Genomic DNA, 127,264 nt, shown 5'->3' with positions numbered 1-127,264 from the left:
AGGACCGGCTTCTATGAAAGAATGTTGAATATCATTGAACTTCAAAGTTGGCTTAATGATGGACCAAAACTAGCTAGATAGCTAACATAGACCATGGTGCTTGCCTACGGAGCTGTGAGGGGAACGGCACCTCAGTACCTCCAGGCTCTGATCAGGCCCTACACCCAAACAAGGGCACTGCGTTCATCCACCTCTGGCCTGCTCGCCTCCCTACCACTGAGGAAGTACAGTTCCCGCTCAGCCCAGTCAAAACTGTTCGCTGCTCTGGCCCCCCAATGGTGGAACAAACTCCCTCACGACGCCAGGACAGCGGAGTCAATCACCACCTTCCGGAGACACCTGAAACCCCACCTCTTTAAGGAATACCTAGGATAGGATAAGTAATCCTTCTCACCCCCTAAAAGATTTAGATGCACTATTGTAAAGTGGCTGTTCCACTGGATGTCATAAGGTGAATGCACCAATTTGTAAGTCGCTCTGGATAAGAGCGTCTGCTAAATGACAAATGACTTAAATGTAAATGTAAATGTAACAAGCTTGTGTGTGCACAGCGGCGCCAGAATTAAAATAAATAACACATCTTACCTTTTTGAAGTTAATAAATCCAATGTGAAATGTAGAATACTCAACCAGCGTTGAAAAGGTTCATCCATTATTTTCAACAACAACAAAAAATCTCTCTCCTTAATTTCTGAATCACGCTTGTAACGTCTGTAGTAGGCTAGTAGACTATGCTGGAATAAGACACTGGAATACGTTTCTGAGTGACTAACTGGTTTCCTTGCTTTTAAAATAAATGTTATTTTCTGGAACAGTGTATATCACTTTCATTTCCAGTGCTGATCCTGTCCTCGAAAAATTTGGTTTTCGGTTCTGTTCCCTGAACCGGTTCCAACCCCTTGAGAACAGTTTCCCAGGGTGGAGGCAGAGGCTTGAAATGTTGATTGATAGAAAGCGGCTTTAGCAGTAAATACAGAGGAAGAGGGAGTGGAAGGATGATAGGTCCTCCGGAAATTGAGTTTTCCGTCATTTCCGCTCAGATGACTGCAGCCCTGTTCTGTGAGTACTTCATGAGTTACTCAGCCACAGAGCAGTAGGGGAGGACCGAGCCAGTCAGGATTAAAGAAGACAGTGAGAGTCAAAGGATGCGGAAAGGGAAGAGAGTAAGGTCGAAGAGGCAGAGACAGTAGGGAGGAGGATTTAGCAGAAGGGAGAAATTCTAGGATAGAAGCGGAGCGTAGTGGGAGAGAGAGAGAGGAAAGATTGCGATGGTGCATGACCATCTGGGTAGGGGCTGAGTGATCAAAGACCTGGAGGGGGGTTGCAGTGAGATTAGTAGGTGAACAGCCTCTAGTAAAGATGAGGTCAAGCATATTGCCTGCCTTGTGAGTGGTCGGGACTGGGAAAGAGTGAGGTCAAAGTATAGAACAAGAAGGCCCGCACACTGTTAAAGCCCCCAATTCACCGGTTTACTGACAACGTTCCGATCCAAAACAGATCTTTGTCTGGTCCAACAAACTGAGTGCTCCCATCCCAAAATATACATGGTGGGTGTGTAACAGTATAGCTTCCGTCCCTCTCCTCGCCCCTACCTGTGCTCGAACCAGGCACCCTCCGCACACATCAACAGTCACCTTCGAAGCATCGTTACCCATCTCTACACAAAAAGCTGCGGCCCTTTTGTGGCGCGAGCAAGGGGAAATACTACTTCAAGGTCCTCAGAGCGACCCCGATTGAAACGCTATTTGTGCATCTCTAATAATATAATAACAATGAGATGTAGTAGTAGTACAAGAAAATAATATATATTTACAAAAATACCAAGTGGATGGCAAGACAAATCAAAGTGACATATTCATGTAAGAAATGGTCTGATATCGAACCCTTGGTTCAGACCTTCAGGAGACATGGTACACAAATGGTGAATCCAATACAATTCTCTTCTAAATAATAGATTATCAGTATCCCCCCCCAGTCGTCTAAACATGTTCGATGCCAATGTATCTCAAAGAGCTAATGTTGTGACGAGACTAAATGAAATGCGCAGCCGTAGGGTTTCTCTGGTCAAGGGTCCTGATTAGAGGTCAACCGATTATGATTTTTCAACGCTAATACCAATACCGATTATTGGAGGACCAAAAAAGCCGATACCAATTAATCAGATTTTTATATATATATATTTGTAATAATGACAATTACAACAATACTGAATGAACACTTTTATTTTAACTTAATACATCAATAAAAACTATTTAGTCTCAAAAAAAATAATGAAACATGTTCAATTTGCTTTAAATAATGCAAAAACAAAGTGTTGGAGAAGAAAGTAAAAGTGTAATTTTTGCCATGTAAAAAAGCTAACGTTTAAGTTCCTTGCTCAGAACATGAGAACATATGAAAGCTGGTGGTTCCTTTCAACATCAGTCTTCAATATTCCCAGGTAAGAAGTTTTAGGTTGTAGTTGTTATAGGAATTATAGGACTATTTCGCTCTATAGCATTTCTATTTCATATACCTTTGACTATTGGATGTTCTTATAGGCACTATAGTATTGCCAGTATTGCCTTATCTTGAGAGTTGATAGGCTTGAAGTCATAAACAGCGCAATGCCTGAAGCACAGCGAAGAGCTGCTGGCAAATGCAGGAAAGTGCTGTTTGAATGAATGCTTACAAACCTGCTGCTGCCTACCACCGCTCAGTCAGACTGCTCTATCAAATATCAAATCATAGACTTAATTATAATATAACACACAGAAATACGAGCCTTAGGTCATAGATATGGTAAAATCCGGAAACTATCATTTCAAAAACAAAACGTTTATTCTTTCAGTGAAATACTGAACCGTTACATATTTTATCTAACGGGTGGCATCCCTAAGTCTAAATATTGCTGTTACATTGCACAACCTTCAACGTTATGTCATAATTATGTACAATTCCGGCAAATTAATTACCGTCTTTGTTAGGAATAAATGGTCTTCACACAGTTCGCTATGAGCCAGGCAGCCCAAACTACTGCATATACCCCGACTGCTTGCACAGAACGCAAGAGAAGTGACACAATTTCTCTAGTTAAAATAAATTCATGTTAGCAGGCAATATTAACTAAATATGCAGGTTTAAAAATATATACAGTGGGGCAAAAAAGTATTTAGTCATCCACCAATTGTGCAAGTTCTCCCACTTAAAAATATGAGAGAGGCCTGTAATTTTCAGTATAGGTACACTTCAACTATGACAGACAAAATGAGAAAAAGAATCCAGAAAATCACATTGTAGGATTTTTAATGAATTTATTTGCAAATTATGGTGGAAAATAAGTATTTGGTCACCTACAAACAAGCAAGATTTCTGGCTCTCACAGACCTGTAACTTCTTCTTTAAGAGGCTCCTCTGTCCTTCACTCGTTACCTGTATTAATGGCACCTGTTTGAACTTGTTATCAGTATAAAAGACACCTGTCCATAACCTCAAACAGTCACACTCCAAACTCCACTATGGCCAAGAACAAAGAGCTGTCAAAGGACACCAGAAACAAAATTGTAGACCTGTACCAGGCTGGGAAGACTGAATCTGCAATAGGTAAGCAGTTTGGTTTGAAGAAATCAACTGTGGGAGCAATTATTAGGAAATGGAAGACTTACAAGACCACTGATAAACTCCCTCAATCTGGGGCTCCACGCAAGATCTCACCCCGTGGGGTCAAAATGATCACAAGAACGGTGAGCAAAAATCCCAGAACCACACGGGGGGACCTAGTGAATGACCTGCAGAGAGCTGGGACCAAAGTAACAAAGCCTACCATCAGTAACACACTACGCCGCCAGGGACTCAAATCCTGCAGTGCCAGACGTGTCCCCCTGCTTAAGCCAGTACATGTCCAGGCCCGTCTGAAGTTTGCTAGAGAGCATTTGGATGATCCAGAAGAAGATTGGGAGAATGTCATATGGTCAGATGAAACCAAAATATAACGTTTTGGTAAAAACTCAACTCGTCGTGTTTGGAGGACAAAGAATGCTGAGTTGCATCCAAAGAACACCATACCTACTGTGAAGCATGGGGGTAGAAACATCATGCTTTGGGGCTGTCTTTCTGCTAAGGGACCAGGACGACTGATCTGTGTAAAGGAAAGAATGAATGGGGCCATGTATCGTGAGATTTTGAGTGAAAACCTTCCATTCTCAAGGGCATTGAAGATGGAACGTGGCTGGGTCTTTCAACATGACAATGATCCCAAACACACCATCCGGGCATCCGAGTGGCTTCGCAAGAAGCATTTCAAGGTCCTGGAGTGGCCTAGCCAGTCTCCAGATCTCAACCACATAGAAAATCTTTGGAGGGAGTTGAAAGTCCGTGTTGCCCAGCAACAGCCCCAAAACATCACTGCTCTAGAGGAGATATGCATGGAGGAATGGGCCAAAATACCAGCAACAGTGTGTGAAAACCTTGTGAAGACTTACAGAAAACGTTTGACCTCTGTCATTGCCAACAAAAGGTATATAACAAAGTATTGAGATAAACTTTTGTTCTTGACCAAATACTTATTTTCCACCATAATTTGCAAATAAATTCATTAAAAATCCTACAATGTGATTTTCTGGATTTTTTTCCCTCATTTTGTCTGTCATAGTTGAAGTGTGCCTATGATGAAAATTACAGGCCTCTCATCTTTTTAAGTGGGAGAACTTGCACAATTGGTGGATGACTAAATACTTTTTTTTTGTACCATGGCTTCTAGGCTTCCCTGATGGGGGATATTAGTATACAGGGATTCAACATCAAAGCAATCCATAAGCATCTCCACACTGATATACACTCATGTTTTTTTACCTATCTGCAGTATGTTTCTAGGAAGGGATTTCTGTATCTGGGAGGACAAAAGGTGGATTTGGCTCGAAAATGGGTATTGGTTCTGTGGGAAATGTCATTCGCTATTGTGTCACCCATAACCTGAACACTCGTCTCACCCATACTTGACACATACACATTTTAACTCCCCAAGTCTCAATGTACAAAAGAAAAAGGTGGAAAGAAATTAATTGAAATCAGGCATCGGGTGGTTGAATTCGCCCAGTACAGTATGAGTGGTGAGCCATCATCAGGAAGTCAGCTTATCAAGGTGTCAAGCTAATTTAACTCTCCAAAGGAACCTGGTAGGCGATAGAATGGACACGTGACAGTGACAGCATGGAATTAAAATGAGGAGATAGACAGGTGAGAGTGGGAAAATAGAACATCTCCACGTAAGAGAAATAAGTAGCCCTGTGCCAACCCCGGCAATGATCAGATGCTCTCGGACTATGAGAGAACACATAGTCAGATGACGAGAGAGCAGGTGGAGTAGTAGTGTTCTCTGGGGTAATACATGTCTCTGTCAAGGTCAAAAGGTGTAGGGACTGATGGGCAACATAGGCTGAGATTAACTCAGTCTTCTTGACCGCAAATCGGCAGTTCCAAACGCTGCACGGGGACTAGAAATTCCACGTGTTGTGCGAGCAGGATACACTAAATTAGAAGGGTTGTAGTCAAGGGGTAGGGAGTGTATGTACAACCTACAGGGAGAGAAGTGAACAGGGATAGGAAACACACACACACTTAACAAAGCTACAAAAGAGCAAAATGAGATCATCAGAAGAAAGATAAGATACTCAAGAGAGAGAGTGGTGTGGAGCCTTCCTCTCTATCCTTCCTGGAATAACCAAGTTATTAATGCCCCCTCTGTCCCTTGGGGTTCACGGGTTTCAAGTGTTTTTTTGTCAAATTTTAACCCGATTAAGAACCAACCCCACAGACAATCGACAGAGTAAGTTCAAATATAATTGTATTCAGTATTTGTGACAGACAAGGGATGTTTGGGTTTTCTTCCATGTTATAATGCGTGGCTATGCTGGACAGCTTGGACAGGCAATGGAAAGCATCTCCACATTGGGACTACCTGTAAGGGTGAAGAAGGTCGCAGTAGGTAGGGCTATCCATCAGGTCTCCTATGTGGAGGCTGTGGAAATAGCTGAAGGAGCGGGTGGAGATGAGATGGTAGTAGATACTGTTCAAGTTTGAAATAAGTCTAGAAAGATCAACATCATTGTTTCTGCAGCTAAACAATATCCGGGATTAAAAGATTTCACATCTGAAGAGCTCCATGGAGTACTGTCTCGAATAGTCCCAGCCTGAGTAGGGAAGTTTGAGTTATCAAATGACTGAAGGAGTGGGAAGATTTTTCCTGATAATACTTTTTAGTTTTTGTGAACAATTTTTTAATCTTCCTGTAATGGAATTTACTTTTAATTTGTGAATGTTTACCTTATCCCTTCATCCCTGGTCCAGTTGGTGTGGGAATGCAGCTCTAACTTTTGTTTGCAGACTGCCATAGTACCGAAGAAGAATTTGAGGAGCCGGTCTTTCGGTCTTTCGGCGTGTCATTTTGCAATATGCAGCCAAAGATTTGTACAACTAACCCACGATAGTTATAAAAATCTGTCATAGAGGGAAAAACAAGCAAGGAGGTGGGCAGAGACAAGCACGAACTAATGAGATCATATTGGCATTTATTCGCATATTTCCGTTAGGAACGCCCACTTTGAAGTGTGCGTGTGCAATAACTCAATTCGACCTGGCACTCCTAAACGACACATTTAAAAAAAAACTTTGGCAAAGGGTAAAGTCTATAAAACGCAGTTAACTGTTTGTTACAGATTTTATTTTCGTAAACAGTATGGAGATCAAATGTTTCATCGATGAGAAAATTATCTCAATGTCGGCAAAAATCCATCTCACTCCTTATTCCCCCACTGCTGACCACAGTTGTTGGGTTTATTTTCGTCCCATTAGTTGGATGTGAGTGGAAACGCCCACCGGATACTTCACATTCATACATCCGGTGAATTATCTGGCTCATTGTTCTATCTCTGTGTAGCATCTGCTATCTGGAACGAAGCAAAGCAGCCCCGGCTTTTTAGACTGGGAATCAGCTGACTAGCTAATGGCTATGCTTCAATCAGAATGATATCGCAGCGGGAACGAGGAGAACTTGCACGTTTTTATACTGTTACGGATCCTAAAAAGCACAAGAAAGGCTATACAGTGTACAAAGTCACTGCAAGGGTAAGTTGACAGAGGCTGTGTTGTTGACAGCTAGCTACCGTGACGTTAGTTAGCAGCTAGCTAGCTAACGTTATCATTGTTGTAGCTACGACAGGATAAAACAACTGCGAATACTATTCGTACGGATATGTTGTAGTTGATAAATAACGACGTTTTAAACCTTATGTTGGCTGCTTCTATGTGACATTTTTCAGTTCACCTGCTAACTTGCTCCCATTATTCAGCTAACGTTAACTAACTAGCTGTCAAACTAGTGCCTAGCTTGCGCTAGCTAATAACTAGCTCGTTTTTGTCTGACAATTGAGATAGAAAGCTGCCTAGTTAGACAAGCTCGGTGATAACAAGATCAAGAGAGGAGATTACATTGAATGCCACCTTCTGTCATACCACTATATGCTAACTAGATAGTTAGCTAACGTCAGTTAACTAACTGTTATTGACAATAAAGCTAACTGAACAGTGTGCAATCATGAGACCAGTAAGAAGCTGCCACTTATAAGCTTGCTGCTGCCCCAGTATCTGTGCAAGCCTTTAGAGCTGTCGACGATGAGTATGACGTCTCTCCCCTCTAACGCCCACGAAGCCCCCATTCAAATTCCAATTAGATAACTCTGCATGCGTTATAATGCCAAAATACTTTAGTTACTAACCAAATATGGGGTTTCGCTGAGTAACTATCTTAATTTACTCCCGTTATGGCTGGTATGTACTTCCAAAAAGGTCAATGAACCGAAAAAATGCATCTTTGGCAGTGGTGGAAAAACTACTAAATTGTCATACTTGAGTAAAAGTAAAGATACAGTACCTTAATAGAACATGACTAAAGTAAAAGTCACTCAGTAAAATGCTACTTGAGTAAAAGTATTTGGTTTTAAATATACTTAAGTATCAAAAGTAAGAGTATAAACCATTTCAAATTCCTTTTTTTTAAGCAAACCAGACAGCACCATATTTTTATTGACGGATAGCCAGGGGCACACTCCAACACTCAGACATAATTTACACATGAAGCATTTGTGTTTAGTGAGTCTGTCAGATCAGAGGCAGTAGGGAAAACCATGGATGTTCTCTTGATAAGTGAATTGGACCATTTTCCAGTCAAAATGTAACGAGTACTTTTGGGTATCAGGGAAAATGTATAGATTAAAAAGTACATCATTTTATTTTGGAATGCAGTGAAGTAAAAGTTAGCAAAAATATAAATGGTAAAGTACAGATACCCCTAAAAAACGACTTAAGTACTTTACACCACTGATCTTCGACACCTCTGTGTTGGGCTGTTGTAGACTTTCGATCTGTGCTTAGCAGTAAGCACTATAGCTCCTCAGAATCCTTGCAACGTGTATGCTTATACAGTTTCATTTAGACCTTATTTGGAAGTACATACTGGCTGTGATGCTTGCAGAGCTGTCTAATGGGAGTTTCAATCAGAGCTTCCTGAGCGTTAGAGAGGATACACGTCATACTCATTCATCGTCAACATTTCAAATACACAGATACTGGGGCATCTAGTTGCATACATTTGACTAATCAGTCTCAGTCAGTGCTTATGCAGCATGAGAGAAACTGCAGTCTATGCAATTTATTGTCTAGCAAAAGGAATTCCACGGCAACGACCCAAAGTTACCCATTATGCTAAAGTAATCATCATTGTTGCATCCAGACCCATTCCCCGAGATGCTGACGCTCTACCTTTTAGTTTGTATTTCACATCAGATTCAGAAAGGTCACATCCCAGCAACACAGATTTTAGCACTATCAGATATTATTCTCCAAAGGGAACCATATCAAGTCTTTCCAATGGCTACAATACCACACAACCAGTTCAGTGTCACACACGCGCACCCATACAAATGAAAAAGGGTTGATTTTTGTCACAAAGGTGCTGATGGGAGAGAAAAAGGGTTATATAATTTCCTCGTCTGTCTGGCTCTGTCACTGTGAGTGGTGCAAGAGGTCAGAACACTACAGGGTTTTGAAACTGGGACACTATCAGACAGAATGAGTCATCAGTCTGCCCACAATGTTCTAAGGAGAGGGACCGAAATAATGAATGAATAAATAGATGCTACCATACCCACCGCTGCAGTTTTTTTCCTGTATCAGAAATGGGCTTAGGTGGTGGGTGTGACAGGGGGCGTGGCAGAGGGCAGGGCATTGAGCATAATTGGTCGTTGGCGGCTACATTTTAGAGAGAATTTGAGGCCCCCCATCTTTGTGCTGTAGAGACATTTTTGCATTCAAGACTATTTCTTGTAATTCTATACATTTCTCCATGGAGCTGAGATATTTAGTACATTTTTAAGTTAATTTCCTGCAGTTCTACACATTTTGCTATGCAGCTAAGAGAAAATGTAGCATTTTTAAAGCTAGTTTCCTGTAATTATTTGCATTTTGCCATGTCTATTGCTGTTCTTTTGCTCGACAATAATAATAAAATGAATATTGCTAAATTCATATTTTTTTTGCATTTTCAATTCTCTCTGACTGTCTAGCTTTTATTTTGGTGATTGTTCATTCTCAAATGTTATCTAAAAAAAAATATATGGGTCCATTATCTTTTCTACATACTTTATATCTGGTTTTAGTTGAAATGTAGTTTTTCTAACCTGAAAAGTAATAATAATTTTTTTTTTTACACTTTGGACTTAGGCTACCCAGAAAAATGCTAAAATCGAAACAAACTTTATTTGTCACTTGCGCCGAGTACAGCAAGTTTAGACTTTACCGTGAAATGCTTACAAGCCCTTAACCAACAGTGCAGTTTAAGAAGAGTTAAGAAAATATTTACCATGTAGATGAATATACAAAGTAACACAATAACAAGGCTATATACAGGGGCACCGGTACCTAGTCAGTGTACGGGGGTACACGTTAGTTGGGGTAATTTGTACATGTAGGTGGGGGTGAAGTGACTATGCATAGATAATAAACAGCGAGAAGCAGCAGTGTACAAATGTAAATTGTCCGGTGGCGATTTTATTAATTGTTCAGCAGTCATATACCTTGGGGGGTAGAAGCTGTTGAGGATCCTTTTGGTCCTAGACTTGGCACTCTGGTACCGTTTGCCGTGCGGTAGCAGAGAAAACAGTCTATAACTTGGGTGACTGGAGTCTCTGCTAATTTTATTGTCTTTCCTCTGGCCTATTGTATAGGTCCTGGGTGGCAGGAAGCTTTATAGCCAGGTACCGAGCAGTTGCCATACCAGGCGGTGATGCAACCAGTCAGGATGCTCTTGATGGTGCAGCTGTAGAACCTTGTGAGCATCTGGGGACGCATGCCAAATATTTTCAGTCTCCTGAGGGGGAAAAGGTTTGGACCTCTTCACGACTGTCTTGTCGTGGTCTGTTTGGACCATGATGGTTTGTTGGTGATGCGGATACCAAGGAACTTGAAACTCTCTACCCACTCCACTACAGCCCTGTCGATGTTAATGGGGGCCTGTTCGGCCCGCCTTTTCCTGTAGTCCACGGTCAGCTCCTTTGTCTTGCTCACATTGAGGGAGAGGTTGTTGTCCTTGCACCACACTGCCAGTTCTCTGACCTCCCTATAGGCTGTCTCATCGTTGTTGGTGATCTGGCCTGCCTCCTTTAAAAGTTGCGAGCTTGCACTGCGGGACTTAGAGGTACCCAGCAGCACGGCGTCATTGCTCCAGAACACCACGATGGGGAGTTAGAGCACTCATTATGTATTTCGTCATATAAAAACCTTGGGACCCAATCATATCGAGTGGTTCCAATGACGAATTTGACACGAGACACCCGTCCCTGGGTGAAGATGGCTGACAAAACATTACGGTGGAACCAACTGTAAGTAGTTATGTCATAACGAGTCACAAGCAAAAAAAATGACAATTGAGAGGAATATATTAATATAGAGACAAACATTTGTGCATATTGTTTTGTCATAAAGTTCATTTACGAAAATCGCTATTTGGCAAATTAGCTGACTAGCTAACATTAGCCAGCTAGCTAGTGTTATGACAGGAGAATTAATTTATAATTCGTGTTGTTTAATGTTTTAGGGACTTTAGGGAACCAGGCTGTCATCTTGTGAAACAGTGGCTGTAAAGAATCTAGCTCGATAAAGCATTTACTGCAAATGGAATGTACAATTGTGTAAGCTTGCCTTGCAGCTGAAGTAACATAGATAGCTAACTTTTTACTTGCATAATTGTGTAGTGGAGGATAAAAATAACTGTATGCCCATTAATTTGTAGCTAGCCGCAGTATGTAGCCGATCTGTGTATGGACCCTAAAACGTTTGGTATGAATATTAGTTCAGAACCTATCTTTGAACCTCAGCTATCATAGTTGTTGTATCAACTTCAAGTCTGAATGGCATTAATGAAACCTAGAGTAGAATATAATAACTTTGTGCCAAGGATGCAAGTCCTATATACGTACTGTACGTACTCCTATATTTGTATATATGTAGTTATTACCACGCATGAGATTCCCACATTATAGCCTGTACATTGAATATATTCACTGATCATGTACTCTTCCTTGGCAAATAAAGGTGCAGTTCAGGTATGAATTTCTGAGACATTCTTTTTCAGTCTTATCAAACTCCATAATTTGAATGAAGCTGTGTCTGCATGTATGTATTACAATTATACACTTCAACAGTGTTTACCACTCCTGCTCCTGGGACATCAATGATTACACATTGTAACTGTGCAATAGACTAGAAACATGATTTAAGTAAAGGTTGACTTGTAATTCAGAAAAAAAACTGCCTATCTAACTCCCTTCATCTGCATGAATCTGAGGACACAGGATATTATTTCAATGAGATGCTTAATTTCAACCAGTGGAGAATGTGAAACGCTTTATTGAAAGAAGTTCATTATCCAGGTGTTATAAATACATAATACATGCATTATAATTATAATTGTAATATATTATAAATACAAGTTCAATCTGTACTTCAATGCACATATGGTGTGCATTATAAAACGAGAAAGAAAGACGAGGTGGGGAAAGAGGTGTAGAAGACAGAAAGGGAAAGATGTAAGAACGGTGGCAGACAGCATATGATTAATGAATTGCTACCTTTATTCTCTCAGTTCATCACAATTGTGGTGTCACCTAACCAGCCTTGGGCCCTCTGTTGGCGAGGTGGCGATGACGGGACTGGCTTCCTCTCTCACATCAAAACATACCTGCAAACGAGAGACAGATGGATAGAGAGAGAGCATGATTAACCTTGTTTTTATTTATTCTAACACAGTCAGTCATCATAATCATCAGGAGATGATATGCAAAACTGACCTTGGATCATTAACTCTGGGACTACTACATCTCCGTCTGTATTTCAATGTAAATCATCTGCAAAGTACTCTATGCTAAAAAACAGATACATGAGGACAAACAATAGAAGATAATTTATGTGACCCAGACACCTATCAGAGTGTACCTGAGACATTTAAATATAGAGGGCTATGTGTCTCACCACTTGGTTATTGCAAGGCTAACCCCCAGGGAAATTATGACTTGGCAGCAAGAGATAGTCCAGTGAAAATGGCTGTGTTTATGTGGTGTAAATCTGAAAATTAGCAGCTGATATCATAAGTTTAAAAAAAATGAATGCATGTGAGACTGGTTCCATGTACTACAAGACAGGCAGAGATGAAGAGAGAAAAAGAACACAGAACAGTTTACCTCTGGTTATGGACACTTTTGCCAGCAGTAAAGCTTCCACGTTCACTGTCCGAGGAACAGGCCATCTGTCAATATCTACATTTTTGACCCCTTGATCAGCTCGCTCTCTGAAAGTAAAGAAGAAAGCTTATTTTTCTGTAGTTATGAAAACAATAACAGATATGACCAATCTAAAGCAGCAGATGTCATTTTCAGGATATGTCAATACAGCGTAGAAAGCTTAACACCAGGCTGGTATTGTGCTTGTTCATTAGGTGATGAGAAATATGCCATCTACGCACTGCAAAGACTCGCTAAATCTTCGTGACAGACATATTGTGTTTTTTCATCCTTCTGTAAAAAAATCTAGCCGTTACACGGTCATGAAATATGACTATATATCCACTTGGAAACAAATATGACATGGCCTGCTTATGAGTTTCCATGAAAGAAAGTTAGATTAGTTCAACTGAAAATGGCGAGAGCAGGCGTTCATAGCTAAATGCTTTTGGTTAGCTTGAGAATAATAAATGCATGATTTTTCGTTCTACGGTATGTATGTTATCCTGTTGCGACTCTAGGGGCAGTATTTTCATTTAAAAAAAAAAACTTTCCTGTTTTAAACGGGATATTTTTTCAGGACAAGATGCTAGAATATGCATATAATTGACAGCTTTGGATAGAAAACACTCTAATATTTCCAAAACTGTAAAGATATGGTCTGTGGAGTATACCAGAACTGATGTTGCAGGCGAAAGCCTGAGAAAAATCCAATCCGGAAGTGCCCCATATTTTGAAAGCGCTGCGTGCCAATGAGTCCCCATTGAGCTGTGAATGTGCTATGAACCAGCTTACGCTTTCTACGTATTCCCCAAGGTGTCTACAGCATTGTGACGTAGTTTTACGCATTTATGTTGAAGAATACCCGTAGGGGGCTACATTGTGCATTTACACCTGCATTGTTTGCTGTTTGGGGTTTTAGGCTGGGTTTCTGTACAGCACTTTGAGATATCAGCTGATGTACGAAGGGCTATATAAATAAATTTGATTTGATTTGATTTGATTTGGTCACATGAGGCTCCCGGAGAAAATCTTGCGTAAAGTACAGAGGTAGCCATTATTCCAATCGCTTCTACTGAGAAACCAATTGTCCCGGTGGATATGTTATCGAATAGATATTTGAAAAACACCTTGAGGATTGATTCTAAACAACGTTTGCCATGTTTCTGTTGATATTATGGAGCTTATTTTGAATTTTTTTCAGCTTTGTCGTGACCGCAATTTCCGGTCGATTTCTCAGCCAAACGTGAAGAACAAACGGAGCTATTTCGCCTACAAAAATAATATTTTGGGAAAAAATGAACTTTGGCTATCTACCTGGGAGTCTCGTGAGTGAAAACATCCGAAGTTCATCAAAGATAAACGATTTAATTTGATTGCTTTACTGATTTTCGTGACAAGGTTGCCTGCTGCTAGCAAGGCATAATGCTATGCTAGGCTATCGATAAACTTACACAAATGCTTGTCTAGCTTTGGCTGTAAAGCATATTTTGAAAATCTGAGATGACAGGGTGATTAACAAAAGGCTAAGCTGTGTTCCAATATATTTCACGTGAGATTTTCATAAACAGAAAGATTTTCTAGGAAGATTTATGTCTGTTGCGTTATGCTAATTAATGTCAGATGATGACAACGGTCCCGTTCACGGGATGGGGTGTCACTAGAGGTTAAATAGTAGAATGTTATGAACTGACACTGAATCGTAGGAGCTAACTACTAGCTATGTAAAAGTTGGATGGAAGAACGCCCAGTGTTGCTTACCTGAGATGCCATCATCACACAGTCCTCCTTCGTAGGTGTCCGCTATGACTTCCTTTGTGTCAGAAAAAGGTTGCTTTCAGAATAATTATTTTTGATTGAAAATAAGTTTTGCTCTCGACAAGAAGACACATGTACCTCCATAGCATATAACAATTGGCCTGTGAATAACCACACCTTCATACAAATGTGCTACTGTATGCAGATTTCTTGGTGCACAACCGAAGATGCTGCCATATCCTGCCATATCCTATCAGCACGCCCGCAAGCGAGCCACTCAGGCGCAGAATGTTGATGTGTTGAAGAGGGAAAGGAATGAGATTGGAACAACAACACTTTGTTGCAAGTTGGGGACGGGGGCTAATAGCTGAACAATAGACTATTCAACCTTTACTAAAGAATAGTCTAATAGCTGAGCTAGTTGTGAACCCCCCCTGTTATCGTAGACCAGATCTGCCCTAACGACCAAGGGGGTAGCTTGCTACTCAATGTAATAAAATAATGACCTTTCAAATAAGTTACCTTACATGTTATGTTGGCTGACAATTTGTTAGCTACACTGTCCTTATGAACCACGGAGCATATTACAGCATTATGTACCGGTATGTTAGTTAGCTACCTAACGTTAGTAGATAGCCTATAGTTAATATACTGGAAAGTTTGATGTCTATCTAACTATCCAACGTTTATTGACTTGATTATTCCCGTCATTCTTAGCTTAGCTAAATGTTATAGTTGTTGTGCGTTCTCAATGGACATTCAGGTGCTTTCGTAAACTTGCTCTGGCCATCGATTTCACTCTTATCTGTGTACCAGAGCGCAGAATAATACGTTTACGAGTGCTCTACCGGTTGAATATGGCCGGAAAATGGTCAGAGTGATCTCATTTGTGTCTGGAAGTAGCTAGCAAGCTAGCCAATGTTATCGACACGGTCTGAATTTTACAAATGGACAATCTGACAACGCTCTGAATTTATGAGCGCCACGTTGTACAGCGCCATATTTTCTGTTCCATCCTAATGGTGACCCCCAGGGTTTTTTTATTTTTCATGGAATAGAAACACCATAATATTAATCAAATTAATTAAGCAAGTACAACTCAAAAGTTTGGACACACCTACTTATTCCAGGAGTTTCTTTATTTTTTACTATTTTCCACATTGTAGAATAATAGTGAAGACATCACAACTACGAAATAACACTGTCTCCCGTGTGCCCTGCATTCTGTAGTACAGACATGGCCTGCTCTCCTTTATGTAAGGAATTAGGCAATTTCCCTAGTTTACTACAGTATGTATAGTAGACTGCACAGTAGCCTAATAAACAAATAAACACATTTTGCAAATAAAATAATCATAAAAAAAAAAAATAATAATCAAATTGCAGATGTTGATTTAGTTATGGATCCATAACAAATTACTATGGGAATAAATATCACTGATTTACAGAAATATTGGAACAAAGTTGTCTAATGAAGGTGAACTATTTAGAATCCTCCACTCCTGTAGGCTACTCTCTACCGTCGCCATATACAGCAACATATTTTCCATTCCATCCAAACGGAAAACCTAAGAGTTTAGTTTTTTGTTTTTCTCTGAACAGAAACACAATAATATTAATCAAATCAATTAAGCCAAATTTAAATCAATCCCATGTAGTATGTTATTACAAAAAAGGCTTTACGTTCTTTGGTAATGCCAATACGGAATACTATCAAATGCTTCTCAAAGATGCCCTCTGGTGGTCAAACTAGCAATAACTTGCAGTAACAGAAAAAATGGCTGACATTTTAAGGTTGGGCCACAGAATTCTGTGGCAGCACGCAAGGTGTGCCGCAGTATGACGCTACTTTTAAAGAAGGAACCACTGTTCCACTGTGTCATCAGCAAACTTAATGAAAGTGTTGGAGTCTTGTTTGGTGCACAGTCGTGGGTGAACAGGGAATACAGAAGGGGACTAAGTACACACCCCTGAGGGGCCCCAGTGTTAAGGATCAGTGTGGCAGACGTGTTGTTGCCTACTCTTACCACCTGGGGGCGGACCGCCACGAAGTCCAGGATAAAGGTGCAAAGGGAGGTGTTTAGTCCCAGGGTCCTTAGCTTAGTGATGAGCTTCGTGGGCACTATGGTGTTGAACGCTGAGCTGTAGTCAATAAACAGCATTCTCACATAGGTGTTCCTTTTGTCCAGGTGAGAAAGGGCAGTGTGGAGTGCAATTGAGATTGCATCATCTGTGGATCTGTTGGGGCGGTATGCGAATTGGAGTCGGTCTAGGGTGTCCGGGAGGATGCTGTTGATGTGAGCCATGACCAGTCTTTCAAAGCACTTCATGGCTACTGATGTTAGTGCCACGGGGCGGTACCAGGTTACCTTCACCTCCTTGGGCACAGGGACTATGGTGGTCTGCTTGAAACATGTAGGTATGACAGACTCGGTCAGGGAGAGATTGAAAATGTCAGTGAAGACACTTAACATTTGGTCCGCCCATGCTTTGAGTACATGTCCTGGTAATCCGTCTGGCCCAGCGGCTTTGTGAATGTTGACCTATTTTAAAGGTTTTGTTCACATCGGCTACTGAGAGCGTTATCACACGTCGTCCAGAACAGCTGGTGCTCTTGTGCATGTTTCAGTGTTGCTTGCCTCAAAGCGAGCATAAGAGGCATTTAGCTCATCGCTTCTGGGTTTCCCTTTGTAGACCGTAATAGTTTTCGTGCCCTGCCACATCAGACGAGCGTCACGTCCGGTGGAGTAGGATTCAATCTTAATCCTGTATTGACGCTTTGCTTGTTTGATAGTTCGCCTGAGGGTATAGAGGGATTTCTTATAAGCATCCGGATTAGTCTACCGCTCCTTGAAAGCGGTAGCTCTAGCCTTTAGCTCGATGTGGATATTGCTTGTAATCCATGGCTTCTGGTTGGGATATGTACGTACAGTCACTGTGGGGACGTCGTCGTTGATGCACTTATTGATGAAGCCGATAACTGAGGTGGTATACTCCTCAATGCCATTGGATGAATCCCGGAACATATTCCAGTCTGTGCTAGCAAAACAGCCCTGTAGTGTAGCTTCCGCATCATCTGACCACTTCCATATTGACCGAGTCACTGGTGCTTCCTGCTTTAGTTTTTGCTTGTAAGAAGGAATCAGGAGGATAGAATTATGGTCAGATCTGCCAAGTGGAGGGCGGTGGATAGCTTTGAATGCATCTGTGTGGAGAGTTAAAATGGTGTCTGATTTTTTTTTTTCTCTCTGGTTGCACACGTGACATGCTGGTAAAAAAAAATTGGCCAATATACCACGGCTAAGGAGTGTTATTTGACAATCAATCAAATTGATTTATGAAGCCCTTTTTACATCAGCCGATGTCACAAAGTGCTATATGGAAACCCAGCCTAAAATCCCAAACAGCAAGCAATGCAGATGTAGAAGCACGGTGGCTAGGAAAAACTCCCTAGAAAGGCAGGAACCTATGAAGAAACCTAGAGAGGAACCAGTCTCTGAGCGGTGGCCAGGCCTCTTCTGGCTGTGCCGGGTTGAGATTATAACAGTACATGGCCAAGATGTTCAAATGTTCATAGATGACCAGCAGGGTCAAATAATAATAATCATAGTGGTTGTAGAGGGTGCAACAGTTCAGCACCTCAGGAGTAAATGTCAGTTGGCTTTTCGTAGCTGAGCACTCAGAGTTTGAGACGGCAGGTGCCCTAGAGAGAGGGAGTTGAAAACAGCAGGTCTGGGACAAGGTTGCACGTCCAGTGAACATGACACAACTCGGAGTGCCTGGATATAGCTGTTTGGCCAAATACCACAAACCCCCGAGGTGTCTTATTGCTTTTACAAACTGGTTACCAATGTAATTAAAACAGAAAAAAGTAATTTTTGTTCTTACCCATGGTATACGATCTGATATACCACGGCTTTCAGCCAATCAGCATTCAGGGATCGAACCACCCGGTTTATAATATGCTATAATGTCTGTATAGCAGTTATTTTATTTCCATGATACTGATGGCTCTTTATTGAAGGTATCACAAACAAATGTTTAGGTTGTCTGTGTGCCTTTGATGAAACTGTTTTCCTTCATCCAGCGATCTTGGAGTTGCTGCCCCTTTGTGGTGTGTGTATGTATGTGTGTGCGCTCGTGTGGTGACATCTCGTTTGTGCACTGCTCCCCCACCGTGTCGCTGTATAATGTCCTCATTGTCAAGCGGATAGAACTCTGAACCCTCCTCCGCTATCGTGTGAATGACTCCGCTCTCCACAGCAGAACAGGGAATGTCTACTACAGTTCTACAGGGCCCATCCATCCAGGGTCCCCATTTTCAGTCTGTAGTGCAATGAAGAACTTTTGGTGGTGATGATGGTGGTGGTGCTTAAGTTTGCTTGCTGATCCTTACCCCTCTTTTTCTCTCCTGCTCAGATCATCTCCAGAAAGAACCCGGAGGACGTCCAAGAGGTAAGAACTACAGGATTATCTGACAGTGATAGGAAGAAAGTGAGAAAAGAAGGGATAGAGGGAAAACGGAGAGTGTGTGCGAGAGAGTGGCTTTGGATTTTGCTCCAATGGCTGTTCATGTTGCATAGGTTAGTGACCATGGTTATAATGGTGGTGACCATGTTGACCTTTGTAGTAGCTGTGACAATAACAACTGTTCTTATCACAAACCAATGACAGTTCTGGTCCACGAGCCAGTGTGACAGCCACTCTGGGTTTTTTTTACCCGACAAAATGTTTTTCTTGATAAGTACACCAAAAATCATAAAAATGAGTATGCCTTTTAATGTATTACCAGTAAGAATAATGGGGTATATTGCTGAATTTCATTTCATTTTGTGACTTGAGTCTTTTAACCAAATGTATGTTAAAATAAATAATTTAGATCCAATAATAAAAACAAATAAGTGCTTCTACAACTGACCGTCAAGAGTAAACAAAGTGCCTGCGCTGCCACAAAAGTGAGTGATGCAGCCTATTAGTATAGTTCAGGTCTCTACGCTGACATTTTTTACAAGGAGTACATGATGTGCTCCTAAGTACAAATGTAGAAGCACACACATTCATCTAGGATAAGAATGACTTTTAGGAGTGATATATGCTCAATCAAGCACAATTAGGTGAGACAAAAATGTTCAACTGGAACTTTAATGGACAGGCCGTTACCATGATAACTTGGGCACTCGCTTGTCTGTGATGGAAAATAATCTGACTGCGACGTCTTCCTAGCAGCAGACAGTTGCAGCAAACTCAACTTGAAAAAGAACCTAGCATGTGAACAAAATTATGGAACTGTCCAAGAAACATGAGAACAAAGTTACACTTTAGTAGCCTTTGTCAATTCGACCAACTTCTACATGTGGGCTTAAAAAAACAAACATAAAAATCACAAATGCTCTGTGCCCACCTGCCAACGTGGCTGGTGAAATATACATTCTTACGGCTCATGTACACCGTGCAGTGAACCCGCTTCCCATTCATTTTCAATGGAAGGAACGCGGTGAGAAGCGGAGTGGTCTGGGGACCGTTGGGTGGCACGAACTTGGCGTGGGAGGCGGTGAAAAAGTAATGCATTTCACAACTTTATGAAATCATCAATCATATCGAGTGGTTCCCATGATGAATTTGACTCTCTGCGACCCAATGCTAGAGACTTTCTTCAGCCAAGATGGCTGACAAAAATACTATAATGGAAGCAAATGTAAGTAATTATAATGTCATAACTAATCATGAAGAAAATTTACAGTCGACAGGAATAAGTTAATGTAGAGACAATTATGCATGCTCTTGTGTCAAAATCTCTATTTAGCAAGCTCACTGACTAGCTAACATTAGCCAGGTAGCTTTGAGTGTTTTTGTTGTTGAATGTTTTGGGATTCCTGAGAAAACCAAGCTGTTGTCTAGGGAAAGAGTGGATGTAAAGTATCTACCTAGCTAAAGCATTTACTGCTAATTTAAAGTACAATTTTGTAAGCTTGCCTTGCTGATATTTGCTATGCAATGCAGCTAAAGTAATGTAGTTAGGTAACTCTTTTCTTATTGCGTAGTGGAGGATAAAAATACCTGTATGCCTATGGATGTGTAGCTAGTTTTGTAGCTTATCTGTGTGTGCACCCTAAAACATTTGGAATACATATTAGTTCAGAACAGTGATTTTAATTGCTTCCACCAGTTAATCATTAATCCCCAAGAAATTGCAGACAATTACTGTTACACACATGACTGTTACATGCTAATATTATAATGTCAATATTAGCTAGCTAGCTATGAACCACAGCAATTATAGCCGGTTGTATTAACTTCAAGACATTCTAAATGGCATCAATGAAGCCTATGGATGGAGTAGAATATAATATAACTTTATTGTGCCAAGGATGCAAGTCGTATATACATGTAGTTATTACCAAGCATGAGTTCCCCACATACATTGAATGTATTCTCTGATCTTGTACTCTTATCTTGGCAAATAAAGGTGTGGTTCAGGTATGAATGTCTGTGAGACATTCTTTTTTCAGTCATATCCAATACCAGGAGTATCAAACTCCAGTCTTTGAATGATGCTGTGTCTGCACGCACTGTATTTATTACAATTATACACTTCAACAGTGTTTACCATTCCTGTTCCCAGGACATCAATGGTTGTACATTGTAACATTACCTTAGACTAGAGCACATGATTTAACTAGTTAAAGGCTGATTTGTAAGGCATACATATAGGACCAGAATTACAAAAACAGTACACTTCCTATGCATCATATAAATAATGTAAAACAGGTCATTTCCTTAATCTACACTGATCTGAGGACACAGGATAGGTGTAGTATTTAATCAAATTAGAGACTTAATTTCAACCAGGAGAGAATGTGAAAAGCTTGTTTGAAAAGTTCTTTATCCAAGTGTTATAAATACATAATTCATGCATTATAAATATTATTTTTGTGATATTTTATAAATACAAGTTCAATCGGTACTTCAATGCACATCTGGTATGCATTATAAAAACAGAGGAAGGAAGAGGTGGGGAGAGAGGTGTGAGTGTGACTGACAAGGGGAAAGAGATGAGAACAGAGGAGCAAGGAAGACTGCACATGAGTAATGAATTACAGTGCTACTAAATGTCATTCTCTCAGGTCATCAGAATTATCTCTAACCAGCCTTGGACCCCCAGTTGGCCCAAGGGTTATCTTAAAGTGGGTGAGGTGGTGATGATGCGACTGGGGGTTGGTATCCTCTCTCACATCAAAACATACCTGCAGATGAGGGAGAGAGAGAGATGGCATGATTAAGCCTTGTCTTTTTAATACTAACAGTATGTCATCATAATCATCAGGAGTGTAATGAATTTCCTCCTCTTCTTCCGAAGAGGAGAGGCGAAACGGATCAGAGGACCAATACGCGGCGTGGTAATTTTCCATGGTACTTTTTAATACATTAAGGTACACATGAACAAACTAACAAAAACAAGAAATGTGAAAACTCAAAAACAGTCCTATCTGGTGCACACACAGAGACAGGAACAATCACCCACAAACACACAGTGAAACCCAGGCCACCTAAGTATGATTCTCAATCAGAGACAACTAATGACACCTGCCTCTGATTGAGAACCATACTAGGCCGAAACATAGAAATAACCAAAACATAGAAAAACAAACATAGACTGCCCACCCAACTCACGCCCTGACCATACTAACTAAACACAAAACACAGAAAATAAAGGTCAGAACGTGACAAGGAGGTGAAATGCAAAACCATGGATCATGGATCATTAACTCTGGGACTACTACATCTCTATCTGTATTTCAATGTAAAGCATATATTTTATAATGCTTCATGTTGACCCGACCAAGTGACCTGTCACCTCTGTTCATACTGTTTCCTCTGTCAAGCAGTTCAGAAGCGGGAGGGGTTCACATATATAAAGAGACTGTTCAAAAGAGACCGTGTTCAACAGGAATCTGTGTGTGGCCTCACCTGGTGTCCAGTGTCCACACTGAATGGCTCCAGAGTACTTTATACTGAAAAACATGCACAGACACAGGACAAACAATATGGCGTAGTAATATAAATAATGAGATGTCTTAATATTCTCCATGGTTGGTCCTCTTGCCTGTTCTTTGAAGGTGGGCAGACACCTGAGCCTGCTTACTGCACAAAACACAATCCATAAATCAGATTGATATACCAGTGTGTGGGTTGTAGGGTGTCTAATTGTTGAATTTTTCTTCAGTATGGGTGACTCTTAACTTCTTTGGGGTAGGGGGCAGTATTGGGAATTTTGGATGAAAAGCATGCCCATATTAAGCTGCCTGCTACTCAGCCATAAAAGCTAGAATATGCATATAATTAGTAGATTTGGATAGAAAACACTGAAGTTTCTAAAACTGTTTGAATGATGTCTGTGAGTATAACAGAACTCGTATGGCAGGCAAAAACCGGAGAAAAAAATCCAACCAGGAAGTGGGAAATCTGAGGTTTGTAGTTTTTTAACTCAGCCCCAATCGAATACACAGTGGGATATTGGTCATTTTGCACTTCCTACGGCTCCCACTAGATGTCAACAGTCTTTAGAAACTTGTTTGATGCTTCTACTCTAAAGGAGGGGCTCATAAGAGCTATTTGAGTGAGTGGTCTGGCAGAGTGCCACAGGCTCAGTCTTGCGTGCTCACGTGAAAGGTAGCTACGTTCCACTTAATTTCTGAAGACAAAGGTATTGTCCGGTTGGAACATTATTGAAGATTTATGTTAACATCCTAAAGATTGATTATATGCATCGTTTGACGTGTTACTACTAACTAACGGAGCTTTTTTGACTTTTCGTCTGAAACTAGTGAACGAGCTTTATGAATGTGGATTACTGGACTGAATGCGCTAACAATAGGAGCTATTTTAACATAAATGATGGACATTATCGAACAAAACAAACATTTATTGTGGAACTGGGATTCCTGAGAGTCCATTCTGAGGAAGATCATCAAAGGTAAGTGAATATTTATAATGCTATTTTGACTAATGTTGACTCCACAACATGGCGGATATATGTATGGGCTCTGAGCGCTCTACTCAGATTATAGCATGGTGTGCTTTTTTGTTTTTTAAAAATCTGACCCAGCGGTTGCATTAAGGAGAAGTGGATCTAAAATTCCATGCGTAACACTTGTATCATTTATTAATGTTTACATTTACATTTAAGTCATTTAGCAGACACTCTTATCCAGAGCGACTTACAAATTGGTGCATTCACCTTATGACATCCAGTGGAACAGTCACTTTACAATAGTGCATCTAAATCTTAAAAGTGGGGGGGTGAGAGGGATTACTTATTGTTTATTATGAGTATTTCTGTAAAATTGATGTGGCTCTCTGCAAACCACCGGATGTTTTGGAACTACTGAACGTAACGTGCCAATGTAAACTCAGATTTTTGGATATAAATATGAACTTTACCGAACAAAACATACATGAAGTCCTATGATTGTCATCTGATGAAGATCATCAAAGGTTAGTTATTAATTTTATCTATATTTCTGCTTTTTGTGACTCCTCTCTTTGGTTGGAAAATGGCTGAATGCTTTCTGTGACGAGTTGCTGACCTAACATTATGATATGTTGTGCTTTCGCCGAAAAGCATTTTTGAAATCGGACACTGGTTGGATTAACGAGAAGTTTATCTATAAAATGGTGTAAAATACTTCTATATTTGAGGAATTTTAATTATGGGATTTCTGTTGTTTTGAATTTGGCGCCCTGCAGTTTCACTGGCTGTTGAGAGGTGGAACGCTCACGTCCGAACGGTCCCAGAGGTTAAGAGCCTGTTTTGTTTTTGTGCAGACAAATCACCCTTATCTGAGAAGTAGAAATGAAAAGGAGAGAAACCGGGAATTGTAATAACTGGAGTTGACAATGTAAAGAATACTCTTAAAATAGCCTTTGGTTGTGCATAGTGCAGTCTATGGTGTTGCCAGGGAACAGCACCCTCTTTGAAGTAGGAGGTGAAGACATTCTCCACATTGTTTGCCTCCCGTGTTGCATTGTTGGCCCCGTCCGTGCAACATCTTGTAGAACAGCAGAACTCTGGTCTGGCACACGGCGGAGAGCTGCATGTCCCCTCCTGGTCCTCATTTTCACATGCTGTTTATAGATTTTTTTATATATATATATATATATATATATATATATATATATATATATATATATATATATATATATATATATATACACCAGGTAGGCAAGTTGAGAACAAGTTCTCATTTACAATTGCGACCTGGCCAAGATAAAGCAAAGCAGTTCGACACATACGACAGAGTTACACATGGAGTAAAACAAACGTACAGTCAATAATACAGTATAAACAAGTCTATATACGATGTGAGCAAATGAGGTGAGAAGGGAGGTAAAGGCAAAAAAAGGCCATGGTGGCAAAGTAAATACAATATAGCAAGTAAAACACTGGAATGGTAGATTTGCAGTGGAAGAATGTGCAAAGTAGAAATAAAAATAATGGGGTGCAAAGGAGCAAAAATAAATAAAATAAATACAGTAGTGAAAGAGGTAGTTGTTTGGGCTAAATTATAGGTGGGCTATGTACAGGTGAGGTAATCTGTGAGCTGCTCTGACATCTCCCTCACTAGCTTTAAGTACCAGCTAAGTGTTTCCAGTTTCAGAGATTTTTGTAGTTCGTTCCAGTCATTGGCAGCAGAGAACTGGAAGGAGAGGCGGCCAAAGAAAGAATTGGTTTTGGGGGTGACTAGAGAGATATACCTGCTGGAGCGTGTGCTACAGGTGGGAGATGCTATGGGGACCAGCGAGCTGAGATAAGGGGGGACTTTACCTAGCAGGGTCTTGTAGATGACATGGAGCCAGTGGGTTTGGCGACGAGTATGAAGCGAGGGCCAGCCAACGAGAGCGTACAGGTCGCAATGGTGGGTAGTATATGGGGCTTTGCTGACAAAACAGATTGCACTGTGATAGACTGCATCCAATTTGTTGAGTAGGGTGGAGGCTATTTTGTAAATGACATCGCCGAAGTCGAGGATTAGTAGGATGGTCAGTTTTACAAGGGTATGTTTGGCAGCATGAGTGAAGGATGCTTTGTTGCGAAAGAGGAAGCCAATTCTAGATTTAACTTTGGATTGGAGATGTTTGAGGGTCTGGAAGGAGAGTTTACAGTCTAACCAGACACCCAGGTATTTGTAGTTGTCCACATATTCTAAGTCAGAGCCGTCCAGAGTAGTGATGTTGGACAGGCGGGCAGGTGCAGGCAGCGATCGGTTGAAGAGCATGCATTTAGTTTTACTTGTATTTAAGAGCAATTGGAGGCCACAGAAGCAGAGTTGTATGGCATTGAAGCTTGCCTGGAGGGTTTTTTTTATTTTTATTTTTTTATTTCACCTTTATTTAACCAGGTAGGCTAGTTGAGAACAAGTTCTCATTTGCAACTGCGACCTGGCCAAGATAAAGCATAGCAGTGTGAACAGACAACACAGAGTTACACATGGAGTAAACAATTAGCAAGTCAATAACACAGTAGAAAAAAATGGGCAGTCTATATACAATGTGTGCAAAAGGCATGAGGAGGTAGGCGAATAATACAATTTTGCAGATTAACACTGGAGTGATAAATGATCAGATGGGCATGTACAGGTAGAGATATTGGTGTGCAAAAGAGCAGAAAAGTAAATAAATAAAAACAGTATAAAAACAGTATGGGAATGAGGTAGGTGAAAAAGGGTGAGCTATTTACCTATAGACTATGTACAGCTGCAGCGATCGGTTAGCTGCTCGGATAGCTGATGTTTGAAGTTGGTGAGGGAGATAAAAGTCTCCAACTTCAGCGATTTTGCAATTCGTTCCAGTCACAGGCAGCAGAGTACTGGAACGAAAGGCGGCCAAATGAGGTGTTGGCTTTAGGGATGATCAGTGAGATACACCTGCTGGAGCGCGTGCTACGGATGGGTGTTGCCATCGTGACCAGTGAACTGAGATAAGGCGGAGCTTTACCTAGCATGGACTTGTAGATGACCTGGAGCCAGTGGGTCTGGCGACGAATATGTAGTGAGGGCCAGCCGACTAGAGCATACAAGTCGCAGTGGTGGGTGGTATAAGGTGCTTTAGTGACAAAACGGATGGCACTGTGATAGACTGCATCCAGTTTGCTGAGTAGAGTGTTGGAAGCCATTTTGTAGATGACATCGCCGAAGTCGAGGATCGGTAGGATAGTCAGTTTTACTAGGGTAAGCTTGGCAGCGTGAGTGAAGGAGGCTTTGTTGCGGAATAGAAAGCCGACTCTGGATTTGATTTTTGATTGGAGATGTTTGATGTGAGTCTGGAAGGAGAGTTTGCAGTCTAGCCAGACACCTAGGTACTTATAGATGTCCACATATTCAAGGTTGGAACCATCCAGGGTGGTGATGCTAGTCGGGCATGCGGGTGCAGGCAGCGATCGGTTGAAAAGCATGCATTTGGTTTTACTCGCGTTTAAGAGCAGTTGGAGGCCACGGAAGGAGTGCTGTATGGCATTGAAGCTCGTTTGGAGGTTTGATAGCACAGTGTCCAATGACGGGCCGAAAGTATATAGAATGGTGTCGTCTGCGTAGAGGTGGATCAGGGAATCGCCCGCAGCAAGAGCAACATCATTGATATATACAGAGAAAAGAGTCGGCCCGAGAATTGAACCCTGTGGCACCCCCATAAGAGACTGCCAGAGGACCGGACAGCATGCCCTCTGATTTGACACACTGAACTCTGTCTGCAAAGTAATTGGTGAACCAGGCAAGGCAGTCATCCGAAAAACCGAGGCTGTTGAGTCTGCCGATAAGAATTTGGTGATTGACAGAGTCGAAAGCCTTGGCGAGGTCGATGAAGACGGCTGCACAGTACTGTCTTTTATCGATGGCGGTTATGATATCATTTAGTACCTTGAGTGTGGCTGAGGTGCACCCGTGACCGGCTCGGAAACCAGATTGCACAGCGGAGAAGGTACGGTGGGATTCGAGATGGTCAGTGACCTGTTTGTTGACTTGGCTTTCGAAGACCGTAGATAGGCAGGGCAGGATGGATATAGGTCTATAGCAGTTTGGGTCCAGGGTGTCTCCCCCTTTGAAGAGGGGGATGACTGTGGCAGCTTTCCAATCCTTGGGGATGTCAGACGATATGAAAGAGAGGTTGAACAGGCTGGTAAATGGGGGTTGCGACAATGGCGGCAGATAGTTTCAGAAATAGCGGGTCCAGATTGTCAAGCCCAGCTGATTTGTACGGGTCCAGGTTTTGCAGCTCTTTCAGAACATCTGCTATCTGGATTTGGGTAAAGGAGAACCTGGAGAGGCTTGGGTGAGGAACTACGGGGGGGGCGGAGCTGTTGGCCGAGGTTGGAGTAGCCAGGCGGAAGGCATGGCCAGCCGTTGAGAAGTGCTTATTGAAGTTAACACAGTGTCCAAAGAAGGGCCAGAAGTATACAGAATGGTGTCCTCTGCTTAGAGGTGGATCAGAGACTCACCAGCAGCAAGAGCGACATCATTGATGTATACAGAGAAGAGAGTTGGTCCAAGAATTGAACCCTGTGGCACCCCCATAGACTGCCAGAGGTCCGGACAGCAGACCCTCCGATTTGACACACTGAACTCTATCAGAGAAGTAGTTGGTGAACCAGGCGAGGCAATCATTTGAGAAACCAAGGCTGTCGAGTCTGCCGATGAGGATGTGGTGATTGACAGAGTCAAAAGCCTTGGCCAGATCATTGAATACGGCTAGCTACCTACAAATGCTACCTGTTAGCTAGCTACCTACAAATGCATTTGTTTGTTTTTAATTTACAATGATAAATACATCAAAATAGCTAGCTAATATGACGTTATTTAATTCACTTAGCTAGCTATACAGTTTAATGTTGGCTAGTTAGCTAGCTACGTCAGTAGCTTATTGACCGCCTCGATTCGGACTTATGTAGCAAAATTTGAAATGGTGTTCTTTACATTGGATAAAAGTAGAGGCTCATACATAGAACATTGTATCATGTACTGCAGTTGAGGAACAAATGGGAAAGTTATTCTGCTTTGGAAGTTGATGAACTTGTAACTCCATTTGAATGTTTCGGTACACCTACTGGAGAGCTTTGTCTACACCCACTCAGCATCATTCACACCCTCTTGAGACTTAGCCCCACCCATCTCTTTAAGGATTCACATGTGAGACCATGTGCTAAACAGTGAGTACAAGTGTACATCCAAAGATTTCATGACTAAAGTCTGGTTTATATTACAACTACTATCGAATTGTCTGTATACAGTTGTTGCAGTGACATCATGAACATTCTATTGTCGTCCGACATCAAAGTTGTCGTTATGGAAAAGGTATACACACAAAAACGACAGGCTGCATGACATCAGCAGCCTGGGGGTCCAAAATGGCATTACTGGTGCATTTTAACACCAATAAACCCATCAGGTTTAAAAATGAAATTACAATATGTCAATCTAGCAAACCAGGCAACTAAAAGCAACTTTCTCAACAATATTTTTGGTTACTTTCTAAACTCAAAAGCAAAAAATGAAACTTCCCTTTTTTAGGACCTTGTCTTTCAAAGTTAATTTGTAAAAATCCAAATAACTTCACAGATAAACATTAAACACTGTTTCCCATACTTGTTCAATGAACCATAAACAGTTAATGCACCTTGCGAAGAGCCCGGACCTCTATCCCATTGAGCACATCTGGGACCTGTTGGATCGGGGGGTGAGGGCTAGGGCCATTTCCCCCCCAGAATTGTCCGGGAACTAGCAGGTGCCTTGGTGGAAGAGTGGGGTAACATCTCACAGTAAGAACTGTCAAATCTGGTGCAGTCCATGAGGAGGAGATGCACTCTTGATACTCCCCATCCCGGATCCGGGAGCGGAATCATCGACTGACACTAATTAGCATAACGCAACGGACCAAAATATTCCTATTCATGAAAATCACATGTGAAATATATTGAGACACAGCTTACTTAGCCTTTTGTTAATCACCCTGTCATCACAGATTTTCAAAATATGCTTTACAGCCAAAGCAAGACAAGCATTTGTGTAAGTTCATTGATAGCCTAGCATAGCATTATGTCCAGCTAGCAGCAGGTAACTTGGTCATGAAAAGCAATCAAATTAAATAATTTACCTTTGATGAGCTTCGGATGTTTTCACTCACGAGACTCCCAGTTAGATAGCCAATGTTCCTTTTTTCCAAATTGTAGGCGAAATAGCTCCATTTGTTCTTCACATTTGGCTGAGAAATCGACTGGAAATTGCGGTCACGAAAAAGCCAAATTAACTCCATATTATAGACAGAAACATGGCAAACGTTGTTTATAATCAATCCTCAAGGTTTTTTTCAAATATCTATTCGATAATATATCCACCGGGACAATTTGTTTTTCAGTAGGACCAATTGGAAAAATGGCTACCTCCTGTATTTTACGTGAGAATCACTCTGAGAGCCATCAGGTGACCACTTACACAATGTAGCTGCTTACGGGTATTCTAAAACATGAATAACATGCGTAAAACTAAGTCACAATGCTGTAGACACCTTGGGGAATATGTAGAAAAATTAATCTGGTTGATAGCCCATTCACTGCTCAATAGGGACTCATTGGAACGCAGAGCTTTCAAAACATGAGGCACTTCCGGATTGGATTTTTCTCACGCTTTCGCCTGCAATATCAGTTCTGTTATACTCACAGACAATATTTTTACAGTTTTGTAAACTTTAGAGTGTTTTCCTATTCTAAGCTGTCAATTATATGCATATTCTAGCATCTTGTCCTGACAAAATATCCCGTTTACTTTGTGTACGTTATTTTTCCAAAAATGAAAATACTGCCCCCTAGTCACAACAGGTTAATGCCGCTTGTGGCCTCACCAGATACTGACTGTTACTTTTGATTTTGACCCCCCTTTGTTCAGGGACACATTATTATTACATTTCTGTTAGTCACATGTCTGTGGAACTTTTTCAGTTTGTCTCAATTGTTGAATCTTGTTATGTTCATACAAATATTTACACATGTTAAGTTTGCTGAAAATAAACGCAATTGACAGTGAGAGGACGTTTCTTTTTTTTCTTGAGGTTAGCTTGTTAGAAGGTGTAAACGGTACAGTGAAATGGTTACTTGCGTAGTGGAGTATTTTGTTTAGACCTGTAGCTAGCTAAACAATGAACTATTATCCCAACTCATAACGACACTACCCTGTATGAATCTACAGGTAGCTAAAGCTAACTATTTGCGATCAAATGCCTGAATTTTCTCCATCTCCTAGCTGTCATGCTCTGCTTCCACTGGGCATTGCACTGATTTCAAAACTCGCTCCTCCAGAAGGTGGAGAGCATTAGCAACACTTGTGCAGTTAGTGATCTCTCTCAAAAAAGCTGCTTACCTACACATACTAAGCAGCTCATGTTACAGACAGAAGCGTGCTACATGGCAGACCAATCCAAACTCATCTCTCGGCATGGCATGCCCATCCATTAACTCAGCAAATCATGGCTAGCGAGAAGGTTCCAGACTTTTTCTGTGGCTTAATCAGCTAGGCTCATAATGTTACCATTTTATTTGTGTTTACAGATGGCATACAAGTTTGTTTTTAAGTCACATGAAAGGTCACATTTCAGAAGGTTCCAGAAGGTAATTCTGCCAACAAAAAAAAACATTTTGATTTAAAAAACGATGAAATGCTTCTCCTGTGAAGTAGTGATGTGCGACATACGCCTAGTTTCCTGAAACTAGTCACATTTGAATGAGCCTGCACTGTAGCTAGCTAGCTAATAATACGTTGTTTGTTCGTTTAAAAAAAAAATAATGTATTTACTTACTTGGATAGGTTTTCCCAGCCATGTGGACGATTGGAAACAGGGCAAGAAAGTTAGTTTGTCACGAGTGGTTTAGAGCATATTACTAGATTACTGTGAATAAATTAATGAAAAGGAGAATGGATTAAACCATTTACCCATTTAATAACTAGACCTTCATACAAACTTGCTATACTGAGTTATTGATGCACAAACAAATGTGCTGCCAGCATGTCCACAAGCGAGCCACTCTGGGCGGCTGCCTCTGCACGCAGAAATTTACCACTCCCTAGTGTACACTGGCCGTTACCCGCCAATGACAAAATCTACCCGCATTTGGCAGGTATTAATTTCCAACCCTGGTGTGAACCCTGGTCACAGTCAGAGAGTCACGGTTTAGCAGAGCCTATTAGTACGTGTTTACATACACCCACTCTAGTGCTAGCTACTTAATCTGTTAGTATCTCTGTCTCGCGGTTAAGCTATATAGCTCTGTGACCGCTATAAGTTAGCGTCAGGCCACAAGTTGTGGGCAGATCAAATCAAATCAAATCAAATTTATTTATATAGCCCTTCGTACATCAGCTGATATCTCAAAGTGCTGTACAGAAACCCAGCCTAAAACCCCAAACAGCAAACAATGCAGGTGTAAAAGCACGGTGGCTAGGAAAAACTCCCTAGAAAGGCCAAAACCTAGGAAGAAACCTAGAGAGGAACCGGGCTATGTGGGGTGGCCAGTCCTCTTCTGGCTGTGCCGGGTAGAGATTATAACAGAACATGACCAAGATGTTCAAATGTTCATAAATGACCAGCATGGTCGAATAATAATAAGGCAGAACAGTTGAAACTGGAGCAGCAGCACAGTCAGGTGGACTGGGGACAGCAAGGAGCCTTCATGTCAGGTAGTCCTGGGGCACGGTCCTAGGGCTCAGGTCAGTTGAAACTGGAGCAGGAGCATGGCCAGGTGGACTGGGGACAGCAAGGAGTCCTCATGTCAGGTAGTCCTGGGACATGGTCCTAGGGCTCAGGTCCTCCGAGAGAGAGAAAGAAAGAGAGAAGGAGAGAATTAGAGAACGCACACTTAGATTCACACAGGACACCGAATAGGACAGGAGAAGTACTCCAGATATAACAAACTGACCCTAGCCCCCGACACATAAACTACTGCAGCATAAATACTGGAGGCTGAGACAGGAGGGGTCAGGAGACACTGTGGCCCCATCCGAGGACACCCCGGACAGGGCCAAACAGGAAGGATATAACCCCACCCACTTTGCCAAAGCACATCCCCCACACCACTAGAGGGATATCTTCAACCACCAACTTACCATCCTGAGACAAGGCCGAGTATAGCCCACAAAGATCTCCGCCACGGTACAACCCAAGGGGGGCAACCCAGCCAGGCCGACCACAACAGTGAATCAACCCACCCAGGTGACGCACCCCCAGGGACGGCACGAGAGAGCCCCAGCAAGCCAGTGACTCAGCCCCGTAACAGGGTTAGAGGCAGAGAATCCCAGTGGAAAGAGGGGAACCGGCCAGGCAGAGACAGCAAGGGCGGTTCGTTGCTCCAGAGCCTTTCCGTTCACCTTCCCACTCCTGGGCCAGACTACACTCAATCATATGACCCACTGAAGAGATGAGTCTTCAGTAAAGACTTAAAGGTTGAGACCGAGTTTGCGTCTCTGACATGGGTAGGCAGACCGTTCCATAAAAATGGAGCTCTATAGGAGAAAGCCCTGCCTCCAGCTGTTTGCTTAGAAATTCTAGGGACAATTAGGAGGCCTGCGTCTTGTGACCGTAGCGTACGTGTAGGTATGTACGGCAGGACCAAATCAGAGAGGTAGGTAGGAGCAAGCCCATGTAATGCTTTGTAGGTTAGCAGTAAAACCTTGAAATCAGCCCTTGCTTTGACAGGAAGCCAGTGTAGAGAGGCTAGCACTGGAGTAATATGATCAAATTTTTTGGTTCTAGTCAGGATTCTAGCAGCCGTATTTAGCACTAACTGAAGTTTATTTAGTGCTTTATCCGGGTAGCCGGAAAATAGAGCATTGCAGTAGTCTAACCTAGAAGTGACAAAAGCATGGATTAATTTTTCTGCATCATTTTTGGACAGAAAGTTTCTGATTTTTGCAATGTTACGTAGATGGAAAAAAGCTGTCCTCGAAATGGTCTTGATATGTTCTTCAAAAGAGAGATCAGGGTCCAGAGTAACTTGGATAACGTTCAATTGCTGTTATTTAGATGGTGGTGTGTATTCATGGATGCCTTGGGAAGCCATGCTTCAAAAATGAACGAAGACTTTTTATTTTATATCTTTCGTCGCTCTCGTCTCTGTTATACTTTTCCTTCAATTCCCAATTGCCTGAATTTATCTCACCGGTGGCTGCATCCGAGCGAGCAAAACAGTGCCCCTTTTGCCTTTGTGTAGTCATCTGTCTGATGCTGTCTGGCCAAAAAGAGCATTGTTGCCGCCCGTAGCATTGAATGAATGCAAGGGAAGCTCAGCAAATTTGGCCTCCCTAAATTTGGCCTCCCTAAAAAAAAAAGATTTACATTTACATTTAAGTCATTTAGCAGACGCTCTTATCCAGAGCGACTTACAGATTGGTGCATACACCTTATGACATCCAGTGGAACAGCCACTTTACAATAGTGCATCTAAATCTTTTAGGGGGGTGAGAAGGATTACTTACCCTATCCTAGGTATTCCTTGAAGAGGTGGGGTTTCAGGTGTCTCCGGAAGGTGGTGATTGACTCCGCTGTCCTGGCGTCGTGAGGGAGTTTGTTCCACCATTGGGGGCCAGAGCAGCGAACAGTTTTGACTGGGCTGAGCGGGAACTGTACTTCCTCAGTGGTAGGGAGGCGAGCAGGCCAGAGGTGGATGAACGCAGTGCCCTTGTTTGGGTGTAGGGCCTGATCAGAGCCTGGAGGTACTGAGGTGCCGTTCCCCTCACAGCTCCGTAGGCAAGCACCATGGTCTTGTAGCGGATGCGAGCTTCAACTGGAAGCCAGTGGAGAGAGCGGAGGAGCGGGGTGACGTGAGAACTTGGGAAGGTTGAACACCAGACGGGCTGCGGCGTTCTGGATGAGTTGTAGGGGTTTAATGGCACAGGCAGGGAGCCCAGCCAACAGCGAGTTGCAGTAATCAAGACGGGAGATGACAAGTGCCTGGATTAGGACCTGCGCCGCTTCCTGTGTGAGGCAGGGTCGTACTCTGCGGATGTTGTAGAGCATGAACCTACAGGAACGGGACACCGCCTTGATGTTAGTTGAGAACGACAGGGTGTTGTCCAGGATCACGCCAAGGTTCTTAGCGCTCTGGGAGGAGGACACAATGGAGTTGTCAACCGTGATGGCGAGATCATGGAACGGGCAGTCCTTCCCCGGGAGGAAGAGGAGCTCCGTCTTGCTGAGGTTCAGCTTGAGGTGGTGATCCGTCATCCACACTGATATGTCTGCCAGACATGCAGAGATGCGATTCGCCACCTGGTCATCAGAAGGGGGAAAGGAGAAGATTAATTGTGTGTCGTCTGCATAGCAATGATAGGAGAGACCATGTGAGGTTATGACAGAGCCAAGTGACTTGGTGTATAGCGAGAATAAGAGAGGGCCTAGAACAGAGCCCTGGGGGACACCAGTGGTGAGAGCGCGTGGTGAGGAGACAGATTCTCGCCACGCCACCTGGTAGGAGCGACCTGTCAGGTAGGACGCAATCCAAGCGTGGGCCGCGCCGGAGATGCCCAACTCGGAGAGGGTGGAGAGGAGGATCTGATGGTTCACAGTATCGAAGGCAGCCGATAGGTCTAGAAGGATGAGAGCAGAGGAGAGAGAGTTAGCTTTAGCAGTGCGGAGCGCCGCCGTGAAACAGAGAAGAGCAGTCTCAGTTGAATGACTAGTCTTGAAACCTGACTGATTTGGATCAAGAAGGTCATTCTGAGAGAGATAGCGGTAGAGCTGGCCAAGGACGGCACGCTCAAGAGTTTTGGAGAGAAAAGAGAGAAGGGATACTGGTCTGTAGTTGTTGACATCGGAGGGATCGAGTGTAGGTTTTTTCAGAAGGGGTGCAACTCTCGCTCTCTTGAAGACGGGAGGGACGTAGCCAGTGGTCAGGGATGAGCGAGGTGAGGTAAGGGAGAAGGTCTCCGGAAATGGTCTGGAGAAGAGAGGAGGGGATAGGGTCAAGCGGGCAGGTTGTTGGGCGGCCGGCCGTCACAAGACGCGAGATTTCATCTGGAGAGAGAGGGGAGAAAGAGGTCAGAGCATAGGGTAGGGCAGTGTGAGCAGAACCAGCGGTGTCGTTTGACTTAGCAAACGAGGATCGGATGTCGTCGACCTTCTTTTCAAAATGGTTGACGAAGTCATCTGCAGAGAGGGAGGAGGGGGAGGATTCAGGAGGGGGAGAAGGTGGCAAAGAGCTTCCTAGGGTTAGAGGCAGATGCTTGGAATTTAGAATGGTAGAAAGTGGCTTTAGCAGCAGAGACAGAGGAGGAAAATGTAGAGAGGAGGGAGTGAAAGGATGCCAGGTCCGCAGGGAGGCGAGTTTTCCTCCATTTCCGCTCGGCTGCCCGGAGCCCTGTTCTGTGAGCTCGCAATGAGTCGTCGAGCCACGGAGCGGGAGGGGAGGACCGAGCCGGCCTGGAGGATAGGGGACATAGAGAGTCAAAGGATGCAGAAAGGGAGGAGAGGAGGGTTGAGGAGGCAGAATCAGGAGATAGGTTGGAGAAAGTTTGAGCAGAGGGAAGAGATGATAGGATGGAAGAGGAGAGAGTAGCGGGGGAGAGAGAGCGAAGGTTGGGACGGCGCGATACCATCCGAGTAGGGGCAGTGTGGGAAGTGTTGGATGAGAGCGAGAGGGAAAAGGATACAAGGTAGTGGTCGGAGACTTGGAGGGGAGTTGCAATGAGGTTAGTGGAAGAACAGCATCTAGTAAAGATGAGGTCAAGCGTATTGCCTGCCTTGTGAGTAGGGGGGAAGGTGAGAGGGTGAGGTCAAAAGAGGAGAGGAGTGGAAAGAAGGAGGCAGAGAGGAATGAGTCAAAGGTAGACGTGGGGAGGTTAAAGTCGCCCAGAACTGTGAGAGGTGAGCCGTCCTCAGGAAAGGAGCTTATCAAGGCATCAAGCTCATTGATGAACTCTCCAAGGGAACCTGGAGGGCGATAAATGATAAGGATGTTAAGCTTGAAAGGGCTGGTAACTGTGACAGCATGGAATTCAAAGGAGGCGATAGACAGATGGGTAAGGGGAGAAAGAGAGAAAGACCACTTGGGAGAGATGAGGATCCCGGTGCCACCACCCCGCTGACCAGAAGCTCTCGGGGTGTGCGAGAACACATGGGCGGACGAGGAGAGAGCAGTAGGAGTAGCAGTGTTATCTGTGGTGATCCATGTTTCCGTCAGTGCCAAGATGTCGAGGGACTGGAGGGAGGCATAGGCTGAGATGAACTCTGCCTTGTTGGCCGCAGATCGGCAGTTCCAGAGGCTACCGGAGACCTGGAACTCCACGTGGGTCGTACGCGCTGGGACCACCAGATTAGGGTGGCCGCGGCCACGCGGTGTGGAGCGTTTGTATGGTCTGTGCAGAGAGGAGAGAACAGGGATAGACAGACACATAGTTGACAGGCTACAGAAGAGGCTACGCTAATGCAAGGAGATTGGAATGACAAGTGGACTACACGTCTCGAATGTTCAGAAAGTTAAGCTTACGTAGCAAGAATCTTATTGACTAAAATGATTAAAATGATACAGTACTGCTGATGTAGGCTAGCTGGCAGTAGCTGCGTTGTTGACACTACACTAATCAAGTCGTTCCGTTGAGTGTAATAGTTTCTACAGTGCTACTATTCGGGGGCTAGCTGGCTAGCTAGCAGTGTTGTTTACGTTACGTTGCGTTAAAAGAACGACAATAGCTGGCTAGCTAACCTAGGAAATCGCTCTAGACTACACAATTATCTTTGAAACAAAGACGGCTATGTAGCTAGCTATGTAGCTAGCTACGATCAAACAAATCAAACCGTTGTACTGTAATGAAATGAAATGAAAATGTGATACTACCTGACCGGGTTGTTGAATACTATTCAGTAGACGTTGGCTAGCTGTTAGCTGTTAGCTGTTGGCTAGCTAGCAGAGTCTCCTACGTTAAGGACGACAAATAGCTGGCTAGCGAACCTCAGTGAATTAAGATAATCACTCCAAGACTACACACTCTAAACTACACAATTATCTTGGAAACAAAGACAGCTATGTAGCTAGCTAACACTAAACTAATCAAGTCGTTCAGTTGAGTGAATAGCACTACAGTGATGCTAATCTGTGGGCGTTAGCTAGCGTTTGCTAGCTCCTGGGCGAATAGCAGTGAAGGCTACGTTAGGGCGACGAAATACGATAATTATGCAATTATCTCTGATACAAGGACGGCTATGTAGCTAGCTAAGAAGAAATTGCTAAGATTAGACAAATCAACCGTTGTACTATAATGAAATGTAATGAAAAAGTTATACAACCTGTGGAGCGAAGTGCGAATGCGACCGCTCGCTCCAACCCGGAAGTGCGGATAATAGCCAATCCAATCAGCGTTGAGCTAAACTGAGTCTTGGCACACAAAAAAAGTGTCCAGGATAGCCATTTTGGATTTTGCTTCACATCAAAAGCCAAACGTTATTGACAGAATTTACATTTTTTTATCCTCCGTACTGATCAATGATTATAACGGCGATTGATCCAACCATAAATTCATACACTGTGCCGCTGGCCTGAGAATGGAAGTTCACTATGTAGCTAGATGTAGACTAATGTTAAAGCTGCAGTATCTAACTTTTTGGGTGACCCGACCAAATTCCCACAGAAATGTGAGTTATAGATCTGTCATGTTCATTGAAAGCAAGTCTGAGAAGCGGCACATCTGATTTCAAATCAAATCCAAATTTTATTTGTCACATACAAATATATATATATATATATATATGCCATTTAGCAGACGCTTTTATCCAAAGCGACTTACAGTCATGTGTGCATACATTCTACGTATGGGTGGTCCCGGGGATCGAACCCACTACCCTGGCGTTACAAGCGCCGTGCTCTACCAACTGAGCTACAGAAGGACATACACATGGTTAGCAGATGTTAATGCGAGTGTAGCGAAATGCTTGTGCTTCTAGTTCCGACAATGCATTAATAACCAACAAGTAATCTAACTAACAATTCCAAAACTACTGTCTTATACACAGTGTAAGGGGATAACGAATATGTACATAAAAATATATGAATGAGTGATGGTACAGAGCAGCATAGGCAAGATACAGTTGATGGTATCGAATACAGTATATACATATGAGATGAGTATGTAAACAAAGTGGCATAGTTAGTGGCTAGTGATAGATGTATTACGTAAGGATGCAGTAGATGATATAGAGTACAGTATATACGTATGCATATGAGATGAATAATGTAGGGTATGTAACATTATATTAGGTAGCATTGTTTAAAGTGGCTAGTGATATATTTTACATTTCCCATCAATTCCCATTATTAAAGTGGCTGGAGTTGAGTCAGTGTCAGTGTGTTGGCAGCAGCCACTCAATGTTAATGGTGGCTGTTTAACAGTCTGATGGCCTTGAGATAGAAGCTGTTTTTCAATCTCTCGGTCCCAGCTTTGATGCACCTGTACTGACCTCGCCTTCTGGATGATAGCGGGGTGAACAGGCAGTGGCTCGGGTGGTTGTTGTCCTTTATGATCTTTATGGCCTTCCTGTAACATCGGGTGGTGTAGGTGTCCTGGAGGGCAGGTAGTTTGCCCCCGGTGATGCGTTGTGCAGACCTCACTACCCTCTGGAGAGCCTTACGGTTGTGGGCGGAGCAGTTGCCGTACCAGGCGGTGATACAGCCCGCCAGGATGCTCTCAATTGTGCATCTGTAGAAGTTTGTGAGTGCTTTTGGTGACAAGCCAAATTTCTTTAGCCTCCTGAGGTTGAAGAGGCGCTGCTGCGCCTTCTTCACGATGCTGTCTGTGTGAGTGGACCAATTCAGTTTGTCTGTGATGTGTATGCCGAGGAACTTAAAACTTACTACCCTCTCCACTACTGTTCCATCGATGTGGATAGGGGGGTGTTCCCTCTGCTGTTTCCTGAAGTCCACAATCATCTCCTTAGTTTTGTTGAGTGTGAGGTTATTTTCCTGACACCACACTCCGAGGGTCCTCACCTCCTCCCTGTAGGCCGTCTCGTCGTTGTTGGTAATCAAGCCTACCACTGTTGTGTCGTCCGCAAATTTGATGATTTGAGTTGGAGGCGTGCGTGGCCACGCAGTCGTGGGTGAACAGGGAGTACAGGAGAGGGCTCAGAACGCACCCTTGAGGATCAGCGGGGTGGAGATGTTGTTGCCTACCCTCACCACCTGGGGGCGGCCCGTCAGGAAGTCCAGTACCCAGTTGCACAGGGCGGGGTCGAGACCCAGGGCCTCGAGCTTGATGACGAGCTTGGAGGGTACTATGGTGTTGAATGCCGAGCTGTAGTCGATGAACAGCAATCATCACATAGGTATTCCTCTTGTCCTGATGGGTTAGGGCAGTGTGCAGTGTGGTTGAGATTGCGTCGTCTGTGGACCTATTTGGGCAGTAAGCAAATTGGAGTGGGTCTAGGGTGTCAGGTAGGGTGGAGGTGATATGGTCCTTGACTGGTCTCTCAAAGCACTTCATGATGACGGAAGTGAGTGCTACGGGGCGGTAGTCGTTTAGCTCAGTTACCTTAGCTTTCTTGGGAACAGGAACAATGGTGGCCCTCTTGAAGCATGTGGGGACAGCAGACTGGTATAGGGATTGATTGAATATGTCCGTAAACACACCGGCCAGCTGGTCTGCGCATGCTCTGAGGGCGCGGCTGGGGATGCCGTCTGGGCCTGCAGCCTTGCGAGGGTTAACACGTTTAAATGTCTTACTCACCTCGGCTGCAGTGAAGGAGAGTCCGCATGTTTTCGTTGCAGGCCGTGTCTGTGGCACTGTATTGTCCTCAAAGCGGGCAAAAAAGTTATTTAGTCTGCCTGAGAGCAAGACATCCTGGTCCGTGACTGGGCTGGTTTTCTTCTTGTAGTCCGTGATTGACTATAGACCCTGCCACATACCTCTTGTGTCTGAGCCGTTGAATTGAGATTCTACTTTGTCTCTATACTGACGCTTAGCTTGTTCGATAGCCTTGCGGAGGGAATAGCTGCACTGTTTGTATTCGTTCATGTTACCAGTCACCTTGCCCTGTTTAAAAGCAGTGGTTCGCGCTTTCAGTTTCACGCGAATGCTGCCATCAATCCACGGTTTCTGGTTAGGGAATGTTTTAATCGTTGCTATGGGAACGACATCTTCAACGCTCGTTCTAATGAACTCGCACACCGAATCAGCGTATTCGTCAATGTTGTTATCTGACGCAATACGAAACATATCCCAGTCCACGTGATGGAAGCAGTCTTGGAGTGTGGAGTCAGCTTGGTCGGACCAGCGTTGGACAGACCTCAGCGTGGGAGCCTCTTGTTTTAGTTTCTGTCTGTAGGCAGGGATCAAGAAAATGGAGTCGTGGTCAGCTTTTCCGAAAGGAGGGCGGGGCAGGGCCTTATATGTGTCGCGGAAGTTAGAGTAACAATGATCCAAGGTTTTTCCACCCCTGGTTGCGCAATCGATATGCTGATAAAATTTAGGGAGTCTTGTTTTCAGATTAGCCTTGTTAAAATCCCCAGCTACAATGAATGCAGCCTCCGGATAAATGGATTCCAGTTTGCAAAGAGTCAACTAAAGTTCGTTCAGAGCCATCGATGTGTCTGCTTGGGGGGGAATATATACGGCTGTGATTATAATCGAAGAGAATTCTCTTGGTAGATAATGTGGTCGACATTTGATTGGGAGGAATTCTAAATCAGGTGAACAGAAGGATTTGAGTTCCTGTATGTTTCTTTCATCACACCATGTCTCGTTAGCCATAAGTCATACGCCCCCGCCCCTCTTCTTACCAGAAAGATGTTTGTTTCTGTCGGCGCGATGCGTGGAGAAACCCGCTGGCTGCACCGCCTCGGATAGCGTCTCTCCAGTGAGCCATGTTTCCGTGAAGCAAAGAACGTTAGTCTCTGATGTCCCTCTGGAATGCTACCCTTGCTCGGATTTCATCAACCTTGTTGTCAAGAGACTGGACATTGGCGAGAAGAATGCTAGGGAGTGGTGCACGATGTGCCCGTCTCCGGAGTCTGACCAGAAGACCGCCTCTTTTCCCTCTTTTACGGAGTCGTTTTTTTGGGTCGCCACATGGGATCCATTCCGTTGTCCTGGTTGAAAGGCAGAACACAGGATCCGCGTCGCGAAAATCATATTCTTGGTCGTACTGATGGTGAGTTGACGCTGATCTTATATTCAGTAGTTCTTCTCGACTGTATGTAATGAAACCTAAGATGACTTGTGGTACTAATGTAAGAAGTAACACGTAAAAAAAAAAACTGCATAGCTTCCTAGGAAGGCGAAGCGAGGCGGCCATCTCTGTCGGCGCCGGAACTATTTATGTGCGCCATTTCTATGCTTCCTGTTCTCAAGTTTAGTTTTAGCATCTTTTACTTTCAGTTTTGTACACCAGCTTCAAACAGCTGAAAATATATTTCACAGCGGTTTAGATGGTACAATGATTTGCCTAGGACAACAAAAACTAAAAGTGTGTACTGTATGACAGTCTGAGACCGTTTCGGCAACATGAAAGTGAGGAGGATGGCATTGGCGTTTCTCTACTTGTTAGGTGAGTCAACATGTTTTTTCTACTTACATGCACGCACAGAAATCAGTCCCATGGACAGCCACATCATATTTAGCTTTGGTTGATTGGATGGAATTGTTTTGGGATCTTTTCGTTGTCACTGTATTAGACTACGCAGAGGTGATTTTATGACTTTGAAATGGTGCTGGAATAGTGGAGGCAGCTCCTGTTTTCTTTGGGACTTGTGGTAGCTCTGTGGTTCTAAATCAATAGTTGTTTAATGGTACATAATTGCTTGACCATTCTGTAGGTGATGTAACTATTTGTTACATGCAATATGCTTTGTGGACTTCACAGGACAAATGTGGCTCTCTGGTTTTGTGATGAAATAAAGGTGTGGTTGAATTTATTCTGCTAGTGTGTCTCCTTATTGTCTCGGCCTTAGGCCTATATATCACGGTGCCAAGGCATATGAACTAACAGGTTATAGAGAGAACTTGTTTATCACAACACTGGTTGTAATGGCTTTTTATTTGTATTTTTTTGGCTTGGCTTCCCCATTGATTTTACCCACACACAGCTAATGCATATACAACTATAGGTTGGTGATACGCTGGAAAAGGTTGCAACTTATGCCTGTACACACACAGCCCTGAGGCCCGCTCTTAATACAGCAGGCATGATCCCAATTACTTTTGTGTGTGTGGTCGGGAGAGAGAGAAATGGGAATACACATAGCTCCATTGTTGAGTAGTCCTTCTCTCTGGGAGTGGTGCCGTGTCTCGTGTCCCTCACACACTGGACCGACAGCCCAGACCAGAGCAGTCCGAGCTGGGGTTCAGACCTCTGTCTGCCCTATACTACCTCTGGACCTGGGCCTGGATGTCTGGAGCTGGTCTGGGGCTGTTCAGGTTGGGTAGAGTGGTTTTACTGGAGTTAGTGAATGTGTGTCTGTCTGTAGAGAGACTGTGTGTGTGTGTGTGTGTGTGTGTGTGGAGGTTTCATCGCGTGTGTGTGTGTGGAGGTTTCATCGCGTGTGTGTGTGTGGAGGTTTCATCGCGTGTGTGTGTGTGGAGGTTTCATCGCGTGTGTGTGTGTGGAGGTTTCATCGCGTGTGTGTGTGTGTGGAGGTTTCATCGCGTGTGTGTGTGTGGAGGTTTCATCGCGTGTGTGTGTGGAGGTTTCATCACGTGTGTGTGTGTGGAGGTTTCATCGCGTGTGTGTGTGGAGGTTTCATCGCGTGTGTGTGTGGAGGTTTCATCGCGTGTGTGTGTGGAGGTTTCATCGCGTGTGTGTGTGTGGAGGTTTCATCGCGTGTGTGTGTGTGGAGGTTTCACCGCGTGTGTGTGTGTGGAGGTTTCATTGTGTGTGTGGAGGTTTCATTGCGTGTGTGTGTGTGGAGGTTTCATCGCGTGTGTGTGTGTGGAGGTTTCATCGCGTGTGTGTGTGTGGAGGTTTCATCGCGTGTGTGTGTGTGGAGGTTTCATCGCGTGTGTGCGCGTGGAGGTTTCATCGCGTGTGTGCGCGTGGAGGTTTCATCGCGTGTGTGCGCGTGGAGGTTTCATCGCGTGTGTGCGCGTGGAGGTTTCATCGCGTGTGTGCGCGTGGAGGTTTCATCGCGTGTGTGCGCGTGGAGGTTTCATCGCGCGTGTGCGCGTGGAGGTTTCATCGCGCGTGTGCGCGTGGAGGTTTCATCGCGCGCGTGGAGGTTTCATCGCGCGCGTGGAGGTTTCATCGCGCGCGTGGAGGTTTCATCGCGCGCGTGGAGGTTTCATCGCGCGCGTGGAGGTTTCATCGCGCGCGTGGAGGTGTGTGTGTGTGTGTGTGTGGGTGGGTGGGTGGGTGGGTGGGTGTGTGTGTGTGGAGGTTTCAGTGTGTGTGGAGGTTTCAGTGTGTGTGTGTGTGTGTGTGTAGGTTTCATTTGTGAATGTGTGTGAAGGTTTCATTTTGTGAATGTGTGTGAAGGTTTCATTGTGTGTGTGTTCCTAGAGTAGTGATATTGAGTCTTCCTCTTTTTCTTGCTCTCTCTCCCCCCCCTCCCTCCCTCTCTCTAGATCACGGTGTGGAAGAGGTACAGTGATTTCGGAAACTTCATCAAGACCTCTGGCAGCTACACAGGAATCTCTTCAGTCAATCAGAGCTCTTCCCACCCTTCGCCAAGGCCAAAGTGTTTGGTATGGGGCCGCTATTAACATATTATCTGACGTGTGTGTGTGTGTGTGTGTGTGTGTGTGTGTGTGTGTGTGTGTGTGTGTGTGTGTGCGCGCGTGTAAAATATGTAATATTATAAATATGTAATAACATATTACATGACGTGTGTAATAAACCGTGTAATTACATATTACATGACGTGTGTAATAAACCGTGTAATTACATATTACATGACGTGTGTAATAAACCGTGTAATAACATATTACATGACGTGTGTAATAAACCGTGTAATAACATATTACATGACGTGTGTAATAAACCGTGTAATAACATATTACATGACGTGTGTAATAAACCGTGTAATTACATATTACATGACGTGTGTAATAAACCGTGTAATTACATATTACATGACGTGTGTAATAAACCGTGTAATTACATATTACATGACGTGTGTAATAAACCGTGTAATTACATATTACATGACGTGTGTAATAAACCGTGTAATTACATATTACATGACGTGTGTAATAAACCGTGTAATAACATATTACATGACGTGTGTAATAAACCGTGTAATAACATATTACATGACGTGTGTAATAAACCGTGTAATAACATATTACATGACGTGTGTAATAAACCGTGTAATTACATATTACATGACGTGTGTAATAAACCGTGTAATTACATATTACATGACGTGTGTAATAAACCGTGTAATAACATATTACATGACGTGTGTAATAAACCGTGTAATAACATATTACATGACGTGTGTAATAAACCGTGTAATAACATATTACATGACGTGTGTAATAAACCGTGTAATAACATATTACATGACGTGTGTAATAAACCGTGTAATAACATATTACATGACGTGTGTAATAAACCGTGTAATAACATATTACATGACGTGTGTAATAAACCGTGTAATTACATATTACATGACGTGTGTAATAAACCGTGTAATTACATATTACATGACGTGTGTAATAAACCGTGTAATTACATATTACATGACGTGTGTAATAAACCGTGTAATTACATATTACATGACGTGTGTAATAAACCGTGTAATTACATATTACATGACGTGTGTAATAAACCGTGTAATAACATATTACATGACGTGTGTAATAAACCGTGTAATAACATATTACATGACGTGTGTAATAAACCGTGTAATAACATATTACATGACGTGTGTAATAAACCGTGTAATAACATATTACATGACGTGTGTAATAAACCGTGTAATAACATATTACATGACGTGTGTAATAAACCGTGTAATAACATATTACATGACGTGTGTAATAAACCGTGTAATAACATATTACATGACGTGTGTAATAAACCGTGTAATAACATATTAATGACGTGTGTAATAGACCGTGTAATAACATATTACATGACGTGTGTAATAAACCGTGTAATAACATATTACATGACGTGTGTAATAAACCGTGTAATTACATATTACATGACGTGTGTAATAAACCGTGTAATTACATATTACATGACGTGTGTAATAAACCGTGTAATTACATATTACATGACGTGTGTAATAAACCGTGTAATTACATATTACATGACGTGTGTAATAAACCGTGTAATAACATATTACATGACGTGTGTAATAAACCGTGTAATTACATATTACATGACGTGTGTAATAAACCGTGTAATTACATATTACATGACGTGTGTAATAAACCGTGTAATAACATATTACATGACGTGTGTAATAAACCGTGTAATAACATATTACATGACGTGTGTAATAAACCGTGTAATTACATATTACATGACGTGTGTAATAAACCGTGTAATTACATATTACATGACGTGTGTAATAAACCGTGTAATTACATATTACATGACGTGTGTAATAAACCGTGTAATTACATATTACATGACGTGTGTAATAAACCGTGTAATAACATATTACATGACGTGTGTAATAAACCGTGTAATAACATATTACATGACGTGTGTAATAAACCGTGTAATAACATATTACATGACGTGTGTAATAAACCGTGTAATAACATATTACATGACGTGTGTAATAAACCGTGTAATAACATATTACATGACGTGTGTAATAAACCGTGTAATAACATATTACATGACGTGTGTAATAAACCGTGTAATAACATATTACATGACGTGTGTAATAAACCGTGTAATAACATATTACATGACGTGTGTAATAAACCGTGTAATAACATATTACATGACGTGTGTAATAAACCGTGTAATAACATATTACATGACGTGTGTAATAAACCGTGTAATAACATATTACATGTAATAAACGTGTGTAATAAACCGTGTAATTACATATTACATGACGTGTGTAATAAACCGTGTAATTACATATTACATGACGTGTGTAATAAACCGTGTAATTACATATTACATGACGTGTGTAATAAACCGTGTAATTACATATTACATGACGTGTGTAATAAACCGTGTAATTACATATTACATGACGTGTGTAATAAACCGTGTAATAACATATTACATGACGTGTGTAATAAACCGTGTAATTACATATTACATGACGTGTGTAATAAACCGTGTAATTACATATTACATGACGTGTGTAATAAACCGTGTAATTACATATTACATGACGTGTGTAATAAACCGTGTAATTACATATTACATGACGTGTGTAATAAACCGTGTAATTACATATTACATGACGTGTGTAATAAACCGTGTAATTACATATTACATGACGTGTGTAATAAACCGTGTAATAACATATTACATGACGTGTGTAATAAACCGTGTAATTACATATTACATGACGTGTGTAATAAACCGTGTAATTACATATTACATGACGTGTGTAATAAACCGTGTAATTACATATTACATGACGTGTGTAATAAACCGTGTAATTACATATTACATGACGTGTGTAATAAACCGTGTAATAACATATTACATGACGTGTGTAATAAACCGTGTAATTACATATTACATGGCGTGTGTAATAAACCGTGTAATTACATATTACATGACGTGTGTAATAAACCGTGTAATAACATATTACATGACGTGTGTAATAAACCGTGTAATTACATATTACATGACGTGTGTAATAAACCGTGTAATAACATATTACATGACGTGTGTAATAAACCGTGTAATTTCATATTACATGACGTGTGTAATAAACCGTGTAATTACATATTACATGACGTGTGTAATAAACCGTGTAATAACATATTACATGACGTGTGTAATAAACCGTGTAATAACATATTACATGACGTGTGTAATAAACCGTGTAATAACATATTACATGACGTGTGTAATAAACCGTGTAATAACATATTACATGACGTGTGTAATAAACCGTGTAATTACATATTACATGACGTGTGTAATAAACCGTGTAATTACATATTACATGACGTGTGTAATAAACCGTGTAATAACATATTACATGACGTGTGTAATAAACCGTGTAATTTCATATTACATGACGTGTGTAATAAACCGTGTAATTACATATTACATGACGTGTGTAATAAACCGTGTAATAACATATTACATGACGTGTGTAATAAACCGTGTAATAACATATTACATGACGTGTGTAATAAACCGTGTAATAACATATTACATGACGTGTGTAATAAACCGTGTAATAACATATTACATGACGTGTGTAATAAACCGTGTAATTACATATTACATGGCGTGTGTAATAAACCGTGTAATTACATATTACATGACGTGTGTAATAAACCGTGTAATTACATATTACATGACGTGTGTAATAAACCGTAATTACATATTACATGACGTGTGTAATAAACCGTGTAATAACATATTACATGACGTGTGTAATAAACCGTGTAATTACATATTACATGACGTGTGTAATAAACCGTGTAATTACATATTACATGACGTGTGTAATAAACCGTGTAATTACATATTACATGACGTGTGTAATAAACCGTGTAATAACATATTACATGACGTGTGTAATAAACCGTGTAATTACATATTACATGACGTGTGTAATAAACCGTGTAATAACATATTACATGACGTGTGTAATAAACCGTGTAATTTCATATTACATGACGTGTGTAATAAACCGTGTAATTACATATTACATGACGTGTGTAATAAACCGTGTAATAACATATTACATGACGTGTGTAATAAACCGTGTAATAACATATTACATGACGTGTGTAATAAACCGTGTAATAACATATTACATGACGTGTGTAATAAACCGTGTAATAACATATTACATGACGTGTGTAATAAACCGTGTAATAACATATTACATGACGTGTGTAATAAACCGTGTAATAACATATTACATGACGTGTGTAATAAACCGTGTAATTACATGGTGTGATATGTGTAAAATATACACAAAAATAAACAGTAGTAGCATATTACATGACGTGTGTAATAAACAGTGTAATTACATGACGTGATGTGTGTGTAATAACGTGTAATAAACCCAGTGTGTGTGTGTGTGTGTGTGTGTGTGTGTGTGTGTGTGTGTGTGTGTGTGTGTGTGTGTGTAGGACGTTTTGATGAGACGGTGATTGAGGAGAGGAGGCAGTGCTCAGAAGATCTGCTCCAGTTCTCTGCTAACATCCCAGCCCTCTACAGCAGCCAGCACATCCAGGACTTCTTCAAGGTACACACACACACTCGTCATATATGCTGTTGCTACTCTGTTTATCATATACCCTGATGCGTGGTCACCTTACCCCTATACACATCACATTACTTTTTCTGTGTTCTTATTTTTATATCTGGTGTGTTTTTGTTCTACCTTGTTAGTTGTAGTATTACATTGTTATTGATTACTGCATTGTTGTGGTTAGAGCTTGGAAAAAAAGACATTTCACGGCACTGAAACACATGAACACACACATACAAACCTCCTTCAAGGTATTGGTCCATCTAGCATCACGTTGCTAATAAACATCTGTCCCTGACTCCTCATAGGCTCACTGTCCAATTGGCTCCCCCTCTGATTGGTTGGTTGTGTTTCAGGGAGGGGAGGTCAGCGACGGCTCAGAGCTTATTGGACCGGCTGAACCCTTCTTGGACTTCCTGGCTGACAGCCTATCAGACTGCGGCTCCGAAGGTAGGGCGGGACCTGAGGAGTATTCATTACAGTTTCATCCCAGTTTAACCTCATATTTGAGGGAAAAGGACACCTACCCTCGTATCACTCATTGTTGGTGTCTGTGTGTTTCTCTCCCCAGTTCAGAGGGATCTCAGTGGAGCAGATGATTTGACCATTACCAGTCAGTCTGAATATGGAGGTAAAAACAATTTTGTGTGTGTTTCTACATACGTTGTCTGTGTGTGTCTACCCTCTTGTATTTGTGTGTTGTCTGTACTGATGTCTATCTATGTGTCCCCTCCCCAGGTCCGTCCAGTGACAGTGACCTGACCTCCCTGGCCATAGACATAGACTCTTTGGCCGAGCTGGACGATGGCATGGCCTCAGGCCGTAGCTCGCCCAACCAGCCACTGGGAGGCTCCAGCACCATCACAAGTACCCACAGCAGCCCCTCTCTGCCCCCCCTGTATGACTACCAGCAGCACCGCCATCAGCAGCACACCTCGAATCCAGCCCCCTGCTCCCCAGCCCCCGAGGTCAGCCGAACCAGCAGGACAGCGCTGTTCCCCTCCAGTCTGAGGAGAGGTAACGCTAACGCTAAGGAAACCAAGAGAGACTACCTGGACAGGGCTAGTGAACACATCCGATTGGCCGTGCATAAGGAAGCGGAGCAGGACTACCAATCAGCGTTCTCCTACTACAGGAGCGGGGTGGATTTGCTTCTGCAAGGGGTGCAAGGTAAGGTACCCTGGAGGGAAACACTAGGCACTTTGTTGAGGAGACAATATGTTTGTTTGTTTGTTGTGCTGTGTTAATGGGTTCTGTTGAGAGGAAGCGATGGCCAGCCATTTGTCACTAATGACTGTTATTAACTCAACACCCCTGAAAACGTCAATTACAGCTCTTAGTCCAGACACACACTGCTACACTACTCAATACCTCTCACACTCTCTCGTTTTCTCTCTCCCTTTCTTTCTTGTCTTCGCTCTTGCTCGTACTCATACAAACCTAAACGAGTTCTGCCCGTTTAGGGGGAAATGGTGTAATGGTGCAAATTCGGCACGTGATTTATTAAATTAAAATTAAATATTTTATTTAACTAGGCAAGTCAGTTAAGAACAAATTCTTGTTTTCAATGACGGCCTAAGAACAGTGGGTTAACTGCCTTGTTCAGGGGCAGAACGACAGATTTTTACCTTGTCAGCTTGGGGATTCAATTTTGCAACATTTCGGTTACAACGCTCTAACCACTAGGCTACCTGCCGCTCCAATTTGATTGATTGGCTTTGCAATCTGAATTGGCTGGTTCTAAGTGTTTGTATCTTACATAATTCTCCTTCCCTCCATTTCCCCCTCTCCTCTCTCTCCAGGCGAGCCCAGCCCTACGAGGCGGGAGGCTGTGAAGAGAAGGACGGCTGAGTATCTGATGCGTGCTGAGCAGATATCCAATCAGCATCTGAGAAACAGCATGGGTCAAGGGTCAACACAGACCGTGGTCAGTGGCTACAAACAATCTCATTTGCTCACTGATGCACCCGTATAATCATTATTGTAAAAGACAACATTTCTTCTCAATAACTTGCCTGGCTTTGTATAAGGTTATATAAAAATCAATCTTATGTCCATCTATCTCAGGCCATGGGGGCGCAATGCTCTACTGCCACCTGCAGAGGGGGTCAGCAGAGTCCAGCCGAGGAGCTCAGGGCCTACATGGTGCTGGGGGTCATCGATAAGGTCAGTCTGGGGGAAGGATGGGTTGAAGGGCAGTCATATATAGACTGTTTGTTTTAGGTTGGTGCAGATGGAAGGGAAGCCACTTTGACTATAGAGAAGCATCCTGTGGGCAGTTATCATCGGTTCGAAGTGGTTTCCTCATCTCCTTTCCTGGATCTAAGTAGAAAGACTACTGTGTTACCCTGTTTTCACCTATCCATGTCTTTTTTTAAATCGGCTAGGATCAAGGAAAGGAGACGAGGAAAGGAAACCAGTGTGTGTGTCGGGGTGCCACAAGGTCAGTTTAGGTTACTGGTCCTCTCAAACAGCTGCTGGCAAAGTGACTCCAGCACTGGAGCATGAAATGACTTGGCAGGCAGAGCGGACATCGCACAACACAGAATCAATGGAGCTCAGCACAGAGGCCAGAGCCACAGCACTATACACAACCAAACACATATCAAATGGACACAGTGTAGCACATGTTAGTGAGGCCCTACACACAACTAAAACCATACAATGTTTGCACACAACTCTGCAACACAACTAAACACCTGCGGGTATTTGCTCCCTTATTCTGTGCATATAAAAATGGCGGCCAAAGAAAGACAACAACATTGTTTTTTTCACCTAATGGACAATGACATCCACAGCTCTTCTCCTTCTCCTCCCTCCTTCTCTCACTTTTAATTGGGGATAGGGGGACAGATGGAGAGAGCTCCTCACCCCTGCGCCTCCTCTCCTCTCCCCCGTCCCTGATGTTGGTGTGTTAATTATATTAGCGTCCTGGCTAGCACTTTCACTCTGTTTACTCACAACTCCATTCATATCCATTTAGCCTGCACCTGTTTGGGCCCAGCCAGGGTCACAGAGAATAAAACACACACACACACACCCCGCCACATATGCTCCAGCTCTCCCCTGAGAGAGGGAGCAGGAGAGAAATGGAGATGTCAGAGAGAGGAGGAGAAGTGAAGGAGAAAAGAAATGAAGATGTCAGGAAAGCGAGAGGAAGGGGGGTGCAGGGAGGTGAAACAGACATGATTTAAGAGGGGGGTGCAGGGAGGTGAAACAGACATGATTTAAGAGGGAGGGAGGGAGGCAGGGAAGAGATGGCAGGACACTGTAATGTTATTTCTGGATTTGAATGTTGTCTTTCCCCTCAGGTTCTTCTGGTTATGGATAAGAGAACCCAGGAGACCTTTATTTTGAAAGTAAGTCTATGTGGTGAATTAGTAGTCCTACTAGTGTGTGTGTCAGTCCCTAGTATTCAGGCTGGCTGTGTGTGTGTGTGTGTGAAAGCCACCATGTATCAAGACTAGCGGTGTGTATGTGAGAGTCACCATGTGCCCTGAGTGTAACGGTGTGTATGTGAGAGTCACCATGTGCCCTGAGTGTAACGGTGTGTATGTGAGAGTCACCATGTGCCCTGAGTGTGACGGTGTGTATGTGAGAGTCACCATGTGCCCTGAGTGTAGCGGTGTGTATGTGAGAGTCACCATGTGCCCTGAGTGTGACGGTGTGTATGTGAGAGTCACCATGTGCCCTGAGTGTGACGGTGTGTATGTGAGAGTCACCATGTGCCCTGAGTGTGACCTGTGTAATTGATTCTAATGGCCGTGTCCCTGTCAGCTCTCCTGCTCTGGGGCGAGACGTGTGCCAGATGCCATCGAACAGCACGCCACAGGCACAGACGACAAACACACACACACACACACACACTCTCACTCATTCCTGCACTGAAGTCTAGAATAACTCAGATGTACTGTATATGTCTTAATGAATACAGACACAGGGAGTCGGGTTGGCAGGGCAATGTTTGCACAACCTCAATGCAATGTTTCTCCTTCATCCCTCCTCATGGCTCCCTCCCTCCCTCAGGGCTTGAGGAAGAGCAGTGACTGTGGGAGACCCAAGCGGACCATCATGCCTCACTCTGTGCCCCACATGGTGCGGCTGAGGAAGTTCATTGTCTCAGAGGACACTGTGTTTCTTCTGCTACATTACGCTGAGGGTATGATACACACTTCTTTAGTCTCCCTCACTCTCTCCATCTTTCATATCTCTTCTCTCCTTTATCTCCCTCCCTTCACTCACTCCCTGCCTGTCTGCCTACCCTTGTTGTAGACAGATGTTTGATAGAGTTGGGTGTATGTCACAGGTCATTATTCTGAATACCAGGTGGTGCTGCGCTTCATTAGCTATGCTAACACCTGGGCATCCTTATTTTCCACTCACCAACGTGTGTGTGTGTGCGTGTGTGAAAGAGACAGACACTGATAGCAGTTAGAGTAACTGCTATCTTCACACTTGTATAACTTGCGAAAAGACAAATTGATTTTTTATTTTTTTTGTTATGCACCTATTGATTTACCATCATTTAGAAAATGAATGAGTTTTTCATATGGAGTTCAAATATTTGATTGGCTAGCGCAATATTTGATTTGGAAAAGTAGATATGATGATATGATGCTTCAAATGGTAGATACAATCCAAGTCTAAGAAAAGCACAGCTGAAACTAGTGCATTACAGTATAGCGAATCTGTCCCACATGGGAAGAGCAGACAAACAGCCAGCAAAGTAGTTGAGAGCAGACAGAGGGAGGCAGTGACCTGAGTGACATTCTCCAGTCCAACATGTGGTTGTTTTTCCTCCTAAGTGATCGTGCTGCCCTACTATCATTATCACCGCCCGCAGCATACACCCTATTCAGTCTCATCATACACAACAGATGCTGTCCTACAATCACTCACACCACAGCTGGGTTAGAGTGAGTGTGTGCGTGTGTGTTTGGGGAGGAGTGTGTGCTCTTCTCTGCCTGCCAAGGACAGTTTCTAAATGTTATCATGACCCTTGAGGTAATTGAGTCCCCAAAACAATTATACTGTTTTCACCATATATGTTGTTTTTTCCTTCTATTTACCTTTTGCACAACCCACCTTCTTACTTTGATCATTAAACAAGTTACAATTCTCTGCCATCTCTTTGTCTCTTCTCTCTCTCTCCCTCTCCTCTGTCCAGGTGGGAAGCTATGGTCTCACATTGGGAAGTTCCTGCGTAACTCCAGCCCGGAGGACAGCTTCGACATTCCCTTCATTCAGAAAAGCCACACCACGGCAGTCCACTCTGTCCAACATGCTGCTCCCAAGTTGGGCTTGGACTCTGGCAGCTCTGGGACTGGGCCTGGATGTGTGCTCCAGAGGCAAGGGGAGTCTTCTCATGTCCTCCCCCAGAAGAGTGCTCTGCCTCTTGGGCTGGCTGGCCGCTTTAGGCCCCAGTTGGACTCTGGAGCGACCTCTGAGTTAGAGGAGTGCACCGACAGTTATCTGAATCTCTGTAATGAGTATGAGCAAGAAAAGGTAGAACCAGAAGCTCTAGGAGAGGAGAAGGAGGGAGAGGTGTGTGTGTCGAGAGGACAGGAAGCATCGTCGCTGGATGTCACCGTCACCACGACAACCACTTCCTCCAGGACTCGCTCACTGCTTAGCAACGACAGCCTCTGCTCTCCAATCAGCGCCCAGGAGCTGCGTTTCTTTACTGAGACGGCCGTGGATCACAACAACGGGCGTTACCAGGACATCGGGCAGAACCATGGCGAGGTGTTCAGCCCCTTGCTCTCCCCCGCCGTTCCCCTCTCGTTGGACCAGTCCAAACGCACCCCCATGGAGTTCTTCCGCATCGATAGTAAGGACAGTGCTAGCGAGGTGACGTGGTGTCCTGACTCAGCCGAGCTGAGGCCCAAACCAGACCCTTCCAAGCCGCTCCCCTTCCTGGCCACCTCTGACCTGGGCTCTGAAGTCACAGACCTGTCGGACTTCGTGGAGGAGGTGAAAGGTCATGGAGGTGGGTCTGACCGGTGGGGTCTGGATGGTAGTGACCAGGGCTCTAATGAGTCGGTACCAGTCATCTCCTTTAAAGAGGCAGTGGTGGAGGACGAGGGTCGACCCCCTGACCTCCTGGTCAACCTGCCTGGGGTCATTGGTGGGGAGGGATTGGTGGGGGTAACTGGGGAAGTGGAGGCCCTACAGGAGGAGCTGGTGTCCTCAGGGGTGTGTCTGGCCCAGGAGGCCAAAGCCTCCCCTAAGTTGATCCAGCCGGACGTCCTGCAGCTCCACCATGAGCTTGAGGAGGGGGAGGAGCTGGCTGTGGGGCGGGCCCTTCCCTCGAGGAACAAACGCATCACCTCTTCCTCTCCCTGCGCCTCCCTGTGGGACGACTGTGGCCTGGCCTTCGGACAAGATGCCAAAATGGCTTCCGGAGCTTCCGTACTCCCGAATAAGGACTTCCTCCCTGCCAGCGCTGTGTCTATAGTCTCGCTCTCTTCCTCCAACACAGACATTCCATTCGCTGACTCACTTAGCTCACTTCCTGAAAGATTAGAAGCCATTTTGAACCCACAGGTACACCCTGACAGTTTGGTTCTTAACCCAGACGGGACGATAGCTGGCTCCAACCGCGGTCAGGATGGGACAGGGGCCAGCTCTGGGGCAGAGAGTGCACTAGGCGTTGAGTCCCAGTTCCAGGCCAGTAAGGCTGGTGTGTTTGGTGTGGAGGACATGGTAGAGTCAGATAAGGATGTGTCTCGGCTGTTTGCAGAGCTTGACCAGTTGTCTGCTGTAGCGTCCCAGGCCAGGATTCCAGAGGAGTTTGTGAGGTGCTGGGCGGTGGACATGGTCTCTGCCTTGGACTCACTCCATCAGGAGGGCATCGTCTGTAAGGACCTCAACCCCAACAACATCCTCATCAACAGCAAAGGTCAGAGGTCACACAGCTCTACTGAAGCAACAGGGCTTTGTGGTGGGTGTTTGTATATAGCCCATCATACGTGTTGTGTAGACCCAGTTATATGCGTTAGGAGAAATATGCAGGCCTCAATCTAATTTCCTCTTGTCGACTAGGAGAGGTTATGAAACAAAGTACTAAGACTTTCAAACTATTTCATAATTTTCATTATCTTTCACTTTTCCTTCAAAGCTTAAAATACTAAAGTTCTGCCAGATATATTCATATAGATAGGACACGCCACTCATATGCCTATCTGTCTGATACCAGTGGTTTGGAAACTCCCTCCAAAGCATTATCTTTGTTTTACACCGACCCAAGCTTGAATCTCTCTCCTTCCCTTTCTAGTCCCATCATCTCGCTGTACCTTGTTATGGACCTTTGTCTAATTATCTGAGTGGCTGTTTTGGTCTCCCTGTGTTCCCCTCTGTGTGTAATTATTGTTCTGAAGTGCTATCAACAGCCTAGTAGTAGTGTAGTGCATCAGTCTGGTTAACTCCGGCTGATGCCATCGGCTAGCTAATGGCAACATTAGTCCTAATGATACTGGTAGCCGTTAGCAGCTAAACAGGAGTAATCACTGGGGCCGTGTGCTGCTGGAATAGCTCTGTTAGAGAGAGAGAGGAGGTAAAGAGGTGTGTAAGTGTTCTAGAGGTCAGCTGAGTGGACTGTTGTGTGCAGAGAGAGCGAGGGAGTCAGGGTGACACAAACACTGTTTTTGGAAGTTGGAGGTGTGTGTGTGTGTGTGTGTGTGTGTGTGTGTGTGTGTGTGTGTGTGTGTGTGTGTGTGTGTGTGTGTGTGTGTGTGTGTGTGTGTGTGTGTGTGTGTGTGTGTGTGTGTGTGTGTGTGTGTGTGTGTGTGTGTTGAGATAAGTTGGAAAGGGTTCTTTTTTGGGTTTGTTGACATGACTCATTTTTCTCTCTCTCGCTCCTTCATTCCTAGGCCATGTTGAGCTGACGTATTTCTGCAGCTGGAGTGACGTGGAGGAGTCCTACGACAGGGAGGCCATCACCAACATGTACAGTGCACCAGGTGAGAGACACACACACACACCGCCTCAGTGGACACGTCATAAAACCACGGAAATGGTTCCAATGGTTTTTCCGCCGTTCATGTTTCACATTGTGAATTTTACGAAAAATACATTTGTGCGTTTGGTGTAGGCTTGCCGTGACGTTTTGATAGCCGTGCAATTCTCTCGGACAAGGTGACTGTCATCAATATATTGGTCTCAATTTACTCACAAAAATGTGCTATGCTAATTATTGATTGAAGTGATCTTGTCCGAGAGAGATTTGCGCACTGGTCAAAACGTCACGCCAGGGTAAGCCTACAAACACAGACCTTGTATGAAGTAGTTCTGAAATCACAGAGGCAAAAAAAACTATTGTAACCATTTCGGGGTTTATGACTCAATTGTTCAAAAATGTGTGTGTGTGTGTTTCCAGAGCAGAAGGCCTCAGTAGGTTAGTAGTGAGGCTGTGTAGAGGTTCATGTTATGCAGACACAACTAGGCCACTCTCCCTCCCATCTCCCACAAAGGCCTCATTCATACAGGAGCAAGACCACGTAAACAGTTCACTATGTATGTGGGGCCTCGGGAAAGTGGGTTTAAATGGCAGTAGAGCCAATTCATTCATACGTGTAGATCTACAGATAACACACTAGAGGACATCGTTTTGGTGTGCATGCCTTGAGAGTCCTCATTCAGTGATTTCTCAATTTTTTAAAATTTAACCTCTAGGCAAGTCAGTTAACAAATTCTAATTTACAATGAAGGCCTACCAGGGAACAGTGGGATGTTCAGGAGCAGAACAACAGATTTTTACCTTGTCAGCTCGGGGATTCGATCCAGCAGCCTTTCGGTTACTGGCCCAATACTCTAACCACTAGGCTACCTGCCGCCTCATAACATGAACAAGTTTTAAACCAACACATTTCCCAGAGAATTCAACCTAGTCACAGATGCACAGAAGGCCAAACTTTTCTGTGAGTATTGATGACACACGATTACTGTCTTCTATAGTTTTGACATATTTTAAACAGATTAAAATGGACTGAAAAAAATGTATAGATTTAGGAATTGAATGTAGTTCCTGGGGTGTCCTGTAGAGGGTAGTGTGGCGCCAGCCTGTGTTGGCGTGGTGAGACTGACCTCTCCTGTGGCCTGAGCATGCCTGTGGAAGCCCTGGCATGCTGTTTAAAGGCTGACTAAACACACTGCTGTTACACACAAGACTCTACCGCACCTTGTGTGTGCGTGCGTACGTACGTGCAACACTGATGGCGCATGACGCTGTACTGGAACACCAGACGGCGTGCGACACATATAGTTAAGATACTGTGTGTGTCGCTTTGGATTAAAGCAAAAATGACCGATGTATATACTTTTATATACTTAAGTTCTCTCTCCCACCCCCTCCTCACAATCCTTCTTGACCAAACCAAAGGTATGACAGAGTGCAATAAGTATGAAAGCAAAGCTCCATCTCTCTCCACTCATGTTATATTCCAGTAGCCCCAGACAGACAGACAGACAGACAGGCAGACGGACAGACGGGCAGACGGGCAGACAGGCAGACGGGCAGACAGGCAGACGGGCAGACAGGCGGGCGGGCAGACAGGCAGTCCAGAGCAGCAGAACACTGTCCGTGTGTTAAGGCATTATATTGGAGATAGGAACTCGACACCGAGGAACATACACTGAGTATACCAAAAATTAAGAACACCTTTCAAATATTGAGTTGTCCCCCCTTTGCCCTCAGAACAGCCTCAATTCGTCAGGGCATTTACCCTACTAGGTGTCAAGCCTTCCACAGGGATGCTGGCCCATGTTGACTTCAATGCTTCCCACAGTTGTGTCAAGTTGGCTGGATCTCTTTTGGGTGGTGGACCATTCTTGGTACACACAGGAAACTGTTGAGCGTGAAAAACCCAGCAGCGTTGCAGTTCTTGACACTAACCGGTGCACCTAGCACCTACTACCATACCCCATTTTTGTCTTGCACTTTCCTGCTCTGAATGGCACACATACATACACAATCCATGTGTCAATTGTCTCAAGGCTTCAAAATCCTTCTTCAGTCTATCTTCTCTCCTTCATCTACACTGAGTGAAGTGGATTTAACAGCTGACATCAATAAGGGATCATAGCTTTCACCTGGTCAGTCTATGGAAAGAGAAATGTTTTGTATGCTCAGTGTATGTCAAATGATCAAGCCCCAGAGGTCAACCAGAGAGGCACTAAGGACAGATGAGGGAGGAATAAGCAGGCAGAGGTTAGGGAGTGTGTAGGTCAGCTGTTCGCTGTCCTACTTTAATTTGTGAAAGATATTGGATTATTTTAAAAGGGTATGGTGACTACCGATTAGCTTCTGCGTAGATGGACTTGTAGGTCCATAATAGGTGTATCTCAGATCTGTGTATCTCGTTTATGTGTGTCGGTGGTTACTTCCGCATCTGGTTGAGCACTGTTCATTGGGCAGCATGTGGTAGGTGTATTAGCCATGAGGATCCAGCAGAGGGATTCATGCCATGTCTGAGTGTCTGTCTGACTTCTCTATCTCTGCTTTATAGCCTTCACTCTCACTCATTTGCTCTCTCTCTCTAAGTCTCACTTTAACTCGTACTTTTCACTCTTTCAATCTCACGCTCTTTTTCCATTCTGTCTTTCATTCTATCTACCTCAATGTCATTCTGTAATCCCCCCCCTCCCACAGATGTACTTACTCCACCCCCTTATGTATTGCTGTTTACCCAGACAGGGTCAGTCCCAGCTATGGTTCATTCCTGATGACAGATTTATGATTGTTTGCCAGAGAGCTTGCAGGGTGCCTGCTGTGACAGGGCGCTGTGTGTGTTTGTGTCAAGAGGGAGAGAGAGACAGACAACATGTTTTCAACACACTCACACCCAAAAACATAGGAGGGGACTGGGAAAGTATTTATTTTATTTTGATCTATTAGTTGTTTATTATCTCTAACTGAGATTAGAACTGATTCTGTAAACACCAGAGTGCTTTTCTGTTATTTAACAAATTACCCAAAATAATATTTTTTCTTTTACATCCCTCCTCCCCATCAAACTAACAGCATGTTATTTAGTGACAATGGTGTTGATAATAATATGCGCATTGTCACTTAATGTCCGATTCACTTAGATAGGCCTTAGATTACCTTCTCCCTATTGTATTCAACACCACCGTAAGTACATATGTGGTTAACGTCAACTGCTTCTACCTGAAGCGTGAGAAGCTCCAGACTCTCCGGTCCTCCTCTCTTCACTTCCTCCTACATCACTTCCCCTTCGAACAATGGCAGTCGGTTGGTTTTGGGGAAGTGGAGAAGAGAGAGGAGAAGAGAGAATGTTCCTCCTGGCCCTAAGAGATGAGAGGAGAGAGTGCTTTTCTTAAACGACTGACCGAGGAAGAGGGAACTCCTTTGCTGTAGAGAAAAGGGAAGTTGTTTTCCGATTCTGCTGTTAGACGTCACACCTGGGCTGAGAACACTGTGTGGCTCCACTCACTGTCTCTTAGCTGGCTTGGCCTTCCCTTGACTTCACTCTTTTTGTAAAGATTAGCAGAGGCTCCCATCCCTTTAGATTAAATAAGAAAGACAAGGTGGAAAGGATCCATTTTTAATGAACTCATGTGTGTATTATAGTCATGTAAAACGGAGGCTTACTGTACGAGTGGGTTTTGCTAGTGACCCACTCTTTCCCCTCTCTCTCTTCCTGCCTTGCTCTGACAGAGCGGTAAGTGTAGCCAGCTCCGCTGTCTTCTCCCTGCAGCTCCTCAGACATTAATCCATTGTGATGACAATTGACCTTGCTGTGAGACGTGTGTGTCCAGTATACTCCCCCCAAGCTCATACCCACGCAGGTATCACTAGTCTGTTCAATGACGATCTCTTCTCCTTGGCTGTCAAAACGGTGGTCATGGGGAGCCCTGAAGACTGGTTGCTCAGTGTGTGTGTGTGTGTGTGTGTGTGTGTGTGTGTGTGTGTGTGTGTGTGTGTGTGCGTGTGCGTGTGAGGGAGTGCGTGTGAGCGAGTGCTGGCTGGATGTTCCTTTAAGGGCGGCCAGAGCGAGGAGTATCATAGCCCGAACTGGGGCTCTCTAACCTTGGCTGAAAGGGAACCCCCTGGAGCCTCCTGGAGGAGAGGGAGCTTTGTCTCTCCTCCTCCCCAGCTGAGGAGCCTGGTCGCTGGGCACACACGCTCTGACTCCTGGGCCCCGGCCCCAGGGTTACCAGGCCCCCCTCTGGAGAGAGGAGTGGAGAGAGACACAAGGGGCCATCTGGTGCCCAGTGGAACACACGCACGCACAAACACACACCAACACACAGACAAGACCACTGACACACACATACACCACACACAAATGGCACATGCACCAGTGGCCCCCCCAGCCGACCTGCCTGTCACTCTGGCTGTGTGTCCCTGCTCCCCTAACCTCCTCTGTGGGAGAGAGAGCCAGGGGCCTGGAGAGCCCAGGGAGGAAGAGATGGAACAAGAGGAGAGGGGGGCGAGAGGGAGGTGGTGTTAGAGGAAGGACGCACGGCCGACACAACGTTCACCTTGACAGGGTCTTACAGTGTAGGGGGAACATTGAGGTTTGTCTTCAGTAGTAGAACAGAAAGACTAATCAAACAAGAGAAATACAGTATGGAGGTGGGAATTATTTAATGTTTGTGGATTTGCTTTTGCTTTTGCAATTCCAGAAGACCTGCCTGGAAAATAGCATTGAATTGAAAACAATAGAAGATAGGGACGACAGACCAGTGATGTTTAATACAAGGCAGCTGGAACTAACAGACAAGACGACAGTTCAGTGATGTTTAATACAAGGCAGCTGGAACTAATAGACAGGACGACAGACCAGTGATGTTTTATACAAGGCAGCTGGAACTAACAGACAAGACGACAGTTCAGTGATGTTTAATACAAGGCAGCTGGAACTAATAGACAGGACGACAGACCAGTGATGTTTTATACAAGGCAGCTGGAACTAACAGACAAGACGACAGTTCAGTGATGTTTAATACAAGGCAGCTGGAACTAACAGACAAGAAGACAGTTCAGTGATGTTTAATACAAGGCAGCTGGAACTAATAGACAGGACGACAGACCAGTGATGTTTTATACAAGGCAGCTGAAACTAATAGACAGGACAACAGACCAGTGATGTTTTATACAAGGCAGCTGGAACTAATAGACAGGACCAGTGATGTTTAATACAAGGCAGCTGGAACTAATAGACAGGACGACAGACCAGTGATGTTTAATACAAGGCAGCTGGAACTAATAGACAGGACGACAGACCAGTGATGTTTTATACAAGGCAGCTGGAACTATCAGACAGGACAACAGACCAGTGATGTTTTATACAAGGCAGCTGGAACTATCAGACAGGACGACAGACCAGTGATGTTTAATACAAGGCAGCTGGAACTATCAGACAGGACGACAGACCAGTGATGTTTAATACAAGGCAGCTGGAACTATCAGACAGGACGACAGACCAGTGATGTTTAATACAAGGCAGCTGGAACTATCAGACAGGACGACAGACCAGTGATGTTTAATACAAGGCAGCTGGAACTAATAGACAGGACGACAGACCAGTGATGTTTTATACAAGGCAGCTGGAACTATCAGACAGGACGACAGACCAGTGATGTTTTATACAAGGCAGCTGGAACTAATAGACAGGACGACAGACCAGTGATGTTTTATACAAGGCAGCTGGAACTATCAGACAGGACGACAGACCAGTGATGTTTTATACAAGGCAGCTGGAACTAATAGACAGGACGACAGACCAGTGATGTTTTATACAAGGCAGCTGAAACTAATAGACAGGACAACAGACCAGTGATGTTTTATACAAGGCAGCTGGAACTAATAGACAGGACCAGTGATGTTTAATACAAGGCAGCTGGAACTAATAGACAGGACGACAGACCAGTGATGTTTAATACAAGGCAGCTGGAACTAATAGACAGGACGACAGACCAGTGATGTTTAATACAAGGCAGCTGGAACTATCAGACAGGACGACAGACCAGTGATGTTTAATACAAGGCAGCTGGAACTAATAGACAGGACGACAGACCAGTGATGTTTTATACAAGGCAGCTGGAACTAATAGACAGGACGACAGTTCAGTGATGTTTAATACAAGGCAGCTGGAACTAATAGACAGGACGACAGACCAGTGATGTTTTATACAAGGCAGCTGGAACTAATAGACAGGACGACAGACCAGTGATGTTTTATACAAGGCAGCTGGAACTATCAGACAGGACGACAGACCAGTGATGTTTAATACAAGGCAGCTGGAACTATCAGACAGGACGACAGACCAGTGATGTTTAATACAAGGCAGCTGGAACTAATAGACAGGACGACAGACCAGTGATGTTTTATACAAGGCAGCTGGAACTAATAGACAGGACGACAGACCAGTGATGTTTTATACAAGGCAGCTGGAACTATCAGACAGGACGACAGACCAGTGATGTTTAATACAAGGCAGCTGGAACTAATAGACAGGACGACAGACCAGTGATGTTTTATACAAGGCAGCTGGAACTAATAGACAGGACGACAGACCAGTGATGTTTTATACAAGGCAGCTGGAACTATCAGACAGGACGACAGACCAGTGATGTTTAATACAAGGCAGCTGGAACTAACATGAGGATAAAATGGAGGGCAGGAGGGAAATGTTGATGAAGGCTTTAAGTGGAAGTGTATTATCATGTATTGTGTCTCTGGACTGGAGAAGTGTGTGTATTTCTGAAGGAGTGTCTGTGGTTGGTACCGTGTGTGTGTGTGTTTCTGAGAGTGTGTGTGTGTGTTTCTGAGGGTGTGTGTGTGTGTGTGTGTGTGTGTGTGTGTGTGTGTGTGTGTGTTTCTGAGGGTGTGTGTGTGTTTCTGAGGGTGTGTGTGCGCTTTTCAATTTTTTTTGTGTGTGAGGTCAGGTCATGCAGATGGTGTGAAGTTGCAGCACAGACGGTTTCCTCAATTTGACTGCTTTTTTATTATGCAAATCACCCCTTTGCGAGACACACACACATACACATTTGGCTCCTCACTGGTTTGTGTGTGTGTAATATGTTAATTAAATAAAATATTAAGTCGTTGTCATTTCATAGTGTTATTATGTGGTATTCTAATTTTGGGATAGTGAATTTAAAGGAATTGCGCTAATCACAAGTCAGACCTGATGTTTTGTCAGCTACATGTCATATTATCGCTTCTCTCTCCTTTGTTGTAGAGGTGGGCGGTATCAGCGAGGAGACGGCAGCGTGTGATTGGTGGAGTTTGGGAGCCATCTTGTTTGAGCTGCTCATAGGCAAGGTAAGAGGACAAATGGCATCAGTGTGGCTGTGTGTTAGATGGATGCCTGTGTGTGTGCGGGGGCAGTGAAGACATCTGTGTGGTGGTATATGTTGGCTCTCGCTGGCCATCGCTCTCGCTGTGCCAGGGTGGACATGTGACTATCTCTGTCAGGTGTGTGTGGAAGGTGTTTTGTGGTGTCTGTGTGTAGGTGCATCTTGGCTCTTCCCTCCTCTCCCTGGCTGGCTCGCTGTGCCAGGGTGGATGTGGGTGTGTGTGTGTACATACATGCATACATACATATATGCCTGTGTGTATCTGTTGTTTGTGTGTCTGTGTGTAGTTGCGTCTTGGCTCCCGTCTCTCCCCCTGGTTCTCGGCTGGTGCCAGGGGCAGCGGTGTGACTTTCTCCCCCAGCCTGGGCTCCATCTGCTGGGGCAGGGGGTCACCTCTCCCTGGGCCCTCTCCTGGCTCTCTGTCCCTGGATCAGGGCTGGGATGGAAGAGCGAGCCAGCTCTCAGGACTCCTTGGGCAGAGCTGACTGACCTTAGATCAGTAAAGAGGTGGGAGAACAGAGCAGATCTCTTGGTGATGTACTGCTGTGGCTGTTCCTGGGTCAGGGGTAGATGAGGACTAGTGAGGAGGGAGATATCACTGTCTTCGAGAACACAGACACACTCGTGACAGGTCCAGAACACTCCTCAAACTTTTAATTGTCCTTACATTTAAATAAATCCTAACTGACTGCCAGTGGCGTAGTTTCATCTGAACGATCTTTAGTTCCCATCACTAGATGAAACGGACAGCCAGGTTGTAAGTTTGTTTTAACATTGTGAATACATTTACTGGCAGAACTTCAACAAACCCACAGATTTCTCTTTTGAGGATTTTAGTTGAGGTATATTACACACACACACACACACACACACACACACACACACACACACACACACACACACACACACACACACACACACACACACAGGCGCTCTTGATCCTTGCGCACACACACACACACACACACACACACACACACACACACACACACACACACACACAGGCGCTCTTGATCCTTGCGCACACACACACACACACACACACACACACACACACACACACACACACACACACACACACACACACACACACACACACACACACAGGAGCTCTTGATCCTTGCAGGATAAGATTTTGCCCAGGGCGATCTTGACTGTTGCTGGGATCTGAGCCATATCTCCTGCAGCATGTGTTGGAAAAAGCAACCGATCTAACTGATGAACTAACAGGGTTTTTCCATGCTAATCTCACATAAGCACACACACACACACAAACAACTGTATAAAGGGAAGCACACATACAAATATTTTGTACTGAAAAAAAGATATAAATAACAGTCAACGGCGTTACAGTTCAGGAAGGATATCAGTCCTTTGAAATAAATAAATTAAGCCCTAATCTATGGATTTCCCTTGACTGGGAATATAGATATATGCATCTGTTGGTAACAGATACCTTAATATATTTTTTTAAGGTAGGGGCTTAGATCAGAAAACAACTCAGCCATTTGCCTAATGCTGTGCCACGCGTCTCCTTCACATAGAGTTTTTTTTTTATTGTGGCCTGTGAAACGTTGCTTTATTGTGGCCTTGTATTAAAAGTTGCTGGATATAGGTGGGAACTGGAACACGCTGTAGTACACGTCAATCCAGAGCATCCCGAATGTGCTCAATGGGTGACATGTCTGGTGAATATGCAGGCCATGGAAGAACGGGGACATTTTTCAGTTTCCAGGAATTGTGTACAGATCCTTGCGACATGGAGACGTGCATTATCAAGCTGAAACATGAGGTGATGGTGGAGGATGAATGGCACGACAATGGGCCTCAGGATCTCATCACGGTATGGCTGTGCATTCAAACTGCCATCAATAAAATGCAATTGTGTTCATTGTCCATAGCTTATGCCTGCCCATATCATAGTGCCCCATGAGGGCAGTGGGGTTATGTTCACATCAGCAAACAGCTCGCCCACATGACGCCATACACTGACGGGTCTGTGGTTGTGAGGCCGGTTGGACGTACTGCCAAATTATCTTATTAAATTATCTGTCAACAGCTCTGGTGGACATTCCTGCAGTCATCATGCCAATTGTACGCCCCCTCAACTTCAGACATCTGTGGCATTGTGTTGTGTGACACAATTGCACATTTTAGAGTGGCCTTTTATTTTACCCAGCACAAGGTACACCTGTGTAATGATCATGCTGTTTAATCAGTTTATTGATATGCCACACCTGTCAGGTGGATGGATCATGCTCACTAACAGGGATGTTAACAAATGTGTGCAATTTGTGCACAACATTTGAGAAATAAGCTTTGTGCTCATGGAAAATGTCTGGTCTCTTTTATTTCAGTACATAAAACATGGGACGAACACTTGTTGTGGCCATAGTTTTGTTCAGTGTATTTACTTGGCTTGTGTTTTTCAACATTTGGGCTGCGCTGGGTTTTTAAGTAAAATCTCAAGGGCTTGTTGTAACACAGTAATTACGACTACCTGTGGTGTAGGTGCACACACACCCAATTACATTACCACCTGCCTGACTCTGTTTCCCTTTGTAATGCATGTTTATAGTGACTTCAACAGAATAACTGTCTGTCTGAGTTCCCCCTTCCATCTCTTCCACTAACCTCTCCCAATGTGAAAAACAACCTTTTCCATTAGGTCACAAGGAAGAGCAACAGCCCAGTGAAATCACACTGATATTATCTCTGCTATGATCAGTATTATTTCAGGTGTTTTCTCCCTCTCTCTTGTCTTCTGTTTATCCAGTCAGCTTTTCTCCTGTCGTGGCCTCCACAGGCTGGGGGTCTGTCTCTGTCTGCCTCTGTGGCAGCTTCACACAGACAGTAGCCGAAACATGAACAGCTTTTGTAGTGACGGAAACAGATAAATAAACTGTGGTTTGTCTGATGTGTATCTGAGACCGTGGAGGTTGATCCAGGCTGGATAACATTTCACCATCTGAATGACACCGAGCTAGAATAATATGATCCGACCAGGTGTCAAATAAATGCATGTAATTGTGTGCGCATGTTTTTGATGTGCATAATGTGCGTTTCTCTTCCTCCCCAGTCTCTGCTGCAGTGCCACCCAGCTGGTATCAGTCGCCACACGGCCCTCAACGTCCCTGAGTTTGTATCTGAGGAGGCCATGTCGCTACTGGTGGAGGTCAGTACTCTTCTGTTCTATAATACACATTGTGGCTCCTCCTCCACTACTCATCTCTTCTATTCTCCTCTGTACTGATGAGTACTTCATGTACTAAAGTAAACACAGACCTCTCGCACTGTGTATAAATACATCCTATATTTAACGTAGCTCGCACTAGGCTAAAGTTCCCTTGCTAATTCCTCATTCCGATGTTTAATATAAACTGGGTAGCATTCATACTGCTCCTGTCGATCTATCTAATACAGCGTGTGTGATGCGTTATAATAAAAAGTCACAATTGGTACACCGTAATTGAGAAGACACCATCTAATGACAGTCAGACTGACATTTTGATTGGCTCATGCCCGGGTTTAATAATGGATTACTATGGAATGTCCTATGGTGTGATGATAGGCATGGAGAACAGCCATTACACACATTTTAAAACTGTTGTCTTTATGTCACAAATATATTATCTAATGAATGCATAGATGCTATAATGAGTGAGCTGATGAAGACATGGCAGATGTGCGATTTCCCACCAATGGGAGCGGAAAATATTTGTATCTCGTATTGTTCTGGCAATTCTCACATAGAAACTTCATTGGGAGGAAGGATGTCTGTAATGCTTTTATCAAATGCTTATGAATTGTTTTTGAAAATCATTATGACAGTGGCAATTTTAGGCCCTTTTCAGACCTATATATGCCCTCTGTAAGACCTTATGATCTGTGTCATTATACTCCAAGATGTTGTCTGTATCATGTACGGTTCACGGATCATAGGGTCTTGTTTCGGTCTGAAAAGGGCCTAAAATGGCTGCTTTCATCATTAGAAGAAAAAATATATATATATACACTGCTCAAAAAAATAAAGGGAACACAATGTAACTCCAAGTCAATCACACTTCTGTGAAATCAAACTGTCCACTTAGGAAGCAACACTGATTGACAATAAATTTCACATGCTGTTGTGCAAATGGAATAGACAACCGGTGGAAATTATAGGCAATTAGCAAGACACCCCCAATAAAGGAGTGGTTCTGCAGGGGGTGACCACAGACCACTTCTCAGTTCCTATGCTTCCTGGCTGATGTTTTGGTCACTTGAATGCTGGCGGTGCTTTCACTCTAGTGGTAGCATGAGTGAAAGCTATGAGTCTATAACCCACACAAGTAGCTCAGGTAGTGCAGCTCATCCAGGATGGCACATCAATGCGAGCTGTGGCAGGAAGGTTTGCTGTGTCTGTCAGCGTAGTATCCAGAGCATGGAGGCGCTACCAGGAGACAGGCCAGTACATCAGGAGACGTGGAGGAGGCCGTAGGAGGGCAACAACCCAGCAGCAGGACCGCTACCTCCGCCTTTGTGCAAGGAGGAGCAGGAGGAGCACTGCCAGAGCCCTGCAAAATGACCTCCAGCAGGCCACAAAAGTGTATGTGTCTGCTCAAACGGTCAGAAACATACTCCATGAGGGTGGTATGAGGGCCTGACGTCCACAAGTGGGGGTTGTGCTTACAGCCCAACACCGTGCAGGACGTTTGGCATTTACCAGAGAACACCAAGATTGGCAAATTCGCCACTGGCCCCCTGTGCTCTTCACAGATGAAAGCAGGTTCACACTGAGCACATGTGACAGACGTGACAGAGTCTGGAGACGCCGTGGAGAACGTTCTGCTGCCTGCAACATCTTCCAGCATGACCGGTTTGGCGGTGGGTCAGTCATGGTGTGTGGGGTGGCATTTCTTTGGGGGCGCACAGCCCTCCATGTGCTCGCCAGAGGTAGCCTGACTGCCATTAGGTATCGAGATGAGATCCTCAGACCCCTTGTGAGACCATATGCTGGTGCGGTTGGCCCTGGGGTTCCCTGGGTCATACAGGCACGTTGAGGCCACACACACTACTGAGCCTCATTTTGACTTGTTTTAAGGACAACACATCAAAGTTGGATCAGCCTGTAGTGTGGTTTTCCACTTTCATTTTGAGTGGGACTCCAAACCCAGACCTCCATGGGTTGATACATTTGATTTCCATTGATCATTTTTGTGTGATTTTGTTGTCAGCACATTCAACCATGTAAAGAAAAAAGTATTTAATAAGAATATTTCATTCATTCAGATCTAGGATGTGTTATTTTAGTGTTCCCTTTATTTTCTTGAGCAGTGTATATACACAAACACGCACAAATGTAAAAAGCATGTCAAACAAGTTTCTATGTGAGTTTTTCCAGAACAATCTAAGATACCAAAAAAAAATTATGTTCATGCTGGCGTGGAATCACCCAGATGTATATTATGTGTGCATGTTATATGACCTGTTTTAGATCAGGAAAGCTCTCTTCACTGATTTTCACTTTGCTTAGTTTGCTATGCAATCAGTGAGATATCAGCAAAATAGTTTGTCCTCCACTGTTTGAGTGTTAATGGCGTTTGTTTTTTATTTTGTGGGTGTAGCTTCTCCAGTTCAACCCCATAGAGAGGCTGGGGGCGGGGGTGGCAGGAGCAGAGGACATCAAATCACATCCCTTCTTTGGCCGAGTGGACTGGCCCAAATAAGCCCAGTGCATTGTGGGACGGTGGAGGCCAGAAATGAATGCTGTGGGCGGATCGAGCTGCTGACAGGGTGGGCACAAACACACACACACAGACACAGAGACCCAGACGTGGCCAGTGTCAACAAGTGAACTCTTGTTGGGGAGTTGGACATATCGTCTACACACCTACCTTGTACATGTTACTCTCACTGACTTTCTCTTTATCCTCACGTTGAGCAGCTTAGACTGTTGAGACATGATGCATGTGGTGCAATAAACTAACTAGTCCTTTTATGGAAGGGTGGTTCACAAAGTCTATTAAACTTTTTCTTATTTCAACAAGACAACCAACGGTCTTCTGACATTTCACAGTCCATATACATTCCCCTGTATTAATAGGTTGCGTACTGTTTTCTCCGACCTAAAATTGTAGATGCCCTCCTCTTGGCCGCAGAGCCAAAATGTTGCTGTTTCAAAGCTTAATATCCTGCAGTTCTACACTTTGCTTTGGGGTGGACTGAAAATGTTACTGTTTTAAAGCTAATATCCTGCAGTTCTACACTTTGCTTTGGGGCGGACTGAAAATGTTACTGTTTTAAAGCTAATATCCTGCAGTTCTACACTTTGCCTTGGGGCGGACTGAAAATGTTACTGTTTTAAAGCTAATTTCCTGCAGTTCTACACTTTGCCTTGGGGCGGACTGAAAATGTTACTGTTTTAAAGCTAATTTCCTGCAGTTCTACACTTTGCCCTGGGGCGGACTGAAAATGTTACTGTTTTAAAGCTAATTTCCTGCAGTTCTACACTTTGCCTTGGGGCGGACTGAAAATGTTACTGTTTTAAAGCTAATATCCTGCAGTTCTACACTTTGCCTTGGGGCGGACTGAAAATGTTACTGTTTTAAAGCTAATTTCCTGCAATTCTACACTTTTACTACAATTCTACACATAATTAAACACATTTTGCTGTGGGGCGGTGAGAACACTTTTTGACTTTTAAAGCTAGTTTCCTGCAATTCTACACATTTTGTCATAGCATAAGAACACGGCATAAGCCATTTGAGTGACTCAAACATAACATCTATGGGGCCCCATGTTGTTTTTTGACTTTTAAATTCTCCTGGACTGTCTAGTTTTTGTTTTGGTGATGGTTAGTTCTCAAAGATGATATTATTTTAAAACATATAGCTCTTAGCTTTTCTACCTACTTTTATATCTGGTTTTAGTCGTTTCCGTTTACACTGAAAACATTTTATCCTGAAAGTTATTTGAATTTTTGCATATTAAAAAAACTACATATTTTTGTGTGTTGACAACAATTGCCACTGCTAAATTAATATAGGGGAAACACTGGCATTGTACTCGGGAGATGCATTGTATAACAGTTGCCATGGTTGAACAATGGTTGAATGAAGGGTGAATATTGATTGGATTATGGTTGAGTAATGTTTTGTAGGGTTGTCTGAATGGTATAGTCGAAGGTGCGTGTTTTTTTTACCCAGAGAAACCCACTGTACTGTACATCAGTGTTTTTCTGTGCATTTGATAATATATTATATATCATATTTAATGAAAAGACAACTATTATAGATTCAATAATTGATGTTCGTGCATTGATCTCGTCATGTCCATTGTCATGTAGCCTAAAACTCCCCATCTGTGTGTTGTCAAGGTAACTTGTAATGTCATTTATATTCATCTGTCTCACACCCAATCCTAATTCTCATTGGTGTCCACTTCTACTCTGACCAATACCTACTACTTTCAATCACTCACTTCTTCTACACAATTTTTTCTCCACAATGTTTTCCCATCGGATGACCTGACAGACTCCGCCTATTACAAGTCCCACTGTATGCTGCCTACCTTGTTAAAATGGCAGAACACTGTCATCCCCAATGTAACTCCTGCGCATCACATACTGCCTCCTGCGCATCCCATTGCATACTGCCTGTAATTAACCACAGATCTAGGATCAGCTTACACTAACCTAATATAACCATAAACTACTCTGAGGAAAAAACGATTATAGACCAGTACTTGGGGACACCTTGATGATTTGAAAATCCCTATTCAAACCTGATTGATTCCTCTATTTTGTTCTGGCTCTCTGGTTAATTGATTGACTAACGACATGGCATGGACCTAGCAGTTAGCCGTACACTTAGTCACTATCCATGTCCTACATTCTCTGAGATGCCAAACACTACCAGTGAGAGATGTATGTGTGCCTGCAATAGTTGGTTTTCTATGTTTCTTACTGTGTCTAGCTATTCTCACTTACACATGTTTTATGTATTAGTCTGTCCTCTCTGGAATACAACTTAATAAACACACATCTGGATCATCTATCAGTGGTGGGATCTGCTTCTTAGGCCTGTATGTGTGGATTTCACTGGGTGTGTGTTTTGTAGTGGACAAGTGGTTTTAGTCAGTGGGTTATCATCTGCCATTTGTACTCAGTTCATGGTGGATCTGCCGGGTGTGTGTTTCTGGGTATACAGTCCCTCTCCTGATCAGTAGGAGTGATGACACTCCTAAAGAGCTGCTGTCAGTCCTGCTGAGTATCACCCTGACCCTGATAGAAGCCAACACACACACACACACACACACACACACACAAGTAAGGAGTTTTTAGCATTGCCAGTGTATCGGGTTCAGTGACTCTAGTTCCTGGCTGTGCCTTAGTAAGAACTGCTTATGGGCTGATTGGCTGGTTAATATCAAGACCTGACTCATTAGTTACACACAGGGTGAGAGGTTCACTCCATCGCACTGACCAGTGTGTGTGTGTGTGTGTGTGTGTGTGTGTGTGTGTGTGTGTGTGTGTGTGTGTGTGTGTGTGTGTGTGTGAGAGAGAGACTGTAAAGGAATTATCCACTGCTCACAAAAGTCTCAGACTATAGTCCCTTTTCCAGTTGGGACACAATCCACCAAGTGTATCAAGCCTTTCCAGGTTTGATGTCTTCAAAGGAGGGAAATTATGTTCCTTACAGTGCTATATGTCTCACCTTATGGACCTTATTGCTATCCTATGGTGTTTTCATGTTGTACAGCATAGTTTGTTGAACTGTCCTGCCCTTGGAACATTCTAGAATCCTCTCAAAGCCGCCTTGCCCTGGGAACAATGGCTCCTCACACACAAAGGACCCTGATGCCAGTGTGCGTGTGTGCGTGCCACAGGGAAGGACTCATCTAGTCAGGGGCTAGATTAAGAGGACATGCCAAGGTCCTCCCATGATGCAACAGAATGCTATCAGCTCAAGCCTCAGAGCGGAGCGCCACCAAGACCTGCAGGGAGGAGATCAACCTCTGATCCCCAGCAACTTACTGTTCCACTCATCCCTCTCTCTCTTTGTCTTTCTCTCCCTCTATCCATCTCTCGCTCACTATCTGGCATCCACTGTTCTTCTGTCCTACACCCTGGCATCCTCTCCTTTTTGTATGTAACTCCCTTCTGGTGTCCTCTCTCTCTCTCCCATACACGCATGCAGCCAATTGGCTTGCCCTCTGCGTCATACTGCTGGTGGTCAGGTTTTGTTTTTGTCTTTGGTGGTTTGACTTTCCTCCACAAAGCACAGGAGGACTCCAAATAGCCCAGGGTGGGACACACAGCTGAAGAGTTCTGCCGCTTACGATCCCCGGGCATCTTCTCCAGCTTCTGTCAGAGCCATGATGTTATAATGAAGAGACGCAAAGCTTTTAGTAATAATAATACAAAAATGAATTTATTTAACTTGTGTAGCGCTATTCATTATTATTCAGAAGAATCTCAAAGCATGTTTAAAGCAGCCAGACAACACACCTGCCTTTCTGACGGACACCTCCTCCGTAGGTACTGGTGCTCCATCGATGAACATTTGGTGATGCCACAGCTGCTGAAAAGTGCACACAAAGTACCCCCATCACCCCATCTACCCCCATCCACCCCATCACACTCACACCGACTTCCACCTCTTGGGGTATATGCTACACTGTCAGAGTAGTGATATGAGGAAGGATGCGGGGGCTCTACAGGACTACAGTATAATAGAAAGGGTTGAGGTTAGGCACCAAGTGTGTAGTAGCAGGTGTTCCACTGCCTCATTCCCCTGTTTCACGATAACAATGACAGGACAGGGTCAAGACTGCAATATTTGTCCCAATCACAGATCTAGGATCAGATAACATGACCTTGATCTTAATTGTTAACTGCACTTCAGGGTAGCATCTTACATTGGGGCACAGGGACATGTTGGGCACGTTCTGACCCTGTGACAATTCCTTAGCCTCGCGGTGTAGATCACTAGTTACTCCCGGAGACAATTTCACAAGGTCAAAGGGAGTTCAGCGTAAACATTACAGGTCGTCTTGGTCATCGTTGTTAGCAATTATAGGAATGTTGGATGTAGAATACTTTATAGATATATTATTTGACCTTTGAACCTATGATACTTATACAGGCCATATTTCATAACCCGAAAAAATAGATCATACTATTGGTTATTGCATAAGCAATGACACAATTGAATACATTTTTTTCTGAACATTATTGTATTCTACTTTTACATGCATACATAGGCCAATTAAAACACACCTTGCAGGGCTATGCCTTTTTTCAGTTTGTGCATGAGAGATAGAGAACAAGAGACTAACCCTAGGAGATATCTCTGCTCTCTTCAAGCTGAGTTACACCATGGTACTCTCTGTGAAACGTCCTCTAACTACTCCAGGTAGACCGGGCGGTTTTCTCCCTGAGCGCTGGTTATTCTACCTCACCTTCTGTGTCACATTGAATATGCAGACGGAGGACTTTATATAATACTATATCCATCCGTGAGTCATATGGACTGAGTCAGATGTTAAGGAAGTCTCAACTGGCTCCCAAAACACGTGTCACAAGTGATCTCTCCCCCGAGACCTGAGGTGTCTCCTTTTGTTGTTGTGGCAGTGTGTGTGATGAGTGTGGAGCACTCTCCAGTGTTTAGGCATGCCGTTAGCGTCCCAGTAACATAGCATTAGCTTCCCGGTCAACTCAATGGCCCGGCGCTGTCTCAACAGCTTGCTCACGCTCCGATACACACACCTTCTGTGGCTCTGCAGCACCGCTCATTAGTCCTCCTCTCCTCCTTTATCTCCTCTCTCTCTTTCTGCCTCTCTCCTTTCTGCTCTCGCTCCAGGCCAGGGCTGAGGAGGCCGCAGCAGGGGCCCGTGTTAGCACTTCCTCCCCCCTCTCTGTGTCATTGTCGCCGTGCACGGCTCAGAGGCACGGGTCCTTGACTTCCAGAGACAGCCAGAACGAGAGAGAGAAAAAGGGAGGCAGACAGAGTGCCATCAGATCACTTTCCCCTCCGCGTCTTGGGCTGTCGCGGGGTGCCGCAGGCTTCCTGGAGGGGAATGTGACGCCTGTTAAGGAGCTGCATTCCCAGGAAGGCGGGCTGGGAGCGACACAGCGCTAATCTGTGATTCTCCGAGGGGAACTCTTCCTGGCGCCGAGACGCATTCTGTCACTGCACCGCCGGGGCCCCAGACCACATCTAGGAGGAGAGGAGAGGGGGAAGAAAAGGAGATAGGGTAGTTAAGCTGATGGCACCTCTCAAAAACAAAGGGGGATGGAAGGGGGGATATAGGGAGATAAGTGGGGGAGATGAGGGAGGTTATAAAGGAAGGCAGGTGACATCTTTTGCATTCTGTGCATGGAGGGAGAGAGGGAGGTTAGAGAGGAGGGAGGTGATGAGGGTGTCTGGTGGGTGGGGGAGGAGGTTGGAGGGAGGGAGGAGACGAGGGTGTCTGGTGGGTGGGGAAGGAGGTTGAGGGTGTCTGGTGGGTGGGTTAGGAGGTTAGAAGAGAGCGGCAGAGGTTAGAGGCTGGTATAGGAGGGAGTGAGAAAGGTAGAACCTGGGGGAGTTGGGAGGCTGAGCGGAGAGGGCAAGAGTGGGTTGGTGGGGGCGAGTTGCGTCTGTGGGCAGGAGGTGGGGGTTAGAGGGCAGTCGTGAGGGGGTTCTTGAGGGAACACGGAGGTTCCTTGGTGCCCTGACACCTTATGGCATGGCCTGGAGGGAAACAGATGCTGCCAGCCTTGAGTAGGGCACAGATGAGACTGTTTAGAAGGGGAGGACGTGCCTTGTCTTACCAAGGAAGGCGAGAGAGTGTGTGTGATTATAATGCCCTTCAAAAGAAACATGGCTAAAACAAACCACAGTGACATACAGTAGGATTTTTGATGAGGAAATAATCACTTCCCAATATGTAATATAATAATAATATATGCCATTTAGCAGACGCTTTTATCCAAAGCGACTTACAGTCATGTGTGCATACATTCTACGTATGGGTGGTCCCGGGGATCGAACCCACTACCCTGGCGTTACAAGCGCCATGCTCTACCAACTGAGCTACAGAAGGACCATGTACATCTGTTAGCACTTTTTAGAGCATGATGTTGCAAAAGATTGAAGATGTGAGCTTGAGAGAATGAGTCACAAAGGTTATTTAGGTAATAATGAGCCAAAGTTCAGAATGTGAAATGTGATCCCTGCGTTACTTAAGTAGTTTAGGACTGTAGTTTCCAAGCCCACATGCCCACTGTCACTCTCAAAAGCTGCTGTATATTACCGAAGCTGCTCTAAGTATTTCTCTGTAAGTAATACATCCCCTAGTTACCTTCCTCTTCCGAGCCTGAGTGAGTAGCTGAGGTGTGTGCGCACGCGCTTGTGTGAATTGTGTCTCACATTAGCCTTTTTCCATTAAAGCAATTTCACCGCCCATTGTATTCCTGAAGAGGACCTGGGAAGTCACTAATGGTGTCTCACACACACACACGCAGACACAGACACACACACCTCTCACGGCATGCTATCATCACCTGTCACCTGATTGCTGTGTAAAACACACACATTAGCATTGAATGAGACACATTATCACTCCTGATTATGTGACGCTAAGAGGTTTCATACAAAAAAAGACCTCACACCTTCCCTCAACAATGCCTGGCGTTACTGAGATAAATGCATGTTCCAGAAAAGCTCTGGCACTCCAGAAGCCTGGAGACTGTGGTAATGGTTTTAATGGCCCCTTGTTATTCACATTCATTACAGGCAATTTTATTATCAACGCTAATATAAATATTGACGTTAACATATCATTGTACATGTCACTATTTAAATTATTCCCGTAAAATAAAACAAAGAATGTAATGCATTGCTATTATATATGTACAGTACCATTCAAAAGTTTGGACACACCTACTCATTCAAGGGTTTTTTCTTTATTTTTGCTATTTTCTACGTTATAGAATCATTTGAAGACATCAGAACTATGAAATAACACATTGAATTATGTAGTAACCAAAAAAGTGTTAAACAAATCAAAATATATTTTAGATTCTTCAAATTAGCTACCCTTTTCCTTGATGACAGCTTTGCACACGCTTGGCATTCTCTCAACCAGCTTCACCTGGCATACTTTTCCAACAGTCTTGAAGGAGTTCCATGTATTGAGGACTTGTTGACTGCTTTTCCTTCACTTTGCAGTCCAACTCATCGCAAACCATCTCAATTGGGTTTAGGTCTGGTGATTGTGGAGGCCAGGTCATCTGATGCAGCACTCCATCACGCTCCTTCTTGGTCAAATAGCCGTTACACAGTCTGGGGGTGTGTTGGGTCATTGTCCTGTTGAAAAACAAATGATAGTCCCACTAAGCGCAAACCAGATGGGATGGCGTATCGCTGCAGAATGCTGTGGTAGCCATGCTGGTTTAGTGTGCCTTGAATTCTAAATAAATCACAGACAGTGTCACCAGCAAAGCACCCCACACCATCACAACTCCTCCTCCATGCTTCACAGTGGGAACCACACACGCGGAGATCATCTGTTCACCTACTCTGCGTCTCACAAAGACACAGCGGTTTCTCTTTGCTTATTTGAGCTGTTCTTGCAATAATATGGACTTAGCCCTATTTGGTAAAAGACCATCTTCTGTATACCACTTCTGTATACCACCCCTACCTTGAAAAGGCACAACTGCATTATTAAATGCATTATCTTTTAACAAGACACACCTGTTTATTGAAACTCGTTCCTGGTGGCTCCTCATGAAGCTACTTGATAGAATGCCAAGAGCGTGCAAAGCTGTAATCAAGGCAAAGGGTGGCTAATTTGAAGAATATCAAATGTATTTTGATTTGTTTAACACTTTTTTGGTTACTACATAATTCAATATGTGTTATTTCATAGTTTTGATGTCTTCACTATTATTCTACAATGTAGAAAACAGTCAAAATAAAGAAAAACCCTTGAATGAGTAGGTGTCTCCAAACATTTAACTGGGACTGTATATGTATGGCTTAAGGCGTAAGGAAGAACCTAATATAGACAGACACACACACACACACCAGTCAGAATGACAAGAGGTGACAGCGGGAGGTTGTGCAGGTGGTCTGCTCTTCCCCGTCTTGATGAGAAACAGGAAGTGTTGGACATGTACGCCGGACACGCTGGACACATGCTGGGGTCAGAGGTCGATGTCCTCTCCTCTCTGCCATGTTGTCTTAAGTCCTGCCTTCCTAATGAGGTCCAGTTACATCCGCCATTCCTCGGTCGTTAAAGGGGTGGAGGGCGGACAGGAGGGAAGAGGCTGTCATTGAATCATTTAAAAAATATATTTTTCCTTTTTGTGTGCCCCTCCATCAGATAGAGGAGATCAGACCAGGGGGGGGCTCCTTCCTCCTGCGGCTCAGCAGGGTCACTGGGCGGTGGGGCTGGAGGGGTCCAGGTGGTGGGCTGAGGCTGGAGGATCAGAACTGGAACATGGAAGCGCTCCTCTGCTGATATTCTGAGTCACAGGAACTTATTGAATGTAGCTTAATGGCTAAATAGCCTCAGCACGTTGATTGTGGCACGGTGCCTATCATAAGTATTCACCACGCTTGGATTTCTTCACATTGTGTTGTGTAACAAAGTGGGATTCAAATGGATTTAATTGTCTTTTTTTTTCAACAATTGACACAAAATACACTGTATTTACTCTGTAATACTCTGTCAAAGATGAATGAAAAACACCAAATAACCCTTGATTAGATAAGTATTAACCCCCCTGAGTCTATTCATGCTAGAAACACTTTTGGCAGCGTTTACAGCAGTGAGTCTTCTTGGGTAAATTACTTTAGTGCCTTGTTGCATACATGATGCATGTTTTGGAATATTCTGTATATTTGTATTCTTCTTTACAATCTGTCATTTAGGTCATTATTGTGGAGTCACTACAATGTTGTTGATCCATCCTCAGTTTTCTCCCATCACAGCCATTCAACTTTCTTGCTGTTTTAAAATCACCAATGGCCTCATGGTGACATCCCTGAGCAGTTTCCCCTCCTGTCCTGCAGCTCAGTTCAGAAGGACGACTGTATCTTTGATGTGTCTGGGTGGTTTAATACATCATCCACAGCATAATTATTAACTTGACCATGCTTAAAGAAATATTCACTGTTTGATTTGTTAGAATTACCCATCTACCAATCATTGCACTTCTTGGTCTTTGTAGTTAAATCTGTGCTTGAAATGCAATACTTGACTGAGGGTCCTTACAAATGTTGTATGTATGGGGGGCAATGGAAGAGAGTCAAATGATGTCAACTCCTATTATTTCACACAGTTATGTGATTTTTATATTACAATTGTACTCCTGAAATTATTTAGGCTTGCCTAAACATTGGGGGTGAATATTTATGATGCCTACTGTATATTGGAGCAGCCCATTCCTGCTGCGCTATAAATACCAAATAGCAAGAAAGTGAGAGAGAAAAACAGAGTACATACATTCACCGGACAGTTTTTTTAGGTACGCCCATCTAGCACCAGGTCGGACCCCTCTTTGCCGCCTGAACAACGTCAGAAATGTCCATGTTTACGCAATGGCATATCGCCGTTGCTGCATATTGGACGGCTGTACCTCAGTTGTCCAGTGTTGGTGGTGGCCCACTGGAGCCGCTTCTTCTATTCCTTTTAGCTGAAAAGAGTGGAACCCGCTGTGGTCGCCTGCTGCAATAGCCCATCCGTGACAATGTTCGAATAGTGCTCTCTGAGATGCCGTTTTTCACTCTGCCCCATTATTTATCTATTTACTGCCCCCATGTTCGCTTGCAATAATTCTTGCTGTTCTCATTCGACCTCTCTCATCAACAAGCTGTTTTCGCCCTCAGGACTGCTGTTGACTGGAGGTTTTTTGTTTGGCGTACCGTTCTCTGTAAACCCTAGCACTGTCGTGTGTGAAAAGCCCAGAAGGCTGTTTTTTTAGATACTGGATCCGCCGCATCTACCACCAACGATCATACCTCGCTCAAAGTCGCTTAGGTCACTTGTTTTACACATTCTAACATTCAATCGAACAGTAACTGAATGCCTCGATGCCTGTCTGCCTGCTTTACATAGCAAGCCATGTCTCGTGACTCATTGTTTGTAGGAGCGATCAATTGTCGTGAATGGGGTGGTGTACCTAATGAACTGTAGCCTACAGAGAGAACGAAACAGGAGAGAGACAGAGAGAGAGAGGCAGGCAGAGAGAGAGAGAGAGGCAGGCAGAGGGAGATGGAGAGTACTGGAACTCCTTGGATGTAAATGGTTTTGCTTCCACACCTGTCACCCTGCACACATGCATACAGAGGTCTTTGATAATTACATAATCGTCCGGGAGTACAGAACCATGGAAATGGACATGATGAGTTGTGTTCCGATCCGTGGGTCTCCTCCATCTATTTCCATTATTGTAATGTACTGCTGCTGATGACCTGTACTCATACAATTAGCAGCTACTGAGAGGACTGCCCTCGGAAAGAGACCTGCACTGACACGCCTTCTGGGAATGTGTGGACGTTTTCATTTGTCTTTTTCTTTATATATTTTCTTTGCATTTTATTTACCTAGTATTGATTCTAAATGTAAATCTATGGTTTGGGAGTAGGCCTAGTTGGTAGGAGGGAAGAGGTGCATACTGTAAATGGTTCCATGGTTTCTTGAGATGTGTATAGTGTAGGCTGTGGGCTCTACCCTGGTCACTCCCTCGCCATGGTTTGCCAGGAAGTGTGAGCAGAAATGTTTGTGACTACAGTAGAAACATTTTTAACGTTTAAAAGACTAGTTTCTCAACTCCATACAAAGGATAATATTCTCAAATACTTTTTTAAAGAGCGGCTGAACTTACCGATTTCCGCATGTGTTTTCCTGCTGCTCATTAAGAAAAACAAGATTTATGGTTATTGTATTTTTTGGTCTCTTGAGGCACGATAGCATTACATATCGACTACTGTTTTCTCAAAATAGTCAGAATTGATCTAACATAAAGAGATATGTTTTTAATTTTGACTGTTTGGTGCAGTATTTCTCATGTAAAAAATGTGCATGAAAAACTATTCTATTACCAGAGTGTCTGTCTGACAGTGTTTCATAGTGAATTGTGTTACAAAACAGGTCGCGGTGGAACACAAGATGCTCGCGAATGGGTTTAAAATTTTGTAACATGATTGTTAGAATGCAAGTGCGCATCGTCTTGATTTTACATTTTTGCCAAAAACAGTTGCGGACACTGGCTGTTATGATTAGATAGAGCTCAATCACCGCAGTTGGATCTCCATGCATGACAACTCTCCCCAGGCATTACCATCCCGTCTTAGTGGGCAAGTGGGCATGATTGTAATCCAAACTCAACCCTCATGTAAATCGTGACGACCTGAGTTAGACAAATCTCACGAAACTCAGTTTTGGAATATACTGACTTTATGACACAAATGATCCTACTTACTCTTTTTTTTGTCCATTTTGGCTCTGGATTAAATGTTTCTGACTAATATTGATGCCACATATTGATGCTGTTTTCAACCAGAGAAGTATTTTTTTTTGCGTTCAGTTGCCCTTAAGGCATATTGTATTGATTATCATGTGAAGTTTCCTCTATTGCTTCTAAAGACCAAAGTTTGGAATTGTCTTTTGTGGACAACTTTCCTTTGAATATTATACTGAACTGCACAACTGATCTGATTTCATTTCTTGCAGCAGGAACGGAATTTAATTAAACATTTTCTTTCATTGAAGGACAGCGACATTGTTGCTCAACTGAAATAGAGACTTTATTTTGCATTTCCATTTGTGATTAAGAGACAGAGTTCTCTGAGAGTTCGGGATTTGTGGCTTGATTCTGTATGCCAGCTGATTCATTTGTAAATATACGTAATTATTCACATGACACGTGCCCTCAATAGTTTTTCTATTATTGGCGTTGAGTTTAGTGCTGACTGACCGTTGTAGATATTTACAGCAAATGATGAGGCTTGAATCCATCTCTTTCCCTTCTTTATTCTCTTCAATGGCTCTCATCTTCTGAATCTCTTCTCTCTGTGAATATGTTTCCTTTCTCTCTTTCTCTTTCTCCCCCTCCTTCTCTGCGTCTGTGATCTTTGGAGAATAGGTTGTTGATTCTGGTCTGGGCCTTGGCTCCTGCTCTCTGGTCTTGGCCACACTTCGATCAGCCTCTGATTGGATCAGGGCTTTTGTGATGGCTGATGGGACAGATTTAAGCCAAGTGGCACACACTGAGCGTGCTCAGTAGCGGGCAGATGGACACCGAGTGAAAGAGCTGTGATTTCTCATTGTGTCTCTGCGTCTTTAGGGGTGCGTCTCGTACCCCCAAAGCAGATCCAACGTCCAAAAGCACTATTCACAAATCAGTGGTGAGCGCTTTCCCAGTCCAAGGAAACGCCTCTCCAAGATCCCATCCCAACCAGGACTGGACCATGAGGAGTTTAGAGCGGAATGTAGAGGACAACACATACCTGCTCACAGGTATTAATGTCTGGGCTATAGGGATGGGCTCAATTTAAGAAAATATTTCAAATCCTCATAAATTATAATAATAATATTACTGTAATATAAGTGCAATTTATTTTCAATGAGGATTAAACATTTTTATGGAATGTCCCTAAAGCCTGCACGGATTAAATTGTTAACCTTAACCCCAGTGTAATAGCTCTTTTGCAAGTCAAACGAAAGTATCAGTTTAGTCACAGTTGTTTCCAGCTGTTGACGATGATGTCAGAGGTAAGGGAGAGATTTGGGTACCAAAACAGCTGCACAAATGTATATCATTAAACACACCCCAACCCGCTTTAGCAACATAAAAGGGTTAAACGATTGGGGCTAAAAGTTAAAATATCAAATATCACAAACCTCTACCCTCTCCAGCCACCTCTGGTCCTGAATAGGATTTACCACATGGGTGAGCATAACGTAGTTTCTACTCGTCTGTGTGTGTGTGTGTGTGTGTGTTTGCCGATTACTGCAGATTACTTACACCCATGTAAAAACAGGAATTAGTTCCTAATAAGAAGTGCTTAAGGCCTAAAAACGTCAAAGATAATCATTAGGCAGCAAGGGGGAATATCTCCCTGTATCACGCAAGCCATCCCTGGCCCTCCATCACACATATAAAATGAGTAAATACCCCACCCCTCCTCTTTCTAGTCCTCCATTCCCTCTGCCCCCCTTTCAAAACCCCCACAAACTGAGCCGTCCGTCGTAGTGCTTAACTGCTCCTCTGATCTGGACATTAGCAAGGGGGCTTTACAGTTTTATTTCAGGGAAAAACCATGCGAAAGGGTTTCAGCCCTAAAACTTGGCATGTGTGAGTATGGGGCCAGGAAGGGTGGACGTTATCCCCTCCATCCCCTCCCTGTCTATGACTTATTTAGAGAGAACCTCCACTCAACTTTTTGTCTTCTGTAGTGAGGCGTGGCGAACAGAGCCACAGCCAGCCAGGAGGCCTCACTGCACAGTGCTGCTGTGCTGCAGTACATAGTACAACTCTACTCTGATTTACTTAGAAGGGCCATGGCTAGAGCCAGACCAGGCCGGCAGAAGGCAGATAGATGCCTGAGCACCCTGGCCCAGACACCCAGTTAAAGCTGCCGCTACGGCTAATCTCTAATCTGGAGATTTATTCTCTCTTTCTCTCTCCCTCTCTCTTTCTATATCTCTATATCCATCTCCCTCACACTCTCTCACTCCCTCCCTCTGCTGCTCTGTCTCATATCTGTAAATTGACCAATCTGTGAATACCCCCCCCACACACACACACACACACGCACACACACATTTGCAGATGGTCACATAATGCAAAATCAGCCAGACAAGACGGCTGATTTTAGTGTTGAGCGCTGGACTTGCTTGCCTATCTCATGGAGGGTTTCCTTGGTGAAGATGCTATATTGTTAGCCGCTAGCTGTTAGCATTGGCAATTTTAGCAAGTAAATCTTAGTGGGGCAAAAAATAGAAAGAAAGTGGGATGCATGCCAGCAAAGCCACAACACTAAACAATACATTAAATGCAGTATAACGGTGACAGACGGTGCCTGCTAACTGTTAAGGCCTACATAAAGCTGTCCCAACAGCAGTCCCAACGTCTTACCACTGCTACACCTGGCTATCAGCGGAGCCTTGTCTGGCAGTGAAACAGTTCATTCAGCCTAATTTTGGACTTTAAAAAAACCCATAGCTGATATGGCTGACTTGCTTAAACAAATGTGTTTTCTACTGACAATTGAGATGTACAAACTATGGCATAAGGGGACGACAAGCGGATAAGAGGCAATCCGTAATTTCGATTAAGACATTAATGAGCAAGCTAGGATGGACGTAGTCAATTTAACTATTTGTTTAGCACTATTGAAATGTACAGTGACAGAATTCAGAACATGGGCTGTTCTTATAGTGTTCTCCCTGTACACCAAGTTAGAACTGTAGGATATGAAAGGGGGACTATAAGCAGGCAATGAAAGCTCTTACAATATTCAATGATTATGATTTGTTACTTTTATTTCTTACTTTAGGTATTGTCTTAAAACTGCATTGTTGGTTCAGGGCTTGTAAGTAAGCATTTCCCTGTAAGGTTTGTTGTATTCGGCGCATGTGACAAATACAATTTGATTTCATTACATTTCTCTAAAACAGTTTATAGGCTACATGTGCACCACTAAGTCAGAACAGTAGGCAAAATTAAGAGGGGTAAATAGACCAAATTATTAGGGTGAGGCACATGGGCTACTAACAGCTTACTACACAACATACACTTAGTATTACTTTCTTAGCTACAGTATACATATCTCCCTGGCATATTACATAATTTATGCAGCAGCATACAATAGATTTTTGGACTCACCTTGTTGTGCTGTGCTCACTTGAACAGGAAGGTGGCGCGGCTGTCCTTCGTGGACAAATTTTGTCATCAAAGTCTGCCATTCTGGATTTATGGTGCTTTCAAAACAACTGGGAACTCTGAAAAAAGCAAGGTTGAATCATGATGACGTAATTGATCTTCAGGTTGTAGCTTTAGAAAGAGGCCGGATTTACAATTCCCGAGTGGGATGACCGTTCAAAACGTATTTTCCCAGTCAGAGCTCGTTTATTCCCGACTTCCCAGTTGTCTTGAACTCACTGAAGTCAAGTATTCGCAGTTCCGAGTTAAGTTGTTTTGAGTGCGGCACAAATCATGCTTCATTGACAGCATGGCCAATGTTGAATGTTTGTCATTTTAAACTTGGAAAAGAGCCCCTTAATCCCAGATTTGAAACCAACCAGCCACTGTCACTGATTCCTTCGAAACCACTCATTGTTGAATTTGCGATTTCCAACTTGTTTTCTAATGTTTATGTCCAACGGCCGATGAGCACCGATACGTTTTATCTATAATTTCTCTTCATTATTTCTCTTCATATGACAAGAATTTAAAAGGATTTTCCAGTAAGTTTTTGACTTGATTCATGACTGCTAGCTAAGATTTTTAAAGTATGATGTTGACATGATCAGTCCAATCAAAGCTAATGTACATACTGTATATTGTGATTTGACATCATTTTATCTGTGGCCAATAACCTTGAGCCTTCTTGGATGGGCACTTCTCATGTAACTCTATGGCAGCACACAAGGGGCTAGAAATTTTAAGTCTACTCTTAGACTTGGCGGTGACGTCGTGTCCCCATGAGTGACAGAACAATGAGCCAATCACCTCGCAACGCTCCGTATTTTCTGCTGGCTTGCCCCACCACCACAGAAAGCACTGAGCTAGGCTGAAACACCTGCTTTGGAGCTGCCTTACTCAATAAATAGAAGTATGTACCTTTTTTTGTTTTATATTTTGGGGTAGTTTTTACATTGTTTGCAAACTGATATGTGACACATATTAATGCCAAAATAATGTGCAAAACTGTCAAGCTGACTCCAATAGCATGGAGCTAGTAACACCAACTGCATTCAGTCCTGAAGATGGAACAATGCCCAGCCCAAAGAATGAGGGAGAGTGTTTCAATCCAAGGTAATAGACATGAAAGTGTGGTCAGAGTTGAAATGTAAAATGGCTGCCGTTTATCCCTCAGGTAGCATATTGTAGTTGATGGTGATACCCAACTTGAATTCAACATGAAACACTTTGTGACCTGCCAAGTGCTATGTTTGATTTATCATTATTAATAATCATAGAGAATATTTAGTGGCCATGTGGCCCAATTATCCTCCATTTTCACACAAAATATAAGTGTAAAAGATTTTTGCTCCAGTATCAACAGGCGTTTGACAAGATAAGATGACTGTTCTAAACAAGGCATATGATAAAGACATGATGTGTCGTAATAATTTATAGGGCTGGCGGACAAAAGGAGCCACTGTTTAACATGCACATTTATGCGGTGCCCAAGGTTTTCAGACGTGGCAGAAATGTAGTACTTTCTTTTTTGTTTTTGAGGGGTTGGACTTGTTCAATTCATCTTCTTCATGGGCGTCATCAAGGTATCTGGCAAATGACCAGTGACACTAATGTAGTACAGGTCAAGAGAGGAAGGGTCTCACCTAACCCTCCCCCATTCCCCAAAAACAACCCCCAATTCCACTCCCCCATACTTAGGCCCTCGCTGCAATTACAGCCAATCACAGGGCCTCAATAGGAAGCGACCGGGGCTTGTTTGTGCCTCGGTGGTCATTAAGAGGGGAGTGAAGAAAGGAATTAATGACTTAATTGAGGAGGAGAAAAAGGAAAAATCACACCGACTCTGGGAGCTGGGGAGTGTATGAATGGGGCGCCTAGCTGGAACGCTTCTGGAGCAGGGGATTGTGGGATTGCTGAAGTGTGTCAAGATTTTGGTCGTCCTCCAGAGCAGATGGCGGCTCGGCGTTCACATACCATCCATTCTCGTCTTTGTCAACCCAGCCTGCCTCCTTTTGTTCTTCCCCATCGCTTTGATGCTAAAGTTCATAGAGAGGAAGAAAAAAACAACACAACAACAACACAACTGAAATGTTTGTCTAGTTTACACAAGAGTATAACAGTCTCAAGTTATTTCTCTCTCTCTCTCTCTCTCTCTCTCTCTCTCTCTCTCTCTCCCCTGCCCACTCGTTTTCTCCCTCCTGCTCTCTAAAGTTAGACCAAATCAGAAAGGATGCTTGCTGTCTCCAGTGTTGATGTGGTGGTGTTCTCTAGCTCTGGCCAGGCTTGGCGATGCATCCGTATTCATTCCTCTCTAATGTGGCAGTGGCGTCCTACTGCCAAGCCAAGCCAGCCTCTCCAGCATCACAGCCTGATTATTGTGGATAAACATGCAGGAAGAGATTCTCTCTGGTTTCCTCCTTCTCTCAATCCCCCATCCATACCAACAGAGATCAGAGTGCCACAGAACCTCTAAGATATCCTGGCTGATTTCAGCCTGATAGAGCTTAATCAAGATGAAAAGTAGACAGCTTGCAGTGGTTTGTTTGTTACTGTACCACCTAGAAAATGTGCTTTTGATCTTTCCAGAACATAATGCAACATCAGTTGAAGACTTTCTACTGTAGTTACACCGAAGTGCGCAGAATCAACAAGGCTCCAAGTCACTTCCCTTTGAGCATGTAGATGAATTTCCTTTTCATGGTATTTAATGTGCAAGAATTCCTAGACGCAGTTCTTAGTTACCATACTGTATCGCTGTGCGGAGTTGGAAAATGGCTAACACCTTTTCCTTTCTAAATGATATATGCTAATAGTAATGATGTATTCGTGATTCAAATGTGATCCTTTTAGACAACAGCAGTGTTTATTCTCTATTACTCCCTCTGATCATCCACTCCAAAAGAGAGGGGTGCACATGAAAGAGAAGAAAGCGAGGGAAGAGAGGAAAGACGAGTGTCTGTGACACCAACAGAGACCAGCCAACACAACAAAGACACACAGGGAGATTAGCATGACAGAGAATGCTAGCGCTTCACACATTAATACACAATATGATCCCCCCACCCCCAACCGACCACCGCCCTCAAGGGCCCAATGCAATATGCATCTCCTCTCCATCCTCTTCTCACTAACTCTTCCTCTCTTAACGTTTTCTTTTCTTTTTCTGTCCAGCTTTTCTTTCTTGTCTCTCTTCTCTCTCCTCTCTTTTTCCCAGCCTCTCTGCTCTTTCTCAGTAGACGTCTGAAGGGCCCTTGAGGGATGGGGAGACGGGGCCTTCCCCAGGGCAGGGGCCACGGTGGAGGGCCAGGAGGAGAGGAGAGGGCCTCTGTCTGGAGGAGGGAAGGATAGATGGATAGATGGATCTCTGTATGAATGTGAGAAGATGGCATAGAGAGAGGGCCCCCCATTGATGGAGTAAGGACCAGGTTGGCAGCACTTGAGAGCCGCACGTCCCTGTCTCACCCGGGTGCTTAAGAGCCCAGCCACACAATTTACATTTGTTTTGTTTTGCTCTCAGTCATTTTGGGAGGCATTTACCCAGTCAGTCAAATCATCCAATACCTCTGGGCACTCTGTGGTCAAATTCAGCTCTATTCAATACACATACAATATGTTGTTCAATATATTTGTGTGGAGACTGTTAGTAGGGGTTGCTTTAGTGGTAGTCACTGAGTTTGTTCCAATTAGAGGTTCTTTCCACCATATTTTGGTGTCAACCCCCCTCATTTGGCAGTCAGGGGAGGTAGGATCGCCTAGAGCAACCTCCTCAAGGTGATCCAGAGATCGGGGATATCTTTGAGCCCCCCTGAAGCAAGTACCGTCTGCACAAAAGGCCGACCGATATGCGAGCGCTGCTGAAAATCCCTCTTCATCAAAGGTACACCCGAATTAGATGCAATTAAGGTGTTTCCAGTTTCTGGCTAAAACAAAAGCTGTGAGATAAAAATGTCACAGTATTACCATTACCCATATAATCATAATCATAACTCCACAGCTTGTCACTCAACAGCACAGGGGTCAAAGCCTGTGAGCCGACCTTTGGGGATAAAGTTACATGGCTTCCACGACAACAGAAAAATATCACGGAGGGGCCATGCGGAATAAAGTAATTTAAATGCTGAAAGCAAAAATAATTTTGATAATGATACCAGTGATCGAGTCTTTTGTTTGATAATGTGGGGGGTCTTTCTGACAGGAATTAATAGAACTGGGCTATTACAACAGTTTCATCTGTTGGGACTGAATGAATAATACGTCTCTATGCACTATTCACTATTAGAATAAAACACACATATGTTGCTACTTGTGGGGGTTGTGTGTAAGTGAACAGGGGTCAGGGAAAGGCTATATTGAGGGGAACCTACAGGCTTTTTCTTCCTATTGTTACGGACGCTCTAACAATGAAGTCCATTTGAACAGTTAATCATATGCTTTACTGCGCAGGCAGGTAAACTCCCGCGATGTGGTCTTATGTGTTTCATTCGACCTATTGGTGAGTCTATTTTTATGCTAATTGTACAGTGGAATAATAATTAGGGTAATGCTACAGAATTGTAGCTTTATTTGAGGTGAATATTTTACACTGCTATTTACGGCTAGATGCGTTTTTCGTCTGCCGGATCTCAGAGCAAAACGTATTATATGTTAATAAATTCCCTGCCACTTCATTTAGGATGATATGTTATGTTAGGTTACATTATTTGACCCGTTTTAGTATGATATGTTAAGTTTGATAAGACAGAATGCTACTTAAGGCAAAAAGGAAAGGAGGGTGTTTGGTCGGGGTGAATGGGTAGGTGTATAACATGAACGTCTAACAACCCAAAGGTTGTGTGTTTGAATCTCACAGACAACATTGGCCAATTTGCAACTTTGCAAGTACTTACTACATTTTAGCTACTTTGCAACTAAACATGTTAGCTAATCTTTCCCCAAACCCTAAACCTAAACTTAACCCTTTAACCTAACTCCAAACCATAAACCTAACCGTAACCCCTAACCCTAATTCGACCTAGTTAACGTTAGCATTATCCACCTAGTCACCTAGCTAACGTTAGCAACAACATATTGGAATTCGTAAAATGTCATACATATTGCAAATTCGTAACATATTGTACAAATTGCCATTTTTAACATACTAATTGGAATTCGCAACATACTATACATCCTATGATTTGTATCCTAATGTAATGTAACCTAGCGTAACGGAATATATCATACTAAATGGAGTACATGGATTTTAGTAACATGTAAACGTTCTGCTCAGAGTCCAGGTTGTTTTATTGAATCACTTATTCCCTTGCTGTTTGTATGAGGCTAGGATGTCAGGAAGCTAGTCAGGAATGTGCTGTGTTTTTTTGTAAAAGATGTAACATGAAGGGAAATACAATAAAGCCCTTTTTGGTCTGTCTTTGACTGCAGTACGCGCAGTCTTGAAATGGACTATCCAACAGACATCCAACAGACATCTTTAATCTCCAAGACGACAACCAAAACTTACATTTCTCTCTTTGGTGGGTTGGACGATAACAGCTCAAAACAAAGAGGCGTCGTAGTAGAAATGGTTCAGTGCAACGACAAAAGCTTGTGCTGTGTGATTACAGCTGTGGCCGTCATTAACACGAGCCTCTTTAATGTAATTGATGGAGTGGATTCTTATATCAGACCTCAATAGACTGGGCAGGGTCTCCCTGCTTGTTTGGACTCATCTGTATTCACAGGGAGTGTGAGTGTGTGCGAGTGTGTGTGTGTGTGTGTCAGCAGAGTGAGAGAGACTGTGATAATTACAACTTCACACTCTTTAGACACTTAGAGAAAAGAGCAAAACAAAGCATGATGATCGGAGTGTGTGTGTTTGTGTGTGTATGTGGGTGTGTGGGAAGGCGGGAGGGATGCATCTGTGGATTTTTGGAAAGCGCATACTGTAAGTGTGTTTGTGTGAGTGTGTGTCCTTCTGTTTGCGTGCGTGTGTCTGTGTGTGTGTGTGTGTCTATCCACGAAAGCGAGACTGTTTGCATTCTCTCAAGGATCCTGACCCTTCCAAAATGACACGTTTCCCCCCCCCCACCCTCCCCACACATTAGGTGCTTACAAAAGACAGAGCACTAATGCATCATCTAATTGGCCGAGGCTCCTGCTTCTGCCTCTCCCTCCATCACTCTATTAGCTCAGTAATTACCCATATGCCTCGGCGAGGCGGACGTCCAGATAATGGCCGCCTCAAGGGCCCTCGAGCGCGGCAGAGAAGGGCCGCAGCCTGGCGCCGCGGGAACACCACGAGCTCTCCAACTATTTCAGCAGCTACAGCGCCGCCTGGGAAAACACAATGGTAGGAGTTTGGCAACTTCAGCACAAATTGGAGTTTGGTATCCTTAGAGACTGCCTGCCTGTCGACGAGAGATTGGGATCCCGTTCTGTGTGCAGTATCTGTTTTTCTCTGCCTCCTTTTCTCTCTCTCGCACTCTTTCTCTCACTATGTTCTTCCTAATGCTGTTTACTGTTGCCTTCTGTCTTGTATTCTGTTTTCTCCCTTTAGCACTCTCTTATCCAACTCTCATGTTCAATTTCCTATATTATTCTCTCTCTCTTCTCCTCCCTCCCTATTCTTTTCGGCCTTTTCCCCTTTCTCTTTTTCCCTGTCTCTTTTGATGCCAACATCAGGCATAATTCACCAATCTTCAATCTTCAGCCTCTTAATTGAAATCACATAATCTTTACAGAATGGAAGCATCCGCCATCCGATCATCCCCAATTCACTGTTTCTGAAAAGGACAAACAAAGACCTTCTTAAATAATTCCCTGGGTCAGGGCAGCATATAATATGGATTACAGAGTTCATTCTCTCTCTCTATCACTCTCTCTCTTTCTCTCTCACTCGCTGTCTCTCTCTCTCTGTCTCTCTCTCCCTCTATCACTCTTTCTCTCTCACTCTCTCTATCTCTCTCTCTCAATCTGGATATTGTCCCATCCTTCCATCCATCTCTCCAGACTGTCAGCTGACCAGGCCTGGGCTGCATTATCTGTTTTTAAAATCAGATAAATAAATATATAAAGTGCCCAGTGGTAATGCTAATATAAGCCCTGAGAGGGTCTAAGACTCCAGATCCATGGACTTCATCCGGGTTTTGGGAGGCATCTTCTCCCAGCCTTTCAGAGATTTGTGAGATCACTGTCCGTCCAGGGGAGGTTCGGCTGAATTATCTTTGCGTATTGTGTTAATCTGTTAGCATGCAGATTGTGGTGGACTAAGGTTCAAGTAGGGAGGGATTAGAGCAGATTGGACCAAAGCTGATGCAGGCAGGCTTCTCAAAAGGCCCTGGTGTTTTGGAGCTGGGTGGGTTTTTGACAGCCTACACGTCAGTCACCACAGGAACCACTGAAGCACACACGCATGCAGGGACGCACGTACCCGTGCTTGCACGTATGCACACACGAGCATACACACACATGCACTCACACACACCAAACACCCAAATCGCCTTTACTTTCACCCTCTCCAGTCCTGATAATTCCCCTCTTAAAATCTCCCCTTAGACCAACCACTGTGAGAGCGGGACCCAAAATGCACCGCAAACCGACTAGCCGCCTCACTCCACAAATCCCAAAACCTTTTAGAGCCACTTGACTGGGAGAAATCCATCTGGAGGGGATATTCACTGTCCATTACGTTGAGTCTAATGTGTAGTTTTAACCAAACAATATTTATTTACACAGCATAATCTAAATACAGCAAGTTTTTGGCCAAATTGTGTTATTGCCTTATTAACATGTTATAACATAACAACAAGAGCAGGACAAGGTTCCATAACCTGTTAATTGTTCATCCCGATGCAACAACCAACCACTTATTTTTTTACCCTCTCTGATTATCTCTAGAGAGTGATAAAATCACTTGAGGTAAATGAGTGATTGGACTGGAGGACTGGTGAAGTACAACTTAGCAGTCCTTTACCAGATCCTGTTTGCAAATGGAGCCGTGGAGTTTGGAGGATGAGGAGGCTGAGGGTCAGAGTTCACCATAAGGACCAGCCATTGGAAGACTTGGAGAGAGACAGCCAATCACATTCTTTCAAAGCCCTTGACCTGAGCCCTGGAGACCCAACCGGAGAGCCGGGATTTCATTTCGACCAATCACTCACGTTTAATGAGAGCTAATTGAACAATTGAAAATCTCTCAACTGGCTTTATTTGGTTTAAGTCCCTCTGTGACAGAAATACAGTGGTTGAGGTGTACTTGTCTTTATGTAAATGGTCAAATATGTCTCTCAAGTTATCATTGTTAATTATTTCTCCTCTGACTGAATGATCTAGGCCCCGTTTCTCAATTTCTACAATCCCAGTTGGGTTCAGAGTTGCATTAGGTCACATGCTGCCGTCATCTAACCAGGTTTCTCTCTCAAAAGAAGCAACTACTCTGGAAACCTAGGTAAAAGAAACAAGTCAAATGAATGAATGAGAAATCACACATAGTTTCCTCAGTAACTGACTGATATTTCTCCCAAAGGGAGACCATTACATGCCGGGATGGAGTGGCACATAAAACATACTCAGCCGGTCCTCAGGTCAAAAGGCTAATGAGTCAAACCCTCATCATGGCCCCAGCTCCTACCCAAGACCCCCAAAAAGAGCAGCAACTCATGGGTGCGCTTAATTCAATCAACCAAATCCATGTCTTTGTTTCTTTGTTTGTGTTCCATGTCACATCTCTACATTATTAGGAGGAATCTTGGCTAAGCTTTGCTGCCTGCGTTGATAAGAATAATGGGTGGTTACTACTGTAATGGGCCCAGCCAGGAAAGCTAAGAGACAAACTAATGTCAATTAAGGTAGAGAATGCCTCGTTTCTTCTCTGTTTCCTCCCTGCGACTCGGGCCTTTAAATCATCTTCCAATGAGCATACTTCCATCCACAGCAGTGTTTTGTCATCTCTCCAATTAAGCCATGGACAAGTGGACGTGCAGTTGGAGATGGTCACTGACTAATTCCTCAGAACAAGAGACAGTTTGCTATCCACGAGTCAGCATGAACAACTCTAATAATGGATGATTAACACTGACGTGCATGAACTCCTTGATTAATTCCAAGCAGAAAGATGTCATATGTTTTTTACTAATGTAATGCATTTCATAATGCAGACCCAATGCAGGCCTTGAATTAATCCCCGATTTTCAATGGTCTCAATAAACAGAAAGAAAAAACACTAAATTGCTCAATTGTATCGTCTTTTCATGTTTCTCTCTCTTTCTATTTCTTGAAATTGCTTAATATGAGTACGAAGTCGTGTTTCTAACTCCAAATAACGCAAAAAGAGCCGTAGGAAAAAGAGAAACAAAAACAAAGTGTATCTCTGGCGGAATGGAAGAAAGGAAAACAAAGGCTTGATTAGCATTAATAGAAGGATGGTTAATCCAGGGGTCTTTAATACAGGGAAGGATCTTATTATAATAGCCAGAGAATGAGAGAAAGAGCATTCCTCTGTATGCCTCTTAAGCCTGTGGATTAAATGACCTTCGGTGGCAGGAGAAACAATTAGTCTTTAAAAAGCTTGTTTAGGAGGAGCGTCTGATGCTCCATTACTGTGCTGTAAGCTGTTTAATAGGTGGCTGGGACAGGTCTGTAAGATCCTAATTCACAATCAGGACCATTAATGATTTGGGTCCGTCGTCTGCGGCCTCGCGGCTTTTTAGGGTCTGTTGCTCAGGAGATGGATGGTGGGGAGTGTGTGGGGGGTAAAGCGGGATTTAGGAAGAGAGAGGCAGAGAGAAATAATGAAAAAGAAAGAAGAGAAACCGAAAGTAGAAGAAGGGTTTAAAGCTGTTAAGTAGATCAGTTTCTTTGTGTGCGGTCAACAGAAGCACTTGAAACTTTTCCCGAGCTGCCAACGGGGTCTGAGGAGTAAACTCATTCTTCCTTTCAATTCTTTCACTCAGAAACTAAGAAGCTTTAGGAAATGGCAAGACATTCAGTCTATAAATTACAAAGCATTTTTTGTCTACAGTTGCCTCAACAGTTCATGCAATATACATTTTTGTGTGTTCCAAATATTTGACTGCATAACATAACAAGGGATCAAAAGGTTTCCATGACACCTGAAAATAATGTAAACATTACTATCAGAAGGAAGAAAAAAGTTGTTAACATCCACAAACCCAACCAAAACATCAGACAGAAACAATCTCTGTTTTATGTATCCCGTTGTTTATTTATTTATTTATTTATTTTGACCCTTTTTGACTCCTTAAAGCATTCTGTTTATGTTTACAAATTGATTAAAAAAGAACAGTCAATAATCTGTTTTCCCAAACGATTTTTAATCACCCTTTCAAATATTTGCTCCAGCATCGTAGCTCATGTCGCGTTGTGTCCTTTAGGATTTGAGATGGCCACAAACACACAAAAAAGACCCTGAAAAAAAAAATCTACAAACAGACAGCAGTGAGACAGAACAGAACAGTTTGAGGATGAAAGGCGCTAATCCTGACCGCGGCTAATGCTAATGCATGTTTATCAAATATGTAATCGACATTAGTTATAAAAACAGTGAGGTGCTTTGCCAGCACTCTGCTCTTTGTTCCGTGATTGCAGAAGAGAAGATTAAGACGGGCTTTAGATGGAAGGATGGTTCTGGGAATTGTATTTACTGTTGCTCAGAGGATGAGAAGTGAGGGAGGAGTGACAGAGATTTTATTTCAGTATCATTGTTTTAATTGTATTCAGATAAATGTACAGTATGGTAACATGACCATTGGGAAGGTGTTTTGAATCAGTGAAGTGTTTGAATGCGAGGTACTGTAGCAGGTTGTTGATAATATTTTCAAAGATGTGGGGGACTAGGAAGGGGGTAGAGTGTTGTATGTAGTGTTTAACAGAGTAGGAGGGGAGCAGAGTGTTGTCTGTTGTTGTCTTAGGTCTCTTTTTATGGAGAGTTGTGGTATCTCTCTTGTCGTGATGTGTGTTTTGTCCTACATTTAAAAAATGTTTTAACCCAGCAGGAGGCCTCTTGGCAGGCCATCATTGTAAATAAGAATTTGTTCTTAATTGACTTGCCAAGTTAAATAAAGGTAAAATAAAACACACATTTAACAGAGCAAGAGTAGAGTGTTGTCTGTAGTATTTAACAGAGAAGGAAGGAGTAGAGTAGAGTAGAGTGTTGTCGGTAGTTATTAACAGAGTAGGAGGAGGGAGAGTGCTGTCTGTAGTATTTAACAGAGAAGGAAGGAGTAGAGTAGAGTGTTGTCTGTAGTATTTAACAGAGAAGGAAGGAGTAGAGTAGAGTGTTGTCTGTATTATTTAACAGAGAAGGAAGGAGTAGAGTAGAGTGTTGTTTGTAGTTATTAACAGAGTAGGAGGAGGTAGAGTGTTGTCTGTAGTATTTAACAGAGTAGGAGGAGGTAGAGTGCTGTCTGTAGTATTTAACTGAGAAGGAAGGAGTAGAGTAGAGTGTTGTCTGTAGTGTTTAACAGATTTGGAGTAGAGGAGAGTGTTGTCTGTAGTATTTAACAGAGTAGGAGGAGAGTAGAGTGTTGTCTGTAGAGTTTAACAGAGTAGGAGGAGGTAGAGTGTTGTCTGTAGAGTTTAACAGAGTAGGAGGAGGGAGAGTGTTGTCCGTAGTGTACAACAGAGTAGGAGGAGGTAGAGTGTTGTCTGTAGTATTTAACAGAGTAGGAGGAGGTAGAGTGCTGTCTGTAGTATTTAACAGAGAAGGAAGGAGTAGAGGAGAGTGTTGTCTGTAGTATTTAACAGAGTAGGAGGAGGTAGAGTGTTGTCTGTAGTATTTAACAGAGTAGGAGGAGGTAGAGTGCTGTCTGTAGTATTTAACAGAGTAGAAGGGGAGTAGAGTGTTGTCTGTAGTATTTAACAGAGTAGGAAGAAGTAGAGTAGAGTGTTGTCTGTAGTGTTTAACAGAGTAGGAGGGGAGTTGGGTGTTGTCTGTCGTGTTTAACAGAGTAGAAGGGGAGTAGAGTGTTGTCTGTGGTGTTTAACAGAGTAGGAGGTGAGTAGAGTATAGTGTCATCTGTAGTGTTTAACAGAGTAGGAAGGGAATAGAGTGTTGTATGTTGTGTTTAACAGAGTAGTAGGGTAGTAGAGTGTTGTCTGTAGTGTTTAACAGAGTAGGAGGGGGGTAGAGAAGAGTTTTGTCTGCAGTGTTCAATTTAGTAGGAGGGGAGTAAAGTGTTGTCTGTAGTGTTTAACAGAGTAGGAGGGGAGTAGAGTGTTGTCTGTAGTGTTTAACAGAGTAGGAGGGGAGTTGGGTGTTATCTGTCGTGTTTAACAGAGTAGAAGGGGAGTAGAGTGTTGTCTGTAGAGTTTAACAGAGTAGGAGGAGGGAGAGTGTTGTCCGTAGTGTACAACAGAGTAGGAGGAGGTAGAGTGTTGTCTGTAGTATTTAACAGAGTAGGAGGAGGTAGAGTGCTGTCTGTAGTATTTAACAGAGAAGGAAGGAGTAGAGGAGAGTGTTGTCTGTAGTATTTAACAGAGTAGGAGGAGGTAGAGTGTTGTCTGTAGTATTTAACAGAGTAGGAGGAGGTAGAGTGCTGTCTGTAGTATTTAACAGAGTAGAAGGGGAGTAGAGTGTTGTCTGTAGTATTTAAAAGAGTAGGAAGAAGTAGAGTAGAGTGTTGTCTGTAGTGTTTAACAGAGTAGGAGGGGAGTTGGGTGTTGTCTGTCGTGTTTAACAGAGTAGGAGGGTAGTAGAGTGTTGTCTGTAGTGTTTAACAGAGTAGGAAGGGAATAGAGTGTTGTATGTTGTGTTTAACAGAGTAGTAGGGTAGTAGAGTGTTGTCTGTAGTGTTTAACAGAGTAGGAGGGGGGTAGAGAAGAGTTTTGTCTGCAGTGTTCAATTTAGTAGGAGGGGAGTAAAGTGTTGTCTGTAGTGTTTAACAGATTTGGAGTAGAGGAGAGTGTCGTCTGCAGTATTTAACAGAGTAGGAGGGGAGTAGAGTGTTGTCTGTAGTGTTTAACAGAGTAGGAGGGGAGTTGGGTGTTATCTGTCGTGTTTAACAGAGTAGAAGGGGAGTAGAGTGTTGTCTGCAGTATTTAACAGAGTAGGAGGGGGGTAGAGAAGAGTTTTGTCTGCAGTGTTCAATTTAGTAGGAGGGGAGTAAAGTGTTGTCTGTAGTGTTTACCAGAGTAGGAGGGAAGTGGAGTGTTGTGAGTAGTGTTTAACAAAGTAGGAGAGGAGTAGAGTAGAGTGTTATATGTAGTGATTTACAAGAGTAGGATCGGAGTAGAGTCGATTCTTGTCTTTAGTGTTTAACAGAGTAGAGGGGAGTATAGTAGAGTGTTGTATGTAGTATTTAATAGAGTAATAGGGGTGTAGATTGTTGTCTGGTTTTTAACAGAGTAAGAGTGGTGTAGAGTAGAGTGTTGTCTGTACTGTTTAACAGAGTAGGAGGGGAGTAGAGTGTTGTCTGTAGTATTTAACAGAGTAGGAAGGAGTAGAGTGTTGTCTGTAGTGTTTAACAGAGTAGGAGGGGAGTTGGGTGTTGTCTGTCGTGTTTAATAGAGTAGAAGGGGAGTAGAGTGTTGTCTGTGGTGTTTAACAGAGAAGGAGGGGGTAGAGAAGAGTTTTGTCTGCAGTGTTCAATTTAGTAGGAGGGAGTAAAGTGTTGTCTGTAGTGTTTAACAGATTTGGAGTAGAGGAGAGTGTTGTCTGTAGTATTTAACAGAGTAGGAAGGAGTAGAGTGTTGTCTGTAGTGTTTAACAGAGTAGGAGGGGAGTTGGGTGTTGTCTGTCGTGTTTAATAGAGTAGAAGGGGAGTAGAGTGTTGTCTGTGGTGTTTAACAGAGAAGGAGGGGAATAGAGTGTTGTATGTTGTGTTTAACAGAGTAGGAGGGTGGTAGAGTGTCATCTGTAGTGTTTAACAGAGTAGGAGGGGAGTAGAGTTGATTCTTGTCTTTAGTGTTTAACAGAGTAATAGGGGTGTAGATTGTTGTCTGTGGTTTTTAACAGAGTAAGAGTGGTGTAGAGTAGAGTGTTGTCTGTACTGTTTAACAGAGTAGGAGGGGAGTAGAGTGTTGTCTGTAGTATTTAACAGAGTAGGAAGGAGTAGAGTGTTGTCTGTAGTGTTTAACAGAGTAGGAGGGGAGTTGGGTGTTGTCTGTCGTGTTTAATAGAGTAGAAGGGGAGTAGAGTGTTGTCTGTGGTGTTTAACAGAGTAGGAGGGGAGAAGAGTATAGTGTCATCTGTAGTGTTTAACAGAGTAGGAGGGTAGTAGAGTGTTGTCTGTAGTGTTTAACAGAGTAGGAGGGGAGTTGGGTGTTGTCTGTCGTGTTTAACAGAGTAGGGGGGAGTAGAGTTGATTCTTGTCTTTAGTGTTTAACAGAGTAATAGGGGTGTAGATTGTTGTCTGTGGTTTTTAACAGAGTAACAGTGGTGTAGAGTAGAGTGTTGTCTGTACTGTTTAACAGAGTAGGAGGGGAGTAGAGTGTTGTCTGTAGTATTTAACAGAGTAGGAAGGAGTAGAGTAGAGTGTTGTCTGTAGTGTTTAACAGAGTAGGAGGGGAGTTGGGTGTTGTCTGTGGTGTTTAACAGAGTAGGAGGGGAGAAGAGTATAGTGTCATCTGTAGTGTTTAACAGAGTAGGAAGGAATAGAGTGTTGGATGTTGTGTTTAACAGAGAGTAGGAGGGTAGTAGAGTGTTGTCTGTAGTGTTTAACAGAGTAGGAGGAGTTGGGTGTTATCTGTCGTGTTTAACAGAGTAGAAGGAGTAGAGTGTTGTCTGTAGTGTTTAACAGAGTAGGAGGAGTAAAGTGTTGTCTGTAGTGTTTAACAGAGTAGGAGGGGTAGAGAAGAGTTTTGTCTGCAGTGTTCAATTTAGTAGGAGGGGAGTAAAGTGTTGTCTGTCGTGTTTAACAGAGTAGGAGGAAGTGGAGTGTTATCTGTCGTGTTTAACAGAGTAGAAGGGAGTAGAGTGTTGTCTGTAGAGTTTAACAGAGTAGGAGGAGGGAGAGTGTTGTCCGTAGTGTACAACAGAGTAGGAGGAGGTAGAGTGTTGTCTGTAGTATTTAACAGAGTAGGAGGAGGTAGAGTGCTGTCTGTAGTATTTAACAGAGAAGGAAGGAGTAGAGGAGAGGGTTGTCTGTAGTATTTAACAGAGTAGGAGGAGGTAGAGTGTTGTCTGTAGTATTTAACAGAGTAGGAGGAGGTAGAGTGCTGTCTGTAGTATTTAACAGAGTAGGAGAGGGGTAGAGAAGAGTTTTGTCTGCAGTGTTCAATTTAGTAGGAGGAGTAAAGTGTTGTCTGTAGTGTTTAACAGATTTGGAGTAAGGGGAGAGTGTCGTCTGCAGTATTTAACAGAGTAGGAGGGGAGTAGAGTGTTGTCTGTAGTGTTTAACAGAGTAGGAGGAGTTGGGTGTTATCTGTCGTGTTTAACAGAGTAGTAGGGTAGTAGAGTGTTGTCTGTAGTGTTTAACAGAGTAGGAGAGGGGTAGAGAAGAGTTTTGTCTGCAGTGTTCAATTTAGTAGGAGGGGAGTAAAGTGTTGTCTGTAGTGTTTAACAGATTTGGAGTAGAGGAGAGTGTCGTCTGCAGTATTTAACAGAGTAGGAGGAGTAGAGTGTTGTCTGTAGTGTTTAACAGAGTAGGAGGAGTTGGGTGTTATCTGTCGTGTTTAACAGAGTAGAAGGGGAGTAGAGTGTTGTCTGCAGTATTTAACAGAGTAGGAGGGGGTAGAGAAGAGTTTTGTCTGCAGTGTTCAATTTAGTAGGAGGGGAGTAAAGTGTTGTCTGTAGTGTTTACCAGAGTAGGAGGGAAGTGGAGTGTTGTGAGTAGTGTTTAACAAAGTAGGAGAGGAGTAGAGTAGAGTGTTATATGTAGTGATTTACAAGAGTAGGATCGGAGTAGAGTCGATTCTTGTCTTTAGTGTTTAACAGAGTAGAGGGGAGTATAGTAGAGTGTTGTATGTAGTATTTAATAGAGTAATAGGGGTGTAGATTGTTGTCTGGTTTTTAACAGAGTAAGAGTGGTGTAGAGTAGAGTGTTGTCTGTAGTGTTTAACAGAGAAGGAGGGGAATAGAGTGTTGTATGTTGTGTTTAACAGAGTAGGAGGGTGGTAGAGTGTCATCTGTAGTGTTTAACAGAGTAGGAGGGGAGTAGAGTTGATTCTTGTCTTTAGTGTTTAACAGAGTAATAGGGGTGTAGATTGTTGTCTGTGGTTTTTAACAGAGTAAGAGTGGTGTAGAGTAGAGTGTTGTCTGTACTGTTTAACAGAGTAGGAGGGGAGTAGAGTGTTGTCTGTAGTATTTAACAGAGTAGGAAGGAGTAGAGTGTTGTCTGTAGTGTTTAACAGAGTAGGAGGGGAGTTGGGTGTTGTCTGTCGTGTTTAATAGAGTAGAAGGGGAGTAGAGTGTTGTCTGTGGTGTTTAACAGAGTAGGAGAGGAGAAGAGTATAGTGTCATCTGTAGTGTTTAACAGAGTAGGAAGGGAATAGAGTGTTGTATGTTGTGTTTAACAGAGTAGGAGGGTGGTAGAGTGTCATCTGTAGTGTTTAACAGAGTAGGGGGGAGTAGAGTTGATTCTTGTCTTTAGTGTTTAACAGAGTAATAGGGGTGTAGATTGTTGTCTGTGGTTTTTAACAGAGTAACAGTGGTGTAGAGTAGAGTGTTGTCTGTACTGTTTAACAGAGTAGGAGGGGAGTAGAGTGTTGTCTGTAGTATTTAACAGAGTAGGAAGGAGTAGAGTAGAGTGTTGTCTGTAGTGTTTAACAGAGTAGGAGGGGAGTTGGGTGTTGTCTGTGGTGTTTAACAGAGTAGGAGGGGAGAAGAGTATAGTGTCATCTGTAGTGTTTAACAGAGTAGGAAGGGAATAGAGTGTTGGATGTTGTGTTTAACAGAGTAGGAGGGTAGTAGAGTGTTGTCTGTAGTGTTTAACAGAGTAGGAGGGGAGTTGGATGTTATCTGTCGTGTTTAACAGAGTAGAAGGGGAGTAGAGTGTTGTCTGTAGTGTTTAACAGAGTAGGAGGGGAGTAAAGTGTTGTCTGTAGTGTTTAACAGAGTAGGAGGGGGGTAGAGAAGAGTTTTGTCTGCAGTGTTCAATTTAGTAGGAGGGGAGTAAAGTGTTGTCTGTCGTGTTTAACAGAGTAGGAGGGAAGTGGAGTGTTGTCTGTAGTGTTTAACAGAGTAGGAGGGGGGTAGAGAAGAGTTTTGTCTGCAGTGTTCAATTTAGTAGGAGGGGAGTAAAGTGTTGTCTGTCGTGTTTAACAGAGTAGGAGGGGAGTAGAGTTGATTCTTGTCTTTAGTGTTTAACAGAGTAATAGGGGTGTAGATTGTTGTCTGTGGTTTTTAACAGAGTAAGAGTGGTGTAGAGTAGAGTGTTGTCTGTACTGTTTAACAGAGTAGGAGGGGAGTAGAGTGTTGTCTGTAGTATTTAACAGAGTAGGAAGGAGTAGAGTAGAGTGTTGTCTGTAGTGTTTAACAGAGTAGGAGGGGAGTTGGGTGTTGTCTGTCGTGTTTAACAGAGTAGAAGGGGAGTAGAGTGTTGTCTGTGGTGTTTGACAGAGTAGGAGGGGAGTAGAGTATAGTGTCATCTGTAGTGTTTAACAGAGTAGGAAGGGAATAGAGTGTTGTATGTTGTGTTTAACAGAGTAGGAGGGTAGTAGAGTGTTGTCTGTAGTGTTTAACAGAGTAGGAGGGGAGTTGGGTGTTATCTGTCGTGTTTAACAGAGTAGAAGGGGAGTAGAGTGTTGTCTGTAGTGTTTAACAAAGTAGGAGAGGAGTAGAGTCGATTCTTGTCTTTAGTGTTTAACAGAGTAGAGGGGAGTTGAGTAGAGTGTTGTCTGTAGTATTTAATAGAGTAATAGGGGTGTAGAGTGTTGTCTGTGGTTTTTAACAGAGTAAGAGTGGTGTAGAGTAGAGTGTTGTCTGTAGTGTTTAACAGAGTAGGAGGGGAGTTGGGTGTTGTCTGTCGTGTTTAACAGAGTAGGAGGGGAGTAAAGGGTTGTCTGTAGTGTTTAACAGAGTAGGAGGGGGGTAGAGAAGAGTTTTGTCTGCAGTGTTCAATTTAGTAGGAGGGGAGTAAAGTGTTGTCTGTAGTGTTTAACATATTTGGAGTAGAGGAGAGTGTCGTCTGCAGTATTTAACAGAGAAGGAGGGGAGTAGAGTGTTGTCTGTCGTGTTTAACAGAGTAGGAGGGGGGTAGAGAAGAGTTTTGTCTGCAGTGTTCAATTTAGTAGGAGGGGAGTAAAGTGTTGTCTGTAGTGTATAACAGAGTAGGAGGGGAGTAGAGAATAGTTTCGTCTGCATTGTTCAATTGAATAGGAGGGGAGTAAAGTGTTGTCTGTGGTGTTTAACAGAGAAGGAGGGAAGTGGAGTGTTGTCTGTAGTGTTTAACAAAGTAGGAGAGGAGTAGAGTGGAGTGTTGTATGTAGTGTTTAACAGAGTAGGGGGGGAGTAGAGTCGATTCTTGTCTTTAGTGTTTAACAGAGTAGAGGGGAGTAGAGTAGAGTGTTGTCTGTAGTATTTAATAGAGTAATAGGGGTGCAGAGTGTTGTCTGTGGTTTTTAACAGAGTAAGAGTGGTGTAGAGTAAAGTGTTGTCTGTAGTGTTTAACAGAGTAGGAGGGGAATAGAGTGTTGTATGTTGTGTTTAACAGAGTAGGAGGGTGGTAGAGTGTCATCTGTAGTGTTTAACAGAGTAGGAGGGGAGTAGAGTGTTGTTTGTAGTGTTTAACAGAGTAGGAGGGGAGTAGAGTATAGTGTCGTCTGTAGTGTTTAACAGAGAAGGAGGGGAATAGAGTGTTGTATGTTGTGTTTAACAGAGTAGGAGGGTGGTAGAGTGTCATCTGTAGTGTTTAACAGAGTAGGAGGGGAGTAGGGTGTTGTCTGTCGTGTTTAACAGAGTAGGAGGGGAGTAGAGTCGATTATTGTCTTTAGTGTTTAACAGAGTAATAGGGGTGTAGATTGTTGTCTGTGGTTTTTAACAGAGTAAGAGTGGTGTAGAGTAGAGTGTTGTCTGTACTGTTTAACAGAGTAGGAGGGGAGTTGGGTGTTGTCTGTCGTGTTTAACAGAGTAGAAGGGGAGTGGAGTGTTGTCTGTAGTTTTTGTAACAGAGTAGGAGGGGAGTAGAGTAAGTGTTGTCTGTAGTGTTCAACAGAGTTGCACGGGAGTAGAGTGTTGTCTGTAGTGTTTAACAGAGTAGGAGGGGAGTAGAGTATAGTGCCATCTGTAGTGTTTAACAGAGTAGAGGTGAGTAGGGTGTTGTCTGTCGTGTTTAACAGAGTAGGAGGGGAGTAGATAGTTGCCTTTAGTGTTTAACAGAGTAGAGGTGAGCAGAGTAGACTGTTTTCTGCAGTGTTGGGGAGTAGTGTGTTGCTGTAGTGTTTAATAGAGTAATATGGGTGTAGATTGTTGTCTGTAGTTTTTAACAGAATAGGAGTGGTGAAGAGTAGAGTGTTGTCTGTAGTATTTCAAAGAGTAGGAGAGGAGTAGAGTTGATTGTTGTCTTTAGTGTTTAACAGAGTAGAGGGGAGTAGACTAGAGTGTTTAATAATAGGGGTGTTGATTGTTGTCTGTGGTTTTTAACAGAGTCAGAGTAAAGTAGAGTAGAGTAAAGTAGAGTAAAGTGTTGTCTGTAGTGTTCAAAAGAGTTGCACAGGACTAGAGTGTTGTCTGCAGTGTTTAACAATGTAGGAGGGGGAGTAAAGTGTTGTGTGTCGTGTTTAACAGAGTAGGAGGGGACTATGGTGTTGTCTGTCGTGTTTAACAGAGTAGGAGGGGAGTAGAGTGTTGTCTGTAGTGTTTAACAGAGTAGGAGGGGAGTAGAGTAGAGTGTTGCCTGTGGTGTTTTACAGAGAAGGAGGGGAGTAGAGTAGAGTGTTGTCTGTGGTGTTTAACAGAGAGGAGGGGAGTAGAGTGTTGTCTAGTATTTAACAGAGTAGGAGAGGAATAGAGTGGTGTCTGTTGTGTTTAACAGAGTAGGAGGGGAATAGAGTAGAGTGTTGTCTGTAGTGTTTAACAGAGTTGGAGTAGAGGAGAGTGTTGTCTGTAGTGTTTAACAATGTAGGAGGGGAGTAGAGTGTTGTCTGTTGTGTTTAACAGAGTAGGAGGGGAGTAGAGTAGAGTGTTGTCTGTTGTGTTTAACAGAGTAGGAGGGGAGTAGAGTAGAGTGTTGTCTGTAGTGTTTAACAGAGTAGGAGGGGAGTAGAGTAGAGTGTTGTCTGTAGTGTTTAACGGAGTAGGAGGGGAGTAGAGTAGAGTGTTGTCTGTAGTGTTTAACGGAGTAGGAGGGGAGTAGAGTAGAGTGTTGTCTGTGGTGTTTAACAGAGTAGGAGGGGAGTAGAGTAGAGTGTTGTCTGTAGTGTTTAACAGAGTAGGAGGGGAGTAGAGTAGAGTGTTGTCTGTAGTGTTTAACAGAGTAGGAGGGGAGTAGAGTGTTGTCTGTGGTGTTTAACAGAGTAGGAGGGGAGTAGAGTAGAGTGTTGTCTGTAGTGTTTAACAGAGTAGGAGGGGAGTAGAGTAGAGTGTTGTCTGTAGTGTTTAACGGTTGCAGGGCTGTTGGTTTGCGGTTAAATGTTTACAGGATGGAGCGGGGGCACTGCTCCTGCCAGTTTGTTCCTAGTCCTCTGGGCGCTTCGAGGAACAGAGGTAACCTATTTTCTTTGGCAAGGTTGAGCAGTCACACAGACACTCTGTTTGTGTTGTTTGATTGCAGTGCTCTTTCTCTCTCTTTCTCTTTATCTCTCTTTCCCTCACAGTTTCTCTCTCTTTCTATCTCTCTGCTTTCTCTCTGTCTTTCTCTCTCTTTCTTTCTCTCTCTCTCTCTCTCTCCTCCCAACTTTCTCTCTCTTTTTTTCTATTCCTCCCTATTTCTCTCTCCCTCTCTTCCTCTCTACCCCTATCTCTATCACAGTGGGATGAAGGCTGTCTTGCTGTGCTGTGTGTTTGCCTGCCTGGTTCAAGGCTCTGTTGTTAGTAAATTGGGCCATTAGAAGACACTCTGACCTAACCAAAGGCATTTTGTTCTTTCTGCTGGGTTTTTTCTCCTTCTCTCAGTATAAATATACACCTTTGATGGAACGGGAGAGACCGGAGAACCATTAACATATCATTAAATGGCCAGCAAATTGGGGTGAACCTTGAAATGAAGGGAAGAAAAAATATTATCTCTCTTTTACCCTCTCAGTTTTCCCCTCATAATAATTCATAGTGAAAATCAGATAGTAGTTGTGACAGAGGTGAACTCCCGCAACCACAAAGCCTGCCTCTTTTTCCTTCTCTCTTTCTCTTTTTCTCTCTTGCTTTCTCTCTCTTTCTATCTCCCTACCACACACAGTCACTCTAATAAATGCTATCTCCTTCCCCATCCCTCTCTAATCTTCATCCCACCCATTCTGTCCATACCACCCCACCCCCACCCCCCCCTCTCTCAGTGCTGTGGACAGAGGAGGACCTCTTGACAGGGGGATGCCTCTAGGCGAGCCCCAGGCTTTTAGGCCTCATCTCTGTGGCATGGGACCAGATCCCAAATGACACCTGTGTGCCTTGGCATTGCTCCTGGCCAATAGTCACATCTGAAGCTCTTCACTACAATAAAAGGCCAACGCAACATGGGTCCACGCCCCAATGTTGCACTCTTTCACCTCAAAATCACCCCTAATGATTATACTAATTATAGTTTTGTCCATAATTCCAAACTGACTCTTTATCTCAAAATGGCAGCCACAGTTCCTTTCATGACGTGTGTGGAGCTGTAAACATCACAAGTGTATATGTCTCTCTCCCTGTCAATGAGTTTTAATTATCAGTGAATGTCAAGGTTCAGCACACCTCATTTCTCTCATCCTGAAACACATGTCTTGTGTAACGCTGTCCTTTTGTCCAAGTACACTCATAACATCCTTCATATGCAGCGTCTCTGAAGTATGTTCCATTGTTCCTCAAGTACCCAGGAGTGTTCTGCACTCCAAACGGACAGGGATTGTGATGTTGGAGCATCAACAACCGTCTATCGACTGAAACAATACGAGCTGAACACCATATTACTCACCTGCATTTAAAAGCCCGGACCTTGACCACTTACACCGAGAAAGAAAATTACCCAGGCACAAAGCCCGAGCTCTCGTCTCCCCAAAACACATCACTGCACCCTTGTCATTAGAAGTGGAGGGTCTATTAAAAACAATTATTGTAGCCCTTCACTACAGCCAGTTTGGTCTTTGTGAGGTAGTGGGTTTGTATCACTGGAAAAGGACAGAGTGGAAACAATGGAGGAGATGTTCACTCAGAATAAGATAACACTGTGATCTAAGAACATCATGGAGTGAAATGTGTGGAGGGAGAGATGGAAAGGGAACAGGTTTTTAACCAGGTATGTATGTGAAGACATCAGAGAAAATGTCCATGCTTGCTCAATTATACTGATATCACAGATAGAGATATACAGTATATTGATACCTGATTATCTTGTGCAATGTGTACATCTATGTGTTAATGTAGTTGTCACCATTGATTTGGACAATGTTATTGTGATGGTGTTAGTGTGTGTGACTGGCCAGTGGTGTTAGTGTCTGTGACTGGGCAGTGGTGTTAGTGTGTGTGACTGGCCAGTGGTGTTAGTGTGTGTGACTGGGCAGTGGTGTTAGTGTGTGTGACTGGGCAGTGGTGTTAGTGTGTGTGACTGGCCAGTGGTGTTAGTGTCTGTGACTGGGCAGTGGTGTTAGTGTGTGTGACTGGCCAGTGGTGTTAGTGTGTGTGACTGGCCAGTGGTGTTAGTGTGTGTGTGACTGGGCAGTGGTGTTAGTGTGTGTGACTGGCCAGTGGTGTTAGTGTGTGTGACTGGCCAGTGGTGTTAGTGTCTGTGACTGGCCAGTGGTGTTAGTATGTGTGACTGGCCAGTGGTGTTAGTGTGTGTGTGACTGGGCAGTGGTGTTAGTGTGTGTGACTGGGCAGTGGTGTTAGTGTGTGTGACTGGGCAGTGGTGTTAGTGTGTGTGACTGGCCAGTGGTGTTAGTGTGTGTGACTGGCCAGTGGTGTTAGTGTGTGTGACTGGGCAGTGGTGTTAGTGTGTGTGACTGGCCAGTGGTGTTAGTGTGTGTGACTGGCCAGTGGTGTTAGTGTCTGTGACTGGCCAGTGGTGTTAGTATGTGTGACTGGCCAGTGGTGTTAGTGTGTGTGTGACTGGGCAGTGGTGTTAGTGTGTGTGACTGGGCAGTGGTGTTAGTGTGTGTGACTGGGCAGTGGTGTTAGTGTGTGTGACTGGGCAGTGGTGTTAGTGCGTGTGACTGGCCAGTGGTGTTAGTGTGTGACTGGCCAGTGGTGTTAGTGTGTGTGACTGGCCAGTGGTGTTAGTGTGTGTGACTGAGCAGTGGTGTTAGTGTCTGTGACTGGCCAGTGGTGTTAGTATGTGTGACTGGCCAGTGGTGTTAGTGTGTGTGTGACTGGGCAGTGGTGTTAGTGTGTGTGACTGGGCAGTGGTGTTAGTGTGTGTGTGACTGGGCAGTGGTGTTAGTGTGTGTGACTGGGTAGTGGTGTTAGTTTGTGTGACTGGCCAGTGGTGTTAGTGTGTGTGACTGGCCAGTGGTGTTAGTGTGTGTGACTGGCCAGTGGTGTTAGTGTGTGTGACTGGGCAGTGGTGTTAGTGTGTGTGTGACTGGGCAGTGGTGTTAGTGTGTGTGACTGGCCAGTGGTGTTAGTGTGTGTGACTGGCCAGTGGTGTTAGTGTCTGTGACTGGCCAGTGGTGTTAGTATGTGTGACTGGCCAGTGGTGTTAGTGTGTGTGTGACTGGGCAGTGGTGTTAGTGTGTGTGACTGGGCAGTGGTGTTAGTGTGTGTGACTGGGCAGTGGTGTTAGTGTGTGTGACTGGCCAGTGGTGTTAGTGTGTGTGTGACTGGCCAGTGGTGTTAGTGTGTGTGTGACTGGCCAGTGGTGTTAGTGTGTGTGTGACTGGCCAGTGGTGTTAGTGTGTGTGTGACTGGGCAGTGGTGTTAGTGTGTGTGACTGGCCAGTGGTGTTAGTGTGTGTGACTGGCCAGTGGTGTTAGTGTCTGTGACTGGCCAGTGGTGTTAGTATGTGTGACTGGCCAGTGGTGTTAGTGTGTGTGTGACTGGGCAGTGGTGTTAGTGTGTGTGACTGGGCAGTGGTGTTAGTGTGTGTGACTGGGCAGTGGTGTTAGTGTGTGTGACTGGCCAGTGGTGTTAGTGTGTGTGACTGGCCAGTGGTGTTAGTGTGTGTGTGACTGGGCAGTGGTGTTAGTGTGTGTGACTGGCCAGTGGTGTTAGTGTGTGTGACTGGCCAGTGGTGTTAGTGTCTGTGACTGGCCAGTGGTGTTAGTATGTGTGACTGGCCAGTGGTGTTAGTGTGTGTGTGACTGGGCAGTGGTGTTAGTGCGTGTGACTGGGCAGTGGTGTTAGTGTGTGTGACTGGGCAGTGGTGTTAGTGTGTGTGACTGGGCAGTGGTGTTAGTGCGTGTGACTGGCCAGTGGTGTTAGTGTGTGTGACTGGCCAGTGGTGTTAGTGTGTGTGACTGGCCAGTGGTGTTAGTGTGTGTGACTGGGCAGTGGTGTTAGTGTCTGTGACTGGCCAGTGGTGTTAGTATGTGTGACTGGCCAGTGGTGTTAGTGTGTGTGTGACTGGGCAGTGGTGTTAGTGTGTGTGACTGGGCAGTGGTGTTAGTGTGTGTGTGACTGGGCAGTGGTGTTAGTGTGTGTGACTGGGTAGTGGTGTTAGTTTGTGTGACTGGCCAGTGGTGTTAGTGTGTGTGACTGGCCAGTGGTGTTAGTGTGTGTGACTGGCCAGTGGTGTTAGTGTGTGTGACTGGGCAGTGGTGTTAGTGTGTATGACTGGCCAGTGGTGTTAGTGTCTGTGACTGGCCAGTGGTGTTAGTGTGTGTGACTGGCCAGTGGTGTTAGTGTGTGTGACTGGGCAGTGGTGTTAGTGTGTGTGTGACTGGGCAGTGGTGTTAGTGTGTGTGACTGGGTAGTGGTGTTAGTTTGTGTGACTGGCCAGTGGTGTTAGTGTGTGTGACTGGGCAGTGGTGTTAGTGTGTGTGACTGGCCAGTGGTGTTAGTGTGTGTGACTGGGCAGTGGTGTTAGTGTGTATGACTGGCCAGTGGTGTTAGTGTCTGTGACTGGCCAGTGGTGTTAGTGTGTGTGACTGGGCTGTGGTGTTAGTGTGTGTGACTGGGCAGTGGTGTTAGTGTGTATGACTGGCCAGTGGTGTTAGTGTCTGTGACTGGCCAGTGGTGTTAGTGTGTGTGACTGGGCAGTGGTGTTAGTGTGTATGACTGGGCAGTGGTGTTAGTGTGTATGACTGGGCAGTGGTGTTAGTGTGTGTGACTGGGCAGTGGTGTTAGTGTGTGTGACTGGCCAGTGGTGTTAGTGTGTGTGACTGGCCAGTGGTGTTAGTGTGTGTGTGACTGGGCAGTGGTGTTAGTGTGTGTGACTGGCCAGTGGTGTTAGTGTGTGTGACTGGCCAGTGGTGTTAGTGTGTGTGTGACTGGCCAGTGGTGTTAGTGTGTGTGTGACTGGCCAGTGGTGTTAGTGTGTGTGTGACTGGGCAGTGGTGTTAGTGTGTGTGACTGGCCAGTGGTGTTAGTGTGTGTGACTGGCCAGTGGTGTTAGTGTCTGTGACTGGCCAGTGGTGTTAGTATGTGTGACTGGCCAGTGGTGTTAGTGTGTGTGTGACTGGGCAGTGGTGTTAGTGTGTGTGACTGGGCAGTGGTGTTAGTGTGTGTGACTGGGCAGTGGTGTTAGTGTGTGTGACTGGCCAGTGGTGTTAGTGTGTGTGACTGGCCAGTGGTGTTAGTGTGTGTGTGACTGGGCAGTGGTGTTAGTGTGTGTGACTGGCCAGTGGTGTTTGTGTGTGTGACTGGCCAGTGGTGTTAGTGTCTGTGACTGGCCAGTGGTGTTAGTATGTGTGACTGGCCAGTGGTGTTAGTGTGTGTGTGACTGGGCAGTGGTGTTAGTGTGTGTGACTGGGCAGTGGTGTTAGTGTGTGTGACTGGGCAGTGGTGTTAGTGTGTGTGACTGGGCAGTGGTGTTAGTGCGTGTGACTGGCCAGTGGTGTTAGTGTGTGTGACTGGCCAGTGGTGTTAGTGTGTGTGACTGGCCAGTGGTGTTAGTGTGTGTGACTGGGCAGTGGTGTTAGTGTCTGTGACTGGCCAGTGGTGTTAGTATGTGTGACTGGCCAGTGGTGTTAGTGTGTGTGTGACTGGGCAGTGGTGTTAGTGTGTGTCACTGGGCAGTGGTGTTAGTGTGTGTGTGACTGGGCAGTGGTGTTAGTGTGTGTGACTGGGTAGTGGTGTTAGTTTGTGTGACTGGCCAGTGGTGTTAGTGTGTGTGACTGGCCAGTGGTGTTAGTGTGTGTGACTGGCCAGTGGTGTTAGTGTGTGTGACTGGGCAGTGGTGTTAGTGTGTATGACTGGCCAGTGGTGTTAGTGTCTGTGACTGGCCAGTGGTGTTAGTGTGTGTGACTGGCCAGTGGTGTTAGTGTGTGTGACTGGGCAGTGGTGTTAGTGTGTGTGTGACTGGGCAGTGGTGTTAGTGTGTGTGACTGGGTAGTGGTGTTAGTTTGTGTGACTGGCCAGTGGTGTTAGTGTGTGTGACTGGGCAGTGGTGTTAGTGTGTGTGACTGGCCAGTGGTGTTAGTGTGTGTGACTGGGCAGTGGTGTTAGTGTGTATGACTGGCCAGTGGTGTTAGTGTCTGTGACTGGCCAGTGGTGTTAGTGTGTGTGACTGGGTTGTGGTGTTAGTGTGTGTGTGACTGGGCAGTGGTGTTAGTGTGTATGACTGGCCAGTGGTGTTAGTGTCTGTGACTGGCCAGTGGTGTTAGTGTGTGTGCAGTGGTGTTAGTGTGTATGACTGGGCAGTGGTGTTAGTGTGTATGACTGGGCAGTGGTGTTAGTGTGTGTGACTGGGCAGTGGTGTTAGTGTGTGTGACTGGCCAGTGGTGTTAGTGTGTGTGACTGGCCAGTGGTGTTAGTGTGTGTGTGACTGGGCAGTGGTGTTAGTGTGTGTGACTGGCCAGTGGTGTTAGTGTGTGTGACTGGCCAGTGGTGTTAGTGTCTGTGACTGGCCAGTGGTGTTAGTATGTGTGACTGGGCAGTGGTGTTAGTGTGTGTGACTGGGCAGTGGTGTTAGTGTGTGTGACTGGCCAGTGGTGTTAGTGTGTGTGACTGGGCAGTGGTGTTAGTGTGTGTGACTGGCCAGTGGTGTTAGTGTGTGTGACTGGCCAGTGGTGTTAGTGTCTGTGACTGGCCAGTGGTGTTAGTATGTGTGACTGGGCAGTGGTGTTAGTGTGTGTGACTGGGCAGTGGTGTTAGTGTGTGTGACTGGGCAGTGGTGTTAGTGTGTGTGACTGGGCAGTGGTGTTAGTGCGTGTGACTGGCCAGTGGTGTTAGTGTGTGTGACTGGCCAGTGGTGTTAGTGTGTGTGACTGGCCAGTGGTGTTAGTGTGTGTGTGACTGGGCAGTGGTGTTAGTGTGTGTGACTGGCCAGTGGTGTTAGTGTGTGTGACTGGCCAGTGGTGTTAGTGTCTGTGACTGGCCAGTGGTGTTAGTATGTGTGACTGGCCAGTGGTGTTAGTGTGTGTGTGACTGGGCAGTGGTGTTAGTGTGTGTGACTGGGCAGTGGTGTTAGTGTGTGTGTGACTGGGCAGTGGTGTTAGTGTGTGTGACTGGGCAGTGGTGTTAGTTTGTGTGACTGGCCAGTGGTGTTAGTGTGTGTGACTGGGCAGTGGTGTTAGTGTGTGTGACTGGCCAGTGGTGTTAGTGTGTGTGACTGGGCAGTGGTGTTAGTGTGTATGACTGGCCAGTGGTGTTAGTGTCTGTGACTGGGCAGTGGTGTTAGTGTGTGTGACTGGGTAGTGGTGTTAGTTTGTGTGACTGGCCAGTGGTGTTAGTGTGTGTGACTGGCCAGTGGTGTTAGTGTGTGTGACTGGCCAGTGGTGTTAGTGTGTGTGACTGGGCAGTGGTGTTAGTGTGTGACTGGGCAGTGGTGTTAGTGTGTGTGACTGGGCAGTGGTGTTAGTGTGTGTGACTGGCCAGTGGTGTTAGTGTGTGTGACTGGGCAGTGGTGTTAGTGTGTGTGACTGGCCAGTGGTGTTAGTGTGTGTGACTGGCCAGTGGTGTTAGTGTGTGTGACTGGCCAGTGGTGTTAGTGTGTGTGACTGGCCAGTGGTGTTAGTGTGTGTGACTGGCCAGTGGTGTTAGTATGTGTGGCTGGCCAGTGGTGTTAGTGTGTGTGTGACTGGGCAGTGGTGTTAGTGTGTGTGACTGGGCAGTGGTGTTAGTGTGTGTGTGACTGGGCAGTGGTGTTAATGTGTGTGACTGGCCAGTGGTGTTAGTGTGTGTGACTGGGCAGTGGTGTTAGTGTGTGTGACTGGGCAGTGGTGTTAGTGTGTGTGACTGGCCAGTGGTGTTAGTGTGTGTGACTGGGCAGTGGTGTTAGTGTGTATGACTGGCCAGTGGTGTTAGTGTGTGACTGGCCAGTGGTGTTAGTGTGTGTGACTGGCCAGTGGTGTTAGTGTGTGTGGCTGGCCAGTGGTGTTAGTGTCTGTGACTGGCCAGTGGTGTTAGTGTGTGTGACTGGGCAGTGGTGTTAGTGTGTGTGACTGGCCAGTGGTGTTAGTGTATGTGACTGGCCAGTGGTGTTAGTGTCTGTGACTGGGCAGTGGTGTTAGTGTCTGTGACTGGGCAGTGGTGTTAGTGTGTGTGACTGGCCAGTGGTGTTAGTGTCTGTGACTGGCCAGTGGTGTTAGTGTGTGTGACTGGCCAGTGGTGTTAGTGTGTGTGACTGGCCAGTGGTGTTAGTGTGTGTGACTGGCCAGTGGTGTTAGTGTCTGTGACTGGCCAGTGGTGTTAGTGTGTGTGACTGGCCAGTGGTGTTAGTGTGTGTGACTGGCCAGTGGTGTTAGTGTGTGTGACTGGGCAGTCGTGTTAGTGTGTGTGACTGGGCAGTCGTGTTAGTGTGTGTGGCTGGCCAGTGGTGTTAGTGTGTGTGACTGGGCAGTGGTGTTAGTGTGTGTGACTGGGCAGTGGTGTTAGTGTGTGTGACTGGGCAGTGGTGTTAGTGTCTGTGACTGGCCAGTGGTGTTAGTGTGTGTGACTGGGCAGTGGTGTTAGTGTGTGTGACTGGCCAGTGGTGTTAGTGTGTGTGACTGGGCAGTGGTGTTAGTGTGTGTGACTGGGCAGTGGTGTTAGTGTGTGTGACTGGGCAGTGGTGTTAGTGTGTGTGACTGGCCAGTGGTGTTAGTGTGTGTGACTGGGCAGTGGTGTTAGTGTGTGTGACTGGCCAGTGGTGTTAGTGTGTGTGACTGGCCAGTGGTGTTAGTGTGTGTGACTGGCCAGTGGTGTTAGTGTGTGTGACTGGCCAGTGGTGTTAGTGTGTGTGACTGGCCAGTGGTGTTAGTGTGTGTGACTGGCCAGTGGTGTTAGTATGTGTGGCTGGCCAGTGGTGTTAGTGTGTGTGTGACTGGGCAGTGGTGTTAGTGTGTGTGACTGGGCAGTGGTGTTAGTGTGTGTGTGACTGGGCAGTGGTGTTAGTGTGTGTGACTGGGCAGTGGTGTTAGTGTGTGTGACTGGCCAGTGGTGTTAGTGTGTGTGACTGGCCAGTGGTGTTAGTGTGTGTGACTGGCCAGTGGTGTTAGTGTGTGTGACTGGGCAGTGGTGTTAGTGTGTGTGACTGGGCAGTGGTGTTAGTGTGTGTGACTGGCCAGTGGTGTTAGTGTGTGTGACTGGCCAGTGGTGTTAGTATGTGTGGCTGGCCAGTGGTGTTAGTGTCTGTGACTGGCCAGTGGTGTTAGTGTGTGTGACTGGGCAGTGGTGTTAGTGTGTGTGACTGGCCAGTGGTGTTAGTGTATGTGACTGGCCAGTGGTGTTAGTGTCTGTGACTGGGCAGTGGTGTTAGTGTGTGTGACTGGCCAGTGGTGTTAGTGTCTGTGACTGGCCAGTGGTGTTAGTGTGTGTGACTGGCCAGTGGTGTTAGTGTGTGTGACTGGCCAGTGGTGTTAGTGTGTGTGACTGGCCAGTGGTGTTAGTGTCTGTGACTGGCCAGTGGTGTTAGTGTGTGTGACTGGCCAGTGGTGTTAGTGTGTGTGACTGGCCAGTGGTGTTAGTGTGTGTGACTGGGCAGTCGTGTTAGTGTGTGACTGGGCAGTCGTGTTAGTGTGTGTGGCTGGCCAGTGGTGTTAGTGTGTGTGACTGGGCAGTGGTGTTAGTGTGTGTGACTGGGCAGTCGTGTTAGTGTGTGTGACTGGGCAGTGGTGTTAGTGTCTGTGACTGGCCAGTGGTGTTAGTGTGTGTGACTGGGCAGTGGTGTTAGTGTGTGTGACTGGGCAGTGGTGTTAGTGTCTGTGACTGGCCAGTGGTGTTAGTGTGTGTGACTGGCCAGTGGTGTTAGTGTCTGTGACTGGCCAGTGGTGTTAGTGTGTGTGACTGGCCAGTGGTGTTAGTGTGTGTGACTGGCCAGTGGTGTTAGTGTGTGTGACTGGGCAGTGGTGTTAGTGTCTGTGACTGGGCAGTGGTGTTAGTGTGTGTGACTGGCCAGTGGTGTTAGGTGTCTGTGACTGGCCAGTGGTGTTAGTGTGTGTGACTGGACAGTGGTGTTAGTGTGTGTGACTGGGCAGTGGTGTTAGTGTGTGTGACTGGGTAGTGGTGTTAGTTTGTGTGACTGGCCAGTGGTGTTAGTGTGTGTGACTGGCCAGTGGTGTTAGTGTGTGTGACTGGCCAGTGGTGTTAGTGTGTGTGACTGGCCAGTGGTGTTAGTGTGTGTGACTGGCCAGTGGTGTTAGTGTGTGTGACTGGCCAGTGGTGTTAGTGTGTGTGACTGGCCAGTGGTGTTAGTATGTGTGGCTGGCCAGTGGTGTTAGTGTGTGTGTGACTGGGCAGTGGTGTTAGTGTGTATGACTGGGCAGTGGTGTTAGTGTGTGTGTGACTGGGCAGTGGTGTTAGTGTGTGTGTGACTGGGCAGTGGTGTTAGTGTGTGTGACTGGGCAGTGGTGTTAGTTTGTGTGACTGGCCAGTGGTGTTAGTGTGTGTGACTGGGCAGTGGTGTTAGTGTGTGTGACTGGCCAGTGGTGTTAGTGTGTGTGACTGGGCAGTGGTGTTAGTGTGTATGACTGGCCAGTGGTGTTAGTGTCTGTGACTGGGCAGTGGTGTTAGTGTGTGTGACTGGGTAGTGGTGTTAGTTTGTGTGACTGGCCAGTGGTGTTAGTGTGTGTGACTGGCCAGTGGTGTTAGTGTGTGTGACTGGCCAGTGGTGTTAGTGTGTGTGACTGGGCAGTGGTGTTAGTGTGTGTGACTGGCCAGTGGTGTTAGTGTGTGTGACTGGGCAGTGGTGTTAGTGTGTGTGACTGGCCAGTGGTGTTAGTGTGTGTGACTGGGCAGTGGTGTTAGTGTGTGTGACTGGCCAGTGGTGTTAGTGTCTGTGACTGGCCAGTGGTGTTAGTGTGTGTGACTGGCCAGTGGTGTTAGTGTGTGTGACTGGCCAGTGGTGTTAGTGTGTGTGACTGGCCAGTGGTGTTAGTATGTGTGGCTGGCCAGTGGTGTTAGTGTCTGTGACTGGCCAGTGGTGTTAGTGTGTGTGACTGGGCAGTGGTGTTAGTGTCTGTGACTGGCCAGTGGTGTTAGTGTGTGTGACTGGCCAGTGGTGTTAGTGTCTGTGACTGGGCAGTGGTGTTAGTGTGTGTGACTGGGCAGTGGTGTTAGTGTGTGTGACTGGCCAGTGGTGTTAGTGTCTGTGACTGGCCAGTGGTGTTAGTGTGTGTGACTGGCCAGTGGTGTTAGTGTGTGTGACTGGCCAGTGGTGTTAGTGTGTGTGACTGGCCAGTGGTGTTAGTGTCTGTGACTGGCCAGTGGTGTTAGTGTGTGTGACTGGCCAGTGGTGTTAGTGTGTGTGACTGGCCAGTGGTGTTAGTGTGTGACTGGGCAGTCGTGTTAGTGTGTGTGACTGGGCAGTCGTGTTAGTGTGTGTGGCTGGCCAGTGGTGTTAGTGTGTGTGACTGGGCAGTGGTGTTAGTGTGTGTGACTGGGCAGTCGTGTTAGTGTGTGTGACTGGGCAGTGGTGTTAGTGTCTGTGACTGGCCAGTGGTGTTAGTGTGTGTGACTGGGCAGTGGTGTTAGTGTGTGTGACTGGGCAGTGGTGTTAGTGTCTGTGACTGGCCAGTGGTGTTAGTGTGTGTGACTGGCCAGTGGTGTTAGTGTCTGTGACTGGCCAGTGGTGTTAGTGTGTGTGACTGGCCAGTGGTGTTAGTGTGTGTGACTGGCCAGTGGTGTTAGTGTGTGTGACTGGGCAGTGGTGTTAGTGTCTGTGACTGGGCAGTGGTGTTAGTGTGTGTGACTGGCCAGTGGTGTTAGTGTCTGTGACTGGCCAGTGGTGTTAGTGTGTGTGACTGGACAGTGGTGTTAGTGTGTGTGACTGGGCAGTGGTGTTAGTGTGTGTGACTGGGTAGTGGTGTTAGTTTGTGTGACTGGCCAGTGGTGTTAGTGTGTGTGACTGGCCAGTGGTGTTAGTGTGTGTGACTGGCCAGTGGTGTTAGTGTGTGTGACTGGGCAGTGGTGTTAGTGTGTGTGACTGGGCAGTGGTGTTAGTGTGTGTGACTGGGCAGTGGTGTTAGTGTGTGTGACTGGCCAGTGGTGTTAGTGTGTGACTGGGCAGTGGTGTTAGTGTGTGTGACTGGCCAGTGGTGTTAGTGTGTGTGACTGGCCAGTGGTGTTAGTGTGTGTGACTGGCCAGTGGTGTTAGTGTGTGTGACTGGCCAGTGGTGTTAGTGTGTGTGACTGGCCAGTGGTGTTAGTATGTGTGGCTGGCCAGTGGTGTTAGTGTCTGTGACTGGCCAGTGGTGTTAGTGTGTGTGACTGGGCAGTGGTGTTAGTGTCTGTGACTGGCCAGTGGTGTTAGTGTATGTGACTGGCCAGTGGTGTTAGTGTCTGTGACTGGGCAGTGGTGTTAGTGTCTGTGACTGGGCAGTGGTGTTAGTGTGTGTGACTGGCCAGTGGTGTTAGTGTCTGTGACTGGCCAGTGGTGTTAGTGTGTGTGACTGGCCAGTGGTGTTAGTGTGTGTGACTGGCCAGTGGTGTTAGTGTGTGTGACTGGCCAGTGGTGTTAGTGTCTGTGACTGGCCAGTGGTGTTAGTGTGTGTGACTGGCCAGTGGTGTTAGTGTGTGTGACTGGCCAGTGGTGTTAGTGTGTGTGACTGGGCAGTCGTGTTAGTGTGTGTGACTGGGCAGTCGTGTTAGTGTGTGCGGCTGGCCAGTGGTGTTAGTGTGTGTGACTGGGCAGTGGTGTTAGTGTGTGTGACTGGGCAGTCGTGTTAGTGTGTGTGACTGGGCAGTGGTGTTAGTGTCTGTGACTGGCCAGTGGTGTTAGTGTGTGTGACTGGGCAGTGGTGTTAGTGTGTGTGACTGGGCAGTGGTGTTAGTGTCTGTGACTGGCCAGTGGTGTTAGTGTGTGTGACTGGCCAGTGGTGTTAGTGTGTGTGACTGGCCAGTGGTGTTAGTGTGTGTGACTGGCCAGTGGTGTTAGTGTCTGTGACTGGCCAGTGGTGTTAGTGTGTGTGACTGGCCAGTGGTGTTAGTGTGTGTGACTGGCCAGTGGTGTTAGTGTGTGTGACTGGGCAGTGGTGTTAGTGTCTGTGACTGGGCAGTGGTGTTAGTGTGTGTGACTGGCCAGTGGTGTTAGTGTCTGTGACTGGCCAGTGGTGTTAGTGTGTGTGACTGGACAGTGGTGTTAGTGTGTGTGACTGGGCAGTGGTGTTAGTGTGTGTGACTGGGTAGTGGTGTTAGTTTGTGTGACTGGCCAGTGGTGTTAGTGTGTGTGACTGGCCAGTGGTGTTAGTGTGTGTGACTGGCCAGTGGTGTTAGTGTGTGTGACTGGCCAGTGGTGTTAGTGTGTGTGACTGGCCAGTGGTGTTAGTGTGTGTGACTGGCCAGTGGTGTTAGTGTGTGTGACTGGCCAGTGGTGTTAGTGTGTGTGGCTGGCCAGTGGTGTTAGTGTGTGTGTGACTGGGCAGTGGTGTTAGTGTGTATGACTGGGCAGTGGTGTTAGTGTGTGTGTGACTGGGCAGTGGTGTTAGTGTGTGTGTGACTGGGCAGTGGTGTTAGTGTGTGTGACTGGGCAGTGGTGTTAGTGTGTGTGACTGGCCAGTGGTGTTAGTGTGTGTGACTGGGCAGTGGTGTTAGTGTGTGTGACTGGCCAGTGGTGTTAGTGTGTGTGACTGGGCAGTGGTGTTAGTGTGTATGACTGGCCAGTGGTGTTAGTGTCTGTGACTGGGCAGTGGTGTTAGTGTGTGTGACTGGGTAGTGGTGTTAGTTTGTGTGACTGGCCAGTGGTGTTAGTGTGTGTGACTGGCCAGTGGTGTTAGTGTGTGTGACTGGCCAGTGGTGTTAGTGTGTGTGACTGGGCAGTGGTGTTAGTGTGTGTGACTGGCCAGTGGTGTTAGTGTGTGTGACTGGGCAGTGGTGTTAGTGTGTGTGACTGGCCAGTGGTGTTAGTGTGTGTGACTGGGCAGTGGTGTTAGTGTGTGTGACTGGCCAGTGGTGTTAGTGTGTGTGACTGGCCAGTGGTGTTAGTGTGTGTGACTGGCCAGTGGTGTTAGTGTGTGTGACTGGCCAGTGGTGTTAGTGTGTGACTGGCCAGTGGTGTTAGTATGTGTGGCTGGCCAGTGGTGTTAGTGTCTGTGACTGGCCAGTGGTGTTAGTGTGTGTGACTGGGCAGTGGTGTTAGTGTCTGTGACTGGCCAGTGGTGTTAGTGTATGTGACTGGCCAGTGGTGTTAGTGTCTGTGACTGGGCAGTGGTGTTAGTGTCTGTGACTGGGCAGTGGTGTTAGTGTGTGTGACTGGCCAGTGGTGTTAGTGTCTGTGACTGGCCAGTGGTGTTAGTGTGTGTGACTGGCCAGTGGTGTTAGTGTGTGTGACTGGCCAGTGGTGTTAGTGTGTGTGACTGGCCAGTGGTGTTAGTGTCTGTGACTGGCCAGTGGTGTTAGTGTGTGTGACTGGCCAGTGGTGTTAGTGTGTGTGACTGGCCAGTGGTGTTAGTGTGTGTGACTGGGCAGTCGTGTTAGTGTGTGTGACTGGGCAGTCGTGTTAGTGTGTGTGGCTGGCCAGTGGTGTTAGTGTGTGTGACTGGGCAGTGGTGTTAGTGTGTGTGACTGGGCAGTCGTGTTAGTGTGTGTGACTGGGCAGTGGTGTTAGTGTCTGTGACTGGCCAGTGGTGTTAGTGTGTGTGACTGGGCAGTGGTGTTAGTGTGTGTGACTGGGCAGTGGTGTTAGTGTCTGTGACTGGCCAGTGGTGTTAGTGTGTGTGACTGGCCAGTGGTGTTAGTGTCTGTGACTGGCCAGTGGTGTTAGTGTGTGTGACTGGCCAGTGGTGTTAGTGTGTGTGACTGGCCAGTGGTGTTAGTGTGTGTGACTGGGCAGTGGTGTTAGTGTCTGTGACTGGGCAGTGGTGTTAGTGTGTGTGACTGGCCAGTGGTGTTAGTGTCTGTGACTGGCCAGTGGTGTTAGTGTGTGTGACTGGACAGTGGTGTTAGTGTGTGTGACTGGGCAGTGGTGTTAGTGTGTGTGACTGGGTAGTGGTGTTAGTTTGTGTGACTGGCCAGTGGTGTTAGTGTGTGTGACTGGCCAGTGGTGTTAGTGTGTGTGACTGGCCAGTGGTGTTAGTGTGTGTGACTGGGCAGTGGTGTTAGTGTGTGTGACTGGGCAGTGGTGTTAGTGTGTGTGACTGGGCAGTGGTGTTAGTGTGTGTGACTGGCCAGTGGTGTTAGTGTGTGTGACTGGGCAGTGGTGTTAGTGTGTGTGACTGGCCAGTGGTGTTAGTGTGTGTGACTGGCCAGTGGTGTTAGTGTGTGTGACTGGCCAGTGGTGTTAGTGTGTGTGACTGGCCAGTGGTGTTAGTGTGTGTGACTGGCCAGTGGTGTTAGTATGTGTGGCTGGCCAGTGGTGTTAGTGTCTGTGACTGGCCAGTGGTGTTAGTGTGTGTGACTGGGCAGTGGTGTTAGTGTCTGTGACTGGCCAGTGGTGTTAGTGTATGTGACTGGCCAGTGGTGTTAGTGTCTGTGACTGGCCAGTGGTGTTAGTGTCTGTGACTGGGCAGTGGTGTTAGTGTGTGTGACTGGCCAGTGGTGTTAGTGTCTGTGACTGGCCAGTGGTGTTAGTGTGTGTGACTGGCCAGTGGTGTTAGTGTGTGTGACTGGCCAGTGGTGTTAGTGTGTGTGACTGGCCAGTGGTGTTAGTGTCTGTGACTGGCCAGTGGTGTTAGTGTGTGTGACTGGCCAGTGGTGTTAGTGTGTGTGACTGGGCAGTCGTGTTAGTGTGTGTGACTGGGCAGTCGTGTTGGTGTGTGTGTGGCTGGCCAGTGGTGTTAGTGTGTGTGACTGGGCAGTGGTGTTAGTGTGTGTGACTGGGCAGTCGTGTTAGTGTGTGTGACTGGGCAGTGGTGTTAGTGTCTGTGACTGGCCAGTGGTGTTAGTGTGTGTGACTGGGCAGTGGTGTTAGTGTGTGTGACTGGGCAGTGGTGTTAGTGTCTGTGACTGGCCAGTGGTGTTAGTGTGTGTGACTGGCCAGTGGTGTTAGTGTCTGTGACTGGCCAGTGGTGTTAGTGTGTGTGACTGGCCAGTGGTGTTAGTGTGTGTGACTGGCCAGTGGTGTTAGTGTGTGTGACTGGGCAGTGGTGTTAGTGTCTGTGACTGGGCAGTGGTGTTAGTGTGTGTGACTGGCCAGTGGTGTTAGTGTCTGTGACTGGCCAGTGGTGTTAGTGTGTGTGACTGGACAGTGGTGTTAGTGTGTGTGACTGGGCAGTCGTGTTAGTGTGTGTGACTGGGCAGTCGTGTTAGTGTGTGTGACTGGGCAGTCGTGTTAGTGTGTGTGGCTGGCCAGTGGTGTTAGTGTGTGTGACTGGGCAGTGGTGTTAGTGTGTGTGACTGGGCAGTCGTGTTAGTGTGTGACTGGCCAGTGGTGTTAGTGTGTGTGACTGGGCAGTGGTGTTAGTGTCTGTGACTGGCCAGTGGTGTTAGTGTGTGTGACTGGGCAGTGGTGTTAGTGTCTGTGACTGGCCAGTGGTGTTAGTGTGTGTGACTGGGCAGTGGTGTTAGTGTCTGTGACTGGCCAGTGGTGTCAGTGTGTGTGACTGGGCAGTGGTGTTAGTGTGTGTGACTGGGCAGTGGTGTTAGTGTCTGTGACTGGCCAGTGGTGTTAGTGTGTGTGACTGGCCAGTGGTGTTAGTGTGTGTGTGACTGGGCAGTGGTGTTAGTGTGTGTGACTGGGCAGTGGTGATAGTGTGTGTGACTGGCCAGTGGTGTTAGTGTGTGTGACTGGCCAGTGGTGTTAGTGTGTGTGACTGGGCAGTGGTGTTAGTGTGTGTGACTGGGCAGTGGTGTTAGTGTGTGTGACTGGCCAGTGGTGTTAGTGTGTGTGACTGGGCAGTGGTGTTAGTGTGTGTGACTGGGCAGTGGTGTTAGTGTGTGTGACTGGCCAGTGGTGTTAGTGTGTGTAACTGGGCAGTGGTGTTAGTGTGTGTGACTGGGCAGTGGTGTTAGTGTGTGTGACTGGGCAGTGGTGTTAGTGTGTGTGACTGGGCAGTGGTGTTAGTGTGTGTAACTGGGCAGTGGTGTTAGTGTGTGTGACTGGGCAGTGGTGTTCGTGTGTGTGACTGGGCAGTGGTGTTAGTGTGTGTGACTGGCCAGTGGTGTTAGTGTGTGTAACTGGGCAGTGGTGTTAGTGTGTGTGACTGGGCAGTGGTGTTAGTGTGTGTAACTGGGCAGTGGTGTTAGTGTGTGTGACTGGGCAGTGGTGTTAGTGTGTGTAACTGGGCAGTGGTGTTAGTGTGTGTAACTGGGCAGTGGTGTTAGTGTGTGTAACTGGGCAGTGGTGTTAGTGTGTGTGACTGGGCAGTGGTGTTAGTGTGTGTGACTGGGCAGTGGTGTTAGTGTGTGTGACTGGGCAGTGGTGTTAGTGTGTGTAACTGGGCAGTGGTGTTAGTGTGTGTGACTGGCCAGTGGTGTTAGTGTGTGACTGGCCAGTGGTGTTAGTGTGTGTGACTGGGCAGTGGTGTTAGTGTCTGTGACTGGCCAGTGGTGTTAGTGTGTGTGACTGGCCAGTGGTGTTAGTGTGTGTGACTGGCCAGTGGTGTTAGTGTGTGTGACTGGGCAGTGGTGTTAGTGTCTGTGACTGGCCAGTGGTGTTAGTGTGTGTGACTGGGCAGTGGTGTTAGTGTGTGACTGGCCAGTGGTGTTAGTGTCTGTGACTGGCCAGTGGTGTTAGTGTGTGTGACTGGCCAGTGGTGTTAGTGTGTGTGACTGGGCAGTCGTGTTAGTGTGTGTGACTGGGCAGTCGTGTTAGTGTGTGTGACTGGGCAGTCGTGTTAGTGTGTGTGGCTGGCCAGTGGTGTTAGTGTGTGTGACTGGGCAGTGGTGTTAGTGTGTGTGACTGGGCAGTCGTGTTAGTGTGTGTGACTGGGCAGTGGTGTTAGTGTCTGTGACTGGCCAGTGGTGTTAGTGTGTGTGACTGGGCAGTGGTGTTAGTGTGTGTGACTGGCCAGTGGTGTTAGTGTGTGTGACTGGCCAGTGGTGTTAGTGTGTGTGACTGGCCAGTGGTGTTAGTGTGTGTGACTGGCCAGTGGTGTTAGTGTGTGTGACTGGGCAGTGGTGTTAGTGTGTGTGACTGGGCAGTGGTGTTAGTGTGTGTGACTGGCCAGTGGTGTTAGTGTGTGTGACTGGGCAGTGGTGTTAGTGTGTGTGACTGGGCAGTGGTGTTAGTGTGTGTGACTGGCCAGTGGTGTTAGTGTGTGTAACTGGGCAGTGGTGTTAGTGTGTGTGACTGGGCAGTGGTGTTAGTGTGTGTAACTGGGCAGTGGTGTTAGTGTGTGTGACTGGCCAGTGGTGTTAGTGTGTGTGACTGGGCAGTGGTGTTAGTGTGTGTGACTGGGCAGTGGTGTTAGTGTGTGTGACTGGGCAGTGGTGTTAGTGTGTGTGACTGGGCAGTGGTGTTAGTGTGTGTGACTGGCCAGTGGTGTTAGTGTGTGTGACTGGGCAGTGGTGTTAGTGTGTGTGACTGGCCAGTGGTGTTAGTGTGTGTGACTGGGCAGTGGTGTTAGTGTGTGTAACTGGGCAGTGGTGTTAGTGTGTGTGACTGGCCAGTGGTGTTAGTGTGTGACTGGCCAGTGGTGTTAGTGTGTGACTGGCCAGTGGTGTTAGTGTCTGTGACTGGGCAGTGGTGTTAGTGTGTGTGGCTGGCCAGTGGTGTTAGTGTCTGTGACTGGCCAGTGGTGTTAGTGTGTGTGACTGGCCAGTGGTGTTAGTGTGTGTGACTGGCCAGTGGTGTTAGTGTGTGTGACTGGGCAGTGGTGTTAGTGTCTGTGACTGGGCAGTGGTGTTAGTGTGTGTGACTGGCCAGTGGTGTTAGTGTCTGTGACTGGCCAGTGGTGTTAGTGTGTGTGACTGGACAGTGGTGTTAGTGTGTGTGACTGGGCAGTCGTGTTAGTGTGTGTGACTGGGCAGTCGTGTTAGTGTGTGTGACTGGGCAGTCGTGTTAGTGTGTGTGGCTGGCCAGTGGTGTTAGTGTGTGTGACTGGGCAGTGGTGTTAGTGTGTGTGACTGGGCAGTCGTGTTAGTGTGTGACTGGCCAGTGGTGTTAGTGTGTGTGACTGGGCAGTGGTGTTAGTGTCTGTGACTGGCCAGTGGTGTTAGTGTGTGTGACTGGGCAGTGGTGTTAGTGTCTGTGACTGGCCAGTGGTGTTAGTGTGTGTGACTGGGCAGTGGTGTTAGTGTCTGTGACTGGCCAGTGGTGTTAGTGTGTGTGACTGGGCAGTGGTGTTAGTGTGTGTGTGACTGGGCAGTGGTGTTAGTGTGTGTGACTGGGCAGTGGTGTTAGTGTGTGTGACTGGCCAGTGGTGTTAGTGTGTGTGACTGGCCAGTGGTGTTAGTGTGTGTGACTGGGCAGTGGTGTTAGTGTGTGTGACTGGGCAGTGGTGTTAGTGTGTGTGACTGGCCAGTGGTGTTAGTGTGTGTGACTGGGCAGTGGTGTTAGTGTGTGTGACTGGGCAGTGGTGTTAGTGTGTGTGTGACTGGGCAGTGGTGTTAGTGTGTGTGACTGGGCAGTGGTGTTAGTGTGTGTGACTGGCCAGTGGTGTTAGTGTGTGTGACTGGCCAGTGGTGTTAGTGTGTGTGACTGGGCAGTGGTGTTAGTGTGTGTGACTGGGCAGTGGTGTTAGTGTGTGTGACTGGCCAGTGGTGTTAGTGTGTGTGACTGGGCAGTGGTGTTAGTGTGTGTGACTGGGCAGTGGTGTTAGTGTGTGTGACTGGCCAGTGGTGTTAGTGTGTGTGACTGGGCAGTGGTGTTAGTGTGTGTGACTGGGCAGTGGTGTTAGTGTGTGTGACTGGGCAGTGGTGTTAGTGTGTGTGACTGGGCAGTGGTGTTAGTGTGTGTAACTGGGCAGTGGTGTTAGTGTGTGTGACTGGGCAGTGGTGTTAGTGTGTGTGACTGGGCAGTGGTGTTAGTGTGTGTGACTGGCCAGTGGTGTTAGTGTGTGTAACTGGGCAGTGGTGTTAGTGTGTGTGACTGGGCAGTGGTGTTAGTGTGTGTAACTGGGCAGTGGTGTTAGTGTGTGTGACTGGGCAGTGGTGTTAGTGTGTGTAACTGGGCAGTGGTGTTAGTGTGTGTAACTGGGCAGTGGTGTTAGTGTGTGTAACTGGGCAGTGGTGTTAGTGTGTGTGACTGGCCAGTGGTGTTAGTGTGTGTGACTGGGCAGTGGTGTTAGTGTGTGTGACTGGGCAGTGGTGTTAGTGTGTGTAACTGGGCAGTGGTGTTAGTGTGTGTGACTGGCCAGTGGTGTTAGTGTGTGACTGGCCAGTGGTGTTAGTGTGTGTGACTGGGCAGTGGTGTTAGTGTCTGTGACTGGCCAGTGGTGTTAGTGTGTGTGACTGGCCAGTGGTGTTAGTGTGTGTGACTGGCCAGTGGTGTTAGTGTGTGTGACTGGGCAGTGGTGTTAGTGTCTGTGACTGGCCAGTGGTGTTAGTGTGTGTGACTGGGCAGTGGTGTTAGTGTGTGTGACTGGCCAGTGGTGTTAGTGTCTGTGACTGGCCAGTGGTGTTAGTGTGTGTGACTGGCCAGTGGTGTTAGTGTGTGTGACTGGGCAGTCGTGTTAGTGTGTGTGACTGGGCAGTCGTGTTAGTGTGTGTGACTGGGCAGTCGTGTTAGTGTGTGTGGCTGGCCAGTGGTGTTAGTGTGTGTGACTGGGCAGTGGTGTTAGTGTGTGTGACTGGGCAGTCGTGTTAGTGTGTGTGACTGGGCAGTGGTGTTAGTGTCTGTGACTGGCCAGTGGTGTTAGTGTGTGTGACTGGGCAGTGGTGTTAGTGTGTGTGACTGGCCAGTGGTGTTAGTGTGTGACTGGCCAGTGGTGTTAGTGTGTGTGACTGGCCAGTGGTGTTAGTGTGTGTGACTGGCCAGTGGTGTTAGTGTGTGTGACTGGGCAGTGGTGTTAGTGTGTGTGACTGGGCAGTGGTGTTAGTGTGTGTGACTGGCCAGTGGTGTTAGTGTGTGTGACTGGGCAGTGGTGTTAGTGTGTGTGACTGGGCAGTGGTGTTAGTGTGTGTGACTGGCCAGTGGTGTTAGTGTGTGTAACTGGGCAGTGGTGTTAGTGTGTGTGACTGGGCAGTGGTGTTAGTGTGTGTAACTGGGCAGTGGTGTTAGTGTGTGTGACTGGCCAGTGGTGTTAGTGTGTGTGACTGGGCAGTGGTGTTAGTGTGTGTGACTGGGCAGTGGTGTTAGTGTGTGTGACTGGGCAGTGGTGTTAGTGTGTGTGACTGGGCAGTGGTGTTAGTGTGTGTGACTGGCCAGTGGTGTTAGTGTGTGTGACTGGGCAGTGGTGTTAGTGTGTGTGACTGGCCAGTGGTGTTAGTGTGTGTGACTGGGCAGTGGTGTTAGTGTGTGTAACTGGGCAGTGGTGTTAGTGTGTGTGACTGGCCAGTGGTGTTAGTGTGTGACTGGCCAGTGGTGTTAGTGTGTGACTGGCCAGTGGTGTTAGTGTCTGTGACTGGGCAGTGGTGTTAGTGTGTGTGGCTGGCCAGTGGTGTTAGTGTCTGTGACTGGCCAGTGGTGTTAGTGTCTGTGACTGGGCAGTGGTGTGAGTGTGTGTGACTGGGCAGTGGTGTTAGTGTCTGTGACT

The 127,264-nt window shown here is 45.0% G+C and overlaps 1 protein-coding gene across 1 annotated transcript; it reads left to right on the top strand.

The window, feature by feature from the left end:
- The first annotated feature begins 6,859 nt into the window (after window positions 1-6,859).
- On the top strand, window positions 6,860-72,306 carry rps6kc1 (ribosomal protein S6 kinase polypeptide 1). The gene is given in 17 exon segments (XM_052523843.1): window positions 6,860-7,101; window positions 18,984-19,019; window positions 44,141-44,168; window positions 44,171-44,260; window positions 48,824-48,939; window positions 49,302-49,395; window positions 49,517-49,576; window positions 49,684-50,115; window positions 50,748-50,872; window positions 51,013-51,111; window positions 52,257-52,304; window positions 52,972-53,104; window positions 54,113-55,846; window positions 56,817-56,906; window positions 64,155-64,237; window positions 67,352-67,447; window positions 69,879-72,306. Coding segments are annotated over 17 exon segments (3,468 nt in total). The 5' UTR covers window positions 6,860-6,999; the 3' UTR covers window positions 69,981-72,306.
- The last annotated feature ends 54,958 nt before the right edge of the window (window positions 72,307-127,264 follow it).

Source organism: Oncorhynchus keta, chromosome 8 (genome assembly GCF_023373465.1).
Source record: "Oncorhynchus keta strain PuntledgeMale-10-30-2019 chromosome 8, Oket_V2, whole genome shotgun sequence".
Classification (NCBI taxonomy): domain Eukaryota; kingdom Metazoa; phylum Chordata; class Actinopteri; order Salmoniformes; family Salmonidae; genus Oncorhynchus; species Oncorhynchus keta.
The sequence above is the reverse complement of the archived record's forward strand: the minus strand, read 5'-3'. Positions and strand labels throughout refer to the sequence as shown.